The 144,179-nt window shown below is 34.5% G+C and overlaps 11 protein-coding genes and 2 long non-coding RNA genes across 16 annotated transcripts; 5 read left to right on the top strand and 8 right to left on the bottom strand.

Moving 5' to 3' along the window:
• Positions 1-1,053: 1,053 nt before the first annotated feature.
• Positions 1,054-3,751, bottom strand: LOC104888583 (putative RING-H2 finger protein ATL21A). Its single transcript, XM_010673606.4, has 2 exons — positions 3,011-3,751; positions 1,054-1,487 (listed from the first exon to the last, which is right to left on the bottom strand). The coding sequence occupies exons 1-2, from the start codon at positions 3,651-3,653 to the stop codon at positions 1,054-1,056; spliced, it is 1,077 nt and encodes a 358-aa protein (XP_010671908.4). The 5' UTR covers positions 3,654-3,751.
• Positions 3,752-5,278: 1,527 nt separating this feature from the next.
• LOC125495806 (uncharacterized) lies at positions 5,279-6,193 on the top strand. The gene is made up of 2 exons (XR_007272218.2): positions 5,279-5,748; positions 5,970-6,193. It is a non-coding gene; the product is annotated as an uncharacterized LOC125495806 (long non-coding RNA).
• Positions 6,194-9,934: 3,741 nt separating this feature from the next.
• Positions 9,935-12,908, bottom strand: LOC104888582 (RING-H2 finger protein ATL22-like). Its single transcript, XM_048640105.1, has 3 exons — positions 12,287-12,908; positions 11,076-11,137; positions 9,935-10,114 (listed from the first exon to the last, which is right to left on the bottom strand). The coding sequence occupies exons 1-3, from the start codon at positions 12,906-12,908 to the stop codon at positions 9,935-9,937; spliced, it is 864 nt and encodes a 287-aa protein (XP_048496062.1).
• Positions 12,909-33,424: 20,516 nt separating this feature from the next.
• On the bottom strand, positions 33,425-34,862 carry LOC104888581 (F-box protein CPR1). The gene is made up of 2 exons (XM_048640104.1): positions 34,856-34,862; positions 33,425-34,362 (listed from the first exon to the last, which is right to left on the bottom strand). Exons 1-2 carry the CDS (start codon positions 34,860-34,862, stop codon positions 33,425-33,427), a joined length of 945 nt encoding a protein of 314 aa, XP_048496061.1.
• A 5,832-nt stretch (positions 34,863-40,694) lies between these two features.
• Positions 40,695-42,610, bottom strand: LOC104888265 (zeatin O-glucosyltransferase). The gene has a single exon (XM_010673175.3). It carries the CDS (start codon positions 42,432-42,434, stop codon positions 41,001-41,003), a length of 1,434 nt encoding a protein of 477 aa, XP_010671477.1. The 5' UTR covers positions 42,435-42,610; the 3' UTR covers positions 40,695-41,000.
• A 2,457-nt stretch (positions 42,611-45,067) lies between these two features.
• Positions 45,068-49,577, bottom strand: LOC125495440 (RING-H2 finger protein ATL8-like). Its single transcript, XM_048640101.1, has 2 exons — positions 49,436-49,577; positions 45,068-45,564 (listed from the first exon to the last, which is right to left on the bottom strand). Exons 1-2 carry the CDS (start codon positions 49,575-49,577, stop codon positions 45,068-45,070), a joined length of 639 nt encoding a protein of 212 aa, XP_048496058.1.
• A 4,254-nt stretch (positions 49,578-53,831) lies between these two features.
• Positions 53,832-55,901, top strand: LOC104888264 (hypothetical protein). The gene is made up of 3 exons (XM_010673174.4): positions 53,832-54,010; positions 54,957-55,126; positions 55,599-55,901. The coding sequence occupies exons 1-3, from the start codon at positions 53,947-53,949 to the stop codon at positions 55,614-55,616; spliced, it is 252 nt and encodes an 83-aa protein (XP_010671476.2). The 5' UTR covers positions 53,832-53,946; the 3' UTR covers positions 55,617-55,901.
• A 478-nt stretch (positions 55,902-56,379) lies between these two features.
• LOC104888263 (glutamate synthase 1 [NADH], chloroplastic) lies at positions 56,380-68,237 on the bottom strand. 3 transcript variants are annotated; one of them, XM_010673169.4, is made up of 22 exons: positions 67,547-68,237; positions 67,332-67,451; positions 66,871-66,984; positions 66,128-66,280; positions 65,810-65,910; positions 65,609-65,705; positions 65,049-65,158; positions 64,739-64,842; positions 64,402-64,581; positions 63,980-64,323; positions 63,825-63,895; positions 63,270-63,739; positions 62,272-63,141; positions 61,292-61,446; positions 60,844-61,005; positions 59,158-60,753; positions 58,856-59,074; positions 58,475-58,743; positions 58,077-58,382; positions 57,709-57,976; positions 57,250-57,507; positions 56,380-57,093 (listed from the first exon to the last, which is right to left on the bottom strand). In XM_010673169.4, exons 1-22 carry the CDS (start codon positions 67,931-67,933, stop codon positions 56,818-56,820), a joined length of 6,630 nt encoding a protein of 2,209 aa, XP_010671471.2. In that variant the 5' UTR covers positions 67,934-68,237; the 3' UTR covers positions 56,380-56,817. The 3 variants fall into 3 exon arrangements, with proteins under 3 accessions (XP_010671471.2, XP_010671473.2, XP_010671474.2); XM_010673171.4 differs by lacking the exons at positions 65,609-65,705; positions 65,810-65,910; positions 66,128-66,280; ... (1 more) ...; positions 67,332-67,451; positions 67,547-68,237 and adding exons at positions 65,313-65,376; positions 65,487-65,555; XM_010673172.4 differs by lacking the exons at positions 65,609-65,705; positions 65,810-65,910; positions 66,128-66,280; ... (1 more) ...; positions 67,332-67,451; positions 67,547-68,237 and adding an exon at positions 65,406-65,529.
• Positions 57,000-67,813, top strand: LOC130590878 (uncharacterized). The gene is made up of 2 exons (XR_008968630.1): positions 57,000-57,120; positions 66,097-67,813. It is a non-coding gene; the product is annotated as an uncharacterized LOC130590878 (long non-coding RNA).
• Positions 68,238-85,280: 17,043 nt separating the features above from the next.
• On the bottom strand, positions 85,281-91,601 carry LOC104888262 (uncharacterized). The gene is made up of 6 exons (XM_010673168.3): positions 91,308-91,601; positions 91,142-91,195; positions 89,553-89,626; positions 88,669-88,786; positions 87,772-87,830; positions 85,281-85,633 (listed from the first exon to the last, which is right to left on the bottom strand). Exons 1-6 carry the CDS (start codon positions 91,413-91,415, stop codon positions 85,555-85,557), a joined length of 492 nt encoding a protein of 163 aa, XP_010671470.2. The 5' UTR covers positions 91,416-91,601; the 3' UTR covers positions 85,281-85,554.
• A 1,161-nt stretch (positions 91,602-92,762) lies between these two features.
• On the top strand, positions 92,763-104,382 carry LOC104888261 (splicing factor SF3a60 homolog). The gene is made up of 12 exons (XM_010673167.4): positions 92,763-93,193; positions 93,307-93,420; positions 93,870-93,974; positions 98,776-98,918; positions 99,028-99,124; positions 99,487-99,648; positions 100,711-100,782; positions 101,032-101,193; positions 101,414-101,491; positions 101,630-101,758; positions 102,424-102,570; positions 103,898-104,382. Exons 1-12 carry the CDS (start codon positions 93,020-93,022, stop codon positions 104,042-104,044), a joined length of 1,530 nt encoding a protein of 509 aa, XP_010671469.1. The 5' UTR covers positions 92,763-93,019; the 3' UTR covers positions 104,045-104,382.
• A 450-nt stretch (positions 104,383-104,832) lies between these two features.
• Positions 104,833-111,556, bottom strand: LOC104888260 (probable plastid-lipid-associated protein 14, chloroplastic). Of its 2 annotated transcripts, none has more exons than XM_010673166.4 (14): positions 111,388-111,556; positions 110,899-111,225; positions 110,755-110,798; positions 110,538-110,616; positions 110,326-110,442; positions 109,928-110,110; positions 109,738-109,824; positions 109,162-109,262; positions 108,988-109,075; positions 108,696-108,776; positions 108,533-108,609; positions 106,650-106,785; positions 106,067-106,129; positions 104,833-105,599 (listed from the first exon to the last, which is right to left on the bottom strand). In XM_010673166.4, the coding sequence occupies exons 2-14, from the start codon at positions 111,208-111,210 to the stop codon at positions 104,964-104,966; spliced, it is 2,004 nt and encodes a 667-aa protein (XP_010671468.2). In that variant the 5' UTR covers positions 111,211-111,225; positions 111,388-111,556; the 3' UTR covers positions 104,833-104,963. The 2 variants fall into 2 exon arrangements, with proteins under 2 accessions (XP_010671468.2, XP_019104056.2); XM_019248511.3 differs by having other exon boundaries at positions 110,899-111,196.
• Positions 111,557-118,563: 7,007 nt separating this feature from the next.
• LOC104888259 (uncharacterized) lies at positions 118,564-127,771 on the top strand. The gene is made up of 5 exons (XM_010673164.4): positions 118,564-119,596; positions 123,404-124,313; positions 124,549-125,857; positions 125,955-126,038; positions 127,035-127,771. Exons 1-5 carry the CDS (start codon positions 118,975-118,977, stop codon positions 127,641-127,643), a joined length of 3,534 nt encoding a protein of 1,177 aa, XP_010671466.2. The 5' UTR covers positions 118,564-118,974; the 3' UTR covers positions 127,644-127,771.
• Positions 127,772-144,179: the final 16,408 nt, after the last annotated feature.

Genomic DNA, 144,179 nt, shown 5'->3' with positions numbered 1-144,179 from the left:
TTTCACTAATATACTCCCTTTGTATTCTTCTAGTTTGCTAACTTGGAATATTAACACTATTCACAATTAGAGGGAATCTTCTAAATTCTTCTCAATATATAAGAAAAAAATAATCATGTGGGATCTTCTTTGATTCGTCTCAACGAGTACCTTATTAATATTCAATCGTTATAATTTTACTAATATATAAAGAAAGATATTTAATATCGAAGAAGTGCATCAACAAACGTGCATAATCAAAACAAGCAAACTAAAAAATATACAATGGTACTTTTCTTTTTTGTTTCTGAATAAATGTAACAATTTGACTTTCACGATCGCCAATACACAACTTTGACCATTAATATCTATCTTTAATTATGTATTGTTTGTTAGAACTATAAAAAGTTGATATTGTCAAAATATTTATTGAACTTATCCAACAACATTTTTTATGATCGATCACTTTTCTTTTTATACATTAGTAAAAACAATTCAGTCAAAGTGAGGTGTGTAAATAGTGCAAAAGTCAAAGTGTTACACTTAAAAAGAAATAGAAGAAGTATATAACAAATAATAATTTCACGTGGATTTTTTTAGTTTTCTTTCAATATAGATGTTCATAATATCAATATTTTATAATTTTCAGTAAGCATAACCATAGATTTTAATTAGTCAAAGGATTATATTGGAAACCATGACAAAGAAATATGGTTTAAAAATTGGGAGAGAGAGTATTATTCTATAGTAGTTGATAGAAAATAATTACCGACCCTAAATTTAATAGTTGTAAATGATTTTTTGTTTTTTCACTGTCTCCAACATACAACTTTAACCAGTTATGTGTGATTAAAAATTACAAACATTTTATATTTATAGATTACATATCAAAACAAAATTAACTATTCCAGTTCCAAGTAGCTATAGCTAATAATGCAATATATGTTAGTGAAATAATAAGGTGGAAGTTTTAAAAAATTGGCTTCCAGAAAAAGCATGTTGCAACCATTAAAAAAAGTGTAGGAACTATAAATATGATTTGACCAAGTTCACTAGGAATTACGACAAGCAAGCTCAAGAATTATTGTGAGGGGGAGAAATTCTGCAAATGGGACAACTACATTTAGAACTTAGCCATAAATCAATACAATCAACATGAAAACGATGAAGACAGTTTGGTAATATTTTGAGGGTGTCACCGGGTACATAATCCGTCAAGCAAATCGGACACTTGTCATCATATGGTTTGATCAGGCGTCGGCTCGGGCCAATCACCACCATTGGATATGAGTTTATTGTGATCTGGTCGAGTGATGATGTAGGGTGATCTGATTGTGTACTACTTTGTCTAGGGGACACCACGTTATTTGTGTTTGTAGTAGTAACAACAACTGTTGCTCGTTGTTCATCATTTCTTGTTGATAGCCAAATGAACAAAACACAGCTAACTCCAATTACAATGCATACCAAAATTGTTATTGCTACTAACCACGTACGACGGTTTGAGCCTGTATTGGAGCCATATATTATAAGTTTAGAGCTTAGGTCAAAAAGAGATCACAACTTATCAATTATCATACAACATTTTCTAGACAAAATTTTATAGATGGTGATAAAACGAGATGATTTAGACTTTAGAGTGTCTTGGTCTAGTCGAGTGGTTTAATGAGAAATGAACCTTATATCGCGAATTTAAAAAATAGAGGTGTTACTGCCTCAACCATCTATGATTCTCATAATACTTTCTAAATATTAACCAATAATTAGGTGTTAATATACTTTAGGTTATTAGAAAAAGCTAATCTAGAAAAATCTTAAGGTTAGTGAAAATATTATGTAATATCTAGAGTTATCTTGAATTATCTAGTTGTCTAGTTAAAATCAAAGTTTACATATCAACTAGAAAAGTCTAGATGATCATAAAAAATCTAGCTACACATATGTGGAAAAATGATCTAGATTAGATCACCGACATTACCACCTACTATAAATATTAGTGATGTATGCTTGTTGATGTAAGCATAAAAAACTTTACAAAGTGAATATAAGTTTAACCAATTTCCCATTTTCCACTTCCACGTCAATTCCATCAACATAACATAACACTGCTACTCCTAATTAAAATCCCATTAACTTCCCCCTAATTCTAAAATAGGTGGTAAAATAATTAGTAGTGTTTACGTATAAAGTTAAAATATTTACCTTTTCAAAATCAGGTTAGTGAAATTTCAAAAAATCTTTTTAAAATTATAATAACAACTAATTTTGCAAAAATAATTTAACAACTTAAGTAACTAATTTTGCCAAACATTTAAGTTAATCGATCAGCTATTATCTTATCTGTTCCAACATCTAATTAGTTTATGTTTATTTTATTAGTTTAAGTTTATTTTTTGCTATAGTATGGCCAAATAGAGCCAATATGCAGGGTGAATTGGTGACATAATGGTATATTATTTTCCCTCAAAGAAATTGTATGCTGCATAAAATAATTTAAAGGGTTTTATTATTGTGGACGTTAATAAACAAGATCTTCGTTGGATAGGGTCAAATTGTAGGTCACTTGCTGTATTGCAGAATTAGAAAAGAATTGGTAAAAGAGTTCCTATATGGTTAAACTTTCACATATATCTGTTTCTATATCTCATATATATCACATTTTAATATCCATTGTCTCCGTACTCTCTTAATGGTCAGCTCATTACTGATCCTCTATTGACCCACATATCATATAGCTTGATCTACTTTGACCCATTAAAAAGTAACCCACTAATGACTCAATCGAATATTGATTCGCATAGACCCCACATGACATGTCCAATAATAAACCAGGTTTTAATTTTTCGGTAAACAAAGAAGCCAAGGTTTACATACTAGAGTTTAAAATATTATAATTCGAGGTTAAATGTTCCAAACAACAATTAGGGAGAATAACAACTTATTTTAAGAATTTTTTTTTTTTTTTTTTGGTGAGAACAACTATTTTAAGATAAGAATAAATTAAGAAACTGAAATATATAAAAGGTCATACCACTTCCACGTAGAGTACACGTTTGCTCATCCCACGTAAGGTAAATACTTGAATAACTATTCAGCTCCAAGTAAGTTTCATGAAGACCTGGAATACTTGGAACAGACACATTCTTCAGAAACCTGCAATTTGAATAAGTGACTGTAGAAGATGACCTTGCACCTATAACGGTATAATTCGAACCACTAAGGCAATCAATTTTACCGCCATTATAGGAGATGTCAAAATCATCAATTCCGGAGCAATTATACACCTTGAAATCCTGACTAAGACTTATTACTCGCCAAGGAGTTGTTGTAAGATCTAGCTTCAATAACTTTTGTGGAAGACAATCATCCAAAAGCTCGATTCGTCTCGAATCCCTGTATTGATAGATGGTACCAACGGTGAAGTTTCCGGCATTAGGGAGCTCGAGAAGGGGGCCAAGCTTGCTATCGCAATGTATATCGAATCCAGGAGAACCACATGACTTGGGTTGTTGATCCTTTACGCGGAAAGGAAATTCGATTGATAGGCTTCTTTCGTCGCTCGAGGAAGATTTTGTGTCACAGTTGATAGGGGTGCAGCACTCGGCGCAGGTGCTCATCTTTGGCATACATAGGATATGGAGGGAGATGAGAAAAAATATGATGGAATTATTCATGATAGTTTAATATAAGGAAAGTGTTGTAAGAGATTAGTACTGGGTGGTTTTCATGTTGTTTTAACCTGTTTACGCAATACATTTTTCTTCTTGCTACCTGTGAGTATAGTAAATGGTTTTATGCCTAGTCTAATAGTTGAACTGTTGAAAAGGTTCTCTGATTATTCTATACGCAAGTCCTGCTAATCAAGGATTAAAGAATCGTTCTGTCTTATGTCATTGCTTTTTTTTTTTCCCTGTGAAAACTACTATGGGTGTCAATGATATATGCGAGTCGAGTTTGAGTTTGAGTTAGCTCGACTCGACTCGTTAGCATTTTGAGTCTGTTTTGAGTTGAGTGGAGCTCACTCGAGCTTGTAAGTGTCTCATGTTAAAAGTAACAATAAGGTAGCAAAACGTTGAATGAAGGTATTTTGCTGTTGATAATTGGGTATTCGAACTTCTCACGAATTTTCAAGTCGAGTATTGAGTTGATCAACTCGAGTCGAGGCCGAGTTCGATTAGAGCTTACTCGAGTCGAGCTTTGACCGAGTTTTGACCGAATCGATGTCGAGTAGCTTACGAGTTGTCTCGTTTCATTTACACCCTAAAAACTACATAATGATAGCGCTTAGGCATAAAATTTATAAAAATCAGACAAATTATTATCTGTTAACAACAACGTGGTAAATTATCTTAGTTACACTTTTAGCTAAGTGATTGTTTTCATTGAGTTTATGTTAATTTTCAGATTATATAAAAATGGGCCGGGTAATAAGGAGGAGGAGAGTTTAGCCCACTTACAAGCCCAATGAAGTTCCATCGTAAAACCAATTGTTTATAGGAGAAGTAACTCCTAAGCTTATAAAGTGTAACAATCTATCCTCTTTCTCCAATGTGGAACACTCACAAGTGGACTTTCAATGGGTTTCAACACACCCCCTCACTTGTGAGTGTCCTTAGAAATTCAGAGCTAACTGGAAAGGTCAGAGCAATAATCCTCTTAGGGGCTGGACATCCTATCGATGTATTTATCCAATAGCGATCAAATACCTCATTTAGACGAGACCCGCAACCCGGGCTCTGATACCATGTTAATTTTCAGATTATATGAAAATGGGCATGGGTAACCCAATAAGGAGGAGGAGAGTTTAGCCCACTTACAAGCCCAATGAGGTTCCATTATAAAACCAATTGGTAAAAGGAGTAACTCCTAAGCTCATAAAGTATAACAATCTCTCCTCTTGGTAATAGGACACTCACAAGTGGACTTTCAATGTATTTCAACAGTTTCGCCTTCACATCTTCAAGCTTGCTCCAATCTTCACTAGTAGAAAAAGGACGATTTGCGTCCCCTCAATTGCGTCGCACAGAAACGGAAACGACGCACAGTTGGGATTTGCGTCGCATGTTGGAGGAGTGCGACGCACAACATGGGTACATAAGCACCAGATATGTCTCATTTGCGTCGCACATGCTTTACATGTGTTGTAAAAGCCAAATGTGCGTCGGATACCCTGACTCATGCGACGCAAATTGTCTCTACACTAAAAAAAAAATTCAAACTATGTGCGTCGCACGTCTGTTAGATGCGTTGCAAAATACCCAATTTGCAACGCACCTATTCAATATGCGACGCATATTAGGCCGCTATACCCATTTTAGTTCATGAGGCCCAGCTCACTATACACTTTTTATTTCAGCGCCTCTCAGAAACCCTAGTTACATGCCTCTCAATTCTCACGCCTCTCCTTCCCCCTCCCCCCCCCCCTCTCTCTCTCTCTCTCTACACCAACAACGACATCTGAACACCGCCAACTCCCTAGTCACATCCAGCTCAACGGCGTAGTGAATCTCCGTCGAACACCGCCAACTCCCTCTCTCTCTCTCTCTTCGTTGTTTCCTGAGGAATCTCCGTCGAACACCGCCGCTTCAAACACCAACAACGATGCGTCTTTCTCCTCACCCTCAAACTATCTCTCCTTACCCTCAAACTCTCTCTCTCCGGCGACTTCTGAACAACGATGAACTCAATCGACAACGACGAACTCTGAACAACGACGAACTCTGAACAACGACGAACTCGATCGACGAACTCTCTCTCTCCGGCGAACAGGTTCGTTTTTTTTTTCAATTTTTCAATCTACAATTTCGGTTTTTGTTTTTTCATTGTTTAGATCTACAATTTCGTTTTTTCATTTTTTCATGTTTTCAGATCTACATTTTTTCCTTCGTTTTTTCATTTTTACATTGTTTAGATCTAATTTTTTCATTTTTTCATTGTCTTCGAGTTTTACTTTTTAGATCTTATTTTTATATTATTTTGTGTTCAAACAGGAAATTGAAGTTGAAGTTACGAACAGGAAATTGACAAGAAATTGAAGTTGAAGTTACGAACAGGAAATTGAAGTTACTTTCTTTTTTAGATCTCTGATTTTTTATATTATTTTGTGTTCGAGTTGTAAATTATAGAATCTTGGTGGTTTAATGTTTTGTGTTGGAGTTGTAAATTATAAAATTATTGAATTTTGTTGGTATATATTTTGTTGTGTTCAATCCTTCTTTGATTTCAGTTGGTAATTTGTCTCTCAATCTTCTACTCCTACTGTTCGAGAATCATTATTCTAGGTCTAAAAATTTTTTTTTTTTATTAAAATAGTAATTTGCGTCGCACATAGCCCGAAGTGCGACGCAAATCACTAATGTGCGTCGCACCCAAGGCAATGTGCGACGCACATTACCCTCTGTAATGTGGGCTGGGATAGCCATCTGCGTCGCACCGTATACGAGTGCGACGCAAATAGCTGAACCATCTGCGTCGTTTTCACATACGACGCAGATCGTTTCTGAGTCATTTGCGTCGAGGGCTTTGGCGTCGCACTAGAGTTCGACGCAAATAGGCGCCTCACATCCGACGCAAATTGCCTTTTCTGTACTAGTGCTTGTCTAATGAAGTTTGGCATGTTTTGCTACAGATTGATGAGAATCCTTATCACAACCAATCACCAATTACTGTCTATTAGTTAATAAAAAGTTATAAGATTGTAATTTTGCTTATAAAAAATGTACACCAGTTAAAAAATTATCATATACTCAGGTGTACCATGAACATGGTATATCTAAGGTTATTTTTTTTTGCTCATTGCTCGCTCAAGATCATCTAATGAGTAAAACGTAATAAAAAAGGGAGTTCCAAATAAGCAAAAAACAGTCTTCAGCCTACCATGCACATAGTACACCCAAATGTATGATAAATGATTTCTACGCCTGCTTATAAAACCATTTTTTCCAACTCCAATATTAAATTAGTACTGAAAGTGTTACCAATTGAAAGCCTTTGAGTACCAATTTATAGCAAAAATAATTAAGAATCCCCTATAGAAGTCCCCTCAGGCAGTTCAATATAATTAGCAGCTGCTATGAATATATTGGTCTCTTTTAAAAAAAAAAAAGTTGCACTATACTTATATACATCCTCTTTTCACAAATAAATGAAACGTTTCTATATAAGAATTCTTACATAAAAGACGGAAGTATTTTATGTATTTTAGAATAGAGTAAGTATAAATATATGTGTTGATAGCCATGGATTGGACCAGCTAATCTGGCTTGTGGAAGTCTGGAAGGACGGCATAAGTAAGCATATGTAGCTTTGACATGCTATTAATTAGTCACGCCACTTAGTCTCCTATGGTAACGTTTTCGTCCGACCGACCTTGCTAGTCAAACAAACACTAAAAATCTTACAATATGTCTAACGAAGCATCACCTGAAAAAATAGAATCCCTCCTTTCTTTTTAATTCCATTTTTGTTACAAGTCAATGACATGAAAATTATCTTTGCTCATCTCGTAAAACCTTATTTCCTGAACCAAATTTTGAAGAATTTTAGAAACTTAAGTATCATAGTTACACTTACATACTACTTAGGGTGCGTTCTGTTCAACTTAAAAAATTAAGTTTCAGGTTCAATAAGTTCAGATAAGTTGCAATAAGGTCTAATAAGGGCAATAAGTTCCAATAAGGTCTAATAAGGTCCAATAAGTTCCAATCAGGTGCAATAAGTTCTAATCAGGTGCAATAAGTTCCAATCAGGTCTAATAAGGTCCAATAAGTTCCAATCAGGTCTAATAAGGTTCAATAAGTTCCAATCAGGTGCAATAAGGTCCAATAAGGTCCAAATAGTCAATGTTTAATAAACATTTGTATTATTGTCCATTATTTTGTTATTCATAATTTCATATCACTATTAGCTGATTATGTTATTATTAGAATTTTAATTAAAGTACCACAATGATTATATAGTATTATACTTGTATTAGTGTTTATTATTTTATTATTTATTTGTATTATGTCTATTATTTTATTATTTATTTGTATTATGTCTATTATTTTATTATTCATATTACTATTAGCTGATTATGTTATTATTAGAATTTTTTATTAAAGTACCACAATGTATAGTATTATATTTGTATTATTGTCTATTATTTGATTATTCATATTGCTATTAAATAATATTATAATCATGGTCAAATAATTAAGGTTAACAATAATAATAATTATAATTACAATATTTTGCAATTCGTCTATAAATAACTAGAGATAACATGTTAAATATATAAATAGTAAATTTTTTTTGTTAAATTAATTATCATAAGAGATAATTAATATTTTTTTTTGAAAGGATGAATTTTGTTAATTATTACTTCATAATAAATTTTGAGGGGTAATATTTACGTTAGGGGTAATATTTATATTACTAATAGTCAATTTTTTTGTCTAAAAAGGTCAAATAAGTTTCAATCAGGTCCAATAAGGTCTAATAAGTTTCAATTAGGTCCAATCAGGTCTAATAAGTTTCAATCAGGGCCAATAAGGTCTAATAAGTTTCAATAAGGTCAATAAGTTCCAATAAGGTCCAATAAGATCCAATCAGGTTCAATCAGGTCCAATAAGTTGAATCAGGTCAAATCAGGTTTAATAAGTTCCAATAGGTTCAGTTCAGGTTCAATAAGTTCAATTCAGATAAGGTCCAATAAGTTCAGGGCCAATAAGTTGAATAGAACGCACCCTTACAAATCCAAGCGAGTAACCATTTAAAAATCAACTCCTTAAACTTATATATTTTTTCCCTTTAGTCCCTTTTGTGGAAAAGCTCACAGAAGCACACAACATGAATATAAATTAGCACTGAATGCCGAGGATAAAGCCATAGAAACAAATCGTTGTTGTCACTTCTGACAATTATTGGAAATGAAGCCTCAAAGTTAGCCATATTCTTGGAGTATTCTTTTGTTTGCTTTTGTTCATGAAATACCCAAGTTTCACATGGAAAGATATAAAGGTCCTACCTTGTTCCTTATGTTCCTTTAACCTTTGTTGAATTGGCTAGAAGAATGGGTCGGGCTCGTGGTAGGCGCGAGATGTGGGTCTGTGGCCTGTTTTATGATCTACTTTATCTTTTTGGGAGATTTCCTTTGCAAGATTCTCGCAATTAGTTTGTAACGGCAAATCAAATCTTGCCATTTTCCGTAAGCTTCTCCTAGAACAATTCATTGCCGTGTTTTTTTTGCTTTTCTACTCCATATAAACCTTCATTCTCTGGTTGTAGAAATATACCAAAATAATTCAGTCTTCCTCTCTACTAAAAAAAAATATTCTCCATTATCTCGGGCTAAGTTCAGTCACTCCATCCGTCTACTTGTGAGTGCATACAATCAGACGACGCTTTTTTAATCTTGGAGGGTGGTCGTTGGGAGGACAGTGGATCTCTTTATGTCACATCATTCTCTTTTCTCGTTTCTCATATTCAAGTAAGACCGTTCTAACTATTTCTCCGTATGATGTCTCCTTGTGTATTAGTTACAACAATCTTAAAGGTGATTTATTGTATTAATTTATTGTTATGGCATCTCGTCTGACCATTCCTGACATGTCTAAGATTGAGTCTCTTGAGGGGGAAAATTATTCAATATACCGCACATCAAAACTTGGAAAAAATAGCATAGAAACTTGAAAATTCACATTCTACAATTCAAAGTAAAAAAAAATTACAAAATAAGCTCTTAGACATGTTAGATTGACCTTAGTTCGAAATTAAGTATTTTTCGACATGTAAATTTGAATTGGGTCGGCTTGACTGACATGTCTATTTTTACAAAATAGGTTTCAATTATAGCAGGTCCATCATTTCAAATCAAAAATAAAAAAACACAAACAAACAACGGTTGTAGGGGATATTTTCTAGAACGATAACAATCCTAATCAAAAAAAGTTAGCACGATTAGTAGGCCGCGCAATCACATCGTCTTTCTAGCATCAGCAGCTTGGGCTGAACTCTCCGCTTCTTCTCCTGAGGCCAAGAGATGAATGCGAGCCCAGCTATCAGGGGGTTGCCAGCAGGCAATAAAAGCAGCAGCACAAGATAGTGTGATAATAGGAATTAAAGCTAGAATTGCCCATAATGCCATTGCTTGTAACTGAACTCCTCAAGAAATTATTGTGATCAATTTTTGGCCGCGAAAATTTTGTAGTGGAAACAAGTTTTTTGATAGTGTGCTGTGTATTATCTCGAGAATGGAGTTATTATATTGGTGTCTACACGTTTAAGAGAGCTGGATTAACGACTACTAGTTCAATTTCAATCTATGAACTTGTTCAATAACAAGAATTGCCACTGATTCTAATTTTATGCTCCTTGGTGATTTGTACTGCTTGAAGAGTTCCTAGTTTCCCTTTTCACCGAAATCTTGAAATGGACCTCCAAATAAAATAATTATGTCCGTGTTTAAGATTAAGAGGAAACTCTTTGCCCTTCGGATTACAAACAGTCGTATGGCTTACCAAGAGTCGTGTGGATAGTCTCAATTAATCCATGACAATAATGATTTGGTAGAGAATGAAAATGAAATTACACGAGGGTAAAAAGGTTCATCCTACAACCAATTGATAATTGGTAGTAAAAGAAGTACAAAATTTATTTAAGTTAAGTGTAATTTGCTATGTAATTCGATTTTTCACTTCGCAGTTCACACAAAATGGGCCAATAGGCTAAAGCCGATCATAATTCGCTTTTTTATTGTTCACGATTCGCGGAAAAATTAAGAAATTATATTACTTTTATTGTGAAACCGGTGTAAAATTCTTATAAACCTTAATTCTTAAAATTAAGCGCAGTTTATATTTTAGAATATATCAAAATACAATATAGAGCTACTAGATCTTTAACATAAGATCCAAGTGGAAAAAGAAAACCAAAAACACAAAAATTTGCCCTCTTTTCTTTTTGGTGTTGATAACAGATTGCGTTGTAGTAGCCACTATATGATTGGGATGATATATGACCACTACTAAAGGGACATATTTTTATCTTTTGATGAGAACCCAATATTGTTTTGGCTTGCAGCAATAACACAAAAAACATAAAAAGACTAGTATTACCACTACAGATATTATTGCATCTCGCGCAGCTTTCTTCGCAGGAGACTCCGGTTCTTGACGCCCTGAAAGTATCGTATGTTAATGTTGTACTTCATATTAAAAGAGCTTTTTGGTGATAACCTTATTAGATTGTTAATATACAAAAAGTTGTTATTAGTATACAATAATCTTTAAAGTAAAAAGTTACTAATTTTGAGATATTTTATTTAGAGATATTTTTACAAGTTAGGAATTGGGCAGTGGGAAAACTCTTTTACCCGAGGTAAAAATTAAGAGGTGGTTTATTTTGATGAGAAAAAATAAGGGGAATTTTGGAAAGAGAATATATGAGCCATTGATATTTTATTCAACGGTTGATATTGCTCAAACTCTACCTCGTAGAGTTATTTTACAACTCTAAAGAATCCTAATACCTTTTACGTACTCAAACTGTGGATCAGGCAATTTACATATTATGAAGTAAGTTTTATAGAGAACAAATTAAAGAAGGGTGGTAATTTCCTAATTTCACCTTGAAAAGTTGAAATGGACCCTAATATCCATCTATTTCAGGCTTTCGACTTGTTCTCCAGTCTCCATACGATATGAAGGATACTATCTTCCTCCATTCCTCGATAAATGCATCATTTTGACTATCTACTCTATTTACATATACTAATTTTCACCATATTTAATTAAAAACTAATGTTCATTATTTACTTATATGGGTTGATCTCAATATAAATCTTTGACATATATAATTATTTATACTAGTATATAACTTAAAAAAAATCAACAGTTAAAATAGTGCATTGTTCTGCGAGTCTAATAAAAAATGATGCATGTAGACGAGTAAAGGAAGGAGTAGTTAATTATCTGACCGGCAAGTAACTAGACTAACTAAATTGGAAAGTGTATGCCACTGAGGGAGAGGTGGTAGCTTCGTTGAGTACCACCTCGAATTACAGGGCATTGTCCAGGAGGGTTCGAATCTTCATCCCAATAATATATTGGGACATTTTTTAAATTATTTTTAGACTTTATTTAGCTTTATAACTTAATCTAGTTGCGATGTTCAACAAAAAAAATTTGGAGCATTTACTTCTAAGTTATTTAGCCTTATACCCACTCTGAACGGGTGTGCCCTGCAAGCTAGTAGCCTAGCAGGAATTGGTATTCGAACCAATTATCTTTCCTAATAATAATAAAAAAAAAAAGTGTATGCCACTTACCACATGCTTTTGAATTGCACTTCTGCTCATCCCAGATAAGTGTCATTTTTCTAGCGTAAGGCAGGTGCGCAAAGGAACTACCCAGTTTTGTTGGAAGAGAAACATTCCTTACAAACGTGCAATTAGAGTATTTAGTAACATCAATTCCTTCCCCAGCACCTCCACTTACAACACTATAATCTAAACCACTAAGACATATGATTTTCTGCAAGGTGGGATAATGATCACCGGAGCAGTTATACACCGAAAAAATCGGACTATCGGCGGGTGGCCGGAAAGCCGTCTTGCTAGTGGTAAGATCAAAAGATAACAACCTTTGAGGCAGACAATTATTTGGATCAAGAAGCTTTATTTCTCTTGAAATATAGGTGATGGAATCAACCGCGAAAATTCCAGCTTTAGGGAGCTCAAATAAGGTAGTTGATTGATTGCAATGTAAATCAAATCCTGGTGCACCACAGGACTCATGCTGAGTGTCTTTTAAGCGGAATGGAAATTTGATTGAGACGAAACTTTTTGCGCACTCTGTGGTGTTGCAAACCTGAGCATTGCTTATTTTTAGGAACAGGATGGAGAAGAGAAGATATATGGTGAGGAGATCAATATTGTTGGCACTTTTCATTGTGTTAAGGATTATTTTTGGCTGATCACGAATTCTGTTGTTTCTAAGTATCATCGTTAGCCAATATATAAACATACTCCTCGTCCAGCTAGTCTCCTATCACGCTAATTTGTATATATGACCAAAAGTTTTTAGTATATCACTTAGCTTATTTCCTTTTTCTTGTTTTTGAATAGCTCTTTGTACCTATTCAAGATTTAAATATTTTTTTATCAAAAATTATTAAAAGAGACAGTCTAATTTTAATATAAAAGTAGACTTAGTCACTAAATGGATTAAACTAGTCATCGAAAGAAATTAACCTAGTCACTATATATTAGGCTAATTTTCTTTTTAATATTGGGCTTACCGTTGTCTACTTTTAATTTAAAAGTAGGCAGTCTCTTACAAACAAACTCTTCTTTTATAGCTATTACTTTTAGGAAAATTTATCAAAAGCACCTTTTATATATATAATCATTTTTTTGGGAAACCACTTTAAATAAAATTTTGGACAAGAAGCAACCTGAAGCTGGTTTTCGGGTTTTTACTAATATTTTCCGGTGTAGACCATTATTGAAACTATTTTCGCCCCTTTATTCCTCCATTTAATATTGTCGTCTCAAGAGTGGGGATGAGAGAGTGGGGCCAACAACGGTGGAGAGGTCGAAACTAACGCCAAAGGACACATTCTGGAGAAAGGGAGGAAAAACGAGCATAAAAATAGGTTTGATGATGTCGACGTGGAAAAATGTTAGTCATAGTCCGAAATCTCGTTGAATTTTTTTTAAAAAGGTAGCTTTACGTCCAAAAATTTATAAAAGGTGATTTCTGATAAATTTACAAATTTTCTTAACTCTTATTGACTAGTACAATTTCGCACCATCAAAGAGTTTTAGGAGAATTTAATTTGGGTTACTCTTCTTCTCATTAATTAGTAGGTTTATTTGTTTCAAAGCTTAATACAAAGACTTGTAGCTAAATTGATATTAGCATACTAATATAAGGACAACATGAACACATAGGCTCCGTTTGGTTGGGCGTAAAACATTTTCAGTGTAAAATGATTTTCATGGAAAACAATTTTAATGGAAAACACAATTTCAAAATTAGTTTTCCGTTGTTTGGTTCAATGTAAGAAAAATGATGAAATGAAAGGAAAATCGAAAGGAAAAGTAAGGAGGTTGTGAGAGGAGTGTACAAAAGATATAAGAAAAAGGAAGGAAAATGGTTTTCCATCATTAGGAGAAAAATTTTACTCCCAAGGAAAATGATTTTACACTCATTTGCAAACCAAACAATGTAAAACTAAAAATAAAGGAAAACAGTTTTCCAGGAAAATGTTTTACGCCGTACCAAACGGAGCCATATTGTGACGCAAAAATTAATTAAGGTCAACGACTGAACGTTCAACCGATAGATTGATGAACATTTACTAGTACAGTAGTACAACAACATGCATGTTGGTAATACTAAGGACGAGGAAGCATGATTGCCTGATTGGAATAAAGAATGGCCTTTTACTTTCTCTCTCTCCTTCTTTAGTGGGGAGTGTGTTTTGTTTGTGATGGAAAAAGTTATATTCAGCAAGTTGCTGCTTTAATTTATGGTGAAAGAAGATAACATAGCAAGGAATCTTAGATTGGCTGTTGCAATGTGGAATATCTGTATCAACTAGCTATTCTTTCTAATATATTCATGTTTGGTACTGCAGATTAGAATGACATCTTCTGATAAAATAATGGCTGATATTATCAACTACTATAATTACCATATATTAATATAATTAATGCATAATAAATTAATAATGCAACATAACAACAAGCAAAGGAATATGACAAAGATGGAGGAAAGTCTTTTGATTTCTTAGCAAGATCAAGAAGAGTCTCCACTTCGTGGTTGACACTTACTAATATTAGAAAACAAAAAATAGTGTTGTGACATATGCAATTAACGAAATAAACAATTGAAATAAAAATTAACGTGGTTCACTAACAATGCATTACCAGCAAAAGAGAAACAAATTTATTAGATTTAGAAGAGAGTACAAATTTCATAATATGGAGGCAAAATAATTAATTATATGATTTATATAGTATCATATTAATTAACCTAAATAAATGGACCTAAATCGAAACTAGAACAAAGACCTATATATTTAATTAATCCTAATGCCAGATATATAATTCAAGGCATATGTAGTTCAACAAACAGTACTCGAGAAACTAATTGTATGGCTTTCTATGGAGAGCACAAAGGCATTTATACAAAACCATGACATAGTCAACGTAATATTATACCCTATGTGCTAAAGAACTTAGGGGGTGTTTGGTTGAGCTTATTTGGATGGATTGGAATGGATGTCATACTATTAAAAATCATACAAGTGTTTGGTTGAGGTAATTTGGTATGGAACCTCATAGTCCTTGGATTCTAATTCCACCCCAAATCCCCTGAATCTCATACCCACCAACCCCCCAAAGTTTCTAACTCCATTCCTACAAGTATCAAACTCTAAAGTAGAGGAAGAGAAATTTCAACTACCTATTTCTTCTACTCTAGCATTGTTCATCTCCTTCAGTGCCGTTTTCTACTTCGACGTCGTTCTTATTCCGCGACTGCCATTATAATGGGTGTTTTCATTTTTTTTCAACTGTAAATAATAGGATTTTTTATTTGTTTTTGATTTTTTTTTTTTGGAAAATTTATCTAATTTTCTAGTTAGTGGCATATTGTTCTCTCATGCTTCCTTCCGTGTTGGTTGAATGATGCTGCTTCGTCAAAACTCTTCTTTGTTTATTGCTTTAATCTGATACTACTTCGTCTTCTACTTTCTTTTCTTTTCTTATTTTCTGGGTTTTTTTTTCTTTTTCTTTTCTTCTGGGTTTTTTTTTTCATTTTCTTTTCTTCTGGGTATTTTTTTTCATTTTCTTTTTTCCTGGGTCTTTTTTTTCTGGGTCTTTTTTTTTGGGTCTTTTTTTTTTGGATATTTTTCTTCTTTTCTGGGTATTAGTTCAAGCATGACTATTTTTTTTTTTCTTATACATGTATGCAAATTACTGTATATTTTTAGTGCTAAATTCATACTTCATAATATTCTTAGAGTTAAAAATAAAAAAATAAAAATTTAAACTAGACTTAGAAACCATTCCAAGATTAGACCAAACACTTTGAATGGACATATGATCCATTACAAGATTGAACCAAACAATTTAGAATGGGTATGGGTATATGAATCCATACCACCCTGGTATGTATCTCCATACCATTCCATTCCAGTTTTATGAACCAAACAGGCCCTTAAGAGAATAGTAGTAATATCTAAGCTGCCTAACATAGTCAACGTAATATTACTCTCAAAATATTTTTTTTTACAAAAAATGCTTTTTTAAAGGATTTTTTCGCAAAATTAAATTTTAAAAGGTTTTTTTTGGCAAATTTTCCTTCAAAATTAAATAAGATTCATTTACAATACAGGTTTTCAACTCGTAAAAGTATATTTAATTAGATGAATTGTAAGACGTTAATTAGTCTTATTTTTAGATAAATATAATAATAGCTATAAGTACAATCTACTATATGTGATTATATTGTAGCAATTCATCATAGGTCCAATTTACAAGATTAAACATATTATCTTTCAAAACTTCAACCTTACTGAACTGATTTAATTATGCAAAAAAAATTATTAAGGAAACTTTGTTTCCAACAAAAACTAAAATCTATATGAAGCTTCATATATATTAGAGTTTTGGATGATAAAAACATTAGCGTTTGATTTAACAAGAAAACCTTACAATATTATAGAGATCTCCACCCAAGTATGTCATGTCATTATTCTTTTTAATTTTTAATCTTTTTCAAAATACATTGTATGTTCAACATAAATGTAAATACATATAAGGTGTTTTAGATATGTGAATATTACAGTTTGATTTTGATAAACAACCTAAATTATAATATACTATGTAAATTAAATATAACTTTTGCTTCAGATTCGCAATATTATAATTTTTTTTACCATTAGAGAGTGCTCGAAATATGTTTCGAAATAAGTTTTATATATAATATAGTTTTACAACTTACTATTAGATGAATAACGTATTATTTATTCTTTATTTTAAATACATATAAAAATAGCGTATTATATGTGACAATAGCAATTATATCTTTCAAAATCATACTTTTCAAATTGTGTTATATAAAAATAAAAATAAAAATACATATCTATATTGGAGATGTATTATGCAATTGACTAATTATTTTATTCCTAGAATATTTATTTTATACATAGCTATTTATGTTTCTCTTTTTCATATATCTATATGTCAGATCTTATTCTTTTCTCCATGAAGTTGATTCTACTAAAACTAATTGGAAAAATAAGGTTCTTGTTTTCAGACTATATGAGGTCACGGATCATAAAAAAGGAAAAAATTTGATAAATCTTGATATGGTCATGATTGATGAAGAAATATTCTTTCTCTTAGATAGTATTTTCGATTATAAGTAGAGATTGCTTATATGCTTTATTAAAAGTTGAAGCTGGCTGACACTCGTGTTTTCCTCTATTGTTTTCGTCCTACATCTATTAAATTATCACCCTCTACTTTATTAAAGTATTATTCAGGTATTCTTCATGTTAAAATTATGTTAGCTATTGTTAGTCATACCATTTAATAATAGGCTTAGCTACACAAAATACTTAATTGTATATTAAAAAATTAAAATTTATGTATCGCAATATTAATAAATCTAGGAATTAGAGTATAATGATATGACAAATACTTTCTCCGTTCTTTTTCTACTGCAACAATGTATGAGTTTGAGCATGGTTTTTAAGGAAATAAAAAAATTGGTAGTTGAGCATGGAAGTACCCCTTTAATTAGCTAGAGTAGGGAATAAGTAAATCCTTAATAAAGTAAACGTAATTTTGTGAGGCATTTAGAGTAAATAATGATGGTTTTATTAACATAAAGTAAATTAAGGCAATATTGTCAACTATAGTCGTTTGTTTAATCTTACCAAAAGTGGAGTGGTCTCAATTGATGAAACAATCCAAAGTGGTAATTGTTGCAATAAAAATAAAATCGAGGAAGTATGTAAATACAATGGTGCTAAAAAATCTCATTTCACAGCAACAGAAAATCAACAATTTTAACAAAAAGATTTGCAAAACAAAAAAATAAACAACAACCCGTGCAACGAAAACTAGTCATATATAAGAGAATATGAATCCCAAAAATTAGATTAAATATGAAACTTGGTACATCTAATCCGCTCTAATCAAATATATGACTTCATAGTTTCATACAAATCAATGCATTGCAGCTAACATAAATAAAACAAAGCAAAATCACCAATACCATGATAAAGAACCATCCTCAATTCACATGATCAGTGTAGTCCTCCCAATATTAGTTGGCCAGTCATCCATAGTGATCTGATGCGCCTACTGCCTAGTAAGTCGCACAATCACAATGCTTTCCTAGCAGCACCTTGGGCTGAACTTTCTGGTTTATCTATGGGGAACTTGATAACCGGATTTCGGGTCGATTTCGTGCTCGTCCGATGAACATATTGCATGAAGGGCCAATAGTTGGGTGTAGTCAAGATGCTAGGAGGATGCTGCCATGCAATAAACGCTGCGCAACAAGAAATTGCGACGATAGGAACTATGGCTAGAACGGCTATGAACCCCATTGCACGCACGCAACTAAGGAGATGCAGTTCAAGGATCGTTGATTGAAACCAAATTCGCCGATGACAATTTTCTAATATTATGAATGTATTGATCCCAATAATTAAGGTGGTTTTCGTTATCTGATAATGAGGAAATTACAAGAAATGGTTGGCACGTTCAAGTTCATTAGATAAGGAGTACTTGTTCAATTTTGTAAACTTGTTCAACATTACGATGTAATGATTAATCCACACACTCATACTATTTTGACTTTATGAACCATTATCCAAACTCACTTTTCTCAACTAATAAACGATGATGACTTTAGGCTGTAGCAATATGGGAATGAGTTTGCTTCGAGTTTTATTGAGGATCGATCGTTTTCAGGTTATTAAGCGGCATCAAGAATCAAAAAAAAAAGTATTTCCAATTCTTTATAGGATGAAATTATGACATATATATATAACTTGAGTTATAAGTGACGCACGTAATTTATATGTTAGGAAACGGGGTGTTGTAGCTTGATTAATGCGGAACAAGTCAATGAAATAATAAGGATGAGAAAAACAATAAAGAAGAACAAACAAAGAACACAAGGATTTACGTGGTTCAGTCAAAATAGACCTATATCACCAGGTGGGTGATTAGAGCTTCTTCACTATGATGGAGAAAAAACAGAGAGAATAATACAAGGAGTCCTAAATAATACTAGAGGCTAAAAGTTTTTCATAAGTTGTATTAAATAATGAGCACCAATAGGTCCTTTTATAACATAAGAAACCCCACACAAAAACCCTAAAAAGAAAAACTGATTTGGAAACACATCTCGCATTGGCTGATGCGAGTTGCGGTATGCTCTCGACAGTTCTCCGTAAAATGAGCGTAACTTTCTCAATTCTCAGCGGAATTGGGCATATGATATATGGTTGGAAAGCTCTTGAAACAAGATATCACCTCCAATATGAATCACATCAAAAATATTTATAGATTGAGAGATATGTGCATTCAAAGTCAGTCTTATGCCATTTTCACAAGATTTAATTCAAGTCACAAATAACATTATATAAGTACACGATTTTTTTGTCAACCTAGGTTTTATTTGGTGAATGGGGGTGCAATAGATTAGATCGACCTAGATTGACTGCATGAGAATTGTGATTTCTACATTATATAACGAGAGCTTAAGTAAACCCTTTTAATACAAGATGCATTTCCAAGAAAAGTTCATACATTCTTAGCCATGTCAATTTAATTCGATCAAATTCCTTTTTCTAGCTGAACTCTTCAAAATTCTGTGAGAGATTGATTGACATAGATATATGTATATTAATATTCCAATAGATTCCAACAAAAAGAAGATTAAAGAAACTGAGTCTTCACTCTGAAAATACAAAGATAAAGAAAAGAAACACCTTTATTATTTCCAAGTAAGTTGAGATCATGAACTTTCGTCATGTCAAAATTAAAATTGTTGAAAAAGCCCCACAAAAGCCATAGAAGAAATGGGGCTAATTAGATGTTTCTTTATTGGTTAAAAAACTCTGAACCACAAAGTTCAAACTAATTAGCCCCTCTATATTACTAACTTGTCTAACCTCCAAATATATTCTCTTCAATTAAACCACTTCAAAATCACATTCAAAAACCTTAATATTGTAATTTATACCCCGATTTGGTAAATTTGGTCCATGTTTCTTCTTGAAATATTGTCCTTAATGCCAATGGTGGGTATATTATGCTTCTTAAGTTGTCTTAATCTTGCTTGTCATGAAGCTGATTCTGAAATAATAATCACTTTAAGGCCAAAAGTTGCATACTCTTCCAAGTCCATGCCTAAAGAAGAGGAAGATCAACGATGCTCCATATGTTTGGATGATTTCGAAGACGGCGAAATGGTTGAGTTTCTTGATTGCTTCCATCTATTTCATGCTCATTGCATTGATCAATGGCTTCCCCTCAGTCAAACTTGTCCTGTTTGCCGTTTTGAGTGCTGAATTTTTTCAACTTTTGATCATTCATTTGGTGGGTCTATATGCTCTATACAAGGTTTTTTCTATGTTGGTTATTGTTGTGTGTAATTATATGCAAAGTAGATGATGAGAATAAAAATGCTGAGACATTCTTAGTTGAAGTCACTCCTTAAATGTTGATGATAGCTTGATACTGTTTTTGAGTTTTTCCAACATTTGTACAGTGTTTTCTTTCAAATTTCAATTAGCATTAATTATGTACATGATTTTATTTTTATTTAATGAAAAGATTATGCATATAATTATGAGTAATAAAAGCAGATAGAAATTGGGTTTTGGGTCATGAATTGATGTCGTTGATGATGATGAAGAATATGGTTTGATGATGGTGCAAAGCTTGCTCTACTCGACACTTATACTGCTGGTTTTTTTTGGGATTGACTTTTGAGGAAGAGATAGAGCATCAAGTGATCAAGAAAGTGATGATATCATAATTGTAACGTATTGAATTTAGGGGGTATTTTCATAATCTTATATTAGAGGGATAATTGGAGGAGTAGTTAACCATAGTTAGTAAATTCAGAATTTGGTAGTGCTTTTTAAAGTTTTTCCACTTATAAGGTAGTTTTGTAAAATAAACATGATATAAGGTAGTTTTTTTTAAAAAAGTGTTTTTAATAGGTAGTTTCTAACAATTTTTCCTATAATTATTGATAAGTCTATGATGTTTTTATCAAAAGGACAATAATGTGTTTATAAAGAGGGCAATTTGTGGGAATGTTGTCTCTAAAGAGTAAAGACATCATTTGACTTTTGATGTTGGTAGTTGGTTTTTCATCATATGTTATTTCTAGTTACAACTAACTTACAACACATTTTAACTTCCACCATTTGACTATTAATAACTTTGCTAACAGTGCGTTTTTTGTACAACACGCCACACGGAACCAAAACCGGGGGGAGGGGGTGGCCACACCATTAGTTGAAGGTGTGGCCTGCCTCATATAAAAGTTTGTGCTTTGTTAATTGGAGTCTATTCTTCCTTTGCTCACATTCTATGACTGATAACAATGAATGTGGTCGTATCTTGCTCATTCGGTACAACTGGTTGTATGATAAAATTTGCCCAAGAAAACAGGTAAATTACAAGAAGCAATCTTGTTATACATCTACAAGTATCTAGTAGATATAAACCAGCATAGCTGAAACTTTGCATTGTATTATACGGAGTACGATGTAATTTTTTACTAACAATTGATGAGCAATAAAAAGTTACATCGTACCTAGCTAAGAAGATCAGATTTCTTAGGATGTTCATGAAGTGGAAATATTCAATAAGAAACAGGTAAATTACTACTCCCTCTGTTTCATTTTAATCTACACACTTACGCTTTTCACGCATGTCAATGTAAAATTTTGAGGACACCGACATATATCTTTAGTTTTGTATTTGTAAAAATTATAAAACGTACATATAAACAAAATATATGTTATGATGAATCTAACAAGATCCCACATGACTATATTTTCATCCGCGTAAATCACAAATGATGATCAAAGTGAAAATTTTGAATAGTGTAAAACATCAAAGTGTAACAATTAAAATGAAACGGAGGGAGTATTTACAAGAACCAATCTTGCTATACATCTAACAAGTATCTAGTAAATATAGACCTACCTAAAGGGACTCAAGAATAGCAACCAATATGATATAAAGCTACATAGATTCAAGAAGCTCTTAGTTCAACAGGAGTCTGCTGTTTATCATGTAAAGGGACTCAAGAATAGCAACTAAGCAGCTTACACAAGTTCAGGTTTCATTTTTCAAATTAACTTATTGCACCCAGAAATTAAATAGGGTAAATTTATAAAGTTAATGCACCCAGAAGAGTGATTATAAAACTCCATTGTATCAAGAGATTCTGCAAACGAGAAGGTAATTGCATAGTTCTTAGCTCTTAGCAGAATAAGGCAAATTATAAAGTTGTAGCACTCGGAATCATCGCTCAATTCCCTTTTGATCTCCTTTCTAGAAGCAATCTTTCAAGCATTTGAGTAATTCCTTAGAGGTGTTAGCAGTGGCGGATTCAGAATATGTATTAAGTGAAATCGAAATAAAATTTCTAGTTTTTAACGAGTTTAAACAATTAATTTTACAAGAAATTTTTCAAAAAGTATGAAATTGTATAAAGAAAATTTTCAAATTTTCTAGATTTAAGCGGGGTCAGTTGACTCCACTAATACTAACATGCATCCGCCCCTGGATGTTAGAGTTAGCATCTAGTATGGAAAAATCATTGGTAATTGAAATTGAAATGTTTCCTTCCACTTCCTTTCTTTTCCTTTCAATTAAATTCCTTCTACCAAACGAGCTCTTAAACCACAAAATTACAGGAAAGTATGATAAACTTAGGGCTTGTTCTCCCCAACTTATTTTCAGTTAAGTTCAGTTCAGCTCAGCTCAGTTCAGTTCAGTTCAGCTCCATTCTTTTATAATCATTTTGTTAAATATTATTATTATGTTGGTCTAATTTATTTTACTAATTACTCTTATTATTATTATTTATTTATTTTATATCATTTTTAAGTATTATTATTATTATCATTATTATTATTATTGTCATTATTATTTCTATATATTATTTTGATTATTATAGCTTTATTCATTATTATTACTATTATTATTAGAAGGAACATAGTTTAGGTCAAAAGCACAAATAAACCCACGTTTTTTAGCCCATAAACCAATCAAATCGCGTCAAAACGGTTTATGATGCAATTTTGCGCGGTCCGACCTAATCATTAATTTTATTACTAAATATATTATTTTAATTTTATTACTAAATATATTATTATATTATTAAATCTAATTATTAAAATAATAATATTAATTTACTTCTTATATATTATTGTTATTATATAATCATCATCAAGTATTAATATATTAATACAAATAATATAAAATAATAATTATTATTAATTATCATAGAACTGGACTTATTTCACAGAATTGGACTTACTTTTACTGAATTAAACTTATTTTTACTGAAACCTTAACAAATTTCTTAAGGATTGAACTTATTTTGACTGAAACTTATTACTACTGAACCAAACTTATTTTTACTGAAACTTATTAAAATAAATGGATGAGAACATGACATTAGCTAAAATGACCATCACTGCTACATAACGTGTGAGGTGGGTAAAAGAAAAGAAATAAATGACTATAAACATTAATTTACAACTTAGAAATTACGGTTATTTCACCAAATACCCCTGACAAAAAAATTTATTCACCAATTACCCCAACATTTTTCAACATTCACCAGATACCCATAACTTTTAACAATATTCACCAGATACCCTAAAAATTTACGGACGTTAGTCTCCGTTAGCGTTTATTTACAAGTTTTCCCTAAGTCAACCTAATTAACCCTAAGTCAATCTAATTAACCCTAAGTCAACCTAATTAAACCTAACTAACCCTAACCCTTTCTCTCCCCTAACCCACCAGCCCCCAACCCACCACCCACCAACCCCGACACCACCAGCCCCACCAGCCCCCTCCCTTTCCCGACAACCCCCCTCCCCTCACCTTTATCGCGCCTCCTCTCCCCCTCCTCCTTCCCTCGCGCCTCCCCTCCCCCTCCTTCCCTCGCGACTCCCCTTCCCCATCCCTCGCGCCTCCCCTCCCCCATCCCTCACGCCTCCCCTTCCTCGCCCCCACTCTCGTCGGCCCACATTGATTCGATTCGGGGGTGGGGGCTCGAGATTCGAACTCGTGCACCTCCTCCCTGCGCCTTCTCCTCCGCTTTGCACACCTCCTCCCTGTGCGCACCTCCTCCTCCTCCCTGCGCCCTCCAAAAAATCAACACCCACATTGATTCGATTCGGGGGTGGGGGGGCTCGGGATTCGAAGGGGTTGGGGGAGGAGAGGGGATTCTGGCTGGGAGTGGTGGGGATGGCGCGGATGCGAACGAGGGAGGAGGCTGGTGGCTGGGGTGGCTGGGGTTGGTGGGTTAGGGGAGAGAAAGAGGGGGTTAGGGTTAGTTAGGCTTTTAGGATTTTTAGGTTAATTAGAGTTTTTTAGGATTAATTATGGTTAATTAACACTAATGACTAACGGATTTCACCGCTGTTAGTTATTAAGGGCATTATTTGTCATTTTTTAAAAAATTTGGGGTATCTGGTGAATATTTTTAAAAGTTATGAGTATTTGGTGAATTTTGAAAATAGTTGGGGTATTTGGTAAATAAATTTTTTTGTCAGGGGTATTTGGTTAAAAGATCGTAGAAATTAAAAGAAATAATTTGAATATCAACATTAAATCAATTAACCTTTTAAAAAAAAACAAATAAAATTCAAATGGAATGAGGAGGAATACAGTGGAAAAACTCAGCTTTGGGCGGTAAAAAAATCAAACCACGTGCTGAAACTTGTCTGGGAATCACCTCATATTAAAAAATGCTCTATACATGTTCGAGTTTCTCTTCTACTGCGAACTAAAACAAACCCAGAATTCTCTCACTTCGCGAGTTCTTTAACTCTCTTGCACTAATTGAAAACGATGAATAGCGGTGAGGAAGTCGAAGAAGAGATCACGCAAGAAGACGTGTGGCCAGTAATCCGTTCTTACTTTGATAAAAATGGGTTGGTGAGTCAACAAATTGATTCATTTGACGCGTTTCTTCAAAGTATACGGGAGATTGTCCGTGAATTTGATAATATTGAGGTTTGGTTCGAGTCGCAGCCAACTTGACTCGTTCTCCTCAACTTCCGATGTGGGATAGCCAAGATCTTAGACACTGTTATAATAATGTATGCAATTTTAGATGCTTGATTGTTGTTTACGTTGGAATATGTATATGTTGTTGTAACACCCCTAGGTGTGCATAAGCTTACTAGTAGATATTGTTCACTTTGAATCCTATCTCGCACGGATTTGCTTTGGTCCATGACCAAAAATATATTAAGGTTTGGTCCGAGTCGCAGCCAACTTGACTCGTTCTCCTCAACTTCCGATGTGGGATAACCAAGATCTTAGGCACTGTTACAATAATGTATGCAATTGTAGATGCTTGATTGTTGTTTGTGTTGGAATATGTATATGTTGTTGTAACACCCCTAGGTATGCAGAAACTTACCAGTATATATTGTTCACTTTGGATCCTATCTCGCACGGATTTGCTTTGGTCCAGGACCAAAAATTTTATGTTTACATATGCTGTTTTCTGTATGTATATTTGGGTGTAAACTTTTGCAGAATATTGTTATGGTCAATGATTTTGAACTGCAGAACATGCACTGTTAAGTTCTTTTGACTTGTGTATTTAGAAGCAGAAGGAAGTTCATACAATTTGATTTTAGAATGTTTTACTTTTTGATACTGATGTATTGATGATTTATGTAGCAAATTTTCCATGGATGATCTTGTGGTCTTAGTTTCTTAGCATGATTTCATATTCTATATTATGCGTATGATTGATTAGTATGATTTGTCTATCGTTAATTTCTTTGTTTAGGTGGATGTGAACATTGAAGTTGGGATAGTTCAAGATATTCAGCTGAAAGAACTACGTATATATACAGATTATGGGCGTTGTAGTCGACCACTGTTTATCGTTGAGATACACAAAGGCTTCTTATGAAGAAGAATATTCGGGCATTACAATAGATGGTCTGGTTCATGATTGGTTTACTTGAGTTCTTATATATCTATTTTCAATTAATTGAGTTGTGCATCTTTAACTTAATTCACGTGTTTACGAATCACCTAGCTTTGGGCGGTAAAAAAATCAAACCACATACTGACACGTGTCTAGGAATCACCTCATAATAAAAACCCTCTACATATGTCTGAGTTTCTCTTCTACTACAAACTAAAATAAACCCAGAATTCTCTCACTTCGCGATTTCTTGAACTCTCTTGCACTAATTGAACACGATGAATAGCGGTGAGGAACACGAAGAAGAGAGAGCGCAAGAAGACGTGTGACCAGTATTTCGTTCCTACTTTGATAAAAATGGGTTAGTGAGTTAACAAATTGACTCATTTAACGCGTTTTTTCAAAGTATATGGGAGATTGTCCATAAATTTGACTATATTGAGGTCTGGTCGGAGTCGCGGCCAACTTGACTCGTTATCCTCAACTTCCCATGTTGGATAGCCAAGATCTTATGCACTGTTATAATAATGTATGTAATTGTAGATACTTGATTGTTGTTTGTGTTGGAATATGTATATATTGTTGTAACACCCCTACCATGGAAGCATTTATTTGTAGTGCGTAGATAGATATGCACTTGTGGATTGTTTTAGTTAGCTTTGCTATCTATATTTTTTGGTCCTTTGGTATTATAGTGTATTTGGGACAGAATTGGATGCTTTTATATATGTGTATTGCCAGATTTAGGATTGAATCTCCAATCGTATGGGTAGGATTTTGGATCCTCTCATGACATGATCATCCATGAGAATTAATCATTGGATGATTTTATTGCAGACAATAAGTAAGATAAAATTTGGCGAAATATATTCGATGAAGGCAATGATGACATAATCAAATGGTGAGACATCCCTTTGTTCCCGAAAGCAGCCAGGTTGAGACATCTGACATATTCAACTCATCTGTATGTTGATGTTGATGTCACAAAAAGTGTTATCAGAAAATGACATGATGATTAGCAAACCACTGAAAACACAAGCTTTCAAAGGTCCTTATTGAGAAGCTATGTTTTGTATTTCAAGTCAATTATTGATGTTGTTTCAATATTGAACAAGAGGGTACCTGATATAGCGAAGGTCATATAACAAGTTATTCCCAATAGAGGAACGAGCAGACTCGTACTGGGCCTATATGTTATTGTTAAGGTAATCGGAAATATAGACCGCTTTAGGTGACGTCATTATTATTCCTATACAACTAACCCCAAGGTCTAAGTTCGATTGAAGATGGAACTTGAGCTGGACGCTTTAGGATCCCACTAGTAGATATTGTTTTCTTTGGTCCTAGATCGCAAAGATTTGCTTTGGTCCAAGACCGAAATTCTACCAAAGGCCTCCTCAACTTCCAACGTGAGATATCCAAGATCTTAGGCACCTTCCACATTTAAAATTGATGAGAACTAATATAAGCCTTTTAGATCGGGAGACATGTGCCACACTTTGCCTTCATTACTTATCACTACATCTAAGAAATTGATGCGAAATATCTGTGTAAGATGCATTGTTAAGATGCATTCTATAGGTATGTTTGGGTGTAAACTTTTGCAGAATATTGCTATGCTTAATGATTTTGAACTGTAGAACATGCATATCTCATGTTGCATATATCTGTGTTTTCCTATGATACATCGTCATGTGTCTTGTATACTATCCCAAAAGCCTCTTGTGACAATGCGTACCGTGGAGCACCTGAATTGCAGATAGCTCCCTGCCGACATTTGCTTGTAATGCAGATTAACATGTATTGTTGTTGAAGTGTTAAGTGTTGCTAACTTATATTCCTCATTCTACCAGAATATTATCTTTGCTATCACTTGCTATATATTCTTGCTATAATCAAGAGGATTCTCTTATTACGAATCAATCCTCAATTGACCATGGGTTTTTTCGGTCTCTATTCTTCCGTTCTCATAGGTGAGTTAACTTATTAAAGTTCTCCAAATTGTATACTAGATTCACTTTGCAGCTAGTTATTGTAATCATGCGCTCAATTGTTGATTTGTCAATTGTCATGCATAGTGATGAAGAGATGAGCATAGGGACCCTTGTGAAGGACTACTTTGAGCATCCAGACAGATTCAGTACTATGGTAAGTGTTCAAAAGTGATTTTTTACATGGCTTTGCAATGATTTGATAGATTGTAATTGGTATTGAATCCATTTTTTTGTAGGGCATGCGACATGGATTTTCTGATAAATTAGATGATGACGGGCGCGCACCTCCAATGAGTACATTGATTGCTTTCGCGAAAGAGATTGCCTTTGGTTAAACATGCTAGTGTCTGATTTTTTTTTGGGCAGAGTAATAGAGTTTCGGGTGAGCATCTTATAATTTGAAACCCGGAACGAGATATGAGTATTTTTTCTGAGATATTGAATACGTTGAATGAGTTCAGGAGCTTTGATCGAAGTTTGCGAACACAAATGTAACGGAACAGGACTTAGCGTGGAACAAGGGTACAATAACATATTATAGACTTAATTGTGTAGAGGTGGATGAGGCATGGAAGAAAATAAAAGATAAAAATGATTGGGAAGCAGCGATAACTTGGGTCGAAGAAGGAAACTCCAATTAATGTTCACGAGTCAATGAAAATTCTTGCAACTTCTCCCATTCCAACTGAAGCTCATGCCATCCTTTATTGCCCACAAAGCTGGGAAAACAAGCCAAAACTACTACAATAAAAACAGACTGCAAATAACTAGTTAACGCCTTAAAATGGAGGAAAAGCGGACTCGAGATCAAATATATTACATAGAGTATCATAACAATCATTAATAGTTTTGATTTTGTATGATGTATGTTAAAAGAAATGAGGTATCTAAAGCGCATGATCTGGCTACTAAATCAAGAAAGAGCAATTAAGTCTCATAGGTATATGTATGTATTGTTTTAATACCCCTAGGTATGTAGGATCCCTTTAGTAGATATTGTTTTCTTTGGTCCTTGCTCGCAAAGATTTGCTTTGGTCCAAGACCAAAATTCTACCAAAGGCCTCCTCAACTTCCGACGTGAGATAGGCAAGATCTTAGGCACCTTCCACATTGAAAATTGAGGAGAACTAAGCCTTCTAGCTTGGGAGACATGTGCCACACTTTGCCTTCATTGCTTATCACTAATCTAAGAAATTGATGCGAAATATTTGTGTAAGATGCATTGTCAAAATGCATTCTGTATGTATGTTTGGGTGTAAACTTTGCAGAATATTGTTATGGTTAATGATTTTGAACTGCAAAACATGCATATCTCATGTTGCATATATCTGTATTTTCCTAAGATACATTGTCATGTGTCTTGTACTATCCCAGAAGCCTCTTGTGACAATGCGTACCGTGGAGCACCTGAATTGCAGATAGCTCCCTGCCGACATTTGCTTCTAATGCAGATTAACATGTATTGTTGTTGAAGTGTTAAGTGTTGCTAACTTATATTCCTCATTCTACCAGAATATTATCTTTGCTATCACTTGCTATTCTTGCTATAATCAAGAGGATTCTCTTATTACGAATCAATCCTCAATTGACCATGGGTGTTTTCGGTCTCTATTCTTCCGTTCTCATAGGTGAGTTAACTTATTAAAGTTCTCCAAATTGTATACTAGATTCACTTTGCAGCTAGTTATTGTAATCATGCGCTCAATTGTTGATTTGTCAATTGTCATGCATAGAGATGAAGAGATGAGCATAGGGACCCTTGTGAAGGACTACTTTGAGCATCCAGACAGATTCAGTACTATGGTAAGTGTTCAAAAGTGATTTTTTACATGGCTTAATGATTTGATAGATTGTAATTGGTATTGAATCCATTTTGTTGTAGGGCATGCGACATGGATTTTCTGATAAATTAGATGATGACGGGCGCGCACCTCCAATGAGTACATTGATTGCTTTCGCGAAAGAGATTGCCTTTGGTTAAACATGCTAGTGTCTGATTTTTTTTTGGGCAGAGTAATAGAGTTTCGGGTGAGCATCTTATAATTTGAAACCCGGAACGAGATATGAGTATTTTTTCTGAGATATTGAATACGTTGAATGAGTTCAGGAGCTTTGATCGAAGTTTGCGAACACAAATGTAACGGAACAGGACTTAGCGTGGAACAAGGGTACAATAACATATTATAGACTTAATTGTGTAGAGGTGGATGAGGCATGGAAGAAATAAAAGATAAAAATGATTGGGAAGCAGCGATAACTTGGGTCGAAGAAGGAAACTCCAATTAATGTTCACGAGTCAATGAAAATTCTTGCAACTTCTCCCATTCCAACTGAAGCTCATGCCATCCTTTATTGCCCACAAAGCTGGGAAAACAAGCCAAAACTACTACAATAAAAACAGACTGCAAATAACTAGTTAACGCCTTAAAATGGAGGAAAAGAGGACTCGAGATCAAATATATTACATAGAGTATCATAACGATCATTAATAGTTTTGATTTTGTATGTTGTATGTATGTTAAAAGAAATGAGGTATCTAAAGCGCATGATCTGGCTACTAAAGCAAGTAAGAGCAATTAAGTCTCATAGGTATATGTATGTATTGTTTAATTACCCCTAGGTATGTAGGATCCCTTTAGTAGATATTGTTTTCTTTGGTCCTAGCTCGCAAAGATTTGCTTTGGTCCAAGACCAAAATTCTACCAAAGGCCTCCTCAACTTCCGACGTGAGATAGGCAAGATCTTAGGCACCTTCCACATTGAAAATTGAGGAGAACTAAGCCTTCTAGCTTGGGAGACATGTGCCACACTTTGCCTTCATTGCTTATCACTAATCTAAGAAATTGATGCGAAATATTTGTGTAAGATGCATTATCAAAATGCATTCTGTATGTATGTTTGGGTGTAAACTTTGCAGAATATTGTTATGGTTAATGATTTTGAACTGCAAAACATGCATATCTCATGTTGCATATATCTGTGTTTTCCTAGGATACATCGGCTTGTGTCTTGTACTATCCCAGAAGCCTCTTGTGACAATGCGTAGCATGGAGCACCTGAATTGCAGATAGCTTTGCCGACATTTGCTTCTAATGCAGATTAACATGTATTGTTGTTGAATTGTTAAGTATTGCTAACTTATATTCATCATTCTACCAGAATATTATCGTTGCTATCGTTTGCTATTCTTGCTATAATCAAGAGGATTCTCTTATTGCGAATCAATCCTCAATTGACCATGGGATTTTCCGGTCTCTATTCTTTCGTTCCTATAAGGGGGTGTTTGGTTCATATAATGGTATGGGTTTGGAATCAGGAATAAAATCAAGGTGGTATCGGTTTGGAACTTGATACTTAATACCTTGTGTTTGGTTTCATTTAGGAATGAAAAATCTTCTTTTATTTGATACCTAGAGATAAGGTATGAGCCATACCCACCTCCCCCATGGGTTTCTAAACCCCATACCTTATGGGTTTGAGGTATGGGTTTAAAATTTAAAAATAAGTTAAACAAACACTAGGTATGGGTTTTGTTCATTCCAAACCCATGCCTCATACCTAAAACTAGTGAACCAAACACCCCCTAAGTGAGTTAACTTATTAAAGTTCTCCAAATTGGATACTAGATTCACTTTGCAACTAGTTATTGTATTCATGCGCTCAATTGTTGATTTGTAAATTGTCATGCACAGAGATGAAGAGAGGAGCAGGATGGGGACCCTTGTGAAGGACTACTTTGGGCATCCAGACAGAACCAGTACTATGGTAAGTGTTCAAAAGTGATTTTTTACATGGCTTTGCAATGATTTGATGGTTTGTAATTGGTATTGAATCCATTTTGTTGTAGGTCATGCGACATGGATCTTTTGATAAGTTAGATGATGACGGGCTCCCACCTCCGATGTGTACATTGATTGCTTTCGCGAAAGGGATTGGCTTTGGTTAAACATGCTAGTGTCTGATTTTTTTTTTTTGCAGGGTACTAGAGTTTCGGGTGAGGATCTTATAATTGGAAACCTGAAATGAGCTATGAGTATTTTTTCTTAGATATTGAATAGGTTGAATGAGTTCGGGAGCTTTGATCGAAGTTTGCGAACACAAATGTAACGGAACGGGACTTAGCGTGGAGCAAGAGTACAATAAGATTGATTTGTGTAGAGGTGGATGAGGCATGGAAGAAAACAAAAGATAAAAATGATTGGGAAGCAGCGATAGCTTGGGTTGAAGAAGGAAACTCCAATTAATGTTCACGAGTCAATGAAAATTCTTGCAACTTCTCCAATTCCAACTGAAGCTCATGCCATCCTTTATTGCCTACAAAACTGGGAAACACAAGCCAAAGCTACTGCAATAAAAACAGACTGCCAAGATAGTTAAAGCCTTGAAGAATGGAGGAAAAGCGGAATCGAGATCAAATGTATTACAGAGAGTATCATAACGATTACAAATAGTTTTGTTTTTGTATGTTATACGAATGTTAAAAGAAATGAGGTCTCTAAAGCGCACGATCTGGCTACTAAAGCCAGAAAGAGAAATTAAGTCTCCTTATTTTTCGCTTGTCAAAAAAAAAAAAAAATGCATTTGTCTAAAATATCCTCGTTTTGGGATTTCATATTTGATTTCATTATCTAAAAAAGGGTTAGTTTTCAATAAAATGTATTTTTTTTTGTTGTAGTAGATCTTATTAATTAGTGTATAAAAACTTCTTACTAAACTAATATAAAAAGTAACCTATTTGAATTTTATATCTTAAATAAATACTAGGCTAAAGTTCTTTTACCAAAGCCTAATACTGGCTTGTGGATGCATTATTGTTGATTGTTGTTAATTATAAAAGGTAGTAGTTTTTAAACAGTGGTGCATAATTGGTAGTTATGGCCAATTTTTCCTTAAATAAAATGTTACTTTAAAGCTATATCAGCCACAAATTAAAAATCCAAAATTATTCAAGTGCGGTACTACTACATCATGTACAAGGCATGTGAAAGGATGAGGAGCTAGCTCATGTGGTAGAGCACTCCCCTCTGATCTCTGAGGTCAGTAGTTCCTATAAAGCTAGTAGCCTTGGTAGGGGTTAGCCCTTGGGCTGACTTAATTTCCTAATCAAAAAAAAATAATGTACAAGGCATGTGAAATTGAAAGATAACTGGATACTTGTTAAACCAAATTAAACAAAATACTTGAATCCTAAATAATGCAACTAACTAGATCACAAGTTCAAATTCAAGAACGAATAACATTATTATTATTACTCATATTGGCTTGTAGAATTTTGACTTGGTCATCAATCTTCATATTGTCTTGGGTCTCCATCCTCTTCTGGGTTCCTTTGCATTTTTTAGTTTGACAATCTTCAAAACAATTAGCAAGACTTCCGATGCACAACAAGTCAGCGCCTAACTCATGAGGAGCTCCAATGAATCGTAATTCCTTTGCCGTTTTATCTCTAATGTTATACCATACATAAGTTCGAATCCCTCGTTTATAAGACCTACATTTGGCAAGCAAAATCTCTTTTATTGTTGTATGCTGGCGTGCAAAAATTGGATAATAGTCACAATAATCAGGGATATCAATGAAAAACTTTGTCCATGAGCCATGTACTCCATATTCCTTCATAATCCACACATTAAACTTGTCATAATAACTTTGAACAGAGAAACACAAACAACCATCAAGAACCCCCAAATCAACATCACAACCAATGTCGCCATCATAGTAATTAAAGTCGGGTAAGCGTATGTCAGCAACCCATCGTTCTTTATCAAGATTGAAGCAAACAAGACTCCAGTTTCCAGCCGAAGACTTCAACAACCAATGCATTAAATAGTTGTCTATAAGCGCACAACTTGAACTCGGAATCGGAATACACATATTTGAATCGATAATCAGAGGTGAACCACCAAGATATGTTGTCTCAATGCATCTCCAAGAATTGGATTTCATGCTAAAGACATGAACCTTTCTATGTATTGCTATGAGATTAGGAGGTTCATGGTGATACTGGTATTCAACAACAACAAGTTTGTAATCCTTATTCAAAGTGTGATACCCAAATCCACTACAAGTCACATTATACATCTTAGTCGAAAATGAGATGTCAGAGAGAATGCTACCAATAGAAGGGTTCACAATCGCATAGTACTTTGTATAATTATTTCCTGGAGAATAGGAGGTAAGACAAAGCAAGCCATTGCAACAACCTACCACCTTTAAAGACATGTGTTCATTAGAGAATGGTAGAGGAAGTGAGAGATAACGAGCCGGGGACACTGGTGAATCAACCTCTAACAAGTAAATGTATTGTTGGCGGGACTTGAGAGCAATGAAAACGATCAGAGGGGAATTGGTGTCGGAGACAGCAGAATGGTGGACTTGAAGGTCAATGAATATTTTCGACGAAATGTAGTTGTAAAAGAATTTGTTAAGGCATTTGAAGCGTAGTAAGGTTGTAGGAGGCAATCTTGGGAGTATTTATGAAGCAAATATATCAATCGGAATAACTGACATTGAGCAACTTCTAAGTGATTTTCGTCCCTGTTGTAGATTATTGGGTCATGAGATAATAAATATAATTAGCATTTCATGATAAGACATTATAAATATAAATCTAGATACTTAAGATTTACGGTTTTTTCACTAAATACTCAGTACCTTCCATGTTTTTAAAATTTACCAGTACCCATAAGTTTCATAATAATACACTCGTGTATTTTGAAAACATGGGGGTACCAGCCTATCAGGTGAATTTTTTGAAAACTTGGGAGCTATTACTTTATTAGTGAAAAAACGTTAAGACTTATGTATAAAAAGTATTTGTCCAACCAAGAATAAGAAGGATTCAATTTTTAAATCACATATTTGTCCAAACTTTGAACAAAAAAGATTCAATTTTTTTAAACAAGTCTAGCAGCAAATTGAGGTTAAGCAACCATAATTAGATAAATTGAGCTTGAATTGAAGCTAAACACCAGATTCAATTTTTAAATCACATATTTGCCCAACTTTGAACAAAAAAGATTCAATTTTTTAAAACAAGTCTAGCAGCAAATTGAGGTTAAGCAACCATAATTAGATAAATTGAGCTTGAATTGAAGCTCAAACACCAATAAATCAAACACAAAAAAGTTTGCAATAAGATGAATGGAATCAATCAATCAATCGAATAATGAAAAAGGACGCAAACCAAAGAGAAGAGATAGGAAATAAGTTACCGCTGATAAAAAAAAAAAAAGGAGATCGAAGAAGAGAGATATAGAGTAGCAGCTTTCGATTTATAGTGATGATAAATTATTAGGGTTTTGTTTCGGCGAAGAACAATTGAATTTTGGTGAATTGGGGAAGAAGGTGAGGAGAGAGAAAGTTGGTTGAATTTATAAATACGGAAATATTGAGGCGAATAGATAAAAAAAAAAAAGGAAAATCCTAATCCTATTCCTATTCCTATTTTTATACGGAAATTACAGTGAAAAAAATCCCAACTTTATAATGAAAAGATTAGAAATTGAGATTTGAGAATTGATTCAAAATAAAAATAAGGTTGATATCATATCCCTAAATTCAATGTTACTAGTTAAATAGTGAAGATAATCTATATTCTGCAATTGAAGGCCATTAAATTGGAATTCCGAAAACTATTTTTTGGTTTATCTGTGTTATTTATCCTTTCTATAACTTTCTGAGTAATTTTTCAGATATTTGTTTTGAAGGTTGCAACAACTTCAATGAAATGAAAGGAATGCAATCTGGTGACATTTGAGTTTCCAATGCAGTTTAATGAAGATGTTTTCAGGCCTAGCTATAGTTTTTGTAGCTGGTGAGTGTTGATTCATTCAATCATTCAATTCTTTTCTTCTTTCTGATTTTCGGGTTTATTTATATCTAGAAATTAGTTGATTTGTATTTTTCATTAATGTGTTAGTTTCGCGTAGAGTAGTAACCTAGAGAGAAATTATTGTGAAAGAATACGATAATTATGATTTTCTAGTGTTGGTTCAAGCACAAAAGAGGTGCAAAGTAACCAAGGATGTCTTGGTCTAATAGTTAAGATTGAGGTGCTGTGAACGATAGGCATTGTTAAACACGCTCTCTCTCCTTTATACACTGTATTACTCTGATACTCTCTGTTTGTAAATTTGTAGGAGTAAAATTGGAAATTCAAATCAATGGTGACTTGTTGAGTTAATATGGATTCTTGTTCAGTTGATGTCATGGAATACACCATTAGTGAAAGCAATTTATTCACTTAATCCTTGATCTTCATTGAACTCAATTGTCCTATGTTTTTCTTTTTTGATTTGATGTTCTAATTTTCAGGTTTTGATATTTGGTTCATTCATGTATTTATTTTGTTTGATGGTGTGATTTGTATGGAAGAAAATGACTACAGGTTCGTGAGGAAGTTCGGAAGAGGCATATGCAACAGAAAAGTGCTTGCAGGTGGTCATTGTGCTAATAATGGGTAATGTTTTGTGAGCTTAATTTTTCGATCCTGTTAATAGCAGTGTTTCGCTCATGAATGATTTTGAACCATTGCATCAAAAAAAAAAAAGAATGATTTTGAACCTTTATACTCAAGTTCCTATAATGCTTTCTCTGCACCACTTTGATATGAGATGTTTCCTATCAGTTGCTAAGTCCATATGTTTAGGCTTTAAGGATCACCGTCGATTGCATAGGCTTCCACTGTTAGAGTTTTGCAACACTTTTTGACCTTCCGATGTGTTTCTTCTATCTTCTTAGTTTTTTAGCCTCTTATTCTTTGTGATATATTTCAATAACTCTCTATGCTGACTTATCATGTCTTCTCTACCTCTGGCAAATGCCACTGATGTTTGTCCTTTTTACTAATGTCTCCAATCTATATTCTTAAGTAAATGAATATGATGACATTACTCAATAATAAGTATATATTGATGGAGTTTCTGCTTGCCTAGACTTGACAATGGATCAGGACCAAGCAGGAGGTTAGAACTGCATATACATGATATAAGATTCGACCAAGGGACACTGTAAATTTTGAATTATAGTAATTTTATAACTATTCGTCATATTTACTCTTTCGAAGAATGGCATCAAAAACCATATTTGTATCTTTTAGCAGCCAGATAGAGTGGATGGATTATCGTGAATCGATAGAGAAGGTGGGAGAGTCATATATTGGCATGGTTCTATGGTCCTTGGAGTCTTTGTCAGGTCTCAAGCTTTAGGTCCTTCTCTTCACTGCTTCTTATGATTCATCACCACATGATTTGCTTAGCTATTCAAAATATAGCTCAACTATGTGTTTGTTACAGAATATGTATCTATGACTTCCTGTGAAGGATGAAGCTTAGTATAAGCAGACTAAAATTCAAGCCATTTGTGGCTCTATTGTTGAAAACTTGGAGATTGCATTGTCTCAAGATAAAGATATACAGTAACTCAAATGGCAGATACCTTTTATGAACAGAAAAGCAGAGACAACTTAGGAAGAATTATAAGGATTTAGGGAAGGAACTTAAAGTCAATGTTGCGTTGACATCCGGTTAGCTGTACTGAGAATGGATTTGCCCTTACCTTGGCTAATGGCTATATAACCAATTCTCGCTAAAAGCTAAGAACTTGACAGTTACCTTCTTAGTTTATTTCCTTGACAGAGATCCTCTTTGTTTGCAGAATCTCTTCTGGGTGCATTAATAAATACTTTGGTAATTCACCTGATCTCCCTTATTTTTTGGTGCATATTAGACTAATATTATTAGTAATTTGAAATGATAACAGAACTTGTATAAGATGCTTGGTTGTTATTCTTAGTTCCTTTACAGGATAAATAGCAGAATCTGTTTAAGTTGAACGAAGAGTTTTTCTTGAATCTATGAAGCTTTATAACATATTGAGCTTTAGCTGTACATTAGAAATCACTTTGTACTAGGCCTGGTATTTCCGATCCAGGTTGGTCTAGTAATTATAGGGGGTGGCCGTTTGTAGAGTTTTAGGAATGGTGGTCTATATCCGTGAGATTCTTATAGATGCATAGCAAGGTTGCTTCTTGTAATTCACCTGTTTTCTCGTTGAATCGTTTCTTCTTCATGAACATATTTATGAATCTAATATTAGACACCCTAATACCCAGTTGACACTTCCTCATGAAAAAGATAATGGCCCTATATTGAATAGGTGTGTTATTGCATAAATACTTGGAAGGCAATGTAAAATTTGCTAACTGAGATTTCAGTTCTAATGCTAATGGCACGGTTCTGCATTCACTTTCTTAGAAAGATGCAATGATGCACTTATCCAATTATCAATGTTTGATGAAAGTATTGGCTTGCAAACACTTCTAAAGCTACTGATGCAATTCTAATTTTATATGTTACACTCTGCCTTATAAATTGTCCGAATTAGTGATGTGGTGAATTCGAGCTTAATGCTTATGGAATCTATAAATTGCCGTATTTATGTACCTCACCCGCCTACTGGCGTAAGAAATAGAGTGATGTGGGTTCAAGACTCACGTAGGTTGTCTACTTTTTTTATTGCTTTTTCTAATATCCCCTTTCCATAACATGCTGTGTTTGCTAGTGGGTATGATGAGTCTGAAGTTCAGCAGGGTTTGGGATGTTAAGGTTTTTTCGATTTTTTATTTAATCTCTGTGTTGCACACACAGATCACTAATTGAAGATAAAGTATGTTGATTCACAGCTTCAGTTTAAAAAGTTATGTTCATAGTTCATACACTACTTCCCAACTTTTGTGTAGACATTCTTTCTGAAATTTGCATTTGATTTGTGTAGTTGAGGTGATGCACAAGATTATCTAGACGAGCTTGCAAACTGTTTTCATAGAGGTTGATGTAATGTTGGAGGTGATGACAAAGTTGCGCCATCGAGATCTTATATTTAAGAGTGTCCAATATGTCTTGAAGCCAATCTTTGGAGGTGCACTTTTGATTCCTTGTGCTCATCGATTATGTCGTGAGTGCTTTTTGGTGAGTTACGAGACTGTTCCTACGAGTTCATGACCTGCAGGTATATTTAGGTATTCTTCAAGCGTGAGCAGTTTACTCTATATATACTATCTTTGTTGGTCTACGATGGCAAATATGGTATTAGATTGGAGTAACAGAGCATGCCGGTTTTTATAGGAACTTTTATGTCGAACTCTATCTCTTTTTTAGACGAGGAAAGGATCACTTTTAGAATGAAATTCTTTTGAAGGAATTGGATGCTGAACACATTCAGATGTTCCAATTTCTTGTTGTGCTGCTGCAGCTGTAGCCTGTAGGTATCTTCATGTCTGTGTCATTAACTTCTACTTGTGACTTTGTTTATAGGAGTGAATAAATAGATACTTGTGTTCTAATATCTCTTTATCAAATGGTTTTCTTTCAGTAGATAATTTAATTTGATGTCAGTATGCGTTAATCCTACTCTAATCTATGTTTTTTCGTGTTCAATCCTTGTATTGTGTTTAGTTACCTTATTCGTTTCAATTGTTAGTTGGAATGGCATTGCCGTTTTGGTTCATCACACGACTACTTTAGTACAACAAAAGCATTGAGGTTGTTTCATATGCATTGTTCCGGTAGATCGAAATTGAACTTTGATGATCTAGGTAAGCATAATGATGCAAAAGAGATTCGATTCGAGTTTTGGGTTCTTATGGCCAAGAATTTACTGAGCTAGTTGGAATCCACGATGATCTATGTCAAACAATTACTACTAAAATGTAATAAGGTTAAATTTTTTTGGGCATCTTTTTGGTGAGATCTCAGATCATCAGATGTTAATGATGCAGAAATCTGTCTGCTTTCTACTTAAATTGAAGGTTGACAATTTTTGGTTTTGTAAAAGAATGAAATTGAAGTTGATAGTAACTGGTAAGAAAATGGAAACAGCTATATTTGGTCCCTTCACTCACATTAAATTCTTGTGACGTGTTAACACTCATCATGCCAATGGAAACTTACAACCTATTTGATAGCTAATAATAATGATGATGACTTGGTATGTAATTTTCTAAAGAGATTCTCGTGTCAATGACTATTGTAATAACTCAAAACAGTTTTTTTTTTCAGTTTACAAATTTCCATTACCACTCAATACCAGCTCTAATGTCGCCATGGAAAATACTGTATAGAAAAAGGTATTTGAGGATTGACAAGTTTTGCCATGTACCTAGGGATGAAACTTTCTGGTGTTTATTACCGCCATTTATTATTGCCTATCAAATAAGCGGGTTTTAAAGATCCCACGTTTCACAAACTGGCCTATTTTGGCACGGAGACATTTGCTTCTGTTTGATATTAATAGCTAATAGTTTAACATATAGAAGCAGAAATATAAGTAAGCTCTTTTCTCTATCATGGTTTATTTTGTCATACTTTCTGTCAATTTTTCGGGTGTTTCTGAATTCTAATACCTAAAAGAATTACAGGGTTGGGCTGCCTAGTTCAGGACTGCAATCATAGCCTAGTCGAACATGCCAGTAGAACACTAAGAGGGATACATGCACATAGAAATTGCAGGTGCAAGGATATAAAATTTGAAAGGTAAAAAAAGAAAATGGTAGTGCAATACTTTACCTATTACAGACTTCATAACAAATCCTATATATGCTGAATAATCCAAATTAGCCTACTTGAGATTTGATGATGGATTTCTCAGACTTGATTATGTCTAGAGTAAATTGTTTAAGGGACAATACAACTTCTGTTGTGTTACATTTACGTAACATTATTCAATCCACAAGACTAGGTTGCAGCACAAGGAAACAATGTTCAAGTAGTATAGGCTGATATGAGCTACAAGAGTAGTATCATCTGCTGATATGAGCTACAAAAGAATCCACTTCTAAGCGAGAACTTCCACCATCTTCAACTGAACCTCGAACTGCGACACTTAGCTCTGCAGCCCTTTTCCTCATCTCTTCTCCTTCCTTTGATGTCATCAATCTTATGACAACATTCTCTACTGTAGTAGATGTTACCACCTCAGCTCTGTGTTCCCAATCCCTGATCAACAAACCAATTTTCAGAACTTCTGTTATCAAAATGCTGTTCCTAGGCTGGTCAGAATGCATAGGCCATGCTGCTATTGGCACTCCCATACTGATGCTCTCCATGCACGAATTCCAACCACAATGACTCATAAACCCACCTACTGACGGGTGTGCGAGAATGTCAAGCTGAGGTGCCCAGTCTCTTACCACCATTCCCTTGCTCTTTACTCTGTATTCATAACCTTTTGGAAGCTGAGGCCTTATTATCACATCATCTTCAGTAGAAATATCTACTCTATCTGCACTTCTTAACACCCATAAAAACTTTTTCTCACTTCTTTCTAATCCAATAGCCAACTCACTGATCTGTTCCTCTGTCAGTGATGTTGCTGTTCCAAAAGAGACATATATTACAGAATTTATCTCTTGTTCATCCAGCCATTCAAGACATCTATGTCTGATTTTATTGAACCTGTTTTTTGTCTCAACTGGATGTAAAGGCCCAAGTGCAAAAAACTTCTTTTTAGCATTTTCTGGTAGTTTTGACAGTAACTCCATATATCTACCTTCTATCTCTCTGCATGTGTTGAAGATTCTTCCGCTCTCGAAATCCAAGACTTTGTACTGTTTAGCTATATAGGCTTCAAACTCGGGTGTAAAGCATCCTTCACTCGAGGGAATGCCACTGATTTTGATATCAGAATCAAGCTCAAAAGGTGTGTCAGTCATGGAGTTCCAAAAATGGTAGAAAATAGTGAATGCAGAAACACCATGAAGAGCGTATGACTCAGCATTCGGGAATAATTTCACATCTTGAACAACTGAAGCCATTAGAGTATCATGAATTATTATGATTCTCCTATACTTGGCTGAGAGTTCTTGCAGAAGTCGGAACACAGGTTGACGAAGATCTAATGTTGCATCAAATAGAGGTTGTAGGTGTCCAGGGAAATTGGTTTGTGGATTAAATTTTGCAGGAATTGAGGTGAAAGGAGGTAGTTGTAAGTCATGAAAGTGCATTTTACTTGTACTTTCTTCGTCGTCCCAACCATGGAGGCGGAGTTTGGCTTGGCGGTTGTGTGCTGTGGATCCAGCAAAATGAACTGGTATCCCATATGATGCTATAATATTGGATAGATGAAGAGTCTCATTGAGATGGCCTTGCATTGGAAATGGTACCATCATTGCTGCAATAGAAGCATGATTTAGGCTAGTTTTTTCATCATTTTTGTTGTAAGTTTGATCTGTCATTTTGGATCAAATCTTGATATGAATGATGTAAGAAGAATATGTTATTTGTGAGACCGTTTTAAGAAAGATTTCTAATTTGAGGAAGAATTCAAAGAACAACTCTCGTTGTACCAAAGATCAAGTTGCTTGGATCCACTTGGTTATAGTTGGTTGAAGTTTTTATTTAATATACAGAATACTCCTAATATTCTGTTATGCAAAAAACAATATGGTACAAACTGGACTTTTGAACCACATCAATGTTACCCCAGGGCCCACAGGCCCACCACAATGCCTTTACAAAAGTTCATGTAATATTCAATGTACACTTTTGCAAAGTGAATTTTTTATATTAAAAGTAGTGCTAACATATTAGAAAAAACTACCTCTGTTTTATACACGAATAATTTTTCGCTTTTGGATGTTTCATAATACATGCATATATAAAAGTCTTACTAACCAAGCTTGCTTGGTGGAGGTGGTGGGGAACTCACTTTGTGACTTGGAGGTCACAAGTTCGAACCCCAGTACCTACTAGTGCTTGGGAGTTGGGAGTAGGGATTCCCTTATATCCCCCTTACTCTCAAGCATTGACCTGTTTAGCTAGGCTAGCTGACTTAAGCGAGGTGTTGGTCTAGTAGGGTCCTTCTTCTTACCAACGGATCCCCATTGGGGGGCCCAAAAAAAAATGTAAATATATATATATATATATATTAAAGTCTTACCAACTAAACCAAGTATTTGTAAAATATTAATAAATGAAATACATAATTGTTCAAGGCATAAACTAGTTCATGGATATTTTATCTCATAATCAAGTTCATGAAAAAAATTTCCCTCCAAAAAGGAAAAAAAAAATCATAGAAATTTTTACAACGCTTGTTTAGCGAGAAAAATTATTACATATGGAGGAAGTATAACTTGCCATGAAATTTCTACTTCCTTGTTATATTAAATAATAATTTAAATTTTCTAGATAAATTAATCATAGTATAATTTAAAATTTGCATATAACTTCTAACTTAGTTTAGAGAGGTGGCGCTCAAAACCTTTAATTAAATTCCTGTAACTATTTATTGTCTTTGTGGCTTTCCCTATACTTAAAAAAATTGTATATATTTTATATAATCGTGACATGACATAAAACTTAGCTTCCTCATAGAATTACATCAATTCGTTACATTTAACACAATTTATTACTATAATCTTGTGATGTTACTGTCTTCGTCATTTATATGGATAAAAAAAATTTATGATGCTAATCTTTTGATCATCGATAAAGATAGGAGAGTGTGGATAACGTGGAAGTTGCCGAATTGTTGTAATTGGGTGGTTTCATTTCCACCACATTGATCAATCTGCAATCTGATAGTGATTGAGTGTAAATAAGCCAGCTTGCTTGGTAATTTTTATGTACGTTCATCTAGTACTAGCATGGGAAACTCTTAACTTCTGTGGGCCGTTTTTTGTTTATCATGAACATCTTGGTAATTTATGTTAGTAATTTAATGTTCGTTTTCTACCAAAAAACGAACATCTTGGTGTAATCAATGATGCAAATTAAGGCAGAGAGGCATCGATGATTTTGCCCTCAATTTTTGTTGGAAAAGTCTTCTAAAATTAATATAGAAGACTTCGGGGTTAACTTTCATCTACATTTTTGTCGTATGTATTTAATTTTATTTATTTTTTAGTTTACAGATTTTGTACGTTAGCATTATAAATATATTTTACTTTAATCATCGTATTATTTTATTTATAAGAAAAAATATAATTAGTGGAATCTTATTAAATCAATCTAGTTAAACATATATATTCAAAATATTAACTTTAATTTTTTTTTTTTTTACTTTAATAATCATACATTGATTAGGTCAAAAATGCTAGTAATAACTAAAAATTCCACCTTAGCAGATGTAAAAGTCAAATTACATATACTATAAAAAAAAAAAAAAAAAAAATAGCTTCTTAGTCTCATACACCGTAAGAAAATAAAATAAACATTTTATATGAAACTTTTGATTGTAATAATTAATGTTGTTTCGTTGTAACTTTTGAAGTGTTATCTTAATATCACACAACTAGTATTTTTGACCTAATCAATGTACGATTATTATGTTGTTTATTTTGGAGAATAAGGGAGAACGAGATGTGACGGCGAGAGAGATTAGTGAAGATGATGGTGGTGAAAAAGTAGTGATAGATAATAAATAAAATGCAATCTTACACAAACATTTTACATCCATCAGTTTCTTAAATGTTTTGAAGTGATAGAAAATGAAGGCAAAGTGTAGCACATGTCTCCTGAGCTAGATGGTGCTTTCAAGTACTAATATAGATATATATCGCTATTTTCAATTTCAAATGAAATCATACCAACTAGGAAAGTATAACAAAATACAGACAATAATCATAAACTTAAGTAATATAAATGTATCGTAATTAGAGTTCTTTTAATATCAACGTTAGTTTCGAAATATTATTTTCAATTGCGCATTTTTCTTATTTTAAAGCTGTATAGCTAACAACATACATGCAACCATTCTAAGTTTCCTATAATTGTACATCAAATACAAATATATTCATTAGGATTTTTCTATAGGGTATTTTTTTTCCCAATCAACAAACAATAAAGATGATCACTCTACAAAATATCATGGTGAATCAACAGGAGTCCTACAAATTGGACAAGTTTTCCCAAACCTACCTCGAGAAACAAGCCATTTATTAATACAATTTGCATGAAAATAATGTCCACATGCAGGTAAAGTTCCAATTCTGTCCTTCCTACGATAATCTACCATGCATATTGCACATGCAGTCTCGTTCTCACTGTTTGGGTTTTGGCCCACTTCTTGTAACTCACTTATAAGTATTGTGGGCCGATATTCTGGGCTGGCTTCCTCATTTAGGCCCAATCGAACTACTTGCCTTGCAAACTCTATGTTAAGTTCTGCAAGGCCCAATTCGTCCACAAGATCAGGCCCATGAGTGGCCACTGATTCGTTTTGCAATCTATGATTGGATCTTCTGTTTCTATAACAAGATCGGATCCAGATAATGAGTGAGCCCACTACGCATATGATTGTTGGTGAGCATATCACCAATATCACTGCTATGAAAGTGGTAAGTGGCAATTTTCCAACCATATCTGAAACCAAAAACATACAAAAAATTATATAAGGTTAATAATTATAATTCAAATGAGGTCTATCTATATATACTTTCTCCCTGTAATACTTGAATTCATAACCTTTTATTTGAAATACAAATGCATTGACCAATAATTTACAATCTCATATTAGTCTTTCTGGAAAAAAAATTATTTAAAAGCAAGATAATATTTCTTTTTTAAAAACAATTATATATATATATATATATAGGGTTGGGTTCTAGTGAGAACCCTCTTATGGTGAGAACCGTGAAAACCACTTAAAATAAGCAAAAACTTCCTAAAATGAGCAAAAAAAGTAACAAATGAGCAAAAATATAAAATGAGTAGAAAACATTAAGTTATCAAAAACGTAAAATGTACAAAAATGTAAAAGAAGAAAAACGTAAAATGAGCATAAAAAAGTTCAATGAGAAAAAAAAAGTAAAATGACCAAAACGTAAAATGAGCAAAAACGTTGATAAATGAGCACAAAGTTGTTAAATGAGCAAAACCATAAAATAAGTGAAACAAAAATTGAGCAAAAATGTTATGAAATGATCAAAATCTTCGTAAAATGAGGAAAAATGAGTGGTTCTCACGGTTCTCACCATAAGGGTGGTTCTCATATGAACTTAAACTTATATAGGGTTGGGTTCTAGTGAGAACCCTCTTATGGTGAGAACCGTGAGAACCACTTAAAATGAACAAAAACTTCCTAAAATGAACAAAAAATGTAACAAATGAGCAGAAACATAAAATGAACAGAAATATTAAGTTATCAAAAACGTAAAATGTACAAAAATATAAAAGAAGAAAAACGTAAAAAAAGCATAAAAAAGTTGAATGAGAAAAAAAAGTAAAATGAGCAAAACATAAAATGAGCAAAAACGTTGATAAATGAGCACAAGATTGTTAAATGAGCAAGACCATAAAATAAGTGAAACAAAAAATGAGCAAAAATGTTATGAAATGATCAAAATCTTCGTAAAATGAGGAAAAATGAGTGGTTCTCACGGTTCTCACCATAAGGGTGGTTCTCATATGAACTTAAACCTATATATATTATATTATATATATATTATATATATATATATATATATATATATATATATATATATATATATATATATATATATATATATATATATATATATTATATATATATAATATAGGGTTGGGTTCTAGTGAGAACCCTCTTATGGTGAGAACCGTGAGAACCACTTAAAATGAGTAAAAAATTCCTAAAACGAGTAAAAACTTCCTAAAATGAACAAAAAAAGTAACAAATGAGCAGAAACATAAAATGAGTAGAAAACATTAAGTTATCAAAAACGTAAAATGGACAAAAATGTAAAAGAAGAAAAACGTAAAATGAGCATAAAAAGTTCAATGAGAAGTAAAATGAGCAAAAATGTTGATAAATGAGCACAAAATTGTTAAATGAGCAAAACCATAAAATAAGTGAAACAAAAAATGAGCAAAAATGTTATGAAATGATCAAAATCTTCGTAAAATGAGGAAAAATGAGTGGTTCTCACGGTTCTCACCATAAGGGTGGTTCTCATATGAACTTAAACATATATATATATATATATATATATATATATATATATATATATATATATATATATATATATATATATATATATATATATATATATATATATATATAGAGTAATACTCATTAACCTAATGCTAATAATAGTGTGTCCTGCAGTGCTCTTATATATAATAGAACTCTTGAAAATTTATAATTTGTTTAATTAATGCAACTACACTATATAATTACAGCGGCGGTTATATTCTTATACATTAACCAATATCTTAAAAATAATATTGTATTATATTCTCTCTCTTTCTATGTGTGTATTACTCTTTTGAAGCCGAGGGTTTAATTAATAATTTTTCTTTTGAGGGGATTAATTAATAATTCATAGAATGCATCTTGGGTGTAACATTTAACACCATAACTTATTGTGTAACAAGATTTCACACGTACATAATGACATGGACTCTAACAAAAATGACAAGAACGACTATACAAATTATAATAGTGACATAAAATCTGATATTATTTTGTCATTTATATCATATCATTTTGGGTTGTTACACAATAATTCATGGCGTATCAATTACTCACAAGAATTTGTGTAATTCATATTATAATTTACTATGTAGAAAAATTAAAATGAACTAAAAGATTATTTCACGAGCAAAATCAAATGCCTATAACCGTGTTTTTCTACTTCTCTCAAGTGTTTGATTTATCGCTTCAAATTCACATTAGTAAATAATATGGGGCATCTCCTGGATCAACAACTAGGTCTAAACTAACCAATATCTAAATTAGAAAAGAGAAATGCTATGCATTTACCAAATAACAATCATGTATATCTCTCTTTTTGATAATCAAGGTGTCTCCTATCACATGATGCGATCATAAAACTCGGTTTAAGCTCTTATTACAGCTTGAGCTATCTTCTTTGGTGTGTTGTGTTGTATAAGTTGTAACTCTCTTCCACTCTTATCCTTGTTGAATTATCTTTAACCAATTAAGAGAGACTGATCTACGAATCCTCGTGAGTTTTGATGAGCATTACTACATTGTATATATTGCTTAGCTTTAATATAATAGATGTTACATCCTCAATTTGTGAGATGTGTAATCCAATCATTCTCTTTATTTATACGTAACATACTTGTGATGCTAGTTCTCTTTATCATCATATTTTCTATTATTTAGACACTATATATTCTCCCTTCCTCTCATTGCTTTTTAGCAAAATGGTGTGTGACTCCATTCTTATAATCAAAGCTTGAAGGTGTTTTTGCATGTGATGGTCGTTGTGCTAACCTTATATGTTAAGAGTATAACTTATATGTGCGTTGTCTCACATTGATATAGAGAAAAGAATGACTAACATATACTCCCTATGTTTCTTTGTAATCTACGTATACACTTTTCTTTTTGGTTTAGTTCTTTTTAATCTACACATTGTTGCTTTTTCTATGCTTGCTGATACATCATATCTACTTTATCATCCTTTTCCACCTATGTCATCCACGTTTTAATATTTTAACCCAGGGGAAAACCAAGAAGAAAATACAAAAGTATGAAAGAGATCCTCAAAAGGTGAAAAGAGAAACTGAATGGTGAGAGAGAGTAAACTATAAAAGAAAACGGACGGAGTATACAGGATTGGCCGGTGAGATACTCCACCTACCAATTGATATTCCCAAGGCTTGGATTGGATGAAACATTCGATGTCACTAGAGCAAAGCAATAAGCTGATTTCAAGTAAACTGCCTCTATCTTCATATTTAATCACAAATAATTAAAACCCGATAAATGAGGAGATCTTGTCCTTTATGTGCAAATTGAACGAGCTAAAGCCGGCAATTATTAGTTAATTAATTAGTACTTAATTAACCTTATTGGACAGTCAACAGTGCTTCTTTCCAGATTATAAGGGGTTGTGCATATCATCAGCTTCTAATGAAAAATAATTGAAAAGAAAACCCTAATAACCCAATTCAAACTTAACTATTCAAACTATCTAGTGGTCCTAAATCAATTAAATAACTAAGCAAGTTGCACTATTATATATGCATTGCTTCAATTATTAATAGATTATGAGTAATCTATAGCTAAAAATAGAAGGAAAGATTCTAATATCTCCACCATAATAAGTCCATAACACCACATATGAATTATGATAGATGACCATGATGATGACTATGCTTAGATAAGCAAAGATTTAAGTAATAAATACGAAAGAAACGTACTTCCTCCGTTTCGTTCTAAATAATACCCCTTTGTTGTATTTAAAACGAAACAGAAGAAGTATTAGCTAGGTAGAAAGGGTACCTTGATTAGGAATATTCGAGCATATAATGTTGTCTTTAGCATCAGAATGAGTCTCCAATGCACACATCTGACCCTTCAACTCGCATGTCCGGCACTTTGGCATGTACCACGAAAGCCGGAGATCATCATGAAGCTCCGACATTAAGGTTAAATGTGTGTTGTTATGCAACGAAGGCGGCCATTGGACCGGAACTTTAAGCAAAGGTGCAATAAGGGAACAATTCAAAGGTGACAAAAAAGTGGTGTTATTGTTATGGATCTTAAAACTACCATTTAAAGGTAGGGCATAAATATAATGATGTAATCCACTAAGGCATTTGATTGGACCTATGAGATTAAGACCTTCCAAATGTGTAGAATTACTACTAGTACTAGTACTAGTATTATTTTGGGTGATATTTAAGGTATTTGAGCAATTAAACAAGGAGAAATCTTGATGATAAACTCCAGCAAATGGAGAGTTTGAAAGATTCAAAGTAAGAAGTCTTTTGGGTAGACAATTATTTGGATCATTTATCCACATTTCTTGTGCACTATAATCAATGCTCTTAACCCTAAACTTACCTGATCTTGGGAACTCAATAAGGGTGTGTTTGGATCCTTCATCACACCATACGTCGAAACCCGGATACCCACAATTAGATTCGGGTTGTTGGGCTAAGCTTTTGACTCGGAATGGGAATCGGATCGTCGGATTTTCGGACCAACCACCACATTTGGAAATGGAGCAGTTTGAGCTCTTCACCATGTAAGGGAAGTTGCTTATTATCAAGCTAAGAAGAAACAAGGGAATAATAAATGTGATTAGATCCATGGTTTAGAGAGAGGGTTGGTGTTTTTTTTTGTTTACATATAAGAATTAGCTACTTGTTAATACTCATATCATGGGGGTTGATTGAGCTAATATTATTTAATCATTAAGTCATTATAATAAGGTTTAACTATCTCTTAATCCTAATTAGTCACCCCTATTAGAAATATAATATGTTGAATGAAAGGGATTGAGTAGATTAGTTTTGAGTTCCCAAGAACATAAGTTGCAAGTTGGCATATAGGACTAATCCGCGTTAAACTATCATGCATAATATGACATTAATTAAATTTTAGGAGATCCTTAAACTATATAATTGGCCTCTAATGCTTTCAACAGGTGTACATGAAATAAGACAGAAGAGAATAAGGGACAGTGAAAGTTGTATCTCTTTGAGTTATGTTTGGTGTTAATAATTGCCAATAATGTGGTTTATTTAGGTAATTGTCAGTAATGTGATTAGTTATCTTTGTTTTTTCTTAATTAGGTGTAGTGGACAAGGTTGGGTTCTACCGGGTTTGGGAGTATCCCCCCTTCCCCCCAACTCTAGGGGCATAAGATATATTATTATTTTATTCATATAAGCCACGAAGCTGTACAAAATACAAAGAAGGGGAGAGATTCGAACTTGTAAGCAGCTATCATTCACAACACCTCAATCTTAACCACTAGGCGAAGACATCCTTGGTACATAAGGTATATAATTGAGCGAATTGGTGATTACATTTGACCCTTGCCGAACTCTTCTGATTGATAATCCCTTCATTTAGTTGAAGTATCGGATTTTTTAAATATAGGTTATAATACATATTTCGACCATTAGTATAGTATTTACTAACATATTAGAAAAGAAAAATCAAAAGTTTCTATATTGAAAGAATTTATTACAAGAATCAAAAATAGAGGTTGGGGGTAGGGGTAGAATATGATCAGGAATCAAATTCACCCATTGTTAACTTGTACTCAATACGATTTGTGTCTAGGTCTATCCAAAAAATCAAGCAATATGTTCATGCAATATAAAGATTAATCTATGTCGGTTCATTAAACACGCAAAAGAGTGGTATGTTTTTTAAGCAATTAAATTACAAGGAACCTCATCCGATTGTCCAAATTATCTGAATTTAGCATTATAACATTTATTTAGGTCTTTAATCAGCAAAAATAAACATGTGAGGAGTTTGAGGAGATGAAATCAACAAACATGTTAGTTGCATGCATATGAATAAGAATACATAGATTATATGAAAAGAAAAAAAGAGAAAAAGAGAAATTGAAGGTTAGAATATGCAAGTGACATTAATTTTTTGATCGAGGATCTACATCTTGAAAAGGAAATTAAATTGTTAGTAAAATAAGAATTAAATTGGAATAGACTCTTGGGGTTTTAAACCTTTGTCTTACGGGTCTTGTATAATGATTTGCAGGAGGAACAATTTTGAAGCTTGAATGGAGATTGATGAAAGTGTTTGATTATGTATTTGTAGTGTTTATAGAGTATTTGAGTGTTTTTCGTAGTTGAAAGCATAGAAAAAATTCGTAGGAAAGTGTGTTCGAAATCAAGTGAAAACGAGGTCTATTTATAGGCAAAAAGGAGAAAAATCGGATAGTTTTGAAGATGCACAATGCGCAGGCCTGTTGCCCTTCTGAATTTTGTTGTCTTAATGTCCTGCGTGTGCAACGTTGGCGCACCAGAAGCATTCGGGCGCGCGAAGTGCATCCGCAATCTAGCCGATTTTTGTTATTTGTCTAATCTTTAGAAGATTTTTTCTATCCTCATTAGATATTATTTTTTAGAGTCGAAAATTAGTTATATTAAAATCTAATTATTATAATATCTTTGAATTTAGAAAATATTTGTTAAAAATAAAATTAATTATCAAATATTGTTAATATTTACTCCCTCTGTTTCCTAAAGATCTTCCCTCTTTCCGTTTAAGTGCGTTTCCAAAAAATCTTTCCTCTTTTACTTTATTCCTTATTTGGATTTTTTTTCCTTTTTACCCTCTCATGTCCCTATCATATGGTCCATCATTACATTATTATTTCAATTTTACTCCCTTTCTCTCTCCTACTTTAACCCTTTTTTATTTGTTTATTTATCTTAATCCCTTTCTCTCCTACTTTACCCACCCCATACCCCCACACAAATGGATCCTCCTTGGTATCTGTAGGAACAGTAACAAGGAAGATCTTTAGAAAACGGAGGTAGTATTAAATACAATTAATAATAAAAAAATTAAAATTTATTTAAAATACAATTAATGATTAGAAATAATTAATTGGGCTTTTCAAAAATAGTCTTCAAGAATGCAATTATTTATCATGAATAATTAAATAGGCTTTTAAAATTAAGTTTGGAATAAATAAATAGACCTTATGTTCTTAAAACGGTTTCGGACCTAGCTTGTTGAATTGCTCTTCTTTTGGACCGTACCAATTACGACAACGGTATGTTTGAACATTGGGTGCTAAATTAGGAGAAATCGATTTTATGTCTGCACTATTAAATTTTAAAGACCTAGAAAAAGGTACTATTTATGAAGTAATTGATATACTATATATCAAAATTGGATCAATGGTGTGTAGTTCACCGAATAAGAGTACCGTAAAATCGATCAACCGCTTAAGCAGAAATCGACCTAAACGTTTGTGTTTACACTTCACAAAAATGCCTAACCAAAATACCAATTTGGAATGATTACCACCCAACACTCCTTAACTCACACTATGCTCATCCACACAAATTATGGTTCATGACTACAACTTGGTAAACAATGTAGGTGGGCCTAGAGCCCATTTGTTGCATGAGAAAACATTTTTGATTTTCCCTTCGAGGATGCTTCATCTAAGAATTGTACTCGGCCCTTATACCATCATGGACTTGTGCCCCAAATTTGCATCTCATTTTGTATCACATTTTCTCATATATTTCTATATTATCTACATTCAAGACAAAATTTAAGTCACCACTTTCAATTCGGTGATGTGTTGGAATAAGGGATTTTATATGTAAATTTTATGGTTACAAATTCAGAGCAAATACCTCAGTCACATCGTTAGATTTCATGTATGTTTAGCCAAATTTTCTGATTGTAACCATAAATTTTACATTTAAATTCTTATAGATGTACTTTTTTGGGTGCAATATAGTAGATTCTTATATCTGATAGACTGATATGAATCGAGTACTTCCTCCGTTTTTTAAAAAAATTTCCTCTTTTTGTTTTATGTTCCCAAATGATCTTTCCTCTTCTATTTTACCCACCCCATATTCCACACAAATGAATATTCCTTGGTATCTGTAAGATCTTTAGAAAACGGATGAAGTATATGATAAATTTTGTTCTCTAAGGGTCATTCATTCCCAAAAAAAACAAACTGACTGGCCTATTTTTTCGTTATTATTACATTTGGACTGCCCTATATTATTTGTCACATCATACTATATTTCATACTCATCCAAATATGAAAGAGGAAAAAAATATTAATTTGGATAATATCGATCATTATTAGTGAGTGGTTGGTATTAACAAAAAAAGCAGGGAATAATAATAAATAATGAATAAAATAGTTGAAAAAGAAAAAGCAGAAATTATTCTCTGTCATCAGCCCAATTATTATTATTCCCATCAACATTACACTACCCACTTCATCTAATTCACAACCAAACATCATCAAAGAAAGAGAAAAGAGAACTATGAAGAGAATTCCTCGCATCAAATTTCCTGAAAGACACCCAAAATCCTCAACTTCAACTTCTGGTAAACTTCCAATTTTTCTATTTATATATGTTTCGTTTAACAAAAGAAAGTATTTATTGGAGTTTTCAGCTGCTTCTTTTTTTTCCCTCTGAATTTCTATGTTTCTTGCATTTCTTTTCCTTTCCAATAATTAAAAGAATAAATCTTTTTATCAGGGTCAATTGTTTTATTTATCTAGGCAATTCTTATCTACATGATATATAAAAACACTAACATATGAATAATTTTATACCATGTAATATTCATTTGTTGCATTTTTTTTAATTTATATGAGATTTCTACTGTGTTTTTTTATTATTTGGTAAGATAAATAACTTCTAGGCTGCCCTTGCGCAAGACCCTATTTGAAGGCCCAAGCACTTAGAAGGACGGGAAGTTGTAACTTGTAAAAGGAGAATTTTTCTCCTAAGTGCTCCCTCACTTGGTGGGATTCGAACACTTGAGTTCTGACCTTGAGGTAATGAGGTGGAATTCCTACCAAGTGAGTCAAACTAAGCTTGGTGTATGAGATTTCCACTGTGCCTCTTTCTGAAAATTATTATGTCCGTCTGACTTTGTTTATAATATTACCAATTCATAGTATTACACTATCAACGTCTTAAATTGCATATAATAATTAATTAGCGTTGGCTTGAGGAATTCTTCATTTCACAATTCACATTGATGTCCAGTATCAATGTTTCACAATTCACATTGATGTAGTTCATATAGGCATTGGTTACATTATTGAATGTACTACCTTCTGGTGAATTTACGTTGTGTCTGACTGTCAGCTAACCAGAAAATCTGTTACATGGATCACAGCTTACAGGGAAGACAGTCAGACACACAAACTTACTTTAGAACCAGTGAAGCAATGACCATACATTCGTGATCTGATCTGATTTGTTCTATGTACGTTCGATATGCGCTTTTAGCAATCTGATGTTATCTGCTTTGCTGCTAGGCACCGAGACCCGAACAAAACCATCAACGGGAAATACAAACACTCGAAAGGTTTCAACAACATCAAAGTCTGATGTACCTGCACCACCCAGCTCCTTAGGAGTTGGAGGTAAAGCTTCACTTCAGCCTAAACGTGCACCAGTCACAAAGGAGGAGATGGAAGCTATCTTGGTAAGATTACTTCCTCCTAGTAGAGAGATTTGGCTATCATACACACAAGTATACCAAGACCTAAAAGAAGTACAACAATGCTCATTTGCTTATCTGAGAAAAAACATGGTTCATTTGCAGAAATAAATGCTCAGTTGAAAATTGAAAATGATGCAAGTAATATGCTCATCTTGGGCTCCTATAAAAAAAAAATGCTCATCTTGGGAGTCAAATGAGCCAATAAAAACATGAAACTTCGCTCACTTCACCAAAACCTTAACGAGAACTATTGCTCTAAAATAGCGAACATAGTTCACCTAAGACTGAATGGCACTCGCTCCTGTGTGTACATAGGAATAGGTGCATCTGGATGAACAGTTCCTCCGTCCCTGATGTCTTATCTAATGACTTCTGCAATCGATACAGAAGAAACTTGTGAATAAACATTGGCAAATCTTCCATGTAATGTACTTTTTCCTTTGTACCATTGCAGTTGGGTGGCTGTGTCTAGATTCGGTTTGGGAAGTTCTCAAAAGAAAGATGCTGCTTTCTAAAACCTTCTGAGGCTGTTTGCTGTCTACAACCATGAACATAAGAAGACTTGAACTTTGCTGGAGCATATGGGAAGAAAGCCAACCATCTGAAGAATTATATTATGATGTGCTGAACTATTATAATTACTGTCAATTTAATTAAAAGCTGTGACTTTTGTCTTATTGAAGTGTTAGCGATGTTCTTAATTGCAGTGCATGTAACATAAATTGAAAATCATTACTGAACTCACATGCTAATTCAACTATCAATCTCCCTTTGCTTCTCGTGACATAAAACCTCCAATGTGTAAACCAAGAAATTTACTGGTTATCTACAAAGATATTTTCTTTCATTCATTTAAATCTAGTGTTATACCACTATAGTCATCTAATAATATTAGATTACAGATCCAACAGAAAATATATCAACGAACAGACAAGTAGATGCAGAGTACATACACCCTGCACATACTTGTGGTGCTCGCGAGTCGCGAGGGGGGGGGGTGTTGAAGTTCATACACCAACGATCTATGAAAAAATAGAGACAGTGCTATGAACATTCTAATGGTATTGCGTACGAACAAAACCTTCTAGTGGTACCATTAATAATGCTTCTTAGTGCTAACTTAACGAAGTCCAAAATAAACCCTATCTGACACAACACGCAAGCACTCTTAAAGCTTGGGGGAGAGCTGGAAAAAAGCGTACACATCCACTGGATGATGAGAAAATAGCATCATATATCAGAATCTCAGAATTTTAATTGAACAAGCTTTCACCATTAAATGTTCACAAGGGAAAAACATATATCACATATTCGTGCTTCAGCTTCAAACTAACACCAGACATCATATGCTATGTCGGACGTTTGTAGCTCTAAGTTACAGATAGCTTTCGAACAAAACTGTACAATGTTCTATCTAGCCCCACTACTACCTGATAAAAGACTTTTAGCTATATAGGCAGCAGTCCATATAAACAAAATGTGGCAAACAAAAATAAATACGACCACATTTTTCTACTTATTACTAGCCACAAGAAATTTGGTGGTCATCAACCAAACTCTTCTAAATCCTCTCCACATCTACAAGAACAAGCAAAAACCAAAATCTCTTCGATATCTTCATTGGCTCTTTAAAGCATAAAGAAAAGAATCAATTGTGGAAGACATACTGCCATCTATGTCATCACTGTGCGTTTGCCGCTATCTTGCTGCCTCTTGCCAACAGCATCTTCTACCTCAGAGCCAACAGCCACCTCTTCTTCTCCCATGAGGTATCTGTCAACTTGTGAAGCAGCTTGCCTGCCCTCGGAGATGGCCCATACCACTAAAGATTGGCCTCGTCTACAATCACCAGCAGCAAATACACCCTCCACATTGGTTGAATAACGACCATACTCAGCCTTGAAGTTTGATCGGTTGTCTTTCTCTACACCCAGCTTGTCTGCGACGTTCTGCAGGAGCAAACAGCAACATAATGGGTAAGTAACAACATACTCTCAGTTAAGTTCTGGTATGAGACAGAAAAAATACCTACTCCCCGCGAAAAACCATGTTCATTTGGTTACAATCAGAATCTTTTAGAAAATGAGAAAATTAATAAAACTAACCGCTTCAGGGCCTAGGAATCCCATAGCGAGAAGTACCAAATCAGCCTCGATGTACTCTTCCGATCCTTCGACTTCTTTGAACTGGAACCTCCCGCTAGCATCCTTCTCCCACTTGACACGTACCAACTCAAGAGTTTTGACCTTACCATTCTCGTCACCAATAAAGCGCTTTGTTAGAACCTCATAAGACCTTGGATCCTTGCCAAACTTGGCAGCAGCTTCCTGGTGTCCATAGTCAACTCGGAAAACACGGGGCCACTGCAAAATCCAAGATTATACATTAAAAGATAGTCATTTTACATTTCATTCACCTACAGAGAGAGGGGTAGAAGACTAGCAAGTAACCAATGTATGTAAGGTACTCGGCATTACTCTCCATGTGCATGAAAGATAGATATAACCCCTTAAAGGATTTCTTATGTTCTAGAATTTTAAGCAGATTAGAAGCAGAGTTCAAACCTGTGGCCAAGGGTTTCCAGGAGCTCTGGAGTTTGGTGGCTGTGGAAGAAGTTCCAAGTTAACAACATTAGAACACCCATGTCGAATAGATGTACCAATGCAATCTGTCCCCGTGTCACCTCCACCAATGACCACAACCTTCTTGCCTTTAGCAGAGATATATTTACCATCTTGTAAATTACTGTCAAGCAAGCTCTTAGTGTTGGCATGTAGGAACTCCATGGCAAAATGAATTCCTGACAGATCCCGTCCTTCAATAGGAAGGTCCCTGAAGCAGCCGAAAATAATTTACAATTATGTCACATTCTGGGCTATACATGAAAAGAAAGCAAAAACTTAAGGACAACTTCTTTTCTTCATAGAATTACCTTGGTTTTGTAGCACCGACAGCCAACACGATGGCATCATTGTCCTCCTTGAGCCGATCAAGGGAGTATAATGGATCCTTCCCAACATTAGCATTAACCACGAAATTGATACCTTCTTCAGCCATGAGGTTTACCCGCCTTTGAACTACATCCACTTTGTCAGTCTTCATGTTAGGAACTCCATACATCATAAGCCCTCCAATTCTATCGGAGCGTTCATAAACAGTCACAACATGACCCATTTTGTTGAGCTGATCCGCAGCAGCCAAGCCAGAAGGTCCACTTCCAACTACAGCAACTTTTTTCCTGGAATCATAAAATTTGAAGCAATCAGACCTAAAACTAGGAGGGAAATCCTCAACAAACATGGATAATATCTACAAATAAATACTATGTACCCAGTTCTATTCTGCGGAGGCCTTGGTACCATCCATCCTTCCTCATAGGCTTTGTCTATGATCGCACATTCAATGGTTTTGATTGACACGGGATTCTCAATGATGCCAAGAACACAGGAACCCTCACAAGGGGCAGGGCAAACTCTACCAGTGAACTCCGGGAAGTTATTTGTTTCCAAGAGTCGATCTAGGGCTTCACGCCACCTGTTCTGGTAAACTAATTCATTGAATTCCGGAATCTTATTGCCAAGCGGGCATCCTGAATTTTCCTGCAGATTAGAACAAGATAGAGAAAGGTTATTTCACAAAAAGACTACTAAGCATTGACTAATTAAGATATGTACATGTGCATAATTCTTTAGTTTTAACCAATATACTAACCTGATGGCAAAATGGAGTACCACAATCCATGCACCGAGCAGATTGTGTCTTCAACAGGGGAGCAGGTCTTCTTTCATCCATAACCTCCTTCCAATCTTTCATCCTTTCATAAGGATCACGATACTGAATCCCCTCACGCTCATATGCAACAAAACCACGATGTTTTTGAGCATCAGGAACCCGAGAAGGCCGCTTAAACTCTTCTTCTACTTCCTCTGTCTGCATAGTCAAAGAAAACATCATCCCCTGTATGACCCATGAAATCCATCAAGACAAGTTTCATAATCAATAACATGACATACCTGATTTGCTTGCTCTTTCAAAGCAGAAGCCGCCATCTTTTTAAGTTCTTCAAAAGCATCTTTTTCCATCACCTCAATTTCATCTTTCTCTTCATCAGCCACCTTACCTCCAACCTCCTGGGATGCTCCATCAGTTTTCATGCTTGCAAGTACTCGCTTGTAGTCTCTAGGGAAGACCTTAATAAACTTAGGCAAGAGATAGTCCAAGTTCGCAAGCACTTCCTGAGCCAGCTTGCTGTTTGTGTGACGTTGATGTTGCTGAATCATCATTCTTAGAGTCGTTATATCCTCTTCATCCTCTACTTTATCAAGATCTACTAGCTCAGGATTGCATCGCAAATGGAATTTCCCATCCACGTCGAAGATATATGCTACACCACCACTCATACCTGCAGCAAAGTTTCTACCAGTTTTGCCTAATACCACTACAGTTCCACCAGTCATATATTCACAACCATGATCCCCAACGCCTTCCACAACAGCCTTTGCCCCTGAATTACGCACGCAAAATCTTTCTGCTGCCATCCCGTTGAAGTATGCTTCTCCACTAGTTGCTCCATAAAGAGCTACATTGCCAATTACAATGTTCTCTTTGGGATCAAAGCCACTAGTACTAGGAGGATATACAACAATCTTGCCACCAGATAACCCTTTCCCAACATAATCGTTGCTGTCACCTTCAAGCTCTAAAGTAATACCAGGACAAAGGAAAGCTCCAAGGCTCTGGCCCGCACTCCCATTAAACTTGATGTGGATAGAGTCTGTAGGTAACCCTTGCAAGTGGTACCGCTTTGTCACCTCATGGCTAAGCATAGTTCCAACAGCACGGTTTACATTCCGGATCGGGGTTTCAATATATACAGGAAGCGCCTTTTCCAGGGCAGCTTTAGAAAGTTCAATCAGCTCTTGATCCAAAGCCATGTCCAAGCCATGATCCTGTTTCTGGACGCATCGCTGGGCGGCACCTGGACGGATGGTAGAAGCTGGCCTAAGCAAGAGAGAAAGATCAATGTTCTTCAGCTTCTCGTTGCTGCTTGTAACTTCTTCATCAACTTCAAGCATATCTGAACGCCCAACCATCTCATCAAGGTTCCTGAACCCAAGCTGAGACATTATCTCCCTGACCTCCTCTGCTAGCATGAAGAAGAAATTGATTACATGCTCAGGCTCACCAGCAAACTTTGCTCGAAGGACAGGATCCTGTGTAGCAATACCCACTGGACAAGTATTCTTATGACATTTCCTCATCATTATACACCCTAGTGTTATAAGGGGAGCAGTGCTGAAACCAAACTCTTCAGCTCCTAGAAGAGCTGCAATTGCCACATCTCTTCCTGTTTTCAGTTGACCATCTGTTTGAAGAACAGTACGGCCTCGAAGGTCATTAGCAACCAGAGTTTGATGGGTCTCAGCCAGGCCAAGCTCCCAAGGAAGCCCAGCATTCTTTATGCCTGTCCATCGAGAAGCTCCAGTACCTCCGTCATGTCCAGATATCAAAACATGGTCAGCATGCCCCTTGACAACCCCAGCAGCGATTACTCCAACACCAGCTTCAGATACAAGCTTAACACTGACTCGGGCCGCAGGATTGGAATTCTGAAATACATAGGAGATGTCAGAACAATCGAATACTTTAAATAACACGAGTATAATTGGCGATAAAGTGTCATCTAACCATAAATGTACCTTCAAGTCATGAATTAGTTGTGCAAGGTCCTCAATTGAATAAATGTCGTGATGGGGAGGAGGGCTTATAAGTCCAACACCAGCTGTAGAGTTCCTTGTTAGAGCAATATCTCCAATCACCTTATGACCAGGGAGTTCACCTCCCTCACCAGGCTTAGCACCCTAAATAAGAATTATTCCACACAAATTAAGCCCAAAGGGGTCAACAACAAATATAAAAAATTCAATATAAAAGTTATTCTCACCACATGTAACATGTAGGTACAAGTTAAAGATACAAAGACACCTAGCGGTGCTTTGCAGACACAGCATCATCTGTCCATAAACATAAATTCATAAACATGTGGAAACCTCCATTCCTAGAGAATGCAGGGTTATGGAGCTATAGACATAGTTCAAAGACATAATTTTTAAGACGGTTACTGAAATTCCTTTAGCCAAGTTATACCTGAGCCATCTTGATTTGTAATTCATCAGCATTGGTCAGATAATAACTGGAAACACCAAATCTTCCACTTGCCACCTGCTTAATAGAGCTACGCTTGGGATTCATTGAACCATCCGGGAGACGCTCCAGACGTGATGGATTCTCACCTCCCTCGCCTGCACAAGAAGATTACAGTCAAACATTTATGCCCAAAAAATCAGATTATCTTTATACTTTAAGGGAAGAGAGGAGCAATGGTGTCTCCATCTGAAATCACATTTTTATCCTTATTAAATAAATTATTTTTTAATAAAAAATTCAGACAACACTCCTAAACAATTCAAAGTTCAGCACAATCAATGCAAATCAACAAAAAATTGACAAAATTTATTTTAAAAAAGGAAACTCTCAAACAATTCAAAGTCATCACAATCAACATTAAATTGACAAAATAATTTTAAATAAGAAAGTTTACCATAAATTTAAAATGACACATTAAAAACATACATATGATTATACATTGATCAGAATAGTCCATAAAACAAAATTAGAAGTGTGTTACTGAAATACATTATTGATAATAATGTAGTATGTAAAATATTGATGATAATTTATAATGTATTTGGAAACCTACATATATTTTTATCAATAAAATGAGACTCTTTATCTAAAGTAACATTATCGAACCATCGCATAGTTTCAACTCCAACTATATGTTAAAAACAACATAATTGGGACTTCTCTCTATACGTTATGCACTATATGTGCTTCATTGGTTTCAAATTATTTACTCATAAAATAGCACAATTAAGAAAAACTGAAGTTATTGAAATGCTATAGGCAATTACCTAAGAAAAAAAAAAAATAAGGGTATAGTGAGAAAGAATAATCAACAAAGAAAATAATTAAAACACCGTCGCATGCATAGATTGCTAGTAGATATATACTGCATGTCATTTTTACACAGCAATGACAGAGAGCTATTAAAATCAATGACATGCCTGTGTTAGATTTTCCTCCCAACTTGTTCATAGCAACAGCAAGAGTCGAGTGTGCCTCGAGGGATATCGACCCATAACTCATGGCACCAGTACAGAATCGTTTCACAATCTCACTGGCAGGCTGCACCTCTTCCAAGGGAATTTTCCCAGCCACCTCCTTGAACTTTAAGAGCCCTCTGAGATTGCTTGATTTATTCAACTCATTTATACGATTGGAATATTCTTTGTAAGCTCCTACACTGTTAGTTTTAGCAGCCTCCTGCAACTTGGCTATTGCAAGGGGATCATTGAGGTGAAGTTCCCCACCTTTCCTCCAGTGATAATCCCCTGGATTAGGTAGTGCCACTGATTCTGCGCTTCCAATTGGAAGAGCACGCCTTGGAAATGCCATCTCATGAAGTTTGAGTGCGTCGGAGGCCAACATTTCAAAAGTTGCACCTTCAACTCTACTCGCAGTTCCAGTGAAACACCTCTCGATTACTTCTGAGGAGAGACCCACAGCTTCAAAGATCTGAGCTCCCTTGTACGACGCCAAAGTAGATATTCCCATCTTTGCAAGAACTTTCATCATTCCGTAGTTGCTTGCTTTGAAGTACTTCTTCACGAGTTCATCTTTTGAACGAAACTCACCAGTTGATTTAGGTGGGATCTTTCCGTCTACTTGCAGCCTCCATATAGATTCAATGGCCAAATACGGACAAATTGCATCCACTCCAAAACCAACCAGAGTACAGAAGTGGTGCACTTCACGTGGCTCTGCAGATTCGATAATCAGACCAACACGGGTACGCTCAAGAGTCTTAACTAAATGCTGATGAACGGCGCCAACAGCCAAGAGAGAGCTCACTGCAACTCGACTTGGCGAGAAAGCTACAAAAGAGAAAGAAAGAGAAATTAGTCATATTAAAACATTATCAACAGAAAATGTTCACTTTTGGCATTTCACCATAAATGTGGTCAGAGTATAACCGATAACGATAGATATACTCATATGATACCTCTGTCAGACAGAACCAAAACTGTGTAACCCTCCTTTATTGCATCCCTTGCTTCAGCACAGATCCTGTCCAACGTCTCCTCCAAGCCTTTTCTACCAAGGGTCTTGGGATACGTGATGTCAATGACCTTACTACGCCAGCCTCTGTAGTCCATCTTTTTAACAGCTTCCATTTCCTCGATAGATAAAAGAGGCCCCTTCAGTGAGAGACGATGGCACTGCTCCTCAGTGATTTCTGTGAGATCACCTTCAGGACCAATCATGCACTCCATGGACGTCACAATCTTCTCTCTAATAGGATCAATGGGAGGGTTCGTGACTTGAGCAAACATCTGCTTGAAGTACTCAAAAGTGAGTTTCTCCCTGTTTGACATCACAGCCAAGGGAGTATCATTTCCCATAGAACCAAGGGCCTCAGTAGCATCTTTCGCCATGGGAATCATCAGCATTTCCAAAGCCTCAACAGAATACCTATTAGAAGTAGCACCTCAGGTTAACCCCAACCAGAATAAAAGGCACAAGATATGTTCCAAGAGTGGTGAGATGTGACACATACCCAAAAGCCTTCAATGGTGCTAGCAAACCATAAATGCCCATCTTCTCCATATCTTCATCCTGATTAGAAACCTATAGTACAGAGAGTTCGAACCCTATCAGATCATACCAAAAACATAAATTATTGTCCAAACAAAAAAATATGACTCCACTTACAGCCACTGCTCCAGAAATAGGGGGAGCAATCCTTTTTGTCTGGGCCACAGAATCAACTATGTCCTTCAAGACTATTTTCTGTCTTTTCAGCCAATCCCCATATGGCCGAGCAAGTGAATACTGCTTTTTCAGGGCATCATCATCCACAACAATGTGCTTGTCAAAATCGACCAAAAGCATCATACCAGGGTTCAAACGCCCTTTCTTGGATACGTCTTCTGGTGGAATGTCAACAACTCCAACCTCACTTGCCATTATAACTCGTCCACTGTGAGTTATATAGAAACGGCCAGGACGCAAACCATTCCGATCCAATGTGGCTCCAAGGTATCGGCCATCAGTGACTGCAAACAAACGACTGTCAGCATGTAGCAATGAGGAGGAACTTAAAAATACCAGAGAGGTCAGAAAAGAAGTTTTACATGTTATAAGAGCTGGCCCATCCCATGGTTCCATTAGGGCTGAGAAGTACTCGTAAAAAGCCCTCCGTTGAGGATCCATATTTTTGTCATTCTGCCATGCTTCTGGAATCAACATCATGACAGCTTCGGGAATACTTTTACCAGCACGAACCAAGAGCTCAAGAACGCCATCAAAGGCTCCTGAAAAAGGAATATAACAATAGAAAATCAACAAGTCAGCCAATAAATCCTTGACTCCGAGACTGCATCAAATCAATATAGGCACATCCAAAACAACTGAAGAGTTGCACGCCAAGTCCAGCATAGCACACAATTTTTTCGAGTGTTCTATTCTCACCTGAATCAGATGAACTGGCATCCACAATAGGCAAAAGTTTTTTCATCTCATTCTTTGACAGACCAAGTTCCTTGCACTTGAGCAGTCCTTCACGTGCACGCATCCTGGGAAATATTATAATAAAACATATTGTCAGAACTATGAATGACTTCTGCTCCACTACTGCTAGATGGAAGACTTACCCAAGAGTTCATGAGCTAGTACTTTAGAAAACAATTCACTGATATATCTTATGAGTAAGGACAGTTAGGTGAGCATATCCACAGATAAATAATTTATATGATCTGATTATCTGAATTAGTTAACTTACCAATTTACATTGCCACGAAGAGTGTTGATCTCCCCATTATGACCCAAAACACGCATTGGCTGAGCACGATCCCAACTTGGAAATGTGTTGGTAGAGAAACGAGAATGCACCTGAAAAGTATAGGGCCCACAATATCAGTCAAATAAATCATCTTGCCTGCACAACACTTAGACTCTCTTTAAATCGATTTAAATGCAAATTCATGTTCGAAAGGGACTATCATCTGGGAACTTTCCAGTGCAAGAATTTGAACTCCTAAACTACCTCGACACACAATTTCTTTTCCATCTCTCCTCAAGAACATCATAGAGAGCAACAGCACCAAGTTCTGCAAAGATGATTTAATGAGTTCCTTACCAACGCACCCAATGCATCCAATCCAGCATCCAAATACAAATAGTAATCAAGGAGTGGAAGAACTTAAGAGATCATTCATACTTCAATGCCTCAGAAGTCATTCCTCAACCTTGCACCTCGTCAGTTACCGTAGTTCCCATGCTTCTGGTTGTTGAAGTATAAGTTAGCAGACAAAGATACAAGTGAATAGATAATATATTTACCAGGGCCATGTAGCTCGTAAACCTTTCATTGCCAAGGTCCCAATAGTAGTACTCCTTCAGTTGAGAAGGCTTCAACTGACCTTTGTAAACAACAGTCCTACAACAATCAAGCACCAAATCAATAGCAAATCCAACATAATAAAGCTTGCCGGACATCAGCCAGCATCACAATAATCAAAGTAATGAGAACCAAATGCGAACCTTGAGGACAGGGAACATATATAGAAGTCCCTAACACCACCATGTTGGAGGTTCAAAGCGGCTCTAATAGCTACCATTGAAACCCTCCTCAGTATGTACATCTGTCAAAAACAACCGCACGACTTGTAAAAGCTGAAAAATGGTTAAACTATTGAAGATAGCTTTAAAAAATCAGAGAATCCAAAAAAAAAATATCATACTTTGCAGAATATACTACTTTCATAATCAACATCTTTTAGTTGAATAACCACATTTTAGGTTCTCATTTAATAACAGTAATGCAGTAGGTGATGTAATTTTCAGGAAATTGAAAGCTACCTGCTGCTCAAAGTCCGCTTTTGATCGAGGCGTAGGTGTAAGAAACACCTGTTCCACAACTGGTTCAGTCAGCAAAGCAGACTTACCCAGTCCTGAGTTGTCAGTCGGGACAGTACGCCATCCAAGGACAGTATGCCCAAGTGATTCAGCAACCTAAAATACAACACAAACTCAACATTCAGTCAAATTTCATAATCCAGTGTTCCCCACTGATCAATCATCGCCTTCAGATAACAAAAAGTTTCCACCCAGTAGTAATGGTAATTCCAGTAACCCAAGAGACATTTATTATTGAGACTCGTCTACATTTGTTAGTTCGTGTCCAGGTATCAAACTCAGACCATTTCATTAAACTCTTGCATGTTTTCGTCAAAATTAAAGGTCAAGTGCAAGTATCTATACTCATTCATATCACCGTGTCCAGTGTCCAGTGTCCAGTATCCAGTATCCAGTACAGGTGTTTGAGATGAAAACGAAATGAAGAATCTTAACCAACACAGACCAAGACAAATAAAAACAACCAAAAAACCAATAATCAGATAAATGACATAATCTTAATACAAGTCAGATATAACCTGGAATATTTTTAAAAAGAACCACAAAACACAAGAAGAACATGATATTATTCCCACTAGATATAGTCACGTGACACCTTTCCACCAAACATTCAAAAATTAGGAAAAATCCACTTTTCAAGCATGTAGATGTCAAATCCAATGAAATTGATGAAAGCTAAAATTTACCTTAGTAAACACATTTTTGCTTTCTTCCCTTCTACTCTCTGAAGTAGGCAAGAAAAACATCCCTACTGCATATTGCCCAAGTGGTGGCAACTCAAAACCAAGATCCTTTGTCACCTGAATCATTCCAAAACGACCATTAAAAAAAATTCCTACTCAGCCACCTAAAATTTCCTACTATCGCCCTCAATACGTATTTTTTAACACACAATTAACCTCTATAACTATTTTCGTTTTCCACTGATGACAAAAACAAACCAAACAATCATAAAAGTAGCTAAAAAACAAAACAAAATAGCATCCTTCCAAAATATGAACTAAATTTGTTTAATCATCACTTAATTAGTTTATTAAAGATGTTATACATAATATATATTACTTTTTAGATTAAACTTAATGCCAAAAATCGAAATAAATATATTTCTCCGTTCTGAAATAAATGAAATGCTTAAATAAAATCAAACCTCTTTGTAGAAATCATGAGGAAGACCAACAAGAATACCAGCACCATCTCCAGTATTAGTCTCACAACCACACGCACCTCTGTGTGACATCCTCACTAACATTTCTACAGCATCCGTCACCTTCATTCAAATCAAAATAAATTCAAAAATCATCATCATCAATTTAAACCTAAATCTCCAAAATTAAACAGAATTAGGTCAAAAAAAATCCGAACCGTTTTACGACTACTTTCGCCGGAAAGTTCTGCGACGAATCCAACACCGCAAGAATCCTTATCATATTTCGGATCGTATAAACCAAGAGGCTGCTCCGGAACCTGCGATAATGCGGATCGGATAACAGACCTTATCTTCGGCTCACGAATCAAAGGATTTAATCTCTCAGATCGTAACCTATTTCCGAAGAATTTACTCTCACAGATCTTAGCTTCGGACCTCCGAACCGCGTAGCTTCGGGAAGTTCTTCTCCCGAACCTATACAACGACGGAACCAAAACAACACCTCCAGCATCGTTTTGTGTGTGGTTGTTCGTGAAGATTCCTCCCGAACCTACTTTGCTGCGGATTTGTAGTACCGAACCTACTCCTGCAGCCACCGACATGCCGCCAAATCTTACAAAGAACAAAAATATCAAGTTCTTTCGATTAAATTTTTTTTTAGATCGATTTTAATCCAATTGATGATGAGGATGATGATGATGATATAAGTATTATTGATGATATTATGATTTTATATAATAATTACAATGAGAAGTCCAGATTTGAGATGAAACAGAACTATATCGTTTGTAATTAACAGAGAGAAATTAAGGTCTCCTCAACAATGGCGGAATTTCCGCGAGAGGAGAGAGAAAGTAAAAGAGATTGCAGAAGAAAGAATCAAATGGAGAAAGCGTTTGAGAAAGATGGGGTTGAGTTCTCTTTTATAAACAAAAAAAAAAAAAGTGTGTTTGTGTTACGCCTAATTTATTTTATTAAGAAAATGAAAAATGAAAAAGAAAAAGTGAAGGTGGGGACCACAAGAGACGTGACAGGAAGAAATAGGCTGTCGGATGCCACGTGGAGAAATGACCTTATGCGGCACGCGACAGCCGCTGAGGGTTTGAGGATAGGGGATTGGGTAGAAGGGTAGAACAGTAATTGCAAGTTGAAAAACCTAGAGAGGTATAGATCACAAAATCAGGGTTTTATAGTTAGTCGGTTGGTTGAAAACGGTTTCGCCGCCACTTGGTTTGGATCCGAACTGTTGCGACTACTCGTCGCTGTTTTTTTTTTTTCTATTTACTCCTAATTAGGTTTTGTGTTTATTAATTGAGGAATGGATTTTCTTCTAGATTTATTTCAAAGTAATTATCTGATTGAGGATTAGATCGAGATTTTATCTTGTTAGGGTAAATGGATCGATTTGGGTAAAATTATGGTTCGATTTTTTTTTTTTCTGTTAATTACTAGTTGCTGACGTGAGCTTAGTTGAAGAAAAGGGAGGAATCGAATATGTGACCTATCGTTCAAAATACTCTCACATATCATTATTCATTTCAGTTCAGCGGTTTATGCCGAAGATAACATACCCTCAATCTTAACCACTAGACCAAAACATCCTTGATAGTTGGTATTATACTCTTTATTTTTCATAATATAGTGATTACATTCTTTTTTAAGTGTCCTAAATTATTATTCTTGTTTCTCATATTTTTTTATTTATAAAGTTTTATGAAATTCTCAAATTACTCTCGTTAAATAAAATGTTTTCCAATTTTGTCCTTGATTTTCCTTTGGAATTTGTACTCACTTTAATATTTTACTAATAAAAAATGATTTAAAAATCCTTTCCTAATGTACTTTGTATGATCTTTTTCACCCCCTAATTATTAAAGCTTTCTATTCGTTTCATCTTTATTTGTACGCTTAATTTATGCTATTTTACACCTCTCTCATCTCATTTTACCGCTAATTCAATTTTTTCTTTTTCTTTATTCTTTCATCCAAAAAAAACTTATGATGGTGCATTTTTCTCTCGATCAGATCATCGAATTCATGATTGATACCCTAGTTTTTTATTTGGTTAATTTTTGAGATATATTGATTTCATTTACTAAACTTTAGATATCCAAAATTTCTAAGCGGGACAAATATTCGATATGAAAACCCTAAGTCAAAATGGACTATCATTCGATTACAATAAAACTAAAACTAACACTAAACCTGAGGAGGAATGAGACATGGCAAGTGGGAACACCATAATTCTAATTCTTGATCATCTAGAATATGACTAAGGGGAAAGGGAATATTCTCAAATATCATAATCTTACGAGATTAAGCCACTCCATGATTAACAAATGAGTCCGTTACACGATTTTCTTCCCTATACACATGAATCACCTTGAATATCTAACTTATTTCTTAAGTCAAAGAATGCCAATAGTTAATGGGATAATATTTTTTTCAAGTTTTTTGATCATTATCTTTGTATTATTGATCATAGTATTTTCCCGTTGCTTTTTTTTTTTTGAAAAAATCTATATACTATACACGATAATTAGTATGTATATTAAATATTACTTGATTTAATGGTAAAAAGATTGTGTTGTATTATATACACTTTTCCTTTTTACTCTTTCCTAGTACTATGTAGCAAAAACCATAGTAAATCTCCAACTAAAGTTGGGGTTGATAAATATCGATCCCACGTACTCATATTTAGGAGGTGAAAACTCTTATTTAATCCTTAATTAATTTATTTTATGTTAAATAATTTATGATAGGGTATATAATTCGATAAATTATGGGAGGTAGGACTTAACCTTTAACTTTACTCCAAAACTAAACCACTTTTATTTTCTCTTTTATATTTAACCTAAGTAATAAGCATGAGATAATACCTTCACATTTCTCAATCAAATCTCGTGCCCGGTTTAAGTGTTGCATTTTTCATAGAGCAGCGGAAATATATTGATCACAAATAATTGAAATGTCAAACGAATTGTAAACAATTGATGGATTGGTTAAATATTTTAATTAGGCCTGATTTGTGTTGTAATCATTGAAAGTTTTAGAGTCTAGCCACCAACAATGAATTATATAATAAAATATCGATGTAACTATATAATTATAAACACAAATGAATAAAGTTGGTTAATATAATAATGAGGCCTGAATTCTGACGCAAGTTTCGTGGCTCACACGAGCCCAAACACCTTGCTACTACTAATGAAGATTTGGTCTAAAACTCTAAATATCTAATCTAATTAAACAATTCAAAAGCATACTTTAGTTGACCAAAATGTCATTAAGGAATACTAATATGTAACGCTAATCTGGTCGCAAGTGGGGAAGAAATAAGAATTAAGAAATCATCTAAATCATGGTTATTGTCTGTGATTATATGGAGGACAATTTGGTAAAAAGCGTATGGTTAGGTGAATGTTGACTGTATAAGATGACGAAATGGCTGACCAAAGCATCTGCAACTAGTTTCCAAACTTTGTAATGGAGGGGATACTCCCCCATTTGTTAATGAGGTTGTGTAGCTCTCATCGTGACAGGTCAAAATAGCTTCTTACAAGGATATGTTTGACATTTTGCGCAAAAAATAAAAAACAATTTTGAATTTTGGTATCAGCTTATACTACTAAAGTTTAGTAAAATTGGTACCAATATCAATATAACTCTTATTCTGGTACCTAGTATGAGTGAACTTTTGTTCAACTTTGAGTTTTTTGTACCAATTATACTTACTTTGATATCAATTTTGAATTTTGGTATCACTAATACCTGCTTCGATACAGTAATTTGATATCAACTTTAAATTTTGGTATCACTGATATCTCATTTGGTAAAGTAAGTACCTATGAGAAGCCATTTTGGCCTCTCATAATGATATGACAAGTGTTTCTCTTTTTTAATACTCCTAGACGAGATGTTCCATATTGAGTTTAATTTGACTTACATATTTGTCAATATTTTTTTTTTACTATTAATACTTTAAATATTTTAAAAGAATTATCAGAATATATAATTTGAAAATATATAAAGAGACATCTTGTATGCTAACATTGATCTTCATAAATCGAAAAAATTTTACAGATCAAAATAGAATATGTGAATAGTGCGAAAGTCAAAATATAAAAATCTATTTAAAAATATAAGGAGTAACTAAGGAAATGTTCTAAAATACCCCATACATTTCTATTTGATTTGGACACTTTGTAATTTGGCATTATTCACTTTTTTTTTACCATTGTTTGTGATTTATGCATAATAAAAAATATAATCATGTATGATGTTGTTAGATTCAACTTAATGATCACATGGATTGTCAAACAACGTCCCAAAACTACTTAAAATCGCCTATGTACCACCAAACATTTTCATCTTTACCTTTCCCTTTTTCTCTTTTTTTTTTCCGCAACCACCACGTTCATCCCTACACCCACCACCGAAATTATGCACACTACCAACTAAACCACGCACAACCACCAACGATACCAAAAAAAATTTACTCTCGTCTATTGCAGAAATGTCTGCCCACGACGTTTCCACCCAGACGTTTCCGCGGTGGATCGCGAGTAATTTTTTGTTAGTTTCTGTGACTTGCTCATGGTGGTTGCAAGGGTGGGGGTGGAGGTGATGGGAGGTTAGGGCAAGGGCCTTCTGGTGGGTGGTAGAGGGGTGGCTGTGGGGATGGAGGTGGTGGTTTGCGAAAAAAGAAGAAAAAAAGTAAAGGGTAAATTTAAAAATATTTGGCGAGATCGAAACAATTTTAAATAATTTTCTCAACATAAGTTAAAATAAATTGAATAAAGGTATGTTCTATTTGGCATAAAACAGGTGAAGTGAATTGAACTGAACTGAAATGAATAGTGATATGTGAAAGTAAAAGTATTATCCAAAGCTGAACTGAACTGAACTAAAAATAAGCTGAAGAGAACAGGCCTAAGTTTTAGAAGTAAAAAAATTAAATATCATGACACGTGGTAGAAAAATGACGATGCACTGCATTAAGCAGCCACTAGTATAAATTTGTGATTATCTTGCCAACAGATTATAGCAGCCAATAGAATTATGCATCGGTTTCTTTTTTTCCCTTCCATTTACTTTCACTATTAATAAAATTCAACTTCGGCCCCTTTGATAAAGTGCTTCAAATTTGGCAGCCTCAAAATATACTATTTAACATTTCGATGCAATAGTTCTCCTTTTTCAAGTGTTTTACAACGTACAAGATCTAGAAATTTATTTAGTGGTAAAGGATTTTTCTCCAACCCAAAAGAATTCTAAGTTCTTTTAAGGTTTGTTTGGAAGTAGATATTTCCTCCGTTTTGAAATAAACAAAAGTCTTCTTTTAAAAAGCTCTTGCATGATAGGGATAAGCGTTAGAATTTTAATTTGTTTTAGAAAGAAGTATATTTATATGCCTATTCGCTCCCCACGGGCGGTGATATACTTTAAGTTATGTTCCCTTGGCTTGTTTAATTTTGTTATTTATAGCTATTTAGAGCTTGTTATGAAAATATTTGCTATGTTATTTTCAATGCATATTTTGACTACCAATAACTTTATTTGTGTATTTGTTTTTACAAAAACTCATAATTCAAAAGTATATATTATGACGGATTTAATAAAATCATATATAACCGTAATTTTTCTTATATATAAGTGAGAAAGTTTAGCTTTATCATTGAAACCTTTCTTCCATAGAAAACAAAAGGAAATAAAGAGAGTATTGAATTGATTGTTTAAAATAATTCTCAACCATCCTTGTTCAACAAAATTTTAATTCCAAACCTGTAAGATTTGGTGTACAATTATTAAGTGGATCAAATTTTACTTATTATTATGTTATATTAGTATAAAGTACTTAATTTAAACAAATTATTTTGTTTTAAAGCCCACGTTCTTTTGAGTTGAACTGAACTGTACTAAACTAAAATTTTGAGAGGAAAGTACTAGTTGAAATGAAATAAATCTAAGGTGAACTAAATCGAAAGAAATTGTCAGGCAAAAAAAAGTCCTAACTTTCTTTTACCCTATATCAATTACTCCCTCCGTTATTTAATTATTACATTGTATTTTGCACTAGATGTCAGGCATGTTAAAAGTTAAAACCTTTGAATTGTACTTTTTGACTCATAAATGTAAAATAAGAGAGAAAAAATTGAAAAAAAAGTACTTTTTAATAAAAAAATATTATTACTTTTTTATAGATCAAATATATATAAAAAAAAAAAATTAACTAATGTAATAATTAAAAAAAACTACTTTAAAAAATAGAACAATTAAAAAAAAACAAAAGAGGGAGTATCAGCAACTGAAGAAAACATGTTTGCCGACTTACATGTAACATATAGATCAAACATGGAATGATACTACTATATTAATATATTAATATAGTTGTTGCATGTAATCCTGTTATCGGTTAGATTTTTTTTTATTTTTTTAAAGGTAACAAGAAGGCATCCTAATCGAATAGAATCTCGCACAGATCAATCCGATTCGGATTTGCAGATAAGATCCCTTAGAACTTGGAAGTAAGGGGAATAGTAAGGGAGAATCTTCATCCCTAAAGTGTTTCTAGTAAGATACAAACCAAATTACTAGACCTGAACTGAACTGAATTGAATTGAACTGAATTGAACTGATCTGAACTGAACTGAGCTGAACTGATCTGAACTGAACTGAATTGAACTGAACTAAATTGAACTGAACTGAACTGAACTGAACTGAATATAAGCTGGAGAGAACAGGCCCCAAGTCCTACTTAATTGTTAGCACTTATCAATTAGACTGTGGGTCTGTGTCTTACACTATTGCCTCGAGAAAAAGCGTGCACATCTGTTGACAATTTTACAGGTAAAAGATATAGACAACACAATTATCTCCAGCAATTGGTTAAATTGGGCCATGATCATGTGGCAAATTAGTTCACGACAAGCTACCGTCTACCGATACTACTAGTAAATTATTAACAATTTATAATTTTACGTTAACAAGGGAGAATGATAATTAATTATAACTAAAAGTCCTCTTAATTTTACGATTAGAGTTTGTTTTGTAAGAAACCGTCTATTTTTAAATTAAATTAGGTAATAGTAAGCCCAATATTAAAAAGAGAATTAGCTCAATAATAGTGACTAGGATAATTTCTTTAGGTAACTAGTTTAATCCATTTAATAAGTAAGTCTACTTTTGTATTGAAATTAGACCGTCTCTTCTAATAATTTTTGTTACGACTAAAAGTCTAAAACTTGCCAGTGTACAGTATGTGCATATTGCATATTGCATATTGCCTAGTGCCTAGTGTAGTGATCGACTTTTCACTTTCATTTGGAAATGTTATCTCAAATAGTCAAATGTCACAAATCTTAATATGTGGGAACTGGGGAGGCCGGATGGGAAGGACCTCTTTTCTTTTTCATATTAGGGTCTCCCGAGTAATGATATTTCCATATCCGGTATAGTCTATCATAACATTTTCAGTAATTTTTAAGACGAATATTAATATTAATCATAAATTATTATTATTTTTATTTGGGAATCGTTAGTTGAAATCTAGTTGATGTATTAGATGACTAGTACATCATATCTTAACACTATCTTATCAAATCAGTTAGTTATTATATCATATTATAGCTGCAGCTAATGATATCGTGTAAATGTTATATTGTATCAAGTTTTTTATTTATTAGGAAATTAAGTCAACCCAAGAGTTAACCCCTACAAGGCTACTAGCCTGTAGGAAACACCAACACATTGGCTGGTAAGGCATGCATAGCATGCTCTAAGGAAATACCCCAGGTAAGGATCGAACCTCTGACCTCAAGGGCCAAGGGGGAACGCTCTACCCACTTGAGCTAACTTCTATCCTTTATATTATATCAAGTTGATAGTGAAATTACAAAAATGCCATGATATGGGACAAGTTGTCCCCTAACAGATATGGGAGAATACTTCCTCGGGGTCTCCCAACTTCTCATTGTCATTTAAAAAAAAACAAATATAATAGTACTCCTGCTTTTTTTTTTTATTTGCTACATTGTCTCTCTTTCAATTTTTTTAGGTGTACGTGAAAAAAAAGGTAAGAAATGACATAGTATAGGCTTTAAACCCGTAACATCATGTTCATATACTAAAGTCTCAATCATTAGACCAGATAATATTTAGTGTTATCATTTTAATGTCTCAATATTTATAAATGACAATTTTCCTTATACGGATATTTTTTTTCTTTAAGGTAAGGAGAAAAGAAGGTTAGGAGACCCTCCGCATAAGGGGAGCTCCAACCTTATCATTTACAAGAATAGAATGAAGAGCGGAATGAGTACAATCATCTATAGTAAATTGAGAATCGACTAAATGACTGATGTTGGCGATCCAATCTGCTGCTTTGTTTGCTTCCCAGTAGACATGACGAATAGCCCACGTTGAGAACGAACGAAGAAGAGCTTGGATATCCTGGATGATATGAGCAATCTGCCAAAGAGGAGACCATATACCTTTTACCGATCCTTAGACGGATATAACCCAATCCCAATAAATAGTTTTCCATTTGAAAGGAGCCTAGTCAAGTGTAATTTGAGAGTGACTGAAAAATGGCAACAAGGAGACACCCAGCTAAGGATGGAAATGGGTGATGGATGATCCATCACCCGCTTAACCCGGTATTTTAAATGGATGAAAACCCGAATTTAAATTGATGAAAAGTGGGTGGTGGGTGAGAATTTTTTCATCCGTCACCCGATCCATAACCCGTTTAACATCCAACTCATTACCCAATTATTAAATTTTACATGTAAATTACTTATATTTTATGTTTTTGATATAATTATTTTATATTATGTCATTAATTTCTTTTAAAAATATACTAAATATCATCACCCGTTTAGCACCCGATCCACCCGTTTCACCCGATGGATGACGGATGGATGGATGCGGGTGGAGTAAACAATTGCGGGTGGTGGATGCGGGTGATGTTCCACCCGCCCCGAATCCGATCCATTTCCATCCCTACACCCAGCCAGCTACTTGAATTGATCAACTTGACCGTATATAACTAACTGTTCACAAGTCTGAGTCAATCAGTTTCGTTCAGTTGGTGGGGAAAGACTTTCTTCATTTCATCAACTGTATAATTATTTGTTTCTTTCTTTCTTTTAAATGTCTCTTTTGTTTCGCTTTTCTTTTTAAAGCATTAAATAAACAAACAAACAAATAACTATAATGGGTATCTTCATTCAAAATCCTATTCAAGTGGTCCACTTATAGAAAGATTCATCCTCCCCATTTTGCGTATATATACAATTTAATAAACCTTCCAACTAATTATTGAGCATGGGTAAAATGCTCTTAACTTATTGTATGAGTTGTCAAATAAACTTTATATCTATATATATATTTCTAACTTTGTCAAGAATTATCATATGTAGCGAAGTAATTCTGATAATTTTTTTTAGGAAAATGATATACATAGCCCTTAGGGCAAGGGCTACTAGCCTTCATATGCACGCGATGCGTGCGTTAATTTCAAAATTTGTTATTATATTAGATACTCCATTCGTACTTTATTTATGATTAAACTTAAATGTGAAAAATTCAACAGTTAGATGAATTTAGATATATTAATTCGCTAATGTAAAAAAATAAAAAGGTTGTGAGTGATTGTTAACATTAATTTTTTGTGAATGAATATTGAACAGAAAGAACGAAAATAATGAGTTGGTTTAGCTGAATTAAAGAGTGTCAAAGGTAATGAATGTTCAGACTTTTCATGTGCACGTTATGTATGCCATCTTTTTTTATAAGGTATAAATATTTTGTCCATTTATTTTTGATTGAAGTATTTGATGCATATACCATTTTAAACTTGTTTTAAATGGCAAGTTGGAATGAGAATTTTTAATGATTTGCTTTTGTAATTTTTTTCATTCCATTAATAAGATCATTAAGGGTATTTTAGTCACTTCAAAAGAGGACACCACTCCTCCTCCCTTGGCTTATATAATAGAGATGTATTAAGAAGCTTAAAATAGAAATAAAAATTTGAATCAAACATTTATTACCTCAAATGATGTGAAATTTTGTCATGAATTCATAAACTGTTTCCATTTTAAGACATGTATTTAAAGGGCTACATATAACATTACCCTTTTTTTTTATACTTTTTAGTATATTTTTTTAGGCCTTTTTTCGGAAACTCGTGATAAGATGAATTTCCTCTTTGTTGCTTTCACACATGGCCACTCATCCAGAGGTCAAACAAGCCCCACCCCCAATCCCTCCCAACAATATTGAAATTTGCTTCCACCAAGATTCGAATTTTGATTTTCTATGTGGGAGATAGGAAGCCATACTATTGGACCAAAAGGTCCTGGGTTATACTTTTCAGTATATATATAGTGTCTTTTTTGCTGGCTTTTTAATCAAAATGTTACAACCTTTAAAAATTATAGGAAAAATACTTTTATGTTTCTTTTTATTTTAGTTCTTCCGGATTGTTTTTCACATTTGCCAATATGCGTCTTTTAACATTAATATCTTTGAATACATATCATTAAATCAGTAAAAATTATAATTTTTTTATACATACTTGATGTACTATTGAGAAAATGAATTAAACAGACCCCACATAATTATGTATTCTCTTATATATTGCAGAAAAAAAAAATTAAAAAGATTCTCATAATTTTCAATAACACCAATATTCCATATAAGAAAAACAAAAAGAAACAGAAATACTCTCTCCATTCCGAAAATTCTTCTTATTTTGACTAATATTCTCTCATATAAAGATTTCAAATAAGAACAACATAAACAAACGAAATAGTATTTTATATACATACAAATTTGACAATTATTATTATAATATGGTAAATTTCAATTCACCTCTCAGAAGTCACAAATCACAAGTGACCACCTCATAATTTCTGTACCCATCATATATTCAAGTTTGAGGCTACGCATGCCTAGGCCATATTGGCCATTATGGGCATAGCTCCTTAATTGCAAGCATTTAAGACAAAATTATTAAAAATTTGGGACATCATCTGGGTGTTGAAGCTAGCATGCAACCTTTTCTTTTATTAGATCTTAAGAAAGTCCTAGAACTAGTAGCGTACATAAAGTATTACTAGAGAAGAAGAAGAGAAGTTAAGAGAATCAACTCGAAATTATTGATTGTTGTCCACCTCCTTAATATAGTAATATTCGTTTTATATACATATAGAATGTTTACTAAAAATAATTGTTACTTGTAAGTTGTCAGTGATTAATTTATTTTGTAATATTATATAAGGTAGATCATTTAGACTTATAATTCAAGAATAAATCCCGTTTATATAAAATCTTGACTATCTTAAATGCAAAAAATAAAAAAAATTGAACCATTTATTATTTTGGAATGTTTATTTGTGAGAATAATGATTGAATTGTTAAATGTTTTAAACGTTCGTGTAAGATTTGTGATCAGTTCAATGTAATTTAAATTACATCAATTAGGGTCTGTTCTCCGACTTCTCCCCATCTTATTTCTAGTTCACTTCAGTTCAATTTAGTTCAGTTCAGTTCAATTCAGCTCTGGACAATACTTTTACTCTCACATATCACTATTCATTTCAGTTCAATTTAATTCAGTTCAGTTCAATTCATCGAAGAGAACAAGCCCTTAATTTCAATTTCCTACTATTTTATTTCGCATATCAATACACAAAACATTAACCCTTGTAACAAAGAGGATATAGAAAAGGTATGTGCCAATCATATTCCTTCCTTCTGACAAAAAGATTGATTAGAAATTGTGAACCGTTGTTTATGCAAAGCTATCAACCTTAGAATTTTGAGTATATCACTATATCAGTCAATAAAGGCATAATAAAGCCATAATGAGTACTAATTCCTTCTATTTATGCTCGATATAAACATCAAATAATTCCAAATTTAGTTTTCATTTCATAAGGTGGTGATTGGTGAGTGTGTACGAACACCTCGAACTAGGGATGGCAATCCAATCCGAACCCGACCATAGTCCGCTCCGATCCGAAGGAAAAAATTCGAGTTGACTCCGACAAAAAAGTAATCCGACTCCGACTCCGTTTAAAAAATCCGACTCCGAGTCGGAGAAGGGTCGGAGTCGGGATCTCATAAAATAATCCGACCTCCGAATCCGACTCCGACTTTGAGTCAATCAATCCTTTTTTCTTATTTATGTAATGTATTATTTATGTATAATCTGACTTCGACTTTCAGCCAGTTGTATTATATAGGCTTTTTCCACGGAAAGAATGATTAAACAATTGGAAGAAAAATAAGTCGGATCAGGTTCGGAGTCGGATGTTCGGATTTTAAGTCGGATGTCCAGATTTTAAGTCGGGTCGGATCTCGGAGTCGGATGTTCGGATTTTAGGTCGGGTCGGATTCAGATTTTCAAAGTCGGAGTCGGACTCTGATTTAAAATCCGACTTTCTGTAGGGTCGGAGTCGGATTATGCATAATCCGGTCCAAGTCCGACCCGTTGCCATTCCTACCTCGAAGGCATACATTTGTACAATGCAAATCTCAACAATAATTGATATCCTATAAAGAAAGTTAAAGCAAAGCACAAAGATTTCAAGAATCCAAGTACATTTAATTATTGAATAATTAAAAGGAATATATGCCAACATATATATAGGTAATCCAATTCATTTGAGCTAGCTACATTAGTTATTATCATGGTAAAGGGAAAAATATATATTGGATTGAATGATTGATATAGTCGGATAAGAAAACTTCACTCCTAGACTGCGTACATATTTGGCGTTATAACCTTAAAGTCATGATAATCATCTCAGTACATGAACTTATTTGTACCCAAATAAGTGATGTATGATAAAGGTTTTGTCAATTATTATATCATCTCTATTACTTGTTCTGTTCTATAATAGTTCAATCTATTCTTTTTCGCCGGTCTCAAAATAGTTTGAACATTTCTTTTTCCAATATGTACAAAAACTGTTTTTACACTTTCTTTTAGGCATGATTCCAAACGTAATACTACATTAACTAGCATATCTACTTATGTATAGTGTTTTTCTTATCAGCTACTAATCTCTGATATATAACCTAGTGGTAAAAATTTGGCCTAGAGGTAAAAATTTGGCCTCATGACTTCAAGGTCATGAGATGAAATCCCACTAGGGGTTCTTTAAGATGATGTTTCCCTTACCACCCCCTCCCTTCAAGGAGTTTGACCTGCAAACTTAGCTAGTTATAGTTATACCCGGACGATGTATCAGTTCAGTAGAGTATGAGGTATGAAGTAGAGAAACAATTCGACAAGGATGAGAACACTTGAAAACTCCACTACAACTAAAACTATTAAATTACCCTTTCTTCCTATTATGGAGTATTAGATATTCAGATATCAAAATGTTAAAATAAACATTGCTAGTATTGTTACTTATTTAAAAGATGCAATATTGTTAGTTGAAGACATGAAGTATAAAAAAACAAATGTGAGACAAACGCTCTAACATTTTGCTCTTTTTGGTGGGGTTTCCAAACTGCCAAATCCTGAGTTCTGACCCTTGAAAGGTGAAAGAGTTAAAACTGAGACCCTTCCACTCATGCAACAGCCAAGTGAGCCAACGACCTTTTCCCTATTTTCTTAGTGATCTTGGTACTTAGAACTATATAATTTATAATATGCTATGAGTATGTGACTCCACGTCTCATATTATAAAGTTGTTGCTATTTGCAAATTACATTCTGTTAAGGAGGGATAGTTTAGTAGTTAATGTTTTCTTTTCGGTTTCAGGAGGTTATAGAATCGGTTTTCATTTTTGTCAAGTATTCTAATTTGTTAAGATTTTTACTTACCTTACTTTTTTTTAAAAAAAATTATGTCCAAAGGGAATTCAACATTATTAATCATAGGAGTAATTCATAAGCATTTACACACATCCACCATTAGTATATATGGAGCACAATTGGGTATTTTGTGCCCTTCACTAACTAAATCACTTTGGATTGTTGACCCTATAAAAATACCTTCAAAAATATTTCATAATTTGTACCATTTTAGATTAAACTATGTTTTGAATTATTTATCTGGCGTTATTGACCTAGCACATGAGTCTCGCTATTATTTAACATTTGCCTCCGCATTATTCTGTAATTTGTACTTTCTTCTAAACCTAATAAAATTGTTTTTTTTTTCTCTACCCGTGAACGTAACTAACACATTGTTAATGAACCACGTTAATTCTTGTGTCGATTGTTCAATACTATTTGTTTCGCTAATTACATCTAGAGACTATCATTTCTCTATTTTTTTTAGATGCACCATTTGCCTTTTCTATAAGTTTATTCAACTAAAAATCAGATATTACAACTAAAAAAAACAGAGGTAACGAAAAAGAAAATGAAATCTTGAATATATTTGTCTGATAAATTAAACATATGTATATATTGCAAAAAATATATATTACCTCTAATATTTTATTTACCTCAAAGAAAAAGAAATAAAGGGATTGAGATGAAAATACAAATAATCCATTCAATTTGGACCTTTGACCCCATATCTTGAGACAAAAACCATCACATTTGTGCCATGCATGTTCATTTAGACAATGGACCAAAGATAGATCTCTAATTCTCTATATTTACTAGTACCTCTATAAATTTTTAAAATTGAATGTAGTCACAAGATCCAAAAAAGGTTTGCAGGACAAATTGCCACATTAATTATCAAAAAGGTTATTGGCCACACAAGTTGCCGCAATAGTTTCAATAACATGCAAGAAACGAAGAAAAAGGACGAAAAGATAGTCAAATTACCGAAAAGTAGCATCACACTTTGTCTCTTTCTTGGTGTTTAAGAGGCTAACTAATCTTAATTAGTTGAAGTGCGCTTAAATTTAATGAGTACTAGTTTTTAAATTAATCATAGTATTCATCCATAGTATAGGTTTAGATGTTTAGTATAAAGGAGGTATGTTAATTAATTAATTAATTATGTCGATTTGAGATATTATTAATCATTATGGATACTATATATTTTTGATAGGAATGGTAATGGAATATAAAAGGACAAGTTTCCAAAAGTGATGATATAGTAGAAAAGAAAATTCAAATCTTCCCTCCCACTATTTTGTACTAATATAAATTAATCTACACGCTTTATTTTGGGGGGAAAACAAAAAGAAAGTGCAAAAGTATAAGAGATAAACTAAAAAGGTGGAGAGATGATCTAAAAAGTTGGTTAAAATATTAAAATTGGATGATATGGGTGGAAAAAGAGGAAAAAGTAGGTGTGACATGTTACCAAAAATAGAAAAAATAATTGTGTGTAAATTAAAGAGAAACAGACCAAAAAAAAAAAGTGTGTAGATTAAAAAGAAACGGAGATAATATGTCACTATGTATTATTGGTTTATATTATATTACTAACTAATAAAGATGAGTGGCACATAAGTTTTTATTTCCCCCTTAGTAAAAAAAATTATATGAGAGGAGTGTTTTATTTTGTTTTTCCTATTATATAGATTATAAAAGTATAAATTCCGTATTTTATAAACGGTTATTTTAAGAAGAGGAAGGGAAAATTACTACATCAGAAATATTAACTCTTTCTCTAAAAATATATTTTTTTAATGATATTACCTCTATTCTCTAGGAATATATTTATAATGATACTACCTCTATTCTCTATAGGAAAATTCACTAGTTTTCTTCTTGATATAGAATCGTATCTTAATATGTTATCAAGATTTAAACTGAGCATCTCTATTATATAAGGGAAGAGGAGGGGCATAAAAAATGATAATTTCTTTTATACCATTAAGTAATAAAATATAAACTCACCATCTTTTATCATTATATCCTCAATTAACAAAATATTTACATCATCATTGATTTATTGGCTTTCAAAAAACAGAAGAAAAATATACAATGAACTTTATGAATAATTTTTCGTATATATTATTATGCAATTGACTTTTTGTTTATTTTTGCACGCAGCGTGCATATAAGACTAGTATTTATTTATGTTGCCTTATTTGTTTTCATCTAAGTCAACTTAACTTTCTTCCTACCTTTCTCTCAGGGTTATAATGATAACGATTTGTTGATCAGTCTTAGGCCATGTTTAACTATTAACATTTGACTGGTTCACTTGATTAACATGTAACTCGTTCCCTTGACTTATTTTACTGATTGGTTCTTGGTAGTATGAATTGTGTAGACTTCCTAAATTCTTTTTATTGTTTCATATAAAGTATTTTTCGTAAAATTACTTCCCTCTACTTTCTAGTGATTGTTAATTGCTTTTTGCACGCATTTTTAAGATTGAAAGTGAGAAGATGTGTTAATACTTAATAGGAGATTAAGCCTATGTCATTTGCTAAAAGAATAAGAGAGAAAGATAGTTCATTAGATTTCCCTTGATATCTATTTTTTCAATAAATAGGAGAGTGCTTATGTCATAGATAGAAATATATACTATGTCTTTTTCAACAACCTAAAAGATTAGTTAGACAAGAAATGAAACAACTAAATTGCGAGTACGACCTCTCAAAAAAGAAAAATGAAACAATTACGATCCCCTATTTCTTTCTACACGATTTAGCTTACATATGCCAACTCATGACTTTCGACTATTATCATCAATAAGTTACATTATAAAAAAATAAAATCTTAAATATATTGAAATGAATATAACATAATCCCACATCACACTTTATTTTTTACCCACTTTTTTCCTTACATATAATAAGTAGTACAATGGAAGATAAAAAAATGCGACAATCATTTTCAACTTGAGAAAAAGGATGCAGAGGCCTTTTCAATTAAAGTAAGGAAGAAAGGTAAAAGATGGCGGACTAGAGTTGAATATGGTAGGTATAAGTAGTATTTTTAAAACTGTGGTGGAAAATAAAGTTGATAATACGGCAGGATCTTTAAAAGGTTAGTCACATGACATACCAATATAGATTATTAAAAAAAAAGTGAAGTTTCTGTTAATTTTCTTTTCAAATTTGAGCAAACTGTTTGAAATCGGGAAATTGGATCGTGTATGCAAGGGCAAAAGCTTGGTTGTGAAAGGAGATCAATTTAACAGAGAATTTTAAACATGATTATTGAAAAACGCCAATTTACCTATAAAACAAGATATAATAATTGATTTTCTTCAAAGCTATATTGGGGCTGCAGGGGCCATGGCCCTCTTAGACCCCAACATAGCTTCGCCCCTATGTGTATGGACTCATGTTGATCATTTCTCCACAACCCCTCTCCTCCAACTGATGCCATGCAAAGAATTAAACATCGAACACTTTAATACAAATAGATATACTTTAATATACTTCTCCCGTTCCTTAATGGATGAATCATATTGACGATTTACACTATTAGGAATTTAACTTCAATCATATATTCATATTTAAGTACTATTGTACCAAGGATGTCTTGGCCTAATGGTCAAGATTGAGGTGCTGTGAACGATAGGTCACAGGTTCGAATCCCCCCTCCCCTTCTTTGTACTTTGTACCGCCTTCGTGACTCATATGGATCAAAAAAAAAAATTTAAGTACTATTGTGTAAAGATAAATGTCCGTTATCTTAATTGTTAACGTATATTTTCAAAATATTTTATTTTTATAATTTTCAACGATATAAAGTGAAGATATCGATGGTCAAAGCTGTGCTTTGGGCAAACTGTGCCCAGACAATATGATGCATTTACAAGAAACAAAGGAAACAAAAATCAACATCAACAAAGCTAGTAATCAAATATGAGCTGTTTTCTTTGCTTAATAAGCAAAGCAACTAAGCAAGCATACGTTCTTCCGAAGAATTTGGAATGAGCAGAACCAATCAGAGGAGTGTCCATATAAAACAATTACAAAAAAAAAAAAGTAAATTCATCCGGTAATCGAATGTATACAACCTGTAGTAGGTGGTGCACTGCAACTTGAATGAATTAAGGTTGTTGAGGATCAACATCATATACTTTTAGGTGCAGAGGTGATAGGTCAGTATCAATACAGCACACAGGAACATTTGATAGTTTGATCTATTAGTCACAAATTTTTCCTTCCCAGTTTGACACGAAAAAATGATTTATGGTAAAATTTACAGTAAAAGAAATTGTAACAAGAAATTAGTGTATGTGCAACATGCAGAAGATGGGTATTAGAGACTGTATGAACCTGCTTGAATTGGTAATGACAGCAGTAAACTCGTGAAGAGTTTATATTTCAGTGTCAAAGAGGCGAACCATCACATCAGAAACTACTCTTCTGGCAAATGGAATGTAGCTTAAGCTGTACCTGAAACAACCAGAGAATAGAAACGATTAGTATTGTGATTCAAGCACCTTCTTAGTTCTTAAGTTCCTAGGACCATATAATCTGGAAAAAAGAGAGTTAAATACAGCCAAATAAAGAGATCATATATAGAAAATACTCCTCTCGGTCATTTTTAAAATTTTGGTAGAGTTTCTTTGTTTTGATTCCGATGAACCTTAGCTCTGGTGTGCCAGCTCCCATCTCCCAGGTTTGAACTGGGGTGGAAGCAAGGGGGGCTTCAAATGGGATGGGCCTTAACCTATGATAGGTGGTGCGAGCCAGCCCTGTAGGCTGCATGTACCAATCTAAATAAAATTAGATAAAAAATACGCAACTCTATAATTTTATGAACTATATGAGCAAAAGTGTGCTCCTTTAGAGCTCTGGACCAATGTCTGCTGCACTACCCTGTAACGCCATCCAATATAGTAAATCGCTTCCAATCAACTTGCTCTTTTTATGTGTAAATCTTAACAGCCATCACTCATAATTGAAATGTAATTGCAAATTTGCAACCAACTTAAAGTGTTTTCTGTTTCAGAGACCATGTAGGGGCAGTAGGGCTTTTGAAGAGAAATCGCACTCCATCATTCCTATATCTCTAAGGTGTCCAAACATGTTCTTTTTCGAGCTTTGGCACCACAGGATGAGGAGTTAGAGGCTTTGAGTACTTTATTGCCTGAGTGTACCCCAGCTGGGGGGGGGGGGTCCAGTTAAAAGAGAGTGTGTTATCCAAGACAAAAACAGTCAACTGTCGTGCATGGCCCTTAATTGAGGGGAAGCCAGGGAAGGGGGGGGGGGAGGGGAGGGGGAGGGGATCTCATATCATTGGATGTTGGTTTTGGCTTATGGCTTGACAAAAGTCATTTGGTAGGTGGTGAAATACTGGTCAAAAACTTGTGTTCACATTGTGCTTCTAGACTCAATGAGTTTGTGTTGGGTTCAGCGATGAATTCTAAAATTTCATGGCTGAAGGTCCGGGTCCTAGCAAAGGAAAAGAAAAATCAGGACTCCTGTTCAATGGAATATGAACCCTCACCTACTGACTCAAACTCTTCTATGTCTTTGGAGACTGTTTCCCGGTCTGTTATCAGTCTACACGGTTCAAGGTCACGAGATTTCAACAAGTATAAACAAAATTGAGTACCAGGAGTTCACCCCTTTGGATGTCTACAGAAGCTTTGTCTTAGTTGTGTTACTTCAGCATGTGTTTCTACCAAAAATGGCACTCAAGTCCTTGGCAAATCTCAAAACATGTGTCAGAAGGGTTCAAGCTATAAAGGTTCACTAGTTTCCTCTTACTGATCTAAAATGAAAATCAGTTGACGATTTTTTGCCGTTTGCAAGTCTACCTCCTCTCCACATTCCTAATATTCTTGGCTAGTCATTGTCTACTCTGCTTGATCGTGAAGCAGAAATATTTATTTGGAGCATGCTTTACCCAATAATAACTGCAATACTTTACTACTGAACTATTACCAGTTGTGTACTGACAAATTTTATTTTTTATTTTTTTTTTGGGGGGGGGGGATTCATTCATCCCACAGAGGGCAAAGAACAAAACTACAACAGATATTACAAACATACAGCAAAATTCAGTGAGAAATAATTGAAGACCTTTGAGCAATCTCATTGACACGTTCTTTGAAATCCTTGTCATAACAATTTACCTAAAAGACTCAAAAAGGTTATGTGCACTAAAACGAAATTTCAACCCACCTTATTGGAACGTTACTCAACATACATATCACAAGAGGTAGTAATTTACCTAGAAGACTCGAAGAGGACTGACCAAGCCTAAAATGTTCATCAGTAAAAGGCAATAATCTTCTGGGACATAAAAGTATGCAAGCATGTGCACATCAAGGAAAAGATAATTAGGTCAACGGTCAGCATGCACAAAACAAGTACATAGGTCAAGGACGAACTCAGTAGCATTATGCAGACACAGTTTTGGCATTAAAAAGAGCCACATGCGAAAATCATAAAACAGCGCATTACAGTATGTGTTGATACCAAACAGCATTTGGTAATTTTACTACTGGCAATGTGTATCAAAGGTCAGATCAGGTCAACACAACCAGAAAAAAACATATACTTTAGCGCTCAAGTGAACTCACCAAATGAGAGCACATATCTCACATATCATAGCAAGCATAGTTAGAATCTTGCTGTGGATCTGCAAAGGCCAAGAATAGAAGTAAAAGAGAACGTCAAAATCATATTATAAGTAGCTCTAGAAAGGTTTTTGGGGCCATAGAAAGTTTAAAGTGTTAAGAGCAAAATAGTTGACAGAGAGATTACCTTTTTCGAGGAACAAGCAAAATATGCACAACGATGTCAGAATGCCTCAAAAAAGTTGTAAAAGAGGATAAAAGAGATGCTACATGACATGAAAGTATGGGTGACAACTGACAAACATATAAGAAGAGAACCCAAGCCAGGCCTCAAAGTGCAAAACCAAGAAAATCCGAAAAGGGTCATCAAACATGTATATAATAATACAATAACTAGGACAACGGCATCATCTATCCCTTACTGATGGTAGAAAGCAATATGACATTTCCAGTGCATGTAAACCTTACAAGCAAAAGAGAAAAGGTATTATATCCTTGTCTTAAGCCATTCATCAAGAGTCGTGAAGGGCGGAAGGCTCCTATAATTTTGACAAAAGAAAATAAATAAAAAAGATTGCCAAGTAAGTCTACAGATTTCGAAAGAAACAACTAAACAATCAACTACAGTTAGTTGATGTTCTGATGCATTCACTCCAGTCTAACTTTCCAAAATATTAATTAGCATTTCACAATGCATCCTACAATAAAATACTTGCTAGCAAGTGAATTTTTGTGACACCGTATTATCAAAATGTCCCGGGCAGCAGTATCACACTTGCTAGCACAAACACTTTAAGATGGAACTGTATACGTTGCACTTGGCAAATTAACATGGAACTAAACATGCTTGCGAACCCAATGTACACACAAAAGCAATATATTGATACAATTCAAACCTACCAAGATAGCACATATAAGAGCCAAAATTGCACATCCCAGATACACTGCAGTTGCATAAACACGGACAGGATCAAACATCTTTCTTAATTGCTCAGCTGGTCCAATGAGGAAGGCTGTACTGCGGCGCAAGAGCAACACGATATCAAACATCATAATTACTATATTGTAAATAGTAACTTGTATATTGAAAGCCATGTTGCAGATATATGTCTACTTTAGAGCTTCTTCTATTGACCTATGCATTTTGTTACCATTTCCAACCGGATAATTCATTAATCCAACTGCACACAAAGCTCTTTGCCCACAAACCTAACATTTCAACCTCATTTACACGATTTTAAAAATCTAGTTTTGAAATTTCTTTGAACCTGAAGCTTTATGCCTCTAAGCATTAAAAAATTTCTGTCCGGCTGTAAAATGCAAGTTACAAGTCAAAAAATAGGAATTTTCTTTTAAAATAATGTTGAGCATAGAAGTTGGAATACATGCTGCAAATTTGTGGGCACTGAATGTTCTATTTATCGAATTGAACTCAACTAATATGAATCACTCCCAAATTTCTCCAACTTACAAGAATCAAACACCCTCTCCTCTGAACGAGGCACTATTGCATTACTTCATCTGATATAAGTAATCCAGAAAAACAAATAAAAGGATATACATCTAAAATAGTGACTTCGCGAAGAAAGTACCTATGGACGAAAGTGCCTCCCTTTTATACATATCAGATATTCAGATTTCTAACAAAAACAAGTAGACCATTCTTGATTCTACAGCTTACATATTCCAAACAGTCAATAACCAAACACAAATACACAATTGACGGTCTAAGGACCCAAAGTTGTACAACAAGTAGGTACAGATAGTGAAAGAAATAACTTTACCTTCCAACAGCCAACATATTCCCAAAAGTAAACAGAAGGGCAAATTTGATGGGCCTTATGAAAACGATCAATGACTGCCAAAAACTCAGAAGCCAAATTTGTCAGAGAAAAGCATAACCGATAAAAATTGCACTAAGTTATTGTGACCATATCCATATGAAAGATAAAATCTTTTATCATTTATATTTCTAAGGATGTAAAAATTTAGATAAAATTTTCATCACTTTTGTTTATATGACATCCTAGTTTTATCTTCATGTGGTTCTCTGAGCAACTTTGGGTGAAAGGAACAGGGATCAATTTTTTATGTGAATTTGCTACTTCCATTACCTTGAGGAAACAGATAACAATTAGTGCCGGTCCTGAATTCAGGTTCAAAGGAAAGCCACGACGAAACGAAGCTAACATATGCTGCTAAGTACGTAATTGTACAAAGAAACTAAAAAGTAATCCACATTATTGTGATGAAAATGTTGGATGCAGCATTGTAGAGGAAAATCCTCACACATAGCATAAGTAGTAACAAGTTTAACAACTTCAAATTCAAAATCAATTTCCTAGGGAACTATGTCTGGGATTCTTGAATATAAAATAGAGTAAAACACAAAATTGGAGTGCATACTTGACATGCACATTTGCATTCTATCTCAATCACACTCAGAATAGATGTCATCCAACCTTTTCTCCGTGTTAGGCAAGAATAAGAGGAGATTTTCTCTTTCATGAAGATTACACCATCTCTCCTCATAAATTGCTTTTTCAATTGTTACCTTAAGAATTAGATCTTTATAACTATGGAAAATTAGATTATACCCCACTTCACTTCCCTATTAGATCAGTAGCCTCACTTTTAAAAGTCTCTCATGCTTACCTTCAAGGTTGGCCTGCCATGATGTCTAACAGTCTAAGGCTAAGTAAGTAGGCAACCGTAATTCTCATTCTCTAACCTACCGGGAAACACAATCAATTAGATTGACATACCCATAAGGCCACAACTACCACAACAATGCCCAACTCGGTAGTGATGAGAGTCGAACCCCTTACCACATGGTAGCAAGCTTCCACTTGATACTCAGAAATTAGCTTCTTACAAAGAAAAGTTTTGAGGTCAATCCTCTCATCCCTCCCCCCCCCCCCCAACCTCATGTCATTTTATGCAATCAAACAGCAACTAGGAGCTAAGTTTGACGAAACCATGAAACAGATTTGCAAAATAACTAATGCAATCCATTCGTCAATCACCTAGCCAAAGAAATAATAAACACTAGTGAAAACATCATTAATTATATTTACAATGACACATAACATACATTGATATATAAATAATAGTGACAATATTTGAACTTTCAATCTTCACAAATGTCAGATGTAACCTCTTAATCTAACATGAAAAATACCATCCACATTTAGCACCACTTTACTTATGCAGGTCAAATGATAAGTGATTGTCAAATCTCAAACAAAACCACATTATTCAATTTCTCACTAATGAAAAATGCATCATGTTAAACCCCAAAAATGTGCAAAAATGGAAGATTAAATTCAGAATTTTGAAACTTTAAAACTAAAAACATAAAGGGATTACATACCAAGAATATGAAGAGCAAACCAGCGATCAAACACGCAGCAAAAGCATAAATTCTCTGAGGAAATAATTATACTTTATCAGTGTAATTGATTGAATTTGAGTGGAAAAAAAAATACAAGGAAAAAGATCATAAAAGGTGATAACTTTAAAAAGAGGGGAGAAATAACCTGGGTGTAAGAGAGATTACAGAGTTCATCATCGGTGGTAGTTTGATCGTCAAAGAAACGTTCATCTCTTTCTTCTTCATCGTCTCCTCCTAGAATTGAGTTCCACATTTTCGTTTATTTGTTTCTCTACTTTCTGGGCTTAAGGTTCTACTTTCTGCTTGTCATCAATCATCATCTATCGTTGGTAAATGTTGCAAAAAACAAGAAAAACAAGTCCGATGCTGTTCATGGAGTGGACCGATTCGCAAACTCGGACGGCATTTTGCTATAGCCTCAACAGTTAAGGGAGCGTTATCAATAATGTTTTGGCCGAGTGGTTAATATTAAGGTACATCTGTCGTGTTTGTTTAATAAATTAAAATATGGTACCTTAGGTAAATTAAACATGCATTAAATTAGAATAGATAAATTTGCGATATTTGATATGAGTTTGTGATATTTGAAAAATCATACACTTTGAAACTGACTCAAATTTACCTCGTTTATATCTAAGAAATTAAATATGAGTTGTATAAATGTAATTGAATATGGAGATTAGTAAATACAAATCTAATTCAACTTGTTTTCTATAATTTTTATTTTTGTGATATTTGAAAATCATATATTTTGAATCTGACTCAAAATCAACTCCATTTATATCCGAGAAATTAAATATGAGTCGCGTAAAAGTAAATTGAATATGGAGATTAGTAAATACAAACCTAATTCGACTCGTTGTGATTCCTAATCTCTACCGTTTTAATCATAATTATGATTTAGTGACTTCACATATCATCAATATGCACATGTTTCTTTAGGACACCATATAATAAGTGTTAGTTAAGTTGTTGTAAAATGGCATTTGAAATGCGAAAATTAGAAAGTTTTGACAAAAAAGAAAAAAAAATTGACTCCTCACACAAGTGGAGCGAGCTACCAAAATTAGACGAGAATGAAGTCAACATACTCTATTTTTGAGAAAAAAATTGAGATTATTTGTAGCATGAAAGAGTATTTACTTGGTTATAATCTAGAAACTCATGGTGATCTCTTTACCTAATTTGAAGTTGATAATTTAACCTCAAAAGAGCTCTAGATTCGACTAAATTCCATCGCTCAACAAAAAATTTACACTTAACTCACTTCATGTGCACTCCATTGATCCATCGAACAACGTGTCCAACACCCACAATATATATAATATGCCTTGGATCAAATTGGTTCTCTACCCCACTCGACATTTGCCACAACAATAAAAAAAAACATGCAGCAACCGAACACTTATACAATAGACAACTAATTTCAAAGCTAAAAGCTAACAATTAACTCTACAAATAAAAGCTTATAATTGAAAGCTCAAAAATTAAGGCAAACGACTATTTTTATCGAACCGGCTATTTATCAAGACTAGACTCACTTCGACACTCCTTGTCAAACCTTATCAGTCCTTATTTTACCTTACATTACACATGATTGGATTAAACACAAAAACACACCTCCTTGGCTCCCTTAACTAAACTCCGGTGTGCCATTTAAGCCACCGCCTCTTTTTCTCTCTCGAAAACCAACTAAAACTCCGAAACAGGAAATTCTCAACGCAACTTAGCACAAACACACTCTTTCTCTCTCTTCCAAAACCCCCAATTCAAAACCCTGCAACTCAAATTGCAGTTTTCCCGGCGAAAAACCTAAACCTTGAAAATCAAAATTAGGGCAAAAGAAGAAGAGAGAAGATGTCGTCGACACTTCTCGAAGTAACTCGAGGTTCTCACGAAGAAGTAGAGAGGTTAGAGCGTCTCATTGCCACTGAACTTCAAAGCGAAACTGCTTCTTCTAGAGACCGTCTCTTTCAGAGTCATCGTGTTCGTTTCATGATTGAGCATATCATTTCTACCACTGATAAACTCGTAATTTTTTCCTCTCTTTGTTTCTGTATTTGAATCATTTCAATTCGTCGATTCAGCACTTTTCGTTTTTGCTGCAATAATCTGTTTGATTTTTGGTGTATTTGATTGTTAAGGTTGAGATTTATGAAGATAAAGATAGTGCTCGAAAAGACGAAATTGCTGCGCTTGGAGGTCAGACTGCTACTGGTACTAATGTGTTTAGCGCTTTTTATGATAGATTGAAAGAGGTATGATTTCACCCTCTTTTTTTTAGTTGATTTTATCGGCATTGTCTCAAGTTAGTTTTTCTTTTCAATTTTAGAAATGTAGGATGAGATTAAGCTTGAAATTTAATGTATTGTGAGATGTGGGGGTTTCAAATAGGATGAAGTTGAGAAACAGTTGAAATTGTATATAATTTATCTGATAATGGATGCATATGGGTAGCAAACAGATTTCAAACAGGAATGTAGGATGATATTAACTATTAAGCTTGAAATTGAAAGTATTGTGAAGATGTGGTAGTTTCAAATAGGATGAGGTTGAGAAACTATTGAAACTTGTATATAATTAAGCTTGAAATAGTTGGCCGTCTTGTTTTCTTTATGCTATTTCACCGTGATGCGCGGTTTGCTGTTGGAAATATGCGTTGACATGTTGTGATTGTTAGACTCTAAAATTGTGATTTTTCGTGCAGATTCGCGAGTATCACAGGAGGCATCCATCTGCACGTGTCATTGATGCTGGAGAGGAGTATGAGCAGATGTTTAAGGAGGATCCTGGGCTTGATTTTAGCGGGGAGGTACGTTTATCCTTTCTTTCTGTTGCATGTATTAAAATTCCTGTTTGATTTGACTTTTTCATGCAAGTGCATCACTAGAAGTCTAGGAGAGTTCGTATTTTGTAAAGTTTCTCCACTTTTACATGTTAGTCTTATGAGAAAAGCTAAGACATGAGAATGTAAGGGATTACATCTTGAACAACTAGACTCTGATACTTCTAGGATTTAGAGAAGAAAATCACCTTATGTTTACCATTTATATAACCAGGCTACTTTCCCTTTGTTGGTGCTTCTCTTTTCGTTATTTTCCTCTTTTTTGCAATGCTTGATACAGTAGATTCCGGTGAAGTAGGGCAAAACTACATAGGGGTATTTGCTCAAGCAGTGTTGGGATGCTGGAGCTTTTTGAACTGTTTGTTTCAGGATGTTGAGTTGTCCAGTTTTCTTGGTTTAACCTCTGTTTGGGAGAGGAGGTCCATATGTGATCATACCATTGCGATGGAGATAATGTGTCAAACACAAAAGAGGCCTATACTGGCACAGCACTGCAACAAGTCATTGTATCTGATCAAGTTATTGATTAGGAGCTTATTATATCCGGCAGTTTTGGTCCTCATATGACTATACTTTGAAATAAGTTATTTGGATTGCGATGTAAGGTCTTTTTTTTGCTTGTAGAGCTATCTTGTCTCATTGCTGTTTCATCTTTTGATGAGGTTATGTATTTGAAACTCTACCTGTAGGAGTGTAATGATCTTATTGTTACTTAGGTGAATTGTGGGGTCTGGATGATGGGTTTGTTCATGTAAGATGTGACTTGCATCTCAATCTTAGGAGACAAAACACTTATTTTGATAAGAGAGGTTAGCTACCATATGATTGAATGTTATTGACAGAGGACTTACTGTAATGGTTTTCTATGTAATTATATAAAATAACAAAACGATCTAAAGTAGTTTCTTTCCGTCGTTCTTGTTAAAAAAATAAATGTGAGGGTGGGTGGATATATTGACATATCAACTTTAAATTGGGTGCTAAATGAAAGGGTAGAAAGGGTGATATTGCAATCTATGTTTATGAATTTGCTTAGGTGAGCAAAACAATCCTGAACTCTTTGCTTGGAAATTGCTTCGCTTGGCATTTTAAGGCTTGGATTTGTTGACTCTCACAGTTGTTTCAATATGGGTGAATTCTTCACATGCCTAAAATAAGAAACCGTGGATTTACCAGTGAATGCTTCTCCTCTTTGTAACTGATTGGAACTTTCAGTTCTCATTTATGTCCAAGGTTTTTGGAGCTTTAGGAAAGGATAGAGTGAGTAGTGATTATCATTACTTTCCTTAAACATTGAGGTTTTTTCATTTGCTAACTGTCTCCGCTTGTTGTGTTTTTTTTTATATTTGTGAGGATGGATGCTTTAAGGGATGACTGACTAGATCATATTCTTGGAGAAAGGCTTCGGAGCTGATGTTATGTGGAATTGGGATGGAATGGTAACAAAGTATCTAGTGGATGCTCATAGGCCTTGTCTTATCACTCTTGCTAGGTGACCTGGTTATTGACTGTATTGAAGGGAAAATCTGTCACTTGCAATTTTGGTGCTTTTTGTCTATTTCTTTGGAGACGCATAAACTCTAGTGGAATGGAAAAGTGGACTTTGTAAAGGATGATTCTCTGGGATAATCAAAGAGAAATTTTCAACATAGGGTGATTTTTGTATGGCAATACCAAGGTAAAAAAAAATTATATTGCTGGTAATTTATAAGGTTTGGTATTAACAGTCTGCAAGCAACTCCATGAGAAGAGTTTCTTGATCTTGGAGGATTGTTGATTCTGGCAAATTCTATGGAGTAGATGGTGAATTTGAGCTTTGCAGTAAGCATGGTGGTCTTTGTTGATGAAAAAGGCTATCGTTCGATGAACATCAATTTTCCATTTCCTTTATTTATAGCATTGTCTTGATAGCTTGTGAGTTGTGCATAAGAAACCGATAGAATCTAGTACCGACCATCCTTTGTGGGGTTAATGGGTTGAGGAGGTTGAATAAATAGATTACTTTGCTGCAGCCAATCTTTGCTATGGAGCACAGCATGGAACAGAGATAAATAAAAAGAATTGAAGAACTAAAGTTTAAACCTTTATATATGAAACTAAGTTTTGTTGTAATTTTATGGTTGAAGCATTATTATTGAACTTGTTTTAGCTGTGGTATACCACTTTGGGGAATTGGGCTTTTTTGCAGCAGTGCTTACGTCCACCCTGTGTATTTACAACCAAATGGAGCTTGCTCTCGGTCTTTCTCATGGTGGGATTAGAGGGAAGTGTTGTAGGGTGATGGTAGTGGGTATGGATGCCCAACAATGATAGTAGCAAGAGAATGAAGGGTCAAAATTCTCCCCCTTGCAAAATTGGACACTTTATTGTTGGAGACATGATAGTAATTTTGTGAATGGTGAGAGTATGGCTAGAGACAAAGATGGAGGAGGTGACCTAGGCTATTGGGTGTGGACTGTTAGGTCAATGGGGCTTGATTTGGACTGGCCTTATGCTGTGGCTGAGGTTTGGGTTATTTATTTGACTTAAATGCTGTTGTCCATTAATAAACTATTTTTTTCATCCAGCTCCCTCTCCCCCACATCTGAATCCATTTGTATGTCGAGAATATCTTATACTACCTCCGTTTCTTAATAAGTGCAACATTTCCCTTATTTGGAATAGTCACAATAAGTGCAACTAAGCTCAAAATGGTAAAAAAAAGTTCAATATTATTACAAATATGCCACCAAAAAGCAAGAGGGGACCACAACTTTTTTGTTTCATCACTTGAATTACTCTACTTTATTGTGGTCCCAACTTTCTCTCTCTACATTCCTTGGTATTCCCCCACTTTCTCTATGTTGCACTTATTAAGAAATGGAGGAAGTATATAATTTGTTTTTATGATTCTTATTCTCGATAATAGATAGAAATTTTTAGCCCAAATTTGCTTTGGAAATGGACAAGTGGCAACCTTCAGGACTTCTTCTCATAAAAGTTGTTTTTTTTTTTTGGAAAAGTAAGGTTACTTCTATTATGCTATTCTAATCATTTGAAACACTAGGGTTTTTTTACGTAGCATTCCCCCCCCCCCCAAAGGTTTTGATGATTGCCTACTTGCATTACTTTTCTAATGGTTGAGGAGAGGTGGGGGTTGCATAACATGCATTTAATCTATCTTAATAAGTGCAACATTTCCCTTATTTGAAATAGTCACAATAAGTGCAACTAAGCTCAAAATGGTAAAAAAAAGTTCAATATTATTACAAATATGCCACCAAAAAGCAAGAGGGGACCACAACTTTTTGTTTCATCACTTGAATTACTCTACTTTATTGTGGTCCCAACTTTCTCTCTCTACATTCCTTGGTATTCCCCCACTTTCTCTATGTTGCACTTATTAAGAAACGGAGGAAGTATATAATTTGTTTTTATGATTCTTATTCTCGATAATAGATAGAAATTTTTAGCCCAAATTTGCTTTGGAAATGGACAAGTGGCAACCTTCAAGACTTCTTCTCATAAAAGTTGTTTTTTTTTTTTGAAAAGTAAGGTTACTTCTATTATGCTATTCTAATAATTTGAAACACTAGGGTTTTTTTACGTAGCATTGCCCCCCCCCCCCCAAGGTTTTGATGCTTGCCTACTTGCATTACTTTTCTAATGGTTGAGGAGAGGTGGGGGTTGCATAACATGCATTTAATCTATCTCAATTTTTTCACAATTTGGTCCTGAATCACCTGGACTTGCCAAGAAGAGGACTAGACATCTAATAGTGCTTGTACTACGCACTACATGCAGTTAATTTTCTTTTGGGAGTTTTAACTATCTACCTCAGAGATTTAATGTAAATTGCCATGTGCCCATGAGGTCTGGAATTTAATGAAATAATGATTTTAAACTTAACCCTTGTTTATAAGAGTGTGGAGAAGAGAGGGCAATTGAGTGGGAAGGGATAATGGAGAAGACAGGGAGAGAGCAAAGGAATGGGTATGCAGTCAACAGAGCAACGCAGCATTTTCTCAATTATATCAAACTCAAGGAGGCAAGGGTATGTAGTGATATTTTGAAAACAATAGGGTACATGATGAATTTTACAATACCTCGAGAGTACTTCTATACATGGTGAAAAATTGGACTCTTCTATAGAATGTATATTGAGAAGGATTCGAACCCTTAACCTGTTGTTTTTTTTTTGAAACTGATCTATCTCAAGCCACCGGAGTCAAATGGGAAAGGCGAATTGCGAGCATACTCGATGTCGATGTGAAGCAGCTATGCGTGTGCTATAGAAGAAAGAAGTACTTATACTTTTCTAAAGTGAAATGAAAGCCGATAACAAACTTGCAGGATTTCACTCGCCCCATGGTTGGGAACTAATAATTGGCTCTATTAACAAAGATTTTGGATTTTCCCATAACGATCAAATTATATCTGGTCTTGTTTCCACTTTTCCAGTCATTCTAGATACAATCTTGATAAAATTCTTTTTTTTGGGTGCGTGTGCGTGTTTAGGGAGGGCGTTTATATGGTGGGGAATACTGTATCTGAGGTATGATAGCAAGTTTCAACATGTTGTATGTCTGAGATAGTTGCAGTATTATTGTTCACTAATCTGGTAATGTCTGATTTGCTTAGCGACCTGAATTCGGTTGACGTTGATAAGATGACAACAACCTGAGTGTTTTGTAACATTTTAGCGTAACTGTTGTACTATTCTCCACAAGTTTGCAGTTTTATTACTGTACTTCTTGTAGATAATTCTCAATGGTCTTTGTAATTTCAGGAAGCTTTTGGCCGATACTTGGATTTACATGAATTTTACAATAGGTATATCAATTCAAAATTTGGCGAACCCATGGATTACACTGGTTATATAGAGGTATTCTCACAGCCACATAAGATTCCTCGCAAACGGAAGATGTCAAGGTACGCCTTTTTTTTCGTTTTTTCTTGTTATACCATTGTGTATATATGGTGTCCCTCATCTCTTCTCTAAGTAATAATACAAAGGTACTTTTTACTTCCATTCCTGCAGGCAGTACAGAGAGTACATCACTGAGCTACTGGAGTATCTGATATCCTTCACTGAGCGAACAGAGCCTTTAAAAGATCTAGATAGAATTTTCTCAAAGGTTAGATCTCCTTTTCTCCTTGATTCACATTATGCTGAGCAGATTGTTGCTTCTCGTTATTGAATTAGATTTGGCATATGGATGGAGTCGTGGAGGAAGAGTGCTGCCATTTTCAGTGATGCATTCTTCTCGTATTTGTCTCTTTGATACAATTGTATACATTACTCTAATGTTGGTTTCTGTACTAATTTGGGATTTAGCTTGCACTAGGATTCGTCCTTTAGTGCAAAGAATATCTGTTCTAACTTCTGCAAACATTAGCATTTAGCTCTTAGGCCTTAGCTCATCATTAAATTCTGATATTTGTTCACCGCAATGCTTGATTGGTTTGTTTCTAATCTAGAGTGTATCTGTAAAAGCAGGTAACAGCTGAATTTGAAGAGCAATGGGTGAACGGGACAGTAGAGGGATGGGAGAATGAGGCACGAGAGAACGGACATGTTCCTCAGTCCACCATGATTGATCTTGATTATTATAGCACAGTGGAGGAGCTAATCGAATTGGGGCCGGAGAAGTTGAAAGAGGTTTGTCATCTGTTGTATGAGCCTTGTATATATTGATGCTTTGATCTCAGTCAAGTAGTTGATATAGCTAATTACCTCACAGAATGCTGCCGTACTGATACTGAGATGTCGTTCATCACTGCTAAGCTGATGCGTGATCTCAATCTTTCCCTTTATGTGTCTGGCTGGCATGCTTACCTTCAAAATTTTCATCTTCCTTATTGTGCTCAAAGATCTGCTGGTGCATGTTATTATACTCATAGCTTGTGATCTTTTGAGAGCTTGTTCTCAAGGTTCGGAGTTAATACTATATGGGCGTGCTTGGGCCGGGGGTGGTGGTAATATAAGGAGGGGGAAATGATACCCCTAAGTGGGGTTAATGGTAACCAACCATCCCTCAAAGTAGTGTATTACCTCCAAGATGAGGGTAATATAGCTCCCCTTTCCATCTGTCTCCTTTGCATTATATACGCCATCTCTTACTGTCACCAACTAAATTCATATTCTGTTTATTTATTCTATATCTATTGCCCTCTCATTGCATCATCGCCAATTTGAATCATCAATATATCGCTTGGTAACTGATATCTCTTTACAATAGTATCCAATTGATAGCCATTGGCTGCAACTCAATGAATTTATTGAGAGAGGCAGTTGACCTTTTCATTTTACTTTATCATGCATGTTTTCATAGTTGTGTCTTGGCTTGAGCTGGACTAATTTTTGGTGTTCTTTGATTAAATAGCTGGAGCTTTGTGATTTGGCTGTCTCTCAAATGAACACTTTTCCTATTCGGTGTATGGTACTCTTAAAAAAAGAGATGTTAGATAGGTAGATTGTCTTTTTACTGGATATTAAGTCTTAATGCTTTAATCAGTGAAGAGGGGTATTCGTGGAACTTTATTTTTATCGTTGCCCAGTGACTATGTTTGTATGAACTATGCAATATTTGGCTTCTTCGATATACTTGAAATTTTTTTGCGGAAGGATGTGCTATCCGTATAGATGCTTAAGTATGCTGCTTTTAATCTGATTATCTGTTTGAGAACTTGAAACTATGATTACTTTGTTGTTGCTTCTTAGGCCTTGACTGCACTCGGACTGAAAACAGGCGGTACTGTTCAACAAAGAGCAGAGAGGCTATTCCTTACCAAGGTAGTTTTATTGAACAATCTCTGTGAATTTTAAGAAATTTTTAAATGAAAAAAAGTACTTGATTCTGTTAACCAACCCTTGCAATGAGATATTTGTAACATTGAGTACTTGAGGCTTATGGGGGTGTGATGATTTTGATGAAAGCAGTATTATCCTTTTTCTTTATACTTCACTACTAATATTCATCACACATATCCCACTTTTTCTCATGACTCCATAATTTTTGATTCATCTTGGCCATTCTTGCAGAACACTCCTCTTGAGAATTTGGACAAAAAGCATTTTGCTAAAACACGGCGAAGTTCAGGTCAAAATGGTAATGGTGATGTGCCATCTCAAGAGCAAGAAGATATTAAGGAATTGGCCTTGGTGGAGGCCAAGATGAAAAAGCTCTGTGAACTGCTTGGAGAGGTTAGCTTATATATACATTCTTGTAGTTCTGTTGGCCAAAAGCTAAAGCTTTGATATAGTATTCAATATTGTTCTTTTATTGTTTTACACATATCTAATATCTTTTTTAAGTCATATTAATCCATTATGCTATTTGGTATTTTGCTTTTTTTATTATGTGACCAGACTGTGGCTTATGGTTTTTAGTTAATTTTGGCACTTTTGTTGGTTTTATCTGTAGATCATAGTCCGGACACAAGAAAATGCTGTGAAGAAACAGGGAATGACTTGGGAGGAGCTTGAAAAAGAGCATGAAGAGGTAAATTCTATGTGTTCTTTTCTTATGAATTATGATGGTCCGATGCTTCTCTACTGCTATTTCGTTGTAGTCGATCCTTCATTTGATGATGATTGTTGTGAATTGTGATAAATATCTTTCTGTTTATGAACCTTTCAGGAAGATGTGCAGGCTGATTCTGAAAGTGATGAAGAAGATCAGCCTATTTACAATCCTCTGAAATTGCCATTGGGTTGGGATGGGAAACCAATTCCATATTGGTTGTATAAGCTCCACGGTCTTGGACAGGTATACATTTATTTAGCTGTTATTTAGGTTCTTATTAGCCCTGTTTGGCAAATAGAGTTTAGAGTTTAGCTATTAGAGTTTTAACCTTTTGTTTTGATTTGACAACTTTTTTTTATAAATGTGTTTGGTAAAAATTAACTGATTACTAAAAGTTTATTGTCATTTGTTTGTGTACAATGATATTTATAGACATTTTAATACATATGTGTAGTATTATTATTAGAGGCAATAAAGTCATTAAACATATTTTTACCTAATCCGCTAAAGAAAAAGCTCCTAATAGGATCCATTTTATTTTGAGAGTTTCTATTTCAAAACTCTCTCTAAAACTCTCTTTTACCAAACACACCTTTTAAAAGTTGTCGAAACCTCTCTTTTTGCTCCAAAACTCTAATTGCCAAACACCTATCCGCTTTCGATTGCTTTTACTCTATTGGTGAAGTGATACATTGACTCTTTTGTAAGGCTCCATATTATTATGTTTTCCCAGCGTCTTTTAGATATCCAGGTGATATGTATTGTTTCTTCTCCTGCTGACATTTTACTTATTGTAGAAAAAAGGCTGTAAGCCTTGCATATTGTGATATGATATGATGGCTTGCATATCATAGGTGATCATTCAGTGAATACCATCTGATGTTCCTATTCTCTATTTTGCATCTCAGGAATTTAAATGTGAAATATGTGGGAACCACAGTTACTGGGGTCGTAGAGCTTTTGAGAGACATTTTAAAGAATGGCGTCATCAACATGGAATGCGCTGTCTCGGTATTCCAAACACAAAGAACTTCAATGAAATTACATCTATTCAGGTATGATTTTCTTACCTCCACAAGCGTACTGGGGCGTGGGAACATTGCTCATGATTTATATTTAAATGAATAACATTTCAATTCGTCCAAGACAACATAGGCTCCAGGACTCGGTTTTTAGTGTGATTGAAATTGGTTGATTGTGGATTACCTTAGGTGGTAAATGTACTTAATACTCCGACTGTGACCCAATGTTAGATGGGTTAATGAAGTCGTGTGATTCCTAGAGAAAGTTCTTTTGCCTACACTGACTTGCTCGTAGATTACTGTTATGTGTTCTCCAACTTCTACTTGGTAGTGTTCAGTTATGATTTCTGACAGTTGATTACCACTTATAAAGCACGGGTACACCTTCTTTGGACCGTATCCCATCCCCGGTATTGGCTGGGTACGCCCCAAAATCATCCCCAAAACGAGCTTGGGATGGTGGGGACGTCAGGTTTCGATGAGTACGCCTTGGGTAAAAAGTGGGGACGTCTTGGGCACGTGTTTGGAGGCTTCGGGATGTTTCGGGGCTTTTTTTTTCTTTCTTCATGTCCTTCATTCTTCTTCATTTTTTTTCTCTTCCACTACTATTAGAAACCTTCAGCCACTGCTTCTTTTTCCCATAACATCCTTTATTGATACTACTCTTCATCCCCTCCCCCACTGTTATTAGCTCTTGGAATGAAAGTCTGTGAATGAGAAGGAATTAGTTTTTCATGAAGGGTGGGATAACTTGGGTTCTTACTCTTTCCATTTACTGTTTGCTTCTTTTATTTTAGTAAGGAAGCTGACTTATGCTTAGAAATCACATTTCAGTTTCTGCATGGACGTGGAACAGATAGTAGTACTAGTCTTTTATGCACACAATGCGTGGAAAAGCAAATAGAAATTCAAATTGTGTAATTGCATCTATCCGAATCGTTGTTTTTAACCAGAAAAAGGAAATTAATGAAGTTGAGAAACTACCTTGAAATTCGATAGTATTGCCATTTAATCTAGCCTTGTATCTTTTTTTAAAAAAAAAAAAAAAAATTGGCAAAGATGAATTTAATTGTTTCTTATTCGAGAGTATATTTGTAATTTAGGGTGGACATGAAGTCCTTCCTTCTTCCCTTATATAATAGAGATATCTTGCAATTGTACATTTCGCATTACATATCCAGCAACTTGTTCATAATCACCTATTCACCTTCTGATTTTCTCTGGTTTGTAGGTTGTCAATAAAGTGGAATTTTTCTAACTGTTCCTTGTGCATATTACAAATTCAGCAACATATTCTTTAAACCCCCCCTCTTATACTCCTCTGGAAGTGCCTGATTATTCTGATCATTTCTTTTTGTAGGATGCTAAGAATCTTTGGGAGAAAATACAACAGAGACAAGGAGTGCACAAGTGGCGACCAGACCTTGAAGAGGAATACGAAGACCAGGAGGGTAATATCTATAATAAGAAGACATACACTGATCTACAGCGACAGGGTTTGATATAAGGGGGAGAAGCAGTATTTCTGTAAAATTCGCCAGGTCTTCTCGTGAAAATTATTGGCCCTCACCCCCAAAACAGCCTCCTCTCCCGCCCAGCTATTTTTTTTCTCCAAGCATAGTTGATCCGGCTTAGGGTAAAGTGTAAAAGAAATGCAACTGAGATTTTGTGCTTGGAACATTGTTATATTTGAGCTTTTCTCAGCAGTCTAGTTATACAAGTATCTGTAGACAACAGTAACCACTTTGTGCCAAGCATTCAGTCGATAAACTTCATTCACCATTTTGGTAATTTTATGTAGATATTTGGTTGGAGTCTGCCATACTCCTAACTCAGCTTTGCTTCCGAAGAGATTGTTCTGTTCTAAGATCAATTGACGTATGGCATAAATGTGTTGCAAGCAGAAACCTTATACATGATCAAATGTATTTAGGTTATATATTGCCATGATGAGGCTGTAATAATCTTAAGTTGCACTATCTTTACCGAGTAAAGAACCGATTGCCGGTTTTTGTATCGCAGCTATGAGCTCTCAGTGAATGTTGGCGTCTGTTGGCTTAAAATTTTTTGGTTAAAATACTCATGTAACAGAAATTTTCCTAACTATTCATTTTGGCTTCCTTCTCCAAAGAAATTACATCAAAGATAGTTATGATTAAAGGATAATAATCACTTAATTGTGGAAATTTATACTAATTGAATAATTATTGTTATGAAAATTTGGTTAGGAATACCAGTTTGTCAGTAAATGTACTACTAAAACCTGATGGTTATTAATGTTTTTCTATTAGGAGGTTTTAGTCAGAAATGAGAGATCTATTATATACACATAACCAATCGTTCATTATCTACAACGCTGACCGTTTCACTATACATTAGATTTGTACAAAAAGCGACAGGCGTATTCAGGGGCTGACATACAATATCTATGAACCTCTACAGGACCTTGTAAAGAGAAGTGCTGAACCATTTACACTACGGAGGACAAGCAGCCTAGAATCTACATATGTACCACATACAACTTTTGACAAATCAAACATTTCCGGTGGCACTTGCAATCGAACTTCTTGAAGCACTTTTTTAACATTGTCAACATTACTACTCAATGGTTCACCAAGATTCATCGTCATTTCAACGTGATTAGATGCAAATTTAGCAACCGGAAGACTTGAAGGAATCTCCTTGTTAGGGAATGCTTTTCTCCATTTTCTCCCTGATAATATCTTGAGTACTGAGGTTGAGCTGGAAGATGTAGGAAATGACATATCTGGGCTCTCATCCTTGATATATAGCCGTCTGCCAGCCCTTAGTCTGAATGGAGACATTACTTTTAGATTTCCAGGTGTACCAGATTTGTCATGAGGCCAATTTTGACCAACAATCACATTGTAAGAAATATCTGAAGTGAACATAAATGTTGTCTTTGGATTTGATATTTTATCAACTATTAAGTGCACATCACCAATAAGAACCCTGTGAGCTGGTTGCCGAAGAGTTAATCCTATGTGTCGACCTGTGCAGTAAAGCAGACGCCATTTTCCCGGCAACAACTCCAACCAGTTCTGCGACAAGAAGCTTAAAAGACTTCAGAAATTATCCCAAAAAAGGTTCTCCATCCCAATTCAGTTGCAACAATGGTCTTTTCACGGACTCCAAAACAAACCTTTGACGGTTAATTTCTTAAATTCATACTCGCAAAATTATAAGAAGTTCATATAATGAACATACACATCGAAACAAAACTAAAAATATCGAACAGTATAATACTTATGTATTCAAGGAAAACACACTCTTTAAAAAGGAAACTGTTGCAACTAGTTTGGATTGGAGGAAGTAGTAAACCACCACCACATAAGGTGTCAGATATTATCATGACCACATGACACATAACATATTTGTATAATTGATGACATACAAGAAATAGTTCAACTATGACGGTAAGATGACAAAAGGGAAAGCAAGACAAAATGATGGTTCGAATAATAGAAGGGTGTAGAGGATGTCAGAGAACATATGGTGCAAAAAGTACCTTAGGCTTAGGATGAGGATTCAGCATCTCCATCAGTTCAACAAAGTGAGAGAGTCTGCTACGCTGAAAACACGAGAATCAGGGTCATTTAAAGTTGTGTTATGTTGGAATGGATAGCTAACATACACAAACAGTAAGAACAGTGGTGAGTTAATTATGTGAGCCACCTCCATCTCGAGTTCTTTCAAATTAGAGCCAAGCCCAACTAATAAGCCCAAAAACTTCGAGAAAGTGGCCATTGGAATCGGACCTTAGTCTTGGTGCAGGCTCTGTTTGTAATTAAGTAATACTTAGGAAGTTAAAATGACGATAGCTATTTGATGATACAATATCTCACATCCCCCCCACTTCTTCATCAGCCATTTAATGGTCAAAGAGATGTTGACGGATTCAATATTATTTTACAAACTCAATATCAGGTGGAAACGTAGAACCACAGAAATAACATTTACGAGGGGCATTTCATAAAATTATAACCAAATTATGCAGCTTCTAAGTGCCCTATATTAGGCAGAGAACAAACAATCATGCCTCAATCAATGAGAAAAGAACTCGTGAATAGTAAAGGCAAGTGAGTAGCTACCTGAGGCTGCCCATAGATATATTCCTCAGTAATTCGAACAGCAGTAGAACCAAGACCCCATCTGATTATGTTCATTGATGGCTGCACCCTCCATTTTGGTCCACATAAAAATGGATGCCTCAGAGCATCTAAACAGCTGCATAATGCACAACAGTTGTGTTTTTTTCAGATTGAAAAAATAAAATCAACTCCACAAACCCTAAAAATTCGTCGGAACTGCATATATAGGCTCAATGCCAGATTGAAATTGTCGTTTGAAATAAAAACATGACCAAATGTATAAGGGGGTGCAGCCATGATTATAGTCATATGCATTAGAAAGAGGAAAGTACCAACATTTAAACATGTTTGGGTTGAGATATTTGGATGAGTTAGGAAGAGACTAGAAGTCACCGCAGCTGTGTTGCTCGATACGCACGGTAAGGGAACAACGCAAAGTCGCAGTAGGGGAAGCTGCATGCCTGTGCAATGGCTGGCACGTCCGTGCCGGATGTTGCATTCCCGTGTGGGTCAGGGAACCTGGTGCAGTATCTCTCGGGTTGTTAATCAGTGTTACCTAATTCGCTATCTAATTCGCTTTTTGAATTCGCCAATTCGTCCAAAATGAGCCAAAAATGAACCAAAACCGACAATAATTCGCTTTTCTTAATTCGCGATTCGCGGGGGAATTAGGGAATTAGGTAACAACGGGTTGTTTACGAGTTGGGGCCGCCTGTCTTTATGATTCAGGTTCTGCAACGCTTATTCTGCTAAGTTCGAAAATGTTTCCTAATCTAACACCCTAGGCTTATAAAAATGATGTTTATGACGGCTGGTCATATGAATTTTATTGTGTGAGGTGTCAACTGTTTATGCGAGTAGAACAATCAGGCTGAGAGTTGAGACATGAGACTATTGCATATTTGTGGTTTTTCTCCCGGGTTTGTGATCATAGAAAGATTTGAAGTGCCTTTTATTCGTCACACATATATAGTGTAAAAGTCCTATTGCATTGTCGTGGTTTTTGTCCCGGTTTTAGGGTTTCCAAGCATAGTCTTCTCGTATCTCTTTTGGTTATTTTGGTATTTCCTGTCATTTCCACATAGATATTCTTGTTTGAATGCACAATTAGCAAGCCTTAAACCCTAACAAAACCAACACTCAACAAGCCACTCTATTCATGTTTTATTGCCTCCTACAGTTTCTATTACACAAATTCTTCAGACCTTCAAAAAGTATCAATATAAATGAACATCTGCCTAGTTCTACAAAACGAAACTCTCCTTGCACCCCTCAAGATGTTGAAGCTTTGCAATTATCACCATTTTCAGCTGCACTAGCAAATTAAATGACTGTCTACCATGCCAATCTTGATGGCTTAGTTAAAGTTTTTAAGTCATGTTAGCAAATAAATCAACATCCTCTACGTTCAACACTAAGATAGTAAGACCTTAAAAATCAAATAGTGCACTCTCCTACCACCTCACCTTATGCTTCTGACAGTTCTTTCAAGTAAAAGGACGTAAGACAATCTAGTCATAATAGATATGACCGATACACAAGAATAGAGGTGCTTGGCTCCTATAGTTGCACTTTGTTCAGTTAGTGTACAGATAACTCATGCTGCAATGTTTAAGCAGATGATACATAGAGCTAACTTATTAAAATTGTAAAAGATGTGTGCATGCATATAGAAAAACCTACAATAATTCCACAGTAGAAGCCATCCAACTATCCAAGGCATATTGCTATTTGGAATGACCATGGGAAAAGGCAACAACCCAACACAACGTCACAATGGCAGCATATATCAATCATTATATAGGAGACACTAGATAGAAATGCATATAACCAGTTGGGTCAAAAGGCTAAGAATATTAAAATTAGATAAATTGAAAGCGAACCTTATTCTATCCAAAGGTTTTGGGGCAAGCAACAATGCCAAGAGGTTCCAACCCGCACCCCAGTTTCGATCCAGTATCTGCAAGTATATAATTTTTCATCAACCTGCTCCAAAATGAAACAATTTACAGTTACAGATTCTAAACCCAGGGGGAGATCACCAACCTGGAGTCCAATATTTCCGGAAAGGGTGTTCTTACACAAAATTGGCAACATGAATTCACGCAAGCATGAGGGATCGTTTCCCTTCAGATTGATAGACAGTCACACCAGGAAGAAAAACAAACATAGTGAGAACTTGGCAGCATAGCATCTGACTCAATAATTCGGCAACATAACATCTTATATCTACGGTAAGAGTTTTTTTAGTTAAAAATGAAGATGCTCCTGAAGATTTGTAAATGGACTTGCTGTAACATGGAGAATTTAGCATTGGAGCTTAAATGAAATGAAGTACCTTTGTTAGAAATGATTTGAACTCAGCAAAGATTAATGGATCCATGAGCTCTCGCAGCACCATTTTTGCCATGATAAATCCAACACATCTAAGCAAGATATCATGTATAAGGTATCAAGCTTATGGTCAATAAATAACCTTAAACTGACTTAAATATGAATTATTTTGCAGTACCTCATATCAAATGCAATCATCATTTGTCGCCTCTTACTATCTGATAAGTTATTATTTGAAGTGTGCTCAACAAAGTCGACGGCATTGCCCAGAATACCTACCTAGTACATATAAGTCCGTGACGCAAGCTGTTAAAACAATCGTAAATCAAGAGACTGATGATTATTTGGGGGGGAATTTGAGGGGAGGGGGGGAATATATTATTAATAAAACCATAAGGAAGTAACTTCCATATAAGGAGTGTCATAAACAAAAATCAGCATGCCCTAAGACTATTATGTAGTATGTACCTGTCCAGAATCTGTAAAGTCAAGAAACAAAGCAATTGCATACAGTTATTAGTCATGACTACAAAGTAACTAGCAGTCTCTAAGCATTTTTACACACTCCTATTTCTTCCGAAAACATGTTCACAAGATTGTCAGAGAAACCCTTTTAAATATGCTCTAATTTTCAATTAAATATGTTCACAATTTGTAGGATATACTAATTTCTGTTCATATGCAAGTACAAAAAAAAAAAGAAACAACAATGTTTTCCATGACAATGTTAAAGGAAACTATAAGAGCTGCTCACTTTAATATGCCTGTCCACAGGGCTTACGTGCACATTCTCCACTCGCAATTCCGTGTGGGCGAGTCCATGACTATGCAAGTAGTTTACCTGAATGAAATGGGAAGCACATGAACTTCCATACCTTCTAAGCAAGTACACACATATAGGACATGGATAGTATTAATACTCATAATAAAAGTTGTAATCATACTCCTATCAGGAGATCCCTCATAAGTATTCGAATCAGACGTAATTGTCGGGAAACAGCTGGGCCTCCAATGCTGTCATCCCCCACCTTTCGGACAGACTCTTCATCAAGAGCTAGAGTAGCTTCTAAGGTTGGCAACCAGTCTGATTGCTGAAGCCAATGCCTAAGCGAGAAACCCCCATGATACTGCATCAACAGAAGCAATTGCTCGAATTCAATTCTTGAGCAAATCAAATATATCCAATCCTTAAACTCATAGTATGATATAGAGTTAAGATTTAAACCACCACAAAGTAGATCCACTTAACCAATCTGACTAAGCTATAAGAATTCACAAAGATCTTACTGCAATATAGAAAATTAACACACAAAGGTACAATTCTAAAGAGAAAGGAACCTACACCATGGACCAGTGTAAACGACGCACAATCTTCACTTGTTGGTGAAGAAACATAACCATAAACTTGCATCGAATAAGAATGATACAGAAGTCTTCTACAAGCCAACTTTTTGAACACCTGATACCAACAAAAATTGACAGATGACACACATTAACCAATCCAACTCTCACAAATACTAAAAATTTCATACACATAATGTACATTTTACCGACCTCTATAGCTCGCTTCCCTCTCCTTTGAGCTTGCACACTCGTAAGCTCCCGTAGCACAACTCTTGTATTATACAATGGGCTGCAATCCCAATTAACATACTCACAAAACATTTCAAAACTATGTAGAATTTATAACTTCAACATAGAATTTATAATCTTCCAACTTATATTACAAGAAAAGAAGTCACTTAAGTTAAAGAAGTGTTTTCAGGCTAACCTGCTAGAATTCTTCACAACAGCTTCAAAAACTAACTCATCACCCTACAAAATTACAAGAGAAATGCATAATTAAAAACAGAAACATGGAACACCAACTATAAAGAATCACAAAAAGATCAAAAATTCAAGTAGAAAAATTTACCCGCCCACCAAGACCAATGCTAACACAACCTGAAACTTCGAAATCCGACATTTCAAACTTATCAACCAAACCCAATTCATCCTCCACAGTAGACAATCCACCCATTTTATCATTCACTTCAGAAACACTTCTTCTTGAAGTTGAAGCTTTGCATTTCATTCTAACATTTTTTCTACGCAATAATGGATCAAATGATCTCAAAATTGGACTTGGGATTGCAGGTTTAACTGGAAAAGTGCGCGAATTTATGCTGGAAAATCCTAAATCAATAACTTCCATTCTTGAATTAATCCCAATTCTGCAAAAACCCATCTAATAATTCTCAACCTATGACATCAATGAAAAAGTTCAGCCAGTCAACATCTAAAAAGATTGAAACTTTATTCTATAAATACCCATTTAAATGATATTAATAAGCAATCATGTAATATATCAAAAGGCAAAGAAGAAATTAAAGAAAAAGTTGAATTGATTGAAGATGAAACATACCCAGATAAGAAAAAATGGATTGGAAAAGATGAAAGTTAAAGAGAGGAAATGGGGGTGAAAGGGTAGTAATATAAACCGAAAAGAAGATGGCGTGTGAGAATTGCGTGTAAAGACGAAGGTTTGAACAATTGGACATGCGCCAAAGCATGTCTACGTCTTCCTCACACACCCCCAAATAGTATGGAAATATCTTTCTTCGTTGTTTTTTTTAATTTGTGTGATGAGTTTATCAAGCAGAGATCTTCATCAATGATGAGATGAGTGATTGAAGAATAAAGTTACGACCCATAATTAATGAAGGTTACTTAGACTCTCTTGTTAGACTCTCACCATACACCCAGTGGCGGATTTACTTAGGGTCACGTGTGGTCACGTGACCAACTATTATTTTTGAAAAAAAAAAAAAAAAAATTCATTTGAAACACGCGAGAAAAAAACCCCAGACCCTTCGTCCCTTCCTCTTTCTCTCTCTTTCTCCTTCGCGAGGAAAAAACCTAAATCCTAAATACCTAACAGCGGCAACTAGCAAGCCGCGCCGTCGCCGGAGTCCTTTCGCTTTACCGGTGAGTTTTCCGACGCACACGCACAGTAGCAGCGTCGCGAGAAAAACCCTAACTAGTACACTGTAGTAGCAGCGCCGCGAGAATCAGAAAAACACGCACAGTAGCACTGTAGCAGCGCCGGACCGCCGGTGAGTTTGATTTTGTTAGGGTTTTGTTCGATTTTGTTTTGTTTGATTTTCTTAGGGACTTAGGGTTTTGTTCGATTTTGTTAGGGACTTAGGATTTTGTTCGATTTTGTTCTATTGGATTTTGTTAGGTTTTTTTTTTTTGTTTCAGAGAATCTGATTTGTGGTTTGTGTCATTGTGTGGAATCATTGTTGGGTATTCTTGATTCATCTAAATTATAATCTTTGAAACAAAAACAGGCAACAAACAAGTGAACAACAGTCACTTCTGTTCTTCACTACTGTTGCAGCAGCCAGCAGGCGGCAGCGGGCGGCAGCAGGCGGGCGGCAGCGGGCGGCAGCAGGCGGGCGACAGCACTTAGCAAGCGGCAGAGGCGACAATTCGCAAACTTCATGTATTTTTCTAAATTCTAATCTTTGCTTAATTGCTTCTTGAATTATTCTTCATTGAATGATTGAATCATTGTTGGGTTGTAAATTTTTGCTGAAAATTGATGTGTATTTGTGTATTTTTGTCAATTTGATTTCATTAGGATTTCATTATGAGTGTGTTGTGATTTGTGAATTAGATTAGGATGCCAAATTGACAATTGATTGTGTATTTATGTATTTTTGTCAATTGGATTTCATTACGATTGTGCTATGATTTAGGACTTTAGGAGTTATATAAGATGCTAAATTGACAAATGATTGTGTATTTGTGTATTTTTGTCAATTGGATTTCATTACTATTGTGTTGTGATTTAGGAATTAGATTAGGATGCGAAATCGATAAATCGTCGAGAACAATTGTAATATTTTCTAAGTACTATTTGGTTGTAATAAGTACTATTTTTAGGTACTATTTTATTGTAATATGAACTATTATTAGTCATAAATTGATTTTATTTGAAGTAGTTTTCTTTAAATTCATGGATTATCTTATATGGATACGTGTATCCGAACCCGTACCCGTAGCCGTCTCTATACAACCTAGTTGGTAGTGACCAACTATTCATAAATTCCTGGATCCGCCACTGGATACACCAAGTTAATAGAGGTTCTTATCATCTCTATTTTACCTCTTCCGTTCTTTTTCTATTGCGACAACAATTGAGTTTTCAAGTTTGTCAAGTTTAACTATTAACTAGTTATTAGATCCGGACTATGCCTCGGATAAGAAAAAATTGATTTATTAATATAATACTATATAATAATAAAAAATACAACTTAGCCTAGTGGTTAAGACTTTATTATATGTACTTGAGGTCTCGGGATCAAACCCTATACTAACTAAAACTCCCTAGGGGTAATACTGTAGTGGTCAACACTGTTCTTCAAATGGTATCATGCATACATAATTAATTTTAATGAACATGCAAATTTATTTATTTTTAAGGATACAAGGGATATGTTTAATAACATTAACTAATTACAACACATATTTGTAATTTTGTAGAAACATGGATCATTAAGAGAAGTTAGATGATATGGTGATTCTTTGAAAATCCTTACATAAGGTCAGGGGTTCGAGCCCAAGCTTCAACATATTTATTTTTAAAATAATGACCACTTGACTTTGTTGGTTAACAGACACGTGGCGAAATTCTGGTGGCAGGAGGAGGGTGCCACGTGGCGCATCGATGTTGTTACGCACGCCTTTTAATATATTTGTATAGATATTTTTAATTACTTTCTAGTAAAATTTTATACAAATTTGATATTTTGAAAGTATATCTATCGAGACGAATCTAACAAGATCTCACGTGACTATACTTTTCTTTACGTAAAAATCACAATAGATAGGTAAATGGTGGTAAGTTAATAGTATAATTAACCCATTATTGCAATAGAAAAAGAACGGAGGAAGTATGAGGTAATACATGATGGACACTAGAAAATACTTGCTTTAAATAAACAAATTAAAACTAAAATATGTGTATTTCTATCTCTTCTCTTGTATATATTTCCTTCGTCTTTTTCTAGTTGCTAGAATTATTTTGCACAATTGTCAAGAAAACAGTCGGGACTATTGAAAAGTAGAGCAAATAAGCATGAAGTAGTTGTTTTTTTTGTGCAATGAAGATAAAAATAAGATTATAGAGGTAAATAATATGTGAATACCACATACTACTAAAGTAAGAACGTTTAGCAAATGTAGCAAGTAAATTGAGACACCCGAAAATGACAAAATGTAGCAACTAAAAAAAGAATGATGGAGTATGAAGAATTTTATATACTTTTACATGCACGACATACATATAACTATATAAGATTAGTCGTTGTATAAGGTTGGAGGCTTGGTTTCTAATCAGTTTTATTCTTTTTTAACAAACAAATTTTGATTTTATTTTAGGATATCAGTTAGTTATGTATGGTAATCTTTTAATCTATCGAAATTGGAATTTTGGTAGAAAACTAAAGAACGTTTAGAGTGCATCTAAACTGCACCATGATAATTCCAAATAAAGTTTTGAGTTATTGCCATATTATTTTCAAGTTGGTAGAGTGAAAATTAATTTCGCGAGCAAACATATTGCAGAACTATGCAGATAACTCGTGTAACGCTACACTTGTTGTTACAAAAAGTGCTCTTTAGTGTTTGATATCAATGTTTCTGAGAAAACATGCTCTTTAACTTCTCCCCGCTTCATTTCCGATTCAACTTATGTATATCACATTTGTGGTAAGTAATTGCTAATTAGCAAAATATCTTCTTATATACTTTAAATGCTTAGATAGTGGGTGTTACCTTTTATGCATAATTATATATATCCCCTAATAAGTAAGAGTGTAATGTGTTGTTTGGATCAACTAATGAATTATTGAGAGATGAGGTCATCAATTGAAGTGGTTACTTTTTTTTGAGGAAAAAATGAAATGGGTACTTGTTTGACATCATTTTGATCGTGAAAGTGTGTCATATCATATCTTTTGTTTGAGAATTTCGTATGAAACTATAGTCGAGGATGAATATTGCACAAAATAATTCTTATGGTTTCACTTATATTGGATGAATTCGTATCTTTCTGGTAAAAAAAAGAAACGGTTAACCTACCTTTGCTGGCTGAGGTTTTGTTTAAATCTTTTTGTAAATGTTTAAATTAGTATGTAATGGATTGTATGAAGTTGTGGGTGGGAAACTTTATATTGGAGATTTCTATGGCTTGTTGCGATATGCTAAAATCATAACTTCTAACTTGATCAATTGCTAAATTTGTGAGGAGAATGAAACATAATGAGAAGATAGCTAGAGTGACAAAAACGACAAAAATTAAAAGGAAAAATCATCGTCAAGCCTTTTTCCAAGCCAAATCGGTTTTTCCCAAAGTATTGTCGGATTTTGATTAATGGTTTCATCTAAAACTCAAATTGATGTAAGGTTAAGTCTTGTCGAGTTTTTTTCTAAAAAGGTTGTTTATAACAATTTTTTTTGTGTGTAACGAACGAATTTGATTTGATTTAGGATATTAGTTAGTTAGGTATGAAAATCATTTAATCTATTGAAATTGGAATTTTGGTAGAAAGATAAGAAAAACATTTAGAATGTATCTGAAACTACACCATGATAATTCTCGAGTTTTAGGTTATTGGCATATTATTTTCAAGTTGATAGAGTGAAATTAATTTTGCGCGCAAACATATTGCGAAACCATGCAGATAACTTATGTACCACCACACTTATTGTCACAAATGGTGCTCTTGAGTGTGTAATATCAATGTTTTTGAGAAAGCATTCTCCTTACTTCCCTCTGCTTTAGTTCAGATTCAACTTATGTGTATCATATTTGATATTTGTGGTAAGTAATTGCTACTTAGCAAAAATATTTTGTTATATAAATGCTTAGGTCGTTTGTTGCTGCAATGAAATTTAACATATGTGATAATTTTGTGAATTAACTGAAGGATGGAGGTGAATGTTTTTTTTTGCTTGTGTATACATATGTAAATTTTGTCAATTAATGAGGGGATGGAGGTAAATATTTTCTTACATAAATGCTTAGATCGTGTGGTGACTTGTGGTGTAAGGCCACGTTGCTTTGCTTGTGTATACATATGTGATCACTTTGTGAATTGACGAGAGGATGAAGGTGAATGAAATTTAATGCGATATAAAAGTCGACAACCTTAACTCATTTTTTGTCTCAAGAAATGAGAGTCCGATGATTTGAAGAATGCAAGATGAAAAGGGTTTGAAGATTTGTTTCTTAGCCCAATAGCTACCAAAATTGTTTGTCCAAAGAGAGGGGAATTTGACATCAGGTTGAAAGTTTATAGAAGACCTAATGAGGATGTTGTGACATCTCCACGTTTTAAGAAAAAAAAGAATATTAACTTTTAGGTAAAAAAGAATGTTTTTTTTTAGGGGATATAAAAATGAATGTTATTACAAGGAAATTTGTAGAAAATAGTCAAACTCTCCACTAACATGGTTTGTCTTAATTAGCCTAATAATCTTAACATATTCAGTTAACAATCTAAATATTTATTGTATGAATCTACATACTTTAATAAATGTTACATTCACTTTTTTTTTATTTCACCCAATGCACTTTTTTGATCATTAATATCTTTAATTGTACATAGGTAAAAAGTATGAAAATTCGATAATTTAAAAGTATACATTGAGACTAACGATATCCTATTTGACTATATTTTTCAATATATAATAGCACGAAATCGGGTCAAAGTTAGTTGATAAATAGTGTCAGGTACTCAAGCTAACACTTATTTTTTGGTAGATAAAGTATCTAGAAATTGTAAGATTAGTTTCTCCAACAAATAGACGAAATCATCAAAGGGATCATAATTATCTATTAATTTACAAGTCTCAGTTGAAAAAGTCCATAATAAAATTAACAATGGCGCAAATAAGTACATGCACCCAAGTGCATGTAGAGCATGGTGCACCTTTTTCTAAACTACGTAATTTTAAAAAATTATTGTTATTTGTTTCCTTAAATTTTGCAAGTAAAGATTTCTTTTTCAAATTTAAATTTAAAAGGTATATGTTTTTTTTACCTTAGGTGTACTTGCTCATTTACTATACTTCCTCCGTTCCGTTTTAAATGAAACGTTTGTTTTTTCACGCAACCCAACGCGCTTCTTTAGTCATTAATATCTATAGTTGTGTACGCGTAAAAAATATAAAAAAGTTATAATTTGATAGTATGCATCGAGACGAATCTAACAAGATCCCACTTGACTATGTTTTTCTTTATATAATAGCGATAAATTGGAGGCCAAATTGATCAATGAATAGTGTCATTTCATCCAATGTTTCATTTAAAACAGACCGGAGGAAGTATGTTCTTTTCATTATAACCTTTATTCTTTTATAAATATAGATTTACACGTTCTTTAATTTTAAGCTGTGTGTTCTTTTTTAAAGTAAAAAAGTTGTTGAAAAAAGTTTATGTTTTTTTATATTAATTATATGTTCTTTTTGGGTCCACAATGCTCATTGTGCACCCTAGTCCATAATCCACGCTTTGTAACAATAGTCCTATAAGGCAATTAGAGGTTAGTAGTTAATTATTAGCGGTGATCTAATTTTTTTTTTTGGTGAGAAGAAGCGGTCCGGACCCCGCTCGAGCCTTAAAAGGCCAGGCACTTGAGAGTAAGGGGGGAGGGTAAGGGGAATCCCTACCCTCAAAGTGTCTCTAGTATGGATTGAACCCCCAACCTTGAGCTAGAATGATGCTCTCCTTATTGTATTAGTCTATTTGACTAACTGCTTGTGTGAAAGTATTTGGTAGATAGATACTCCCTCCGTCTTTTATTAGTTTACCTCTTTTGACTTTTGACACTATTCACATACATGACTTTGACTATCTTTTGTAATTTGTATTTAAGGAAAAATATATTCATGTGAGATCTTGTTGGATTCGTCTTAATGTGTATTATCCAAATATCAACTTTTTGTAATTTTTGCTTATCGAAAATTAAAGATATTAAGGTTCAAATTAGTATCTCGGCAAATGTTCCCCAAAGAAAGGGGTAAACTAATAAAAGACGGAGGGAGTAATTATTAACTGAATGATACTTTATTATGTGAAATGACCAATAAAGATATTAAAATAATTTATTGATAGATTTTTTTAAAAGGTATTAAATTTGACCAAATTAATACTACATTAATCATTATAGAACTTAATTCATAAACATCTCATCCAAAAATCCCCTCCTGGTAGCTTTTTCAAAATTAACTTTCAATTCAATTCTAACATATCTTTCTATCCTCTCTCAATCAAACATTTCCATCGAAGATTTAGACTAGTCAAACCTCTTTCAACCAAACACCCCGTCATCAAGCGAAAGTGTAAAAACTAGAGGTGTCCACTTCCAATTGGACAACCCACCACACAACCCTAAAACAACCTCAACTCAAACTCCACCACACTAATCGTCAACCCCCAAACACACCCTCGTAATTTCCTCAATTCCCTAAGGGCAATATCGTCATAAATTCTCGAGGGTGTATTATCCTACGGTCGCCTCCTTTCTGATAAAACAAAAAAAACCCTCTCTCTCTCTCCTCCACATCCATTCTCTCTCCTCTTTTTTTTTTCTCGATCTATCTTTCGCTGAGTTTTTCCGTCGCCGGATTTTTTCTCCGGCGATTTATACTCTATTCCGGTCACCGGAGATTCGATTCGTCGGTGTTTTTTCGGCTCATATTGTTATTGCAACGCTGCGTTTTGTTGTTCATTGTTGTTGTGTTTTTTTTTCGAAATTAGGGTTTCAGTCAACTTCAAATCGATTTTCGAGATTCGCCTTGCTCGGAGGATAGAGATTCGAAGGTTTTGTAATGTGCGAATGTTGTTTATTTGTTAGCAGCATTTGTTGATTTGAGAAAAAAAAATTAGGGTTTGGGAAGAGAAAAAAGGGTTTTTGTGAAAGTTGAAGAAATAGGGAAAATGCCGAGAAGTTCGCGACATAAATCTAGCAAACATAGTTCGAGGGAAGTTAGGGATTACTCTGATTCAGAGAAAGAATCTGGCTTGAAGGAGAAGAAGGGGAGAGATGATGGTGGAAGTAATAGTAGTAGTAGGCATTTGAAGGAATCGATTTCGGGTGAGAAGCGGAAGATTGATTCGAAATCGGTGGATAGTAGTGTGAAGGATTTGAGTGGTGGTATTGTCAATGTTGATTATGTGGATGAGTATGTTGCTTCTTCTTCGTCGTCGAAGAAGCGGAAAGAGAAGGAAGATGATGACCGTTGGACTGGAGGTGATAACAACGAGCATGATTTGTCGAAGAGTGATTCGAAGAGGTCGAGTAGAAGAGATGAGAGCTTAGCGGCGGGTTTCGATGGGGAAGAAGGTAAGAGAAGTGGGAGTAAGGTTGAATCAAAGCACCATAGGTCTGAAAGGAAAGAGAGGAGTGAGAAAGAAGGAGTTTCGGACCGCGATAAGAAGAGTAGTAAAAGTGAGAGATTAATTGATGTTGTTACAGGGAATGAAAATGTAGGTAATGAAGGGAACAGAAAACAGGGAAATGGAGAGGATCGTGGAGGAAAGCATGGTGTTGGTAATACTGGTAAGGTAACCTGTTCATGTGCTTGTTACTTGTGCTTTTGTTACTAACTTTTTTTTTTAAAATCTTTGTTGATTTATCTTTGACAAGTAGGAGTAAGATTGTGTGCGTAATGTGGACCTTCCCGAACTTGGCTTAGTAGGATTAGTGTTGGTTGTTGCTTTGTATTGTAGTGATGGTTCATTGATCAAGTAATTTCAGTTCATTTCTCCACCTACCAAATGAAGGTTGGTGGTGCTTGAGTGTGTGTGCGCGCGCGAAAAATGAGGGTCTCATTTCTTTTCATAGCGACAAATCAATTTCTATTAATGTGAAAGGACATATGAGTAGCTTTACGTCTCTAATTTCTTTTCTGGTATAAGCGCACACCAGATGATTAAATATTTAAATGTATCTAGAATATTGTTCATATGTTCACTTGGGCTTGGTGAAAGCCGTATGGAAACTTTTCATTGAGATCAAGGGAAGGACCAGATTAATGGGTAGGTTAGGCACTCAACAGCTATTTTTTGTGGGAAGGAGGAAGAAATCATTTCGTTTAGTAGAATTGTAAGGTGATGTGTTCGTTTATAGTGGGTTTTTGATTAGGTGTACATGGTTTCAATCGTGCGAACTAGAAGAGTTGACTGCTAGAGCATAAGCATACTTTATGTCTTGTAAAGGGACATTAGTTTCTGTACAGGGACATTATTAATGTTAGTACAGAGCTAAGTGGCTAGTCAAAATGTTTGCTTGTCAAGGGACATTAGTTTTTATACAGGTATATTATCTGTCTGTGTCTTGACATGTTATTGTTACATGGGATCAAGAAGTAAGTGTTCAAATGGTTCTGCTAAGTCTAAGACATATTGGAATGTCATGCTAGTTACCGTATGCCGGAGTTAGTCATGTTAATAGGTATGGGATAGCATATATATCGTGCAGATATAGGGAAAGAAATGCTATATGTGACTTGTGGAAGGGCCATGAACTCTTTTGTCAATTCTATATACATGTTTTAATATATTAAGTGTTTATGTTGCAGCTGATCCCTGGAGAAGTGTGTGAAACTGTTCTCTTTGTGTATGTGGTCCTACTTATATGATATTGAGCTTGCTTGGCTAGTAGTTATTACAATACATGTTGAAACTGTTCTTTAGAGGCTGAACCATTATGACATTGATTATATTATTTCTAAAGAAGTTAAGCGTTCACATGTAAACTTAGCATGCGATACAAATTACTTTTTGAAAACGCTTGAGTGCTTTGTTGTCTTCTCATTTCTTCATGGGGGTACAGCTTTGCTTTTGTTCTACAAGTGTTGCCTTGTAAGAGGCTACAGTTTTGATTACCTCCTGGATCTTTAGCATGATTACCAGCTTGAATGAGCATATACTAGTATTGAAGTCTAGGATTCTGATACAGGGGTGATATTGGTCAAGGAACAGTTTTTTTTCCTTCTTTTTTAACCTTCTTGGAGCGTACCACAGTGTGACTTTTGGTGCCCTGGTGGGAAAAGACATGTTGTTTTGTTTGTCTGTTTTCTTTAATGGCTGTGTGTCTTTGACACTTGGCTAGAAAAAGCTTCTCTTTCTTTTAGAACGTTTTGTTCTGAGTGACTACAACAATGTGGATAATGGTTATTTTTATGCTTTTAGTACTGGGTAGTATTTTAAGCAGGAAGTCATCTGTAAACTTTTGAACAGACTTTTGCGAGGTGCGTGTATGATTTAGGTAGCTAAATAAGTGTTGAAATAAATCCATTGAGGTCCTAAAAGACACTTGATATCAAGGAGTTTTGGCCTTGTTAGGGAATGCATTTATCGTGAATTAAAGTGGATAAGCGATGCCTTTTTTAAAACTTTTTTTAGAATCCTACTTGTAGCTTAATTGCGACCTGTTTATTCACTATTTGCTATTTCTTCTCCTCTCACATTGTTGTCTTGCTGTTTAATTGCATAATACCAAATGATTTTGGGTATGTCATCGGTTTGGCGTGATAGAGGAGAGCTGAGAGATTATGGACAGATTACGATTATTATCCGGTCTCGAGTACCTACTGTCGTATGCATTGCAGGTTCCTCTATGAATTGTAGTTTCCTTGTTTTTTCAAAGAAATACATGTAAATTATCTCGTGTGTTACATAGGTTTGATCCAGTATCTTCCTAGTCAGAGGCTGTAGTTGCATTTTTTTCTCTTCTTATTTCTTTGATTCCTTTGCCTTTGATGTGTATTTGATTTTTATGATGGCCAGCTATGTGACTGTCTATCTTTTATTAAAGCCTCACCTATGAGCCCATCTAAAATTAACATTAACCTGTAGATTGAAACCCATTTGATTTCTGTTTTTGTTGAAAACTTTGGCATATTTGACACGGCGATGAAGCCGAAAGGTTCAGAATTGCCATGGTTATTATTGGTAGCTGGTATCTGTAACCGTGTTCTGTATGGTTCAATGTGATATCCCATTTAAATTCTGTTCTGCAGAACAACAGATATAATCAGCGGGTTAGCGTTTCCTGGTATAGATATTTGTGGAGTACTTTTTATCTGACTCTGTTTTTTTCTTCTTCTGTTGAAGATGTTCTATTGACGACCTTCAAATAAATTACTTCGAACAAAAGGCTACCAGAATCAATTTCTCAAGAAGCAGTTATACAGAAGTTTTTGGATAAAATTGTTAGTTACCTCTTAAATGAAAAGTTGATACTCTGAAAACGAAATTTAAGCATGTGCTGAGCATGCCAAGGAAGTGAGGAACTCTACATTGAGTTATTGAATAGCTGTCTGTTTGCATGACTCTGGAAGCTGGAGTAACACATTGACCATTTGACCTGCAGGTCTCATGTCGTGGTTCCTGTTTGTCAGTCTATATATCTTTGCTAATTTGGGCCTCAATGTTTGGGAAAGGGATTGTAATTATCAATTTTATGGTCAAAGCTTACCCTTATATAACTTTGCGGCCAGCCTAAGATGGAATCAGTACTCTCTCTAGGATATGCCGTAGTTTCCATTAACTATAAATAATTAAGTTTACTTTTACTTAATATTTTTTTTCCATTTATCAGTGCTCATTTTTGAAAAAAAGTTGTCTTGAATCTTGGTTTACTTAGTGGTGCTTAATTCATTGAAAGTAGATGGCTCTATCTGTACAGATGAGACTTATATTTTCTAAACTTTGTGAGAAGAATGGGAAATTATATTTCTTAGGATGATGCGTTATATATTGAGTTGTTCATAGTTGATACAGAAAAATGAAGGCGTGAAGCAACTTTCTTTTAGATCTGTTTTCTGCTTTCTCTAGGTTAGGATGCCCTCTACTTAATTTCTATGTTAAACGTTGGGTTTTATGTTGTGTTTGAAGATTGCAGAGGGTTCATAGTTCATATTGCCAGATATATTAGTGTATTTATTATATTTGTTTATATTTTCTGTATAGGCTTCTGTATGGTTGGCTGCCTCTTCCTTATCATAGATTGCTCTATATTTTTTTTTATTAACTTTAGCTTACTAATGAGTCATGACTGCTATTAAGCTTGCTGGAAATTTTATCATCTACAGTAGTATTCTTCACTGTTTGATTTGTGATTCGTAACATAGTACTTATTCTTTGACAACATTCTTAATCAAGGTTGTGTTTTCCTGATCTTACCCTGTATGATGGTGGCCAAGTTTGTATTGTTTGTGGTTATTGCTTTCTGGGTCCAAGTATGATATATTGGTCTGAATAAGCATCTTTACTGAAGGGATGTCAGCTAGGAGATTTTTGTTTTGCTGCCTTATATCCTATGGAGAAACAAAATTTATTAATCTGTTTTATTTTGTTTCAGTCTATAACATACAAGAGGAGGTTCGTAAGCCTGAAGCAGAGAAAGATCTTGATAGACGAGTTAGAAGGAAAAGAGATGGTTCCGGCGACGGGGACAAGCATCAGGATGCTGCCCGAGAACTGGATGATCGAAAGTTATCTTCAAGGGATGATATTATGAGGTCAGGAAAACACAAGGATGAAGGCCATAAGGATGAGAGAATAAGAGATAGATACCAAGATGATGTAGACAGGGATAATCGAGTTTCAAGGGAGAATACCAGTGGCAGGTCTGAGGATAAGCATCTAAAGAATGAGAAAAAGGATTTGGATGTATCTGAAAAGAAATCTAAGGCCCATGGTAGCGAACATGACCGAGAGCCAGAACGAGAGCGGGATCGTGATCGAGACCGTGATCATGAGCGGGATAGAGTCAGGGATCGTGACCGAGACCGAGAACGAGACCGTCCCCGTCATGACCGTGAACGTGACCGGGATCACGATGACCGGGACCATGACCTTGATCGTGATAGGGATCGAGATCGGGACCTTGAACGTGTCTATGAGCGAGATCGTGAATTTGACCGGGACAGGGAACGTGGTCGTGATCGTGATCGATATCAGCGTGAACGTGATAGAGAGCGAATTCGTGATCGTGATCATAACCATGATCGAGGTCGTGAACGGGATTATGATCATGAATATGGCACTCATGTTGATGACAAAGGTTCTAGGTACAAGGATGATAGAGGAAGGAGAAGATCTCCAGATGGATATGATGAGTTTCATGGTGATAAATCTAGAAGATTAGAGTCAGAGGCTGACAAGGATCGATCTTTATCACGAAAAGCTAACGTAGACAGTGTAACAAGCAGCAGTCGTCGTAGGGCCTCACCGAGCTCCAGGGCTTATGTTAGTACAGATAAATACAGGTATTCATCTTGGCTGTATAGCTTTCCTGAGTGTGTTTATACTCATTTAGTTACGCAGTTCCAATTGAAGCTTGAATAGTTATAAATTGGCATATGAGGATGAGTATCGCTTTTGGAAACTTTTCTTGTTTTGGTATAGTAATAACTTAATCCTTGGTCTGAAGTTCCTAAAACTCATACATGCATTTCTTGGGGGTTTTGTAATAACTTAATTTTCCTTCATTCTTGTTTGTAGAGATGGTATCCAAGATGAGACCAAGTATGGAGATTCCATGAGAGAAGGCACTACATCTGAGACATTCGATAAAGTTCCCAAGTACCGGTCTGGGGATAAGCGCACCAAGTTTGATGAGAATCACATTGGAGAATTGTCTGAAAGATCTCCGAGTGCCAAAGCATCCCCTGCAGGTTTGAAGGAAAGATCTCCTTCAACTAGTGTTGATCGTAGATTTCAGAATAGAACTACCAGGAGAAGGAGCCTTGATGTTGATGAGGCTGAGAGGAGGAGTAGTGGTTCCAATGACATAAGAGATGTTTCTGTTAATGAGGAACGTCAGGGTAGAGATTTTTCTGCAAAAAAGCCTACAGTGGAGGAGTATCCTCCTGCAGATTCTCCCTTTCACCATAAATCCAGTCAGGGTAATATTTCTTCTCATGTTCCTGGTCCATCTGGGTACAGGACTGGAGCTGACAGCCCATCTTTTATGGGATCATTAGGAGAAGACGCTAGAGGTCACTCAGGAAGTCGTTACAGGAGAAGTGTTGATAATAATGTAGGAAGAGGGCCTGGAAATGCTTGGAAAGGTGCTCCTAACTGGCCTTCACCATTACCTAATGGCTTCTTGCCCTTCCCACCTGGTCCTCCTGGGCCACATCATGGGGGGTTTCCACCGATGCTCTCTCAATTTCCCATGTTTAGGCCTTCTTTGGACATGAACCACCCCGGGATGCCTTATCATATGCCTGATGCGGACCGCTTTTCTGGTCATGTACGACCTATAGGATGGCAGAACATGATTGATGGACCCGTTCCTCCTCATTTCCATGGATGGGATGCAAGTAACGGTGTCCTCAGGGAAGAATCTGCCATGTATGGGCCTGGGCATCTAGCCAATGCTCAAAGAAGGGACATGAATGCTGATATGTGGAAACTAAATGGTGATATGAATATGGATGTGACCTCTATGTCTCAGAAAGACAGTCATATGGTTAAAGCATCTATGGAAGAAGCTTCTTCTGCACAGGGTCCTTCAAGGCCTCCTGCTGAAAGTAGTTGCCTTGATGAGGGGACAAGTCCTAAGATGAATACGTCAAGTGGTCCATCATTAACAAAGGAAATTCCGGTGACTCCGGCTAAGGGGACTACTGAGAAGACTCCTGATTCATCTAGTGTTGATGATTCTGCACATTCAGTGCGTGCTTATCTTGCTAAGCTTGATATATCAATAGATATGGCGGATCCAGAATTGTATAATCAGTTCATTAACCTTGCTGATAAGGGACAGTCTGAATTTCTTGAAGAATCAGATGCTGAACGTATGGAGGTATAGAAATTTCTTGAACCTTTTGCGCCTCACGGCATTATCTAACATTCGAGTTGAATAAAACACATTGCTTATTTACGTTGTGTCTCACTAACAGGAGAAGGCACTTGATGAGTCGGATATTGTTAATGTGACTATGGGCTGGACATTTTTCCCTGCTGTCAAAGATTCCATATTTCAGGTATGTCTATTTAACACTTTGTAATGAGGAGCTTTTTTTGTTTTTTTTATCTTTCCCAAAGTGAGCAAGTTCCTTTTATTGTTTGACACTATATATATATATATATATATATATATATATGGGAATTTGAAAAGATAATTATTTTTGGGATGTACTGGAATAATACATGACAGTGATGACACTAGGCCCTGTTGAGTTTGCCTTAAAAAATAAGTTGAAGTAAAAAACATTTAGTTCAGTAAAAATAAGTGAAGTTCAGCAAATATAAGTTAACCTCATGAAAACAAGTTCTCTTCAGTAAAAATCAGTAATTTATATAAGAGAAAACAATAGAGAATCAGTAGCTAAGTCTTAAGTTTAGTAATTATAAGTTGAGTTCAGTAAAAACAAGTTCAGTTTAGCAAGAATCATTTGAGAGTTAACAGGGATATTGAAGTGATTTGGCTGCTACCGACAGCCAATAATAACTTTAAATAAGCAGGTTATAGTTTTGGGTCCATTAGGATGAGTCTACCTGGTTCGATCGATGTCACAATAAGCAAGTTTATATTGCTTTTGCAATACTTCTTGCATTCTTTTTTTTTTTTTTTTTTTTGTAGAATTTGGTTATCAGAGACCTGCCTTTAGTTCATTTATTCAGTTAGCATTTTATTCTCTATTAACAATGAATCTTTTCTAATCCACTTAATTCTTTCATTAATTATATTCATTTTGATCTTTGTTTCACTGCAGCAGTCAGTGAGACATTTGTTACTTTGTTTCATACCAAATTATTTTCTGCATATCTTATGGTGGTGAATAAGTATATTAAAATCTTATGAATATGAAAATGAATAACTATATTAAGCCGATCCCTCAAGTTTTGTGAGATTGTTTTATGCTACATGGCAAGGGGAAATTGAGTACTTGTGGGCTATTGTCTTGTGATTGCAGATCGGATATTTGCTTTAGTTTGTGCTTTCTAGTGTTTCCTAATGTGTAATCACTTGTTTGCAGAATGCAATGGATCTATACAAAGCACAGAGCACTAATAGAAGACCGTCTTTCATACCTAATGGGGAGAATTTGCATAGCCCATCGGCTTCCGAGGTTGAGGTAGAAGAGATTTCTGTTGTGGAGGAGAAAGTAGACCGTCTTATTGATTGTAGTGTCAAAAAAGAAGAGTTAAGTTCGGTGGTTCCAGAAATCGATTCCACCACGCCTATGATGAAAGTAGAAGAGCCTGTTTCTTTAATCGGCGATGAAGAGTTAAACAGTGGACCCTTGCGGAGTGCTGAGATGGTCCTTGATCTCAGTGATCAAGCACCCGTCCTTGTGGTGGAGAAAATGGACGAAGATAGTATTGTTGACAAGGGACTCTTGTCTGTTGAGACTAATTGCTCTGATGCCATTGAATTGAACACCGACAGAGAGATTGTTGGTAATGGTGGTAAGAGAGGCAGTGCTGAGTCCGCTTCTGATGAGCAATTGGATGTTTCTGTAAGTGGTCCTTTAGTTTTGTCCAATGATTCTGTTAAAGTTTGTGAGACATTAATCTCGGTGTCGAATGAGTCGGATTCGGTAATTTTGAGTCGGATACATCATGCTTCTGAAAGTACACATTGAAACAATTTTTTTTTTGCTATATTTTTATGTTGCGTTTCATTCTGAGCAATTTTCAGTTTATCCATCTTTTCATATTTCTCTTGATAAAGAGAGTGTTATCGAAGGAATAAAATCAAAATCAAAATGCATCTGTGTTTTTCCCCCCTAAATTGTCGTCTTGTTTTTTTTTTGCTCAGGCGTGTTCTTTTAGCTTATGCATTTCTTTGCAGCTTGGCTTATGCATTTGCTTCATTTATGGATTTCCATGTTTTCTTAAAAATTATTTTAACGTTGATTTTATGGTCGTGGCATGTCTTTTTTTTTTGTTTACAATATGTGATGCGTGAGATAATTTTGTTTGAAATTTCTGTGTAGTCTATTAGTCTGTCAATTTTAAGTATCTATCTTGGGCGTACTTGTACAGTTGTACCAAGCTTTAGGTTGAGGTGTTATAATAGGCGTCTCATAGTGAGATATGTGTCTTATAGTGAGATGTCGAAATGACATTTCACAAAAATTTGGTGCCAAAGTAAAGTTAAAGTGGTATCAAAATAGAGTTATTTGGTACCAAAATGTAACCTTGGTAGTTGGTATCAAACTGAATTTTTTTACCAAAATAGAGTTCGTACCAAAGTACTCTATTTTGGTAACCACTTTGACTTAGTTTTGGTACCAATTTTTTGTAAAATGCCATATTGCCATCTCACACTGAGTTGCTTATACTTTCTCCTTTAGGTTAGTTTTGCCCAAGGATTTGTCTTACTCATGTCGAATTGGAGCTTTTCAAATCAGTAGAAAATAGCCTACGATGGGTTTTAAAATCTACATAGTTTTCTTTTGGTCTGTTTTTTTTTTTTTATTCTCACATTTATTCTTGGTAACATGTCAAATTTATTTTCTTTTCGTTTTTCCATCTATGTTATCTGCTTTTTAATACCTGAACCTATTTTTCAGTTTCTTTTTCTCACTCAATACTTTTACAATTCTTTCTTGGTTTTCCCTCAAAGTGAAGTGAGTAAATTAAAAAAAAAATATAGAGGTACATACGTTTCAGTGTATAATCATGTCATTTTTTTTCTTTCATATGCTTTGAGTTTTTCCGTTTGTAATCTTTCAATGGATAAATTATTGCATGGAAGGATTTTCTCGAGTTTGAAAATATATGGAAACATATTTCTCCATTTTTCAGTGGTTGTGCTCGAAACACTTGACATGTTTGCTAATGCATATTTACAAACATGAATATCTTTAATTATGCATAAGTAAAAATGTAAAACAATTGGTTTTTAGAAGTACATATTGAGAAATTTAACTGAGTCTAATAGGATTATGTATTCCTTGTGTATATATTTTTCTTGTGTTCTTTTTAATTATTGTATCACTTGGTCGTTTATACCATTCACTTTTTTTTATACCATTTTGAGTCATTAATTTTTTTTTAAACAATAGGTAGAGTTTTGTTATATTTGTTTTATAATGTACTCCCTCAAGTTTCTTTAATGCGCTTTTTTTTTTCGTTCGTCTTTTTTCTATTTTTTCTTATATGGTAATCTATATCATATTAACTTTTTGCATTTTTCCATTTCATACAGTGCACCTCTCATTATAATCCATCAAAACCTTCCCTATTTTTCTCTCTCCTACACTATTTCAATGATTATTTTACATTTACCAAAACTAGGCATTCTTTTATTGTATTTCTTCTTTGTTTTTTGCACAATTTCTTTGGTTTTCCTCTAAAGTTAAGGGTAAAATCAAAACATGGACGGAGGGAATGGTTTTAATGAAAAATCTGTCAAGATAAATTCCAAAGTTTGAGGCATCTTACCAGATTTAATCCCATGTTTAGATTATTTTTAAATAAGTCCAAGTTTGTCACTAGTCTTCCTATATTGGTCCAAGTGTTTTATGACCCACGAAACTGGTTAAAAAAAGTGACTTGGTATGAAACTATTATTTAAAAACCCCCCTTTAAACATGCACCACCCCAACCATCCTCACGATCATCCAATATATCCACCAACCACCACCACCCTTAATGACCATCCCCTTCTCTTTCTTTCTTCCCATCGGCATCGGGAATTACTGTCCTTCGGAGATGTATCAGACACTTTGTCCATTGATTGATGCACTATTGAGATTTTCGTTTTTTTAAAAAGTAACCTTCCTTCTTCGAACAAAATCGGATGAGTACGAACCATATTCAATGATTTCGACTTGAAAGACATGTGCGAACTAATAAAACTGTTGAAAATCTTCCAAGAATCCTAAACGCCATATATCTCTAACATCCACACCACATAAACATTCTTTGATCTCACAAAGAGAGAAATCTTTCATATATTGTCCATGTAAGTCATGCATCCATAGGCGGTAAAGGTATTATTGAAAAATACTCTTCAGCCAAATCGAACGCTAATACTCCCTCCGTCACATAATATACTGCCTACTTCATTTTTGGTGGGTCAAACTTTAAAATCTTTGATCGAATATTCTCATTTGTATATATAAAAAAACATATTCATGTGGGATCTTGTTAGATTCTTCTCAATGTATAGTTTCATAATATCAACTTTTTATATTTTTTTTATTAATACGGACTTGAAGATATTAAAGGTCAAAGTTACGTCTTGGAGATTGTGTAAAAAAGAAACAAGCACCTAACCAATGCAATTAAGTCGAAACCAGCCCGCATCAAGTTTCCTCCATACGTTGTTCCTAAATGTAAATATGTATGCGAAAGAGGATGTGACTGTTCCCAATAATCAGGGGTGGTTCTTGATCCATTCAATCACGATCAAAGAATAGGATCCCAAAATATAAGGGCCCTAAAAGATATCTATTTTAATTGTTTGAAGATTAGACAAAAGAAAACATTTGGATCAGTAGTAAAAGGGTAAGGGAAGGAACAATGAGAACATGAAATCAATCAAAGTTTTGTTGTTTAACCTTTTGAAGATAATCGTCATTAGCCAGCTGTAAATACGAATTTTATACTTCTATCTTTTTTGAATTACGAATGAAGGGCCTTATTAAGGAAATTGTATAAAGCTTCATTATTTTTACCCATATTTGTCCCGCCCCTGCCAAGTGCCAATGACATTGTTTTACATAAGATCAATACTTTACAATCATCTGTGGATGAATCATAAGCAAACCCAAATCGGCATGTTTGGCGAAAATGCCCTTTCATGCATTTAGGACCCCGAATAAGTCGTTTCTCTTGAGTAGTAGGCTTGCCGCTTGCATATTAGAAAGAGCATATTACGACAACAATCTGGTCTAGTGATGCAGACGTAAATCAAGTAATCAACCCGTTACACAACCCGGCTACATGGTAAGTGTTACCTAATGTTTCATAATCATTGATCATTAAGTCGGATAGTACGAAATTCGATTCTTTAGGATTCTCAATGTTTAGCCTAGTGAGTGAAAATGGTTCGTTTATTGCTTGCGTTTGGATTAATATGTGTTCGTTTGAACGTTAGTGTTGCAGATATGGGCCTGTTCTCTTTGGCATAAAACAACTGAACTGAACTGAACTGAACTGAACTGAACTGAATTGAACTGAATTGAATTGAACTGAACTGAATTGAACTGAACTGAATTGAACTGAATTGAACTGAATTGAACTGAAATGAATAGTGATATGTGAGAGTAAAAGTATTGTCAAGAGCTGAACTGAACTGAACTGAACTGGTCTGAACTGAACTGGTCTGAACTGAATTGATCTGAACTGAAAATAAGCTGGGGAGAACAGGCCCATAGTATTTGTTGAAAGTGTTAGAAGATAGGAGTATGTATGAATTCCAGTGTTTTGCAACACATTTAAATCGACCGAGAGATTTGATGGGCAGTCTACAAAGAATTTGGGTAGTAAGATCTTGCCTTCTTCTGCTCCCTCATATTGTTAGGGTGGAAAAGTTGGATCTTCAGAGAATAAAAGTTTCCCTTACGTAAGCTTACAGACCTAAACAAACTCAGAAAACTTAAGATAATTAAAGTAGGAAATTTAACATAAAAATTATATCCAATAACTATATGAAAGTAACTGCTTTATATAAACAATCAAACCATGTATGATCTCATCAAATACATCTAGTAAAAACTTATGACAACCTATAAGAGAGTTTTTTTTTTGTTGCTAATCTAAAGAAAAAGGACTCATTAGCCCACAATTATCTAATAGTCTTGCTCATTGATGAATAAGGAGATGATACTTTTCACTGTTTCTTTTCTCTGAGTTCTGCTACAATTGTAGTAAGGCGAAACAAAGCTTTCGACGGAGCTAACTGCACATAACAAAGAAGGTAAGCCATGAACTTGCTCAAGCGAACAAGGATGATGTAAACGGAATTCGATCCTAACTGATTTGTCCCCACTATATCCAAAAACATAGGACAAACTTCCTTGTACATTATTTTTATTTCCAAACTCAAACAACCTCGGATATAATGTCAATGGTTTCATCTTCAAAAACTCGTGCTCACTACTAACACGGCATAAAATCTTCCAAGAATCCCAAACCCCATGTTTCTCTAACATCCACACCTCCAAACTCTTGGTTGGTGTATTATTATACCTACACCATGCTACAGTTCGACCAAAACATAAACATCCATCAAATTCACATATTAAAAAATCCTGCCATACCAATTTATCTTCATCATATAAGTCATCCATAGGTGGTAAAGGTATCGATGAATAGGATTCTTTAGCCAAATCAAACTCTAGTATGAGATAATTGTTACCTTTAATTCCTCCATTTTGTATCAACCAGTACAATCTCTCACCCACTATAACTTGAACATCATAATAATATCTAACGTAAATAAAATCATGTGGCGAGATAGGAAACCATACCACGTCAAGTTTCTTCCAATAGTTGTTCTTGAATGTAAATAGGTACGTGAACGAGAATGAGCTCATCCGCGATTTTTCATGTATACATAATATCACTATCTTATAATCATCCGATGATTTATCATAACCAAACCCGTAACAACATATATTTGTTCGTCGTTTCAGACCCGGACCCGGAATAAGACGTTTTTCTTGAGTAGTAGGGTTCCAAACTAGAAACAGTATATTTTGACGACCATGAGTACTGTTTATGATGCAGATGCAAACTAAGCCGTTGCACGAACCGACTAGGAAGTCATAACCTAATGTTTCGTAACCATGTTTCAAATCGGAGAGTACGAAGTTGGATTTCTTGGGATTCTCAACGTTTACACTTAGCCTTTTGAGGAAAAGTTCATGTTTTGATTGGCAAATTAGGTATTTGTTTGAAAGTTGGTGTTGAAGATGGTGGTTCTTGAAAGTGGTAGAAGATATGAATGAATTCCAGTATTTTGCAACGCATTTAAATCGAGCAATAGATTTCATGGGTAGTCGACAAAGGATTTGGGTAGTAATATCTTCAGGTATGGAGTAAATACTAAGATCATCGTTGATGCTAGTTCTTGCTTTTTTCTGCTCCCTCATCATATTTTTAGGGTGAAAAAGTTGGATTGGATCTTCAGGGATCACAAGTGTCCCTTAAGTAAGCTACAGTCCTAAAGAAACTCGGAAACTTAAATATAATTGAAGTAGGAAATTTGACATAAAAATTATATATGATAATATTATATCTCTATTATATGAGTGAAGGGGAGAAAGATAGTGTACGCTCACAAAAAGTCTAATATATTCTTAATGATTTAAATTATCATATAACATTAAATAGTCTTTTCTTCTTTCTACTTGCCATATATATTGAATGAGTTAATAATGGAATTGAATTTCAAATTTTAATTAAATATTAAATTAAAGAGAATGATTTTCTCTTCTTAAAGGTGTGAAAGATTCTGATAAGAAATTAAATTGGCAAAATAACTTGATTGAAGCAATCTGTACAAAAAATAAAACTTGAATTTCATATTTAAATTATAATGATAATATTTTAAAATCAAATTGTTGATTATTATTCGGTAATCTCTATCATGTAAATCAAACTATTACACTTTATTAATATTCAACGATTGAATTTGATATACAAATACTTCCACTTATTCGAACATAGGTTTTCTTATGCTTATTTCCTTCACTTATGTAAGAGAGATTTGAATAATGATAAACAAGTAACTAAAAAAAGCAAGAGTTTGTTAAAAAAAGCAACGAAACATTGATTTTAAAAAAATATATTAAAAAAAATTAAATCATTACAAATATTTGTTCCAATCAACTTTTTTGTAGCACCAATGAATAACTAATTGAGAAAAAGAATGTTAATATGACAGGCACGTATAACGTGCAAAAAATACTAGTATCATATATATAAAGCATAGTGCAAATGGAGCGCATAATCATAAATTTTTTGTTTACGATGGTAAAAATAACCTACCGCAATTAGAAATAGGGTTGTGTTTTCCCCTCCAACTTTTGTACAAGAGAAATTAAAGTAATGTATTTAAGTTTTTTACAAAATTACAAAGCATAAATGACAATGACTTATTTTCTTTAGTCTTAATTTTTTTTTTTTTGTCTTCTATCCTTTAAGTCACCTCTTTTGCTCATATCTCTCTATTTTTTAATCTCTGTTTATTTAATAAACCAAATAGCAAGATATGTAACACATTTTGAACATTTTTTCCCTTTCTATTTTGTCTTTTGCCTTTTGAGATTTGGGCTAAGATGTTAGATTTTGGCATTCGGATTATAATACACGCTTTCAGACTTTCACAGAGCGCGAGCTCTGGATACACGCATTCGGAGCTCTGAACGCTAAGGGATGCCTCTTATAGAGACATTATTGGAGGTCATTGGAAAGGAGTCATGTGGTTCGAAAAGAATATGTGGATCCCTTTATGTTCATTTTGAGGTAATTTTGGGTTTCATGAGAAATGAACAAATGGGATGTTCAGAGGCTTTTTGAGGCAACACGAATGGTGCCAAGCACCAGGGCTAGACAATGTTACAAGTGATATCGGCACTCCTAAGAACGTCTCAGGAGAAAATTATGGCCAGACCCGTAGAAGTCCAAAAATATCCCAAAAACAGTCAAAATTGAAGGTTATAATGCACGCTTTCGGACTTTCTTGGGGTCCGAGCTCCGAACGCCACGAAATATCTCATAGGGCCATATGAGGTCATTGGAAATGAGTCATGTGGCTTGTAACAAATATGTGGATGGCTTTACATTCATTTCGAGACAAATTTGCGTTTCACGAGATTGAACAAATTAGGTGCTTAGAGGCTTCTCGAGGCAACACAAATGGTGCCAAACACCCCCACAACGTTACAAGTCACGTCGTCCTTCCTAGGATAGTTTTGGGAGAAAGTATGAACAGGCCGGGAAAAGTCCAAAAATATCCCAAATACAGCCAAAATTGAAGGTTATAATACACGCTTTCGGACTTTTCCCGGGTCCGAGTTGCGAACACTATGGGATGCCTGATAGGGTCATGGTAGGTCATTGAAAAGGAGTCATGTGGCTTGAAACGAATATGTGGATGCCTTTACGTTCATTTAGAGGCAATTTGGGTTTCATCACGAGAAATGAACAAATGGGTGTTAGAGGCTTTTCGAGGCAATGTAAATTGTGCCAAGGACTCGCACAACGTTACAAGTCACGTCGGCACTCCTAGGAATGTTTCGGGAGAAAATATGACCATACCTTGAGAAGTAAAAAAAATGTCCCAAAAATAGCCAAAATTATTGAAGTTATAATACACCCTTTCGAATTTTCTCGGGGCCCGAGCTTCGAACGTCACGGGATGCCACTTGGGGCCATGGGAGGTCATTGGAAAGGAGTTATGTGGCTTGGAACGAATATATGGCTGCATTTACGTATTTCAAGGCAATTTTAGGTTTTAGGAGAAATGAACAAATGGGGTGTTTAGAGGCTTTTCGAGGCAACACAAATGGTGCCAACTACCCGCGCAATGTTACAAGTCACGCCGACCTTCTTATGAACGTTTTGGGAGAAATATGACCAGGCCTGAAAAAGTCCAAAAATGTCCCAAAAACAGCCAAAATTGAAGGTTATATAATACATGATTTCGGACTTTCCCGCTGTCTGAGCTCCGAACGCAACAGGATTCCTCCTAGGGACATGGTAGGTCCTTGGAAAGGATTCATGTGGCTTGGAAAGAATATGTGGATGCCTTTACGTTCATTTTGAAGCAATTTCGGTTTCACGAGAAATGAACAAATGAGGTGTTAGAGGCTTTTCGAAGCAATGCAAATTGTGCCAAGGACCGGCGCAACGTTATAAGTCACGTCGGCACTCTTAGGAATGTTTCGGGAGAAAATATTAGCAGGCCTGGAGAAGTCACAAAATGTCCGAAAAACAGCCAAAATTGAAGGTTATAATACACACTTTCAGACATTTCTGAGGGCTCGAGCAACGAACCCCACGGGGCGCCTCCTAGGGCCATGGGAGGTCATTGGAAAGGAGTCATGTGGCTTGGAACGAATATATGGATGCCTTTGCGTTCATTTTGAGTCAATTTTTCGTTTCACGAGAAATGAACATATGGGGGTGTTTAGATGCTTTTCGAGGCAACACAAATGGAGCCAAGCACACGCGCAACATTTCAAGTCACGCCGGCACTCCTAGGAATGTTTCGGGAGAAAATATGACCAAGACAGGAGAAGTCCAAAAATGTCGCAAAAACAACCAAAATTGAAGGTTATAATACACGCTTTCAGACTTTCCCGGGGTCCGAGCTTCGAATGCCACGTGATGCCTCCTAGGGACATGGGAGGTCATTGGAAAGAGGTCATGTGGCTTGGAACGAATATGTGGATGCATTTACGTTCATTTCGAGACAAATTTTGGTTTCACGAGTAATGAACAAATGGGTGTTCAATTGGATTGTTAATTGGATCTAGATAAACCTAAATTAAGGCTAAAACAGATAATATAAATGAAAAACAAAAGAAGCAAACGACCACCCGAATCATAAAATCACGCCGCAATAACTAGCCACTATTCAAGACATCACGTTATATATCTATATATAAAGTTTACCGTCCCCCAATTTATTATTGGTCTTAAATACGCTCTTCGAAGCCATTTTTAGTACTAATGTGCTCCTTGTAGTGTGTTTGTAGTTTCATGGTGATTAATGTAGGAATTAGCATGTTTTGGTGCATTTCCTACTCATTTATACCACTACAAGAGATGATGTACTTTAGGGAGCATGATTATTTTGCAAATGGTGCCAAGCACTCGCGCAACATCACAAGTCACGTCGACTTTCCTAGGAATGTTTCGGGAGAAAATATGACCAGGCTTGGAGTAGTCCAAAAATGTCCCAAAAACAGCCAAAATCGAAGGGTATAAGTAGTAAAAACGACTAAATTAAAGGTGACCCAATCCGATTGAAATTTAGCAGAACTAATACTACCTTCGTTCTTTTTTCTATTAAAACAATGTGTTTGGGCACAATTTTTAAGGATTTGGAACAAATGAGTAGTTTTGCATAAAGTAACTCTTTAATTAACTAGAGTAGGAGAGAAATCATCCTTAGAAAATAAAACAATTTTGTAAAGCAAAGTGAGTACTTAATGATAGTTTTAATAAGATAAAGCTAGGGAAATATTGTGAATTAAAGTTGCTTTTTATACCAAAATTGGAATTATTGCGATAAATGTGAAACTACCAAATTAGTAATTATCGTAATATAAAAAGAACGGAGGAAGAATATTGTAACCTCGTCTAATGTACGAATCTATAATATGTAAAGTTTTGTGTATTATATGAGTTTTAATGCTTTACCATTTAATACTACCATACATCATCTGTTCTAAAATAAGATTACTATATGAAAGTAACTGCATTAAATAAACAATTAATATTGTTAGGAAATCGGGTGTTGTAGTTTGATTAATGCGGAACAGAAAATCAATGAAATAATAAAGGTGAGAAAACAATAAAGATGAACAAATAAATAACACAAGGATTTACGTGGTTCAGTCAAATTTGACCTACGTCCACATACGGGGGATTAGAGCTTCTTCACTATAATGGAGAAAATCAAAGAGAATAATACAAGGAGTCCTAAATTCTAGAGGCTTAAAGTGTTTCATAAGTTGTGTTTATAATAATGAACACCAAGAGTCCTTTTATAATCATAAGGAACCCCGTACAAACCCTAAAAGATAACTCAAAAACGAAAAAATACCGAAAAACGCGTGTAGCGCACAAAACGGCGCACCGCCCGACCGGGTCGGGCGAAATCTGCCCGATCGGGTCCGATACGAAACAGTTTCGTCAGTTCTTCGTAAAACAGTCATAACTTTCTCGTTTCTCAGCGAAATTGGGCATATGAACTATCGTTGGAAAGCTCTTTTTGAACAAGCTATCACCTCCAAGTTGAATCACATCAAAACCATTTATATATTGAGAGATATGTGCATTCAAAGTTAGCCTTATGCCATTCACAAGATTTCAAGTCATAAATAACAAATACATCTAGCAAAACCTTATGACAACCTATAACAGAATTTTTTTGTTGCTTATCTAAAGAAAAAGGACTTAGTATCCTTCATATTTGTGCTTCATTAGCCCCATAACAGTTGGAGTATCGTGAAAGAAAACATGTCGAAAACGAAGAAGTCTAATGTACGTATGGTTGTTTTTGTGATTCAAACCACGCAATTACCTAATACTCTTGCCCGTTGATGAATAAGGAGACGATACTTTTCACTGTTTCTTTTCTCTGAATTCTGCTACAATTGTAGTAAGGCGAAACAAAGCTTTCGACGGAGCTAACTGCACATAGCAGAGAAGGTAAGCCATGAACTTGCTCAAGCGAATAAGGATGATGTAAACGGAATTCGATCCTAACTGATTTGTCCTCATCCTCACTATATCCGAAAACATAAGACAAACTTCCTTGTACATTATTATTATTTCCAAACTCAAACAACCTCGGATATAATGTCAATGGTTTCGTCTTCAAAAACTTGTGCTTACTACTAATACAACATAAAAGCTTCCAAGAATCCCAAACCCCATGTTTCTCTAACATCCACACCTCCAAACTCCTGGTTTGTGTATTATCATACCTACACCATGCAATAGTTCGACCAAAACATAAACATCCATCAAATTCACATATTAAAAAATCCTCCAATACCAATATATCTTCATCATATAAGTCATCCATAGGTGGTAAAGGTATCGAAATAGGATTCTTTAGCCAAATCAAACTCTAATATGAGATTGTTATCTTTAATTCCTCCCTTTTGTATCAACCAGTACAATTTTTCACCCACTATAACTTGAACATCATAATGATAACTAACGTAAATGTTCACATGTGGCGACATAGGAAACCATACCAAGTCAAGTTTCTTCCAATAGTTGTTCTTGAATGTAAATAGGTACGTGAACGAGAATGTGCTCGTCCGCGATTTTGTATGTCTAAATAATATCACTATCTTATAATCATCCGATGATTTATCATAACCAAACCCGTAACAACATATATTTGTTCGTCGTTTCAGCTCTATAGGACCCGAACCCGGACCCGGAATAAGACGTTTTTCTTGAGTAGTAGGGTTCCAAACTAAAAAGAGTACATTTTGACCATAAGTAATGTTTCTTATGCAGATGCAAACTAAGCCGTTGCACGAACCTACTAGGCGGTTATAACCTAATGTTTCATAACCATGTGTCAAGTCGGAGAGTACGAAATCGGATTTCTTGGGATTCTCAACGTTTACGCTTAGCCTTTTGAATAAAAGTTCATGTCTTGATTTGCAAATTAGGTATTTGTTTGAAAGTTGGTGTTGAAGATGGTGGTTCGTGAAAGTAGTAGAAGATATGAATGAATTCCAGTATTTTGCAACGCATTTAAATCGAGCGATAGATTTCATGGGTAGTCGACAAAGGATTTGGGTAGTAACATCTTCAGGTATGGAATCAATACTAAGATCATCGTTGATGCTAGTTCTTGCTTTTTTCTGCTCGCTCATCATTTTGTTAGTGTGAAAAGGTTGGATTGGATCTTCAGGAATATATAAGTCTCCCTTAAGTAAGCTAGAGCCCTAAAGAAACTCGTAAACTTAAATATAATTGAAGTAGGAAATTTGACATAAAAATTATATATAATAATATCATATATATATATATATATATATATATATATATATATAGGAATGAGATCTCGTGAAAACTATCTTTAGGCTGAAAACTGAAAACAAGGGTAACTTTTAACCCCTTTAGGGTAACTTTTAACACTTTTAGGATAACTTTTGCCAGTTTTGGGGTAAATTTATTATATTAAGGGTAGTTGTATATATTTGAAGGATAACTTTATATTATAAGACTAAATATTACCACTTTTAGGATAATTTTTACCTTTTTAGGCTAACTTTTAGCAATTTTAGGGTAATTTCATATATATTTCAAGGGTAACTTTATGCACTTTTAGGGTAACTTTATATTGCGTGTTTATGAAATCTTATGGTTACATTACTTGGATGTTGTTGCTTTCTCTGATGTAAAACTGATAATTTTAATTTTCCTAATCTTTCGTTTCATGTGGTATTGTCTACTTTTTACTTTTGGTGTTCTCTCTGTTATTTTTATCTTGTTCATTATGGTGTAGCAGCATACTCTGTTTTTATTAGTTTCCAAAAATTGTTATTAGTTGCTGTATTAAAGCTCTTTGTTACCCCCTCTCACTAACATATATTGGGCGAAATTCATACAACCTATTAGCTCAATTGGCAAAACATTGTGTAAGACACAACGATGTAGGTTCGAATCCTTCATAGGTTTAACTATAATCAAAGTTAAAATAAGTTACCCTTAAAATCTAAAAAGTTGTCCTAAAAATGGTAAAAGTTACCCTAAAAGTGGAAATAGTTACTCTTATAATAAATAAAGTTACCCTTGAAATATATAGAACTACAAATATAATAAAGTTACCCTAAAACTGACAAAAGTTACCCTAAAAGTGTTAAAAGTTACCCCAAAGGGCTTAAAAGTTACCTTGTTTCATTTCAGATTGAGCTGTTTTCAGTGGATCCTACCTCTATATATATATATATATATATATATATATATATATATATAATGATTATGATTTTGAGTTCTATTTTTAACCTTTTAATAATGAATGATAAAACAATATTGAAAAAGAAAATAAAAGGTGGTAAAAGACCGTTGAGGATTCGAACTCCTAACTTCACATTAACTAATAAAGATGCCAACAATGCAAACTAACGACCTGTTATCTTCAGCATAAAAAAACTGAACTGAACTGAATTGAATTAATTTGAATTGAATTGAATTAAACTGAATTGAATAAAATTGAATGTAATAAATATATAAATAATATTTAAACAATAATAATATGAATATTAAATAATAATTATAATGATAAGTAATAATAATAGTATTTTGGATATTTTTAAATGATAGTTATAAATAGATAATATTAATAATAATAATAATTAATGATAATAATGATAATTAATAATAATTATTTTATATTATTTATATTAATATATTAATACTTGATGATGATTATATAATAACAATAATATTTAAGAATAAATTAATATTACTATTTCAATAATTAATTAGATTTAATAATTTAATAATATTTAGTAATAAAAATAATAATTGGGTCGGACCAGCACAAAATTACATCATAAACCGTTTTGACGCGATTTGATTGGTTTATGGGATAAAAAAATGGGTTTATTTGTGCTTTTGACCTAAACCATGTTCCTTCTAATAATAATGAGTAAAGCTATAATAAACAAAATAATATATTGAAATAATAATAATAATACTTAACAATAATGATATAAAAATAAATAATAATAAGAGTAATTAGTAAAATAAATTAGACCAACATAATAATAATATTTAACAAAATAGTTATAAAAGAATGGAGCTGAACTGAACTGAGTTGAGCTGAACTGAAAATAAGTTGGGGTGAACATACCCTAATTCCTCAACTGGTCTTATAAGATATCGCCTACTTTTAGTTTAAAATTAGGCTCCGTCCAAGCCCAATATTAAAAAGAGAACATGCATGTCAATTTTTTTTTTTAAAAAATATTGTGACCAATTTTATTTAGGGACCAATTTAATTTATTTCGTGACCATAATCTATTCAGTAATGATATTCTTTAACTCATTCAGTGACTAGTTTAATCCATTTAGTGACTAGTTTAATCCGTTCCGTAAGACTACTGAGTAACTTTTTGAAATTGTCTGTTGTAGTTCGAGAATCAAGAAAACAAAGGAAGGAGAAGAGAATGGATAACTAGAATAGTGTTGGGTTATAGTGAAATTGAATGGGCTTATTAGAAAAATTCAGTATTGAGTTCGTCTAATTTTTTGTTTTATACCGCCTATTCTAATAATTTCCTTAACCACTCAAACAAATATAACTTCAATCCATATAAACTTAATTTGAAACCTGTTATCTGCTTATATTGTATTTCTTCTTTTCTTTTTTATGAAATTTTATGTTTTATTTATTGTTCTCCTTTTCTTCTATATTTATCCTTCCTTTTCTTTAGCTCTCCTTCTTATCTCTTATTTTGCTTACTTTACATGTTTTTCTTTTCTTTTCATATACTTCAAAAATTATAATACTTTGCTAATTCACTTTTGTTTTATTTTCATATTAATTTTTGTCAAAAAGGGCCTAATTATTCGAGTCAAATAGACGAATTTTTCTTATAAATATTTTTAAAATAATTATGCCTTTGAATCTTTTCATATAAGAACCCGTTTTTTAACCTTGGTACGAGATCTCCATATTATCCGAGTCAGGACTGAGTAGGCATATTCCTACAAAGCAATCCCGACCAATACTAATAATAGTTTGATGATGCATCAAGGAGTGATTCGCGAGTCCAGATTATCTAGAGTTTTAGTGAAACTATACAAGGTAGAGTTGAATCTGAGCCATATATTTTAAAATCAAGGGCTCATATTGGTGGAAGGGAAAGATTTAGGAGTGAATTTTGATGAGATAAAATAGGAGGAATTTTGGAAAGAAATGTCCTAGAATTCGTGAATCAGCTCTGATACCATGTTATCTTGTGATAATTCAGAAAACTTATTTAGAGAGAGAACAGAAACTCAGAGAAAGTTTTTATTGAAATGAAAAATTGTAATACTTTCTTACCGGGGAATCAAAAAGAAAAAAAAAAAAGTAGAACTCTAAATAATTCTTATCTTCATGTCTTGATCTTTGTGATTTTTCTTTCTACTCATAAATTGTTAAGTTACTTTATGAGTCCAAAATGGATCATGAAACAAGTATATTATTACATATTTAACCAATCAAACCAAAAAAGTTAGAAACTTGTACTAGCTATTTTTTAAAACTTATATTTAACTTTAGATCGTCTAATACTAACAAGGTAAAATTTAGTGTATAAGCGTGAGGTTATGGGATCAAATTTTATAAGATACATATTCTATTTTTTTACTATATGCGTGCTTATATAAAGTAAACACACTAAGAGATAGCGCCACATGGCGTAGATCCTTACTTAGGAATACCTTTTAATATATCTCTATTATATAAGCCAGGGGAGGAGGTGTGGTGTCCCCATTTGAAATGACTAGAATACCCTCTAATATAACTTAAAACAATGTTTTTTTTATAATGAATTTAAAAATGTCAATGCAACTTGCCATATGGAATAATTCAAAAATGGAATATGCAATCACCATTAATAACTTGACTAGATTGACACCAATCAATTTAAGAAATTAATTAGAATCTTCAATTTAAAAAAAGGTAGTGATATACTGATATATATCCTGACAACATAATACTTCGTATCTACAAAGTTCAAACAATATGGTTTATTAACATTTACAATCATTAAAGAACTATACTAATGCCGCTGAAAAATTATTAAATATCGACCAAAATTTTCTAACAGTTCAAAATCGGTCACCTTTAATAAAAAAAAGATAATAATATCTACAAAAAAAACCTCAATAATTTAAATCACTAACAAAGCAATTATATTTTTGATTAAAAATATATATCCTATTCGTACATAATATGGTCGACGCACGCATGCATATACAGCTAGTTATTATAGATATAACTACTCAAACAAATATAACTTTACACATACTTGCTATAACAATTAATACATATAAACTTAATTTGGAGGCTCTCATTTTCATGAGGCCCTGTGCCGAGACCATGATGCACATGCTCATGGCCAGAATTGTGCTTGGAGGAGTTATTTTTCATTGTCTTCTATTTTTTTCCTCTCTTTATGTGCTTATATTGTATTTTTTTTTGGATGGAAGCTTATGTTTTATTTAGTGTTCTCTTCTTTTATATTTATCCTCCCTCTTCTTTAGCTCCTCTTTTTATGACCGTGTGTTTTACTCTATCCGTTTCCTAAAGATCTTCCCACTTACTGTTCCTACAGATACCAAGGAAAATCAAGTTGTGTGGGGCATGGTGTGAGTAAAGTAGGAGAGAGAAAGAGGTTAAAAAAAATAAACAAATAAAAAGGGGTTAAAGTAGGAGAGAGAAAGGGAGTAAAATTGAATTAATA

The sequence above is a fragment of the Beta vulgaris genome, chromosome 3 (assembly GCF_026745355.1).
Source record: "Beta vulgaris subsp. vulgaris cultivar EL10 chromosome 3, EL10.2, whole genome shotgun sequence".
In the NCBI taxonomy this organism is placed as follows: Eukaryota; Viridiplantae; Streptophyta; class Magnoliopsida; order Caryophyllales; family Amaranthaceae; genus Beta; species Beta vulgaris.
Note: the sequence above shows the minus strand (reverse complement) of the source record. Positions and strands in the feature narration are given on the sequence as shown.

Excerpts from the sequence above, each read along its gene's own strand:
- LOC104888583 (XM_010673606.4), bottom strand. The coding sequence starts at position 3,653 with ATGAATAATTCCATCATATTTTTTCTCATCTCCCTCCATATCCTATGT. Across the intron at positions 1,488-3,010 it reads GTGTACTCTACGTGGAAGTG|GCTCAAACCGTCGTACGTGG; the intron begins GTATGACCTTTT and ends GCTCCAATACAG.
- LOC104888582 (XM_048640105.1), bottom strand. The coding sequence starts at position 12,908 with ATGAAAAGTGCCAACAATATTGATCTCCTCACCATATATCTTCTCTTC. Across the intron at positions 11,138-12,286 it reads GTGCAATTCAAAAGCATGTG|GGCGTCAAGAACCGGAGTCT; the intron begins GTAAGTGGCATA and ends CGATACTTTCAG. Across the intron at positions 10,115-11,075 it reads ATGCAATAATATCTGTAGTG|TTACAAGCAATGGCATTATG; the intron begins GTAATACTAGTC and ends TGAGGAGTTCAG.
- LOC104888265 (XM_010673175.3), bottom strand. The coding sequence starts at position 42,434 with ATGACAGATCAAACTTACAACAAAAATGATGAAAAAACTAGCCTAAAT.
- LOC125495440 (XM_048640101.1), bottom strand. The coding sequence starts at position 49,577 with ATGTCGGAGCTTCATGATGATCTCCGGCTTTCGTGGTACATGCCAAAG. Across the intron at positions 45,565-49,435 it reads CTCGAATATTCCTAATCAAG|ATATGGTTGGAAAATTGCCA; the intron begins GTACCCTTTCTA and ends TTTTGGTTTCAG.
- LOC104888264 (XM_010673174.4), top strand. The coding sequence starts at position 53,947 with ATGAAGAGAATTCCTCGCATCAAATTTCCTGAAAGACACCCAAAATCC. Across the intron at positions 54,011-54,956 it reads ATCCTCAACTTCAACTTCTG|GCACCGAGACCCGAACAAAA; the intron begins GTAAACTTCCAA and ends CTTTGCTGCTAG.
- LOC104888263 (XM_010673169.4), bottom strand. The coding sequence starts at position 67,933 with ATGTCGGTGGCTGCAGGAGTAGGTTCGGTACTACAAATCCGCAGCAAA. Across the intron at positions 63,142-63,269 it reads TTTGGTTCTGTCTGACAGAG|CTTTCTCGCCAAGTCGAGTT; the intron begins GTATCATATGAG and ends TCTCTTTTGTAG. Across the intron at positions 58,383-58,474 it reads CCTCCGCAGAATAGAACTGG|GAAAAAAGTTGCTGTAGTTG; the intron begins GTACATAGTATT and ends TTATGATTCCAG.
- LOC104888262 (XM_010673168.3), bottom strand. The coding sequence starts at position 91,415 with ATGTGGAACTCAATTCTAGGAGGAGACGATGAAGAAGAAAGAGATGAA. Across the intron at positions 88,787-89,552 it reads AATATGTTGGCTGTTGGAAG|TACAGCCTTCCTCATTGGAC; the intron begins GTAAAGTTATTT and ends CTTGCGCCGCAG. Across the intron at positions 87,831-88,668 it reads CTCTTATATGTGCTATCTTG|ATCCACAGCAAGATTCTAAC; the intron begins GTAGGTTTGAAT and ends TGGCCTTTGCAG.
- LOC104888261 (XM_010673167.4), top strand. The coding sequence starts at position 93,020 with ATGTCGTCGACACTTCTCGAAGTAACTCGAGGTTCTCACGAAGAAGTA. Across the intron at positions 93,194-93,306 it reads TTTCTACCACTGATAAACTC|GTTGAGATTTATGAAGATAA; the intron begins GTAATTTTTTCC and ends TTGATTGTTAAG. Across the intron at positions 99,649-100,710 it reads GGCCGGAGAAGTTGAAAGAG|GCCTTGACTGCACTCGGACT; the intron begins GTTTGTCATCTG and ends GTTGCTTCTTAG.
- LOC104888260 (XM_010673166.4), bottom strand. The coding sequence starts at position 111,210 with ATGGGTTTTTGCAGAATTGGGATTAATTCAAGAATGGAAGTTATTGAT. Across the intron at positions 110,799-110,898 it reads GCATTGGTCTTGGTGGGCGG|GGTGATGAGTTAGTTTTTGA; the intron begins GTAAATTTTTCT and ends GTAATTTTGTAG. Across the intron at positions 105,600-106,066 it reads ATCCTCATCCTAAGCCTAAG|AACTGGTTGGAGTTGTTGCC; the intron begins GTACTTTTTGCA and ends TTCTTGTCGCAG.
- LOC104888259 (XM_010673164.4), top strand. The coding sequence starts at position 118,975 with ATGCCGAGAAGTTCGCGACATAAATCTAGCAAACATAGTTCGAGGGAA. Across the intron at positions 124,314-124,548 it reads GTTAGTACAGATAAATACAG|AGATGGTATCCAAGATGAGA; the intron begins GTATTCATCTTG and ends TCTTGTTTGTAG. Across the intron at positions 125,858-125,954 it reads CAGATGCTGAACGTATGGAG|GAGAAGGCACTTGATGAGTC; the intron begins GTATAGAAATTT and ends TCTCACTAACAG.